This window comes from Myripristis murdjan, chromosome 4 (genome assembly GCF_902150065.1).
Source record: "Myripristis murdjan chromosome 4, fMyrMur1.1, whole genome shotgun sequence".
Classification (NCBI taxonomy): domain Eukaryota; kingdom Metazoa; phylum Chordata; class Actinopteri; order Holocentriformes; family Holocentridae; genus Myripristis; species Myripristis murdjan.
Genome location: NC_043983.1, coordinates 20,660,153 through 20,763,495, shown reverse-complemented (window position 1 = coordinate 20,763,495; position 103,343 = coordinate 20,660,153). Strand labels below are relative to the sequence as shown.

Genomic DNA, 103,343 nt, shown 5'->3' with positions numbered 1-103,343 from the left:
CTGAACAACTGGTTTCATTATATTGGAAAAAGTCCAAAAAGGCCATTTCTACACAGAGTGCCATTCAACTGTGCCTGTTATATGTCAAGACAAGTTACATAATCTTGATTTGCCCGTACTGGCTTACAACGGCTGTTATTCATAGTAAATTAAAGAGAAAATTGATTCATAATTCAGCCAGGGAATTACACAAACATGACAGCCTAGACTTAATCAGATACTCAAGGTCAGTACACCAAATGAAGCACCATCCATCTGTGTTGGGAAGGTCTTTTGAAAGCATGGCGATGCAAAGTACAAATTATTCCACCCTGGGAGAAGTCAAACTACAGCACAGCTAATTTTGAGAGGAACACTAAAACAAATAATATCATTCTTGACAATGGTTTTGTCCATCAGTCAAACATCTGTCTTCCAGAAACTGGAGTCAGGGTCAGGTTTTTGCACCAAGCAGGTAACTTGTAAAACAGCATGCAACAACATAAAGTAGAGAAGCAACTTTTAAACAAAAATTTAAAAAGAAAAAAAAAACAGTCCTTTTATAACCCAAAATTGTTTGTAGAGTCAGTATTTAACTACACAAAAAATGGCAAAAAAAGAAAAAAAGTTATGTAACTACTTGAGTCATTATGATAATAGGAATGTAGTTGAACTTAAAAGAGTTACTGCAAAATTTCATTGAACTACTAGTTGAATTAAATGTAGTTCACTAAGCGCTGCCATCCATGGATGACTAAAGTGTGATTACATCACATGAATGCAGTCTCCTTTGTTGTAAAATGGCTGCAGCTATCACCACATTGTTGTTGGCAACATGCTGGCTCAGTCCCCCTGCCCCATCCCCCACTCCCAGGCAGTCTCCCCCGTGATGATGTTTGGGGACATGTGAAAACCACCGTAGCAACCGTGGCCTGATAGTCGGAAACTTGAGCAGCTGTGAAAGCAGAGCCATGCAGTGAGAGAGACGCTGGAGGATGGACTGTACCAGGAAGGAGGTCACATTCAAGCCCCCCACCTCCGCCTCCTCACCGAAACTAACGTCATCAGCACGAACACAACTTCATTCTCTACAGACTGAATTAAACAAACCCATGACCGGTTTTCATGAGAGGACATAGAACTGTCTTGATTCTCTCACATGATTGACTCTGGCTTAAACCTCACATCTTATCTTTGACTAGCAGAGTGAATCAAGTTAATGAGATGCTTGCTTCTGCAGCCAGATGATGAGATGAATCAAAGTTCACAGTTCAAATTAGTTTACAACTCAATTCGGGAGAAAATAACCATGTTTAGACAAGGAAGATCTTTGTGTGCTTGTGTGTGTCTTGTGCTTTTGTGTGTGTCCTGTTGAGAGCGAGTCAGCCGTCACGCTGCACGTGCACTACCGCTGGCCCGCTGATAAGAAACATGAGAACGTCAAAATGCAAGTGACATTTATGGGACAAGCCTAAGTATCTTTTCCATGCACGCAAACATAAAAAACAACATGCAAGCAGATGTATTTTTAATGCATAGGACAAGATATGGTAGAAGTAAATGCACAAATGGTTGCTCTATTTTATATTTAAAATGATAGTATAGAGTATATGACATAGAGTCTATATAGCTGGAGGATAAAAAGCAATAACTAATTTGTCTTCATTAGCAGCGCAAGTTTCAGAAGTCTAGATGATCACAAGTCACCTAAAAAGGCATTAAGTGACTCTTGCCTTAATTATGTCACACAAATTCTACACTCAACTTTTTTGATTTGTCTCATTTCTCATGTTTACGATAGAAATATCTAAAAATAAAAATATCTAAAAACTGAACAAAAATAAACCCGCATTTGCATATAAAAAAAAATAATTATCTTTACAACTAAATGTGTGGATGTGTTCAGTTACTATGTTCTGTATAATCTTTAGTACTCTGTATTCCCACTCTAATGGGCATACAAGAAGCACCATCAAGTGGACAGTTGGGAATAGCTGAAGTCAATTTTGGCTCGACATGAAGGTCAATACCCTGGCATCGGTATGGTGCCATCCCAGACCACCTGTTGCCTTGGATAACATTATTATTATTATTAGATTCTCATGCTTAGATTCTCATGCTCCATTGCTAGAATTTTACTTGTAAGAGGTTTAACATTTCCAGTGGGCGATGTCTTCCTTCTTGTCCTATTTGGCACAATCCAACTCTTGGCACACACAGCAGTGAGCATTTTATAGTAAGACAGTTGGTCATCGCTTGGATGGTAGCATTTCACCTTATGAACTCCTTGAGGAACTTCTTGGCCTAACAGATTCTTTTTTTTTTTTTTTTAAATATGCAAATTGTCCTCTATCATGTGGAGAAAACGTATAGAGGGTGCAGAGCCTGTGAACAGGATCAGATGTTTTTGAATGTAACATTGTCTCAAGGCACAGTAATCTATGTTATTGGATGCCCCCAAGGCTTTTACATCCGCTCACGCGACTTTGGAACATGACCTTAATACATCTCTCACCACCTCACAGTCAGCCTCTATATGGAGATCGGGCATACTTTTATCCAAATGTATTAGATACAAGATCATTCAATATATGATTCCATGAAGAGCACATGCAACTCCTGTTAGACGAGCAAAGATGAGTATAAATGCCTTTGATTTGTGTTGGCGTGATTGTAGTAGTCGTAGTTCATTGATTCATCTGTCCTGGGACTGGACTGTCCCACTGTGAAATATTTATGGTTAGAGGTGCATGCCATGATGACAGAGATTTTAGATCTCGCTATTCTCCTTTCTCCTACTGCATGCACTCTGGGCACAAAAGCCTGACAATATAACGAGTCCCATGATACGCCTTTGGACATTAGGTTGTCTTTAAGTCAAAACATTGATGCTTCACAACTGGAAGGAGGGAAAGTCAGCTTGCTTCCAAAGGGAGTCATGGCTGGAGGATTACCTAGACTTGCTTAACATGGCTAGAGCAGCAATTTTTCCTGAAAGACTTTCAGAAGGGTCTGAGAGGGAACTGGGACATTGTCAGGACAGCCTTGAGCTGAGGGCCGCATGCATGTGGCTGTGTGCATGTGTTGGACTATGCACATATGCAAATGTATATACTTACATGCATGTATTTGTGTAGGCGTATGTACATGTTCATGGAATGTATGTTTGTGAACATTTTATATATGCACACATAACTCTTGCTATACAGTCTACAACTATCTATAAGCTGTTACTATAAAAGAAATATCTAAAAATGCCGGTATTCTATATTGTTCAATATTATCATCCATTTGTGAGCGAAACATTGCTGCAAGGCGTCCTATTCACACCTACAGTGGAGCAGCTCACGCGATGAAGGTTGATGAGAAGTTGTTTAAATTTAATGAGGAAGAACAAAAATAGCTTCCTGGTTGCTGGAAATAGGTTGTTTCCCCTCTTAAAAACCTTTCTCCTGGTCTTTGACACTTTTGTGCAAAAGTAGTTTTTGCCCCAGTTTTGATTACATTTACAAAAAAAAAAGTGAACGCTCAGGGCCTTGACCATGAATATTAGATTTGTCTAACGCGTGCGCCCTGGTGTAATGCGTTGTATTCATATCTCTGTGGTCGCATGTGTTTGCTCCACTCCTATAGGATACTGTATGAGCGGCTTGGCATTAAAAGTCACTGCTAACATGAGAAGTTGTAAACATGGGTCAAAGCTTCACCTACTTCTTTCCAGGACGTGTGGCTGGCAAGACCGGGCTTCGCTGCTCCTCCTCAAAACTTTTTTTTCACTCATCCTGTTTTGCTGACGAACCCGGTGTCAAATTTCTTATGTTCAGCTGAGACAAAATGTTCTTTCTCATGTTTTTGTGCTGCATGGTAGGAACTTGATTTGTGTGTTCCGTGGAGGCATTTTGCATCACTATTGGGATGACAGATAGCATTATTTTGGTCAATTAATTAATCAGCTATGAAAAACTCCTCTCCAAGTAGCTTTGTTTCTTTTATCGCAGTTCATCTGATTGTAAAGAGACAACCTTAAATCAATGGCACAGGCCCCTAGTAAGTTTCAAGCACAAGTGGATCAAAAAGTTGCCAGTGATTTTCCAGTGGACTTCTAGTTGACTTGCACATTCTTTCTGAGATGAAGGGTCTTCAGTTCCCTTGTTTTGTTTTCTCCTCCCCCACTGTTAAATCCCATCCTGCAGTTTACAAGCTCCCCACTCTCAGACCTTTAGCAACTGTGAAGGCATCGCCACCGTGCACAGCGATAATGGAATTTTACAAAGGTCAAAGAAGTCAAGATAGGATGAACAAAAGACACACAGCCTTTTCATGGCTGTGCTGAAAGTTAAAAAAAAAAAGAAAAACATTTAGGAACCTCTCCCAGCATCCCGGTAGTTGTGCACTGACCATTTGAATTCACTCATAGAAATCTGCACAAAAAACACACTTTTATTTTAAATGATGGCTATTTTTTTAATTCAAATTGTCAGCATTGCCATGATTGTTTTTTGTTTGTTCATTTGTTTGTTTGTTTTGAAAGCAGGAACTGAAACTTTGATAATGTCTATGTGTGTCTAACAGGGTGTGTTCAGTGAGAATTACTGAAATAGATGATATTGTGTGAGAGGAGAAAACTCTGGGCAAAATGCACACTGACCTTTTTCTGTTTGCCTCAAAACCTGAGGTCACCTAAAGACAGGATATAGCTGATTTAGTGTTTTTAAGGTGGGTGAGTGAGTGGGGAGATGGCTCATAAATTGAGAGTCCTAAGTTCAAGACCCCATGACAGCAAGCAAATGCAGCTCCAGGGTCGTGGCTGCACTCTGAACTCCCTGTGGAAGAGAAAAGCAACATTTATCCTTAGGGATCAATCGACTGTAACAACAAAAAGTATTTTTTTTGTTTTGTCTTGTTTTGCTGACAACGTTTTTTTAAGTGTCTATTTATTTGAGTATTCATTTGAGCAAAATGTTTTGCAAAATATTTCTTCCCACTTCATTTAAATGGTGCAATAGTCAGTCTCATGCACAACAGTTGCTTGTCTGTTTTCTCGTAAGATGTGAAATTGGTCCTGACCATGCCCTGGTCATAATGCAGGCTCAGCACAACATTCCCACATGCTGATGACCAGCCTGGATTAACACAGCGCGGTGCCTTAGGGTGACCACATGTAACATGCCCCTCTTCTTTACATGTAAAAAAGTGAAATTTACTCTGGGCATCAAGACCATGGATTTACATGAACATACAGCTAAAGTACAGGCTCAGCACACACACTATGGAAAATTTTTAGACCCACCAAAAAAAACCTTACACCACAGATGGTAGGGGTGTAAAATCCAACTGAAAAAAAAATGACACTCAATTCGCAATACATCCTGAAAGTGCAGTGTTACAAACACATCCATTGTATGAGTGCATTACAAACACATCCACTGTACGAGAGCCATCTAACCAACACTTAGCTGATGAATTAATGAATATACTGAAAGTATCTTGATGTCTGTTTTAAATGGTGGGGAGATTTTTGCCTTTAAAAGATTATTTTCGATTTCATTTTGTTATCCCAAATCTCTGAGTGGAAAAAAGTTATTTTTGCAAATAAGACAAAATACAATACTTTGGAAATGGTACTGTTTTATTCTCCCTGATGTACAAGCCAAACCAAAACCATTCCCATATATTGGTTTCTGTCTCTGAAAAGAAAATAGAATGAAAACATAAACAGACTTTACAGGCATGACTAACTGAGCATCTGGTTAAAAGAGAAAACCGTCATTGTGGACTAGACAGTGATTTTGAGGGGAGGTGGGGCAGTTACACAACTACTAACAATGCATTGACTCACTTTATTTTTACACCGTATTGGAAAGAGAAAATAGACTGAGGCCTATCGGTCGAAATCTGAGAAGCTGTAAATCCCATAGGTTAAGTTGGCTTATCAAGACATCAAATAACATTGGACTATTATAAGACACGCACACACAGATTAAAGCATATCTCCGATACAATGTCCAACAAGAAGACACTCGTTAGATCACAAACCTCCACCAAGGTTGCCACTGGAATTTACAGCCCTTACTGCTAAGCCACGCCCCCTTTGGCTACTGTCATAAGAAACGCCCATTTTGGTCAATTGGCGTCAAGCATCATCAGTGCCAACTTGACTCATGACCAACCTTCCCACAAGAATTGGTGGTGTTACTGGGATGCACTTGGAAACTACAATGTTGTTTGTACTAAGCCCCACCCATTTTTGTTGATGATGCTGTCATAGGATGCACCCCTTTTCAGCCAATGAGCGTGGAGAATTGGTCAGGGCCACCTTGACCCATGCATGGCAAACATCCCCACCAGGTTTCATTTTGTTTTGGTTTTTTGTTTTTGTGAATTACTCATTCACTGGTCAATCACCAAACTTTCCAAGACGTTTTGTGTAAATTTGACAAAACAACACGAACAATATGATTTGTTGTAATCGTAATAGCATGAGTAAAAACTGACAAAATTCTAAATGTGGGAAATATATGGCATACATACAGTAGTAAAAGGATTTTAGTCAAGAGCAGTATTTATGAAGCATATATGTATATTTTCTCCACAAATCAGAAAAAAGGCGGAATGAGTTTATGTGGTGTTGACAATGTTTCTGTAACTGGAAGTGACGCTCACCTGATCCCGCCATGCCCACAGCTACAGAGTAGAGCGCTGTGGAAAATTCCAAGATTGGGTATGTTCTCAATTAAGGCAGTGTCCTTCACTGTGAAATTCAAGAACCAGCTCCTGCATGACTCTGCGCTTTTTCTGTGCAGTGCGCCAGTGGACTGTGCATCAACGACAAATTCATTCATGTAACACCATTTCATTCGGCCTGCGTTTCTCCAAAATGATTGAATTTCACTCCTGAGCCTTACATGGTGCATCTGCTGAGCTAAGCTGCATGTATGATCCTGCTTCCATCCAACTTTATGCTGAACAATGAGTACAGATACTTTAATTTGTAAAGAGGTGGCTTAAAATCAGCTGAAAAGTACTTGGTTGAAGCTTGAGCGTGCACTTCTCGACTTCTCTTTGAGCATGTATAGGTTCTTCCTTTATTTCATTGCAGCTGGCCATGAGGAAAAAAATCCTGACTTGGGGTCAGGAAGAAACACAAACACACAGCAAAATAACAAACTCCAAGTTATGTAATCCAAACCAGGACATCCTTGGTGACGCTCGTTAGACTGGTTGTTAGTACAGCTTTAGTATTCGGGTTACAAGATCACTGTACAATAAACCAGCAATCCACCACAGCTTTGTTGTCACTTCCTCAGACTGAAAAATGTATTAGCCAATATCATGAACATGTTAAATTCTTCTCCCCTTTTGTTGTTTCATTATAGGCCTACTTAAGATGCTGCACTAGCAAAGACAGGCCTAAGCAGAACGTTTATAGAGAAGTTCACTTGAGGCATATCCAAGACACGCAATGCTGTTAACTTGAATCAGCTAAATCTTATAGAGACGACTGAACTTGTGATGCTTTTTAACCCAATTTTCTTTGAATCATAGCGTCACAGTGACAAATGTCTAGTGCTGTAACTATTATGACAACAGCAGATACTCCCAAATAGGATAGAAAACCTTCTCATACATTACTGTCAGTCATATTGTTAGTCATAATTAACTATATTGTAAATACCAATTTTAATTGCTGATTTTCATTCATTCATGTCTATTTCTAGCATCTTTTCTATTTGTTGAAAATATGCATGATGTTTTCATTCATTCAGTCAACCAATCAGAACTAATTCATTCATTCATTTTTGGCATGATGTATGATTCCAAATTTTAGGTATCCCATTATCCAAATTGATTAATTGGTAACTGACCAGTACTGGACAATATTACTGAAAGCTGTCACTGGAGATATGATTATGCAACGTGGCTGCGTGGGAACCTTTACACAGCAACAATGCCACAAGGCCAGAGACCTGGTAGGTGTACGCTTACAATGCAATGGTGAGCTTGAAAACACGGCTCTGTGTGGCAGATTTGTCAGCGTGTAGAATTTCATTCTGGTTTGTTCTCCTGGGAAAACTGGAACATCCTCACCTATCCTTTTAACTGAGAAATCTGACTCACATGAACGTCTCAATTACTTCACAGAAGCAGGCGCGGTTCATTTGCTTATTTATCTCCCACGTCATTCTCATGTATTTCGCACTTAGTGCTTCCGGTGAGTCGTTATACAAAATTGCAGTATGTGTGATAGTAGAATTCAAATTGTGTAGATGAGAAACCTGCAGCAAACAATCCTGGGCACACAGGTTACACAGCCTGGATAGGGATAGTGCTGCTTACTTTGAATGATTCCAAGCTCATTCAAACTGTGTGGTGGAGCTAGCGAGGAAATATAAGCATGTGAGGTCCTCTTGTGACAGTAAAGGTGTACTACATCTTATTTACCAGGAGTGTCCCAGAGCTAAGACTTGGCCCCACAGCAGCTGTACAAAATGTTCTGCCAAGAAGATAGTATCACTCAGAGGCCATCCCACATTCGGATTATTTATACACAACACCAGCGAATATAGGGTTATTCACTGGTTCTAAGAAACAATTGGATAACTGATTCACTGTTTTTTCCTCTTTCTATGAAAACATTCTTCAAGGCTAAAACAATGCACATGTCTTTTGTACTTTGAAGCTGTATTACAGTTTTTACTGATTTACCCATTCTGGTTCTAACTCTGCTTTTGGTTCCACACATACATTGCACACACACACACACACACACACACACACACACACACACACACGTGCACACACACGAACATTACACAGTGGAATTGCTGTAAGAATTTTATATACAGATACAGATATACTCTCTCTCTCTCTCTCTCTCTCTCCCTCCCTCCCTCCCTCTTTCTCTCTCTCCCTCTTTCTCTCTCTCTCTCTCTGTCTCTCTCTTCCTCTCCCTCCCTCTCTCTCTCTCTCTCTCTCTCTCTCTCTCTCTGTCTCTCTCTCTCTCTATTTCTCTCCCCCTCTCTCTCTCTCTCTGTCTCTCTCCTCTCTGTCTTTCTCACTCTCTCAGAAGACAAGTGAGTGTAAGTTAGTCACGGCCTATTAGCGCCATCTTCAGGCCAACCTTGCAACAGCGACAAAGTAGCCTTTTTTTTTTTTTTTTTTTTTTGTCTCTCTTGCAAAGATATTGATCTCCACCAAATTTTACACACAGCACATTTTAGCTGTATATATGTCATCTTTGTATCATAACAAAAACTTAGTTAAGAAGATGCACAGAAAGGAAGATTTCTGCTTACTGCTAAAGGGCATTTAAGGCCCCCAAATGTGTCACACCACATTTAGTCATGCACCAATTGCGCCACCCTGAGGACAAATTGGTAACAATTTTCAAGTGACAGTGAGTATCACCTGCAGCTGTGGTTCTCTTTCAGAGAACATCACTTCCTGCAGTGTCTTCACATGTGCATCTCTCTTACTCTGAAACCATCTCTGGAAAACACACTGGCTACTCTATACCTCATTTCATCCTTCTTTTTCAGCACCATTTACTTAAGTTCAATTTCAAAACTCCAACTTAATCGGTTTTCAAGTAACAGCAGATTTAGATACTATAGATGCTATGAAATCTATACACACTGCACCTAGAGGAACTTTTATGACATCCCACTCTAAATCCATAGGCATTAATATGGAGTTGGTCCCCACTTTGCAGTTATAAACAGCTTCTTCTCTTTTCAGGGAAGGCTTTCTACAAGATTTTGGAGTTTCTCTTTGGGAATTGCTTGCTTTGTGCACTGGGGTACAGTCATGCTCGAACAGAAAAGGGCCTTCCCCAAACTGTTCCCCCAAAATTGGAGTCATAGAATTGTCCAAAATGTCTTAGAAAGCTGAAGCATTAAGATTTCCCTTCACTGGAACTAAGGGGCTGACGCCAGCCCCAGAAAAACAAGCCCATTGCATTATCTCTCCTCCAACAAACTTTACAGTTGGCACGATGCAGTCAGGCGGTGAACGTTGTCCTGGCATTCACCAAACACAGACTTGTACATCAGACTGACAGATAGAGAAGCGTGATTCATCACTCCACAGAACACGTTTCCACCATTCCAGAGTCGAGTGGTGGCGTGTTTTACACCACTGCATCTGCTTGGTGATGTAAGGCTTGCATGCAGCTGCTCAGCCATGGAAACCTATGCCATGAAGCTCCCAGTGCACAGTTTTTGTGCTGATGTTAATGCAAGAGGAGGTTTGGAGCTCTGCAGTTATTGAGCCAGCAGAGTGTTGGCCACTTTTACACACTATGGGCTCTAGTTTCCCGGCGCAGCGCAGGGTGGCGCAGTGAGGCGCACCCCGCGCAGAGCTAGTTTCGACAGGCGCAACGCGCGAGGCGAACGGTTTCCAAGTTTCGCAGACGGATCTGCGCCGAGATGGGAGTGGCGGCGCAGCAGGGGGAGGTGTCGACAGATTCAGCTTGGCGCAGTGACAGTTTCGTGCCAAAAGGCTTCGCCGAGGTGCGCCAAAAGCTCGCCTCCTGAAACCACGTCTACTTTCGGCGCAAGGCGCAGCGGGGCTGGCGCAGTGGAAGTTTGGCTGACAGGCGGGCAGTGCGCACACGTCACCACAACCTCACAGATTGTCAGACACATTAACAATGCAATAAATACCCACAAAAACCACTATTCAATGCTACTATCTCAATCAGCACATAAATGTATCTCCATATCAACTGTCCCGTCACAACTGATGTCAGATCAAAGGAGATTGGCACCGTTTGGCAGCGTAATGGAAACCCAACCTGATCACCTGTCAGTCAAACAATGTGTCCCATACAGTGATGTCTTTTTTCCAGTCATGGTGTCTGGCGCTGCCCCTGTTAACTACACAGTTTTTCTTCCATATATATTTAAATATTCCATTCTGGGTTTTCGTTATCCGGTAATCACCTGACTATGACTGGTAAAATCTGCCAAAGTCCGGTAATTTTTAAATGTCCGGTGAAAATATTCACAATTTGAATTTTATTAAAACAGTCAATTTCCACGTAATTTTATTTGTAATTAAAAAAAAAAAAAAAAATAGACTGCATGATCCCTGTCTCCGGTGTACCAGAGGGAGAGAGAGGGTTTTTTTCTGCAGAACCGGATCAAAACAGCGCAGCAAAGTCGCCTGGGGCAGAACAAGGTCACAAGACTGATGCGCATTGCAAGTTGCGGAGAGACACTTGAGACTTTTGATTTTAATTCAGCTGCTGAATTAAGTTTTTATTGCATCTATTTGATTTCAAGTTGGCAGCACGCAGCGTTATTAAAATGATATGAGCCCGTTTTTTTGTTTGCAAATTGTAGTTGCAATTGTATGCAACGTTCATGTTAAAAGAGCACAGGCTTGTGCAATATTTATTTATTTATTTTAGACGTTACGTAGGTGAGTCAATTGACGGCACTAATTTAATTTGATACAGCCTGCTTTTCAATAAAAAGATTACGCTATAAATTGACATGCCTTGATATCATTCTTATGTAGCCTGCATATAATTTTAAGCTCAGTAAATTCAGATAATATTTGACCGGAATTTCAAACATTTGTCCGGTAAATTGAAAACCTGCCGGTCACGTTGTCCGGTGCCAATTTTTTCTAACGGAATCCCTGATTTGCCCTGCGATGGACTGGCGACCTGTCCAGGGTGTTTCCTTGCCTTCGCCCTATGAGCGCTGGGATAGGCTCCACCACCCCCCCGCGACCCTAGTGAGGATAAGCGGTTTAGAAGATGAATGAATGAATGAAACCCTGATTCCACACATATCGAAAATGTAAAATGCATCGGTTCCTTGCCAGACACTGGGCGTTTAGAACAGCGAATGTAAAAGCTTTCATGAACCGGATTTTGTTTTAATCTCTAGTGTGTTGTTGCATCAGTAAGTGATGGAGTCGAAAGTTGCAAAACAAACATGTAGGCTATTTATATGAATATGGCGAGGATTATCCTTTGAGGTAAAAACATTCATTAAAAATGGGGGCTTCACAGTAAAATTTTTATTTGCTCGTAAAAATCAATAACTTTAACAGACGGTGACAGAGCTGGAAAAAAAGAGATGCGAGGCAGGCAGGTAATGGAAAGACAGGGGACTCAGGAATTTAAGGATAGATGCATGGATGGATGGATGGGTAGTTAGATGGATGGGTGGACAGATGGATGGCAGGTAGCTCCAGCAACATTGCAGCAGCCAAGACTGGCCTCAGTGCGTGTGTGATGCGACTGCTCTCTTCGTCCATGTCAAATGTGTAGACTACCACTACGCCTTCGCGCAGCGCATTTTAAAGGCGAGGACAGGGGCTCATTTGATTGGTTTAAAGTGAATCGGCTGTGTCAAACCCACACCACGCCTTCTCTCCTCCCTTGCGCCGGTAGGAGGAACGGCGCAGTAGATGCGCCAAGGCGCACAGCGTGCCAAACTTGCAAAATCCACTTGGCCACACCCAGTTGGCGCAGCGCAGCTGCGCTGCGCCCGCGACTCGCCAGGTCTGCGAAACTAGAGCCCTATGTGTCTCAGCACTCAACGACCCTGCTCTGTAACTTTACGTGGTCTGCCACTTGGTGGCAGAGCTGCTGTGGTTCCTAAATGTAACCAGTTTGCAATAACACAACTTACAGTTGATCAGAGAATACCTAGGAGGGAAGAAATTTCACAAACTGATTTATTGCAGCGGTGGCATTCTATTACACTACTATTATAGTGCCATGCTTTCCGTTCAGTTCAGTGAGCTCTTTAGAATGACCCATTCTTTCACAAATGTTTGTTAAGGCAAACTGCATGGCTCAGTGCTTGATTTTATACACCTGCGGCAATGGGGCTGAATAAAACACCTGAATTCAATGATTAAGAGGTGCAGATATACTTTTGTCTATGTAGTGTACACCAGATAGGCATATTTTCTTCAGTCTGTGCACTTTTATCAAATTTTGAGAAATACACAGATTGATATACACATCTATATGTGTATATCAATCTGTGTAAAATAAATCAGACGTGAAAACCTTAACTTTGTGAAATTCACATGAGAAATAATGAAAGCTCATTTTAATTGGCCTTGTAGGCCTACAAAGCACCCATAGCTTTTAGTCCCAAGTGTATGGGGTAACAGCATGCAGGCACGCCGTATATGGGGGAAAAGTTAGGACAATTCCAAGGGCCCTTGCCTGACAGTAACCTGACTTCTGCACAACACAACTGATGGTCCCAACCCATTGATAAAGCAAGAAATTCCACTAATTAACCCTGATAAGGCACACCTGTGAAGTGAAAACCATTTCAGGTGACTACCTCTTGAAGCTCATCGAGAGAATGCCAAGAGTGTGCAAAGCAGTAATCATAGCAAAGGGTGGCTATTTTGAAGAAACTAGAATATAAAACATGTTTTCAGTTATTTCACCTTTTTTTGTTAAGTACATAACTCCACATGTGTTCATTCATAGTTTTGATTCCTGCAGTTAGAATCTACAATGTAAATAGTCATGAAAATAAAGAAAACGCATTGAATGAGAAGGTGTGTCCAAACTTTTGGCCTGTACTGTATATATATATATATATATACAGTTTTTTTTTTTTTTTTTTTTTTCATGGGGCCCAAAATTCCTGGCGGCGTGTTCCTGAGTGTTGTGAGTACCAGTGGCCTATACGCAGCTACCCAGACACAACTACACCACTGGTCAGGACATTTTCTAATAGGCTAATATAGCCTAATTTCAGACTATATTTTAAAATATCTGCAGAAAAGCATTATTAAAAAAGGTCTATACATTTTATGCACTCAAAACATATGTCTGGTTATTGCTAAAAACCAGTGAAACATGCTTGGTGGGACAGCTGGTCACTGAAACAGGTCGCTCAGATCCAAACTGATTCCTATAAATGGCTCTAAGTCACATTCAGATAATTGCACAACGATGAAGCTGACAGCAAGTCGTGCGCAAAACTAAAAAGCTCTGCATGCATGGACTTCAATGAGGCTGAAAAGAGCTGTAAAACATTAAACTTCTCCCCATGAATATATACCTAATGTGTTATTACCGTTTTACGCTATAAAACGAGGTTTATAAAGCCATGAAACATAACGCAGCTGTCATAGTAAACACGTAGGCTACATTAAGGTTTAACAGTCGGGATAAGCTAGACAGGGCTAATGTGCTGAGTTTGTACAGTCAAGAGCGGAGTCACTGAGTGGGTAAGCTGAGCCAGGCAGTAAAAGTGTCACATCTGCTGCTGACTGCAGACTGTAGTACACTACTGACTGAAGTGACGTCTCACTCCGGCTCTGCCAAACTCCGCCCATCCGTGCTACAGGGCATCTCCCGGCCGAGCCGCTCAGAAGGCGCCAGCGCTCAGGGAAGCCGGGGTAAGCCGCTGTGCAGGGATGTGCATTTGTGAAAGGTGACAGCATGATGTCCTTTTAACGCATCAGTTGAGCATTGTAGATGATCAGGTTTGGGAACTCAGGTGCTATCTGAAGGGAGGGTGCAGTAGTATGGGTTAATACGATTTTTGTTTTTTCCTTAAAGATGTTGATGAATGAAGCAGTCAGCAACTGGTGGCAAGATGTCATATGTTGATACCTTATCCTAATAAGACAATTGTGTTTTAGGAGAGATGTTACAATGTGAAATCTTGCATGCAATATGAGATATAACTGATAAAGCATTGCAAACCTAAGATGTTTTTTTGTTTGTTTGTTTTTGTTTTTTGTTCTCATGGCAAAATTTGCATTGCTCTCTTCCAGGCTCTTACTGGGACGACAACAGTGTCAGGAAATCCTTGTGCAGCTTGAAACTCATGCAAGTGATTTCATTCACCTCTCTGAAACTGAATATGGCTGATGAAGTGTCCCTATGGACTCCTGACAAGGTGGTTGCAAAAATGTATATTTCCAAGAGAAATATAAGGAAGTGTCAGGAGAAACATCTTATCACTCATTTTCTCCCAGACAACCACCTTGTCAGTAATACTCATAACTTGAAGGGGGACTCCTCCTTTGGTAATTATGATACCCCCTCACTATTTGCTAGTAACAACACTGGGATGTTTTTCCTTAACCCTCAAACCCCAACCTGGACTCTTGCAGAGAAGTGTGCTGACCTTTCACTGGGAGGAGAAGGTGGAGTTTGTGGTGACGAATGCACCGCTAATGAAGCACAGTTGGACACTGCGCGACAGGAGGGAAGCAGCTGCGCCAAAGCTATGAGGAGCTGTGAGGTACAAAGTGATAACTCAGCTAATTGTAGGATATCTAAATTGGAAGTGCCAAGTGCTGACTCTCAGGGATGTTCTCCAGATGGAGGTGTGAATATGAGTATGGAAAAAAATGAACAAAACCCTCCCATAAAGGATGTGATATCATTTGATGCCTGCAAGGATGGCAAGCTCTCTCGACTTTTTGCAGCCATGAAAAAACGTAGCAGTGGTCTCGACACAGAGCATCGCCCCTACAAGTGCACACACTGCCACTGGGCTTTTAAGAAGTTTTGCAACTTACAGAGTCATTTAGAGACACACAGCGGTCTGAAGCCACATGTATGCAATATATGTGGCAAGGCATACTCTCATCAAGGCACACTGCAGCAGCACAAACGTCTACACACAGGTGAGAGACCATATCACTGTCCTTTTTGTGCCAAGACTTATATCTGGTCCTCGGACTACCGCAAACACATCCGCACACACACCGGCGAGAAGCCCTATGTTTGTGGTACTTGTGGCAAGGACTTTGTGCGTTCCTCTGACCTCCGAAAACACGAGCGAAACATGCACACCAATGACAAGCCCTTTCCATGCACACACTGTGGTAAAACCTTCAACAAACCACTCTCTCTGCAGCGCCATGAGCGTAAGCACCTGGGAGAACGGCCGTTTTCTTGCCCTGACTGCGGCAAGACCTTCGCTCTGGCCAGTCGTATGACAGAGCACCAGAAGATCCACAGAGGAGTGCGTCCGTATGTCTGCTCGGTGTGCTCCAAGAGCTTCACAAAGTCTTCCAATCTGCTCGAGCACGAGGCCATTCACAGCGGAGTGCGGCCCCATAAGTGCACAGAGTGTGGCGTGGCCTTTGCCATGGCCTCTCGCCTAGTTCGGCACCAGTACATCCACAGTGGAGAGACACCCTTCAGCTGCCCAGGTTGCAGCATGAACTTCAGCAGCTTACTTGCTCTAAAGCATCACCAAGATAAAAGCTGTGCTGGGAGGATCTTTGTCTGTGTGCAGTGTGACAAATCTTTCCAGTGCGCCTCAAAGCTTACACAGCATATGCTGAGCCATACGGACAAGAATGTCTAAACCTGCTTGGAGGCAGGTACACATCTTGTCACAGCACTAGTGATTTTCAGGTAGCTTTTAGACCTATTTGATTATCTTTGAATCATTAACAAGAATTTCTTTTGAAAAATAGGTAAATACAGTCAAGAGATAAACTCAAATGAAAAACAGATTGTCATTTGAAGCTGTTACAAAAGATAACAAGTACATGACTTCACTGATTTACAAAGTGTGATGCCAGTATGTAAGCACATTAATACCTCACTAACTGGACTCTTAACATAGGCCAGTTTCTGTGTTAATAAGTGATGTCTTAAATCTCATTGTGCATATTAATTCTGTTATGAAGCTGTGTGTCTCAAAACAAAACTTACAAGTATAAATACACTATATAGACAAATGTATTGGGTCACATCTCTTAATCATCAAATTCAGGTGTTTCAGTCAGTCCAGCATGCCACGCAGTCTGCCTTTACAAACATTTGTGAAAGAATGGGTCATTCTAAAGAGCTTGCAAGCAGCTGCTCAGTCATGGGAACCCATGCCTTGAAGCTCCCGGCTCACAGTTTTTGTGCTGATGTTAATGCCAGAGGAGGTTTGGAGCTCTCCAGTTACTGAGTCAGCAGATTGTTGGCCACTTTTACACACTATGCACCTCAGCACTCAGTGACCCCGCTCTGTAACTTTACGTGGTCTGCCATTTAGTGGCTGAGTTGCTGTGGTTCCCTTCTAGAATGGAGATATGAGCCAGGCCCTCTCGTCCAACATCAGTGTCTGACCTCACAAAAGTTCTTCTGGATGAATGGACAAAAATTCCCACAGACACACCCCAAAATCTTGTAGAGAGCCTTCCCAGAAGAGTGGAAGTTGTTCGACAACTTCTGCAAAGCAGGGACCAACTCCATATTAATGGCTATGGATTTAGAATGGGATGTCATAAAAACTCCTGTAGGTGTAATGTGTAATGTGTACTACTTTTGTATTTATGTTTTTTGTCCATATGTCTGTTTGATTTGGATGAGTTTCTTTTATTGGAAACCAACGCCAAGGAACCAGTCATATTCAAGCTGGAATATGTCTTAGTGTTAGTAAGAAGCATGAGCTGTGTGTAAACGTAAGTGTTAATAAACATTTTCTGTCAAATAGCCATTCTTATAAATAGCATGAATACTTCAATCTTTCTTTTCAACAATAATAATGCTTTCTTGCTGATTAATAATTTTCACAATTTTACCTTAAATGAATATTCATTTTGTGAATACAGACCATAAAGTAAGACAGCTAGAAGTGATATTCAATCCTAATCATAATTATCAATATAAATGCACATGCAGAGCCTAAGTAACTGCATATTTCCAAAGAGCAAAAATGAGTCTGACCCCAGTCCAAATTTCATTTAGACAGCATTTAAATCCTTGTGTGAAATTTTTGAATCTATTTTAAAAAATCTAAACTGGAAAGTGTATTGTGGTCTGGCATGCTTTTGGCAGCCTGAAATGTAGACTTGTATCCTCATGGCTTTGGGAACTGAGTTTCCAGCCAGCATGTCCTGCTCAGACTTGGCCCCTGCAGACTAATGGTAAAAGGAGAAGGCACCTGCCGTGTTGTCACTTTCTCTACGCAAAGTGAGAAGCCCCATTTGGAATTCCAGTCATTCCTTCACAAGACTCATCTGATGTGTCATTTAGTTGTTTTTTAATCATTGCAGTGGTGTGTATACATGAACACATTCCTATTAATGCTGCCTTAATCATTAGGCTGTAACACTGAGAAAATATATACAATAAAATGCCACAGATAAAACGTTTAATTACTATATTCCATGTGAACCAGTACAGAGCAAAAAAAAACATATACTGCAATACATAAAGCATAAAGCTATATGAGATACAAATATAAAAAATCATTTATAAATGAAGACACATATCCATTGTGGCTAAGGATATTGATCAACTTGATCAGGCAGGAATTTTACAAAAATACCCTTTTAAGAAATATTATATATATTATTTACTATATATTTTATAGTGGACTTTTTTGTAGCTGAGATTTGTCATACCCTAGCTTTCAATTGTCTCTGGAAAATATTTATTTAAGGACGTTCAAAGCAGTCACTTCCCATATTAATAAACTGCACATGTCATCAGCATGTAGGAGTTGATCCAGTGAGTGTGTGTGTGTAGGGAGGGAGGCTCAGTTAATGCCTTGGCTGGCTGCCTGCCTGGCAGAGGTCTATCCCAACACTCTTAACCCCCCTCCTCTCACAATATGATATAATCAATAAGAGGATACACCTTTCCATTTTTCCTGTGTATGTTTCTTGTTTCGTTCAACGTGCATGGTTTGTAATTGAAAATAAAACTATGTGGTTTTAGAGATGGAAAAAATACCTTTATAAGTCTGTAAAACAATGTTAATTTTGTTCTATAAATTATCATAAAATATGAATTCACTTTGGACTGAATCTTGTTTTTGCTTCTGAATGCATGCTTAGGTGATAAATTGTGCTCCCAGTTATCCACTATGAGGAAATATGTTTTAAGATTTTAAAAAAGCAGCACTGTAACGAGTTGGATGGTGTACCCCTTGTAAATAGCTGATGGATATTCTCTTACAGCATGCAATGCGGATCATTTTTATAGCTCATTTTCAGAGATCATGCGAGTCAGATGACATAATTAGCTGGTGGTAAACAGTGTCCAGTAGTAAAGTTTGCCTTGGCGTTGTTGGCATCAGTGGATCAGGTTAAATCCCTTGCATACACCAGCAAATCAAGTTAATTCAAATATCCCTACCCCTGACCATCTCCTGCATGCAATGCTTATTTCCTGTCATCAGCCCTTATGAAACACGCTTCAGCTGTTAAGTTCCTGCTATTTGAGTAACTCTGCTGGTCTCTCCTGTGGATTTCTGTAAATAACATGCTGCATGATAGACAAGCTGTGGGAGGTTAACAGGGCATCCAAAAAAAGAAAGGTGGGTGGTGGCATGGGTATCGAGCCCCTTCATGATCAGGTTCAGCACTTCACAACAGCCGCCATAAATCCCCTGCGAATACAAGGTATTGTGATATCCCCGCTTTGCTGGGCGATGATTGTGACAGAGGTGATCCTGTAAAAGCAAAAGCGATTTACACATAATTACTGTCCAGCCCTTTACATTTTTTCATGTGGTGCAGTGATATTTATCTTTATGAAATCCATTTTACCTGCGATACACTGTTGGTGTCGACAGGGCGCCTACCCGAGCTGCTGGCCTATGTCCAAGACACAGATATATATAGAAAACTGTAACGTGTTTGTGTGGTTTGGGGTGGAGAAAATGCCAGTGTTAACAGCACACCCAGGTTGATGCAACAAATCTGAGTTAATTAAAATCTATAATTAAATGTGCTGCTTCTTTTGTCCCCGCAAACATGATGCACCCCTAGACATGGGTAAAAATGGGTCTGGTGGTCTATATGATTAAAATAATAGAGCGAGCTTCAATTTATGACTGTTTTTTGATCAAAATATATTACTGGACACATTGAATACTGTCTAAATGACAGTGTCGACTGAGGTCAGAGCAGCGAACAAAAGACACTCCACACAACCACAGAGGTTCAGATCCCGCAGAAAGGTCAGTAACCCCAGAAATACCACATGACAAAGACGGATTGCACCTTTGCATAATATTTGTCACTTGCATTATTGAAATCTATTTAAAAACAAAGAAAGACTGAACAACACTGACTAAGAACCACAATTTCCTCTGAGGGACTGTCTCATAACTCACCCGCTTTCCTTGAAAAAGGATTGATCCCAGCAGGCGAGGGCTGGGATGGAAACATAGCAGGAGATCCCATGGCAGGTGGGGGAGGGGAGGAGAGTGCAGTTGTAGGTACTGGCATCTGAGAAAAAAAAAAAAAAAAGTTCCTTCACCTAAGACAGAAAACATAAAATTAACAAGACTGAACAGAGTATATTGACATATTTCTTACTGTCTGTGGTGTGTTGGCTTGCTCTGAACTCTCCTTTACTTCATCTTTGGGCTTTGATTTGAACCATCCACTAAACCACCCTGTCTTGGTACTCTGCACAAACAACACAGAGGGAGAAAGAGATTGAGAAGCATGTAAAATCACAAAGCACAAAAAGTCCTGCAGCACAAAAAGTTGTGGTTTAAAGACACATGCTCCATTCACCTGTTTTGGTGTGATGTTGGCCGGTTCTGGGACCGTCTGCTGACTTTGCACAGCATTCATCTGAGCCTCCATCTCCAATGGCACAAACAGAAAACAACAGAGATCCAAGTCATATTTGGGAAAATTTCAATGGTAAAATGGAATTGCTACACTGAATTTGCCAAGAACGTTGCTTAGAACTGAATTTGCTTAGAACACCAAATCCTATTGAATTTTTTAGCAATAAATCTAAATTTAGCAATAAATTGCTATGCATCTTAAGGGAAATATAGGCAATGGAGCACTTCAGCCTATCTGTGACTGGGACAGTTCAGGCCCATGACTATAGCAGCCTCCTGTACTGGTGTCATTCAGCCTCCAGAATTTCTGGATTGGCAAGAAGACAAAAAGAAATGTGGATGTTTTTCCACTGCAGTGTAGAAATGAGAAATGTGATGACATAAAAGCGGGGCGGGGGGGTCACCATATTTATGTCTCGATTCAAGAGTACAGAACATTACAAACATCTCTCACCGGGTTTATTCCAGAGGAAGACTCAACACCTGCAGGAATAAGAAAATCACAGTATTACACACAACCTGACCCTACATAGTAATAGTACACTAAGGAATAAATAAAGGAATCAATGTTTTAATTCTTGGTGATGTAAAATCAGGGTTCATTGCTTACCCTCGGTTACTGAAGGGTGATCATTCAAATATGAATAAGTGGAGGCAGTGACTTCATTGCTATCCGTGTTATGATAACTTAGGTCTTGGCTGCTAGCCACTGGGAGTACTGGAGGGGCATAAACCACTGTTTGTGGTGGGAGAGAGGTAGCCTGTGACCTAAACATATCAACATGGAGAAATGAGTGTCATTAACAGCGTGCCAGGACTGTGTTTTCATACATGCACTAATCATTTTCATGTCATTCAGTCTTTTGCAGATGATAAAGCATGCATTTTCTGCTACCGGTTCTGTGCTCCCATGACATCCCATGACAATCCGGTCATTTGCTCATTTTCTCCTCCAACCTGAGGCCAAAGAGTTTCTTGATCTTCAGTATTTCTGTAATAAAGCAGTTCAGGCTCTGGACTCTGGGCATCAGCCTTTAGATCATCCAAATCAGATTCTGCAGAAATATCAAAGCACAAGAAAAATCCTTCAGTTGGGCATGTCAAATGTGCAAGTCATGTCAGATGTGCAAGAAAGCAAAAGCACAAAACACTGTTCTCTAGGGCCAGCCAGACCACCACACACAGTGCATCATTAGACATCATGACCCAAGACTAAAGATTACCTGAACAGCCTTTATTATCCCCAGGGGCCAAAGCACTTTCCTCAGGAGGCGGCTGGTACGGTTCAATACTGCTGTAACTCCCCATCTGAGCAAAAAAAAGTCTGCACTTTTACACTTGCACTAAAATATACTTTGCCACAGCCAAAAGCAATTTCAGAACTGGAAACTGTTTTAAATATAATATGACCATTGACTACTTTCTGCAGCTTTGCAGTACTGTAAAAAAAAAAAAAAAAAAAAATCTCCCCCTTTTCTTGAATTTAGAGGAAAATTCTGTTGGTGGGATAGTCACACTTTTTCCAAGTGTGATTATTTTGTTTCCACAATTTTCTTGATGGTAGTGGGCTGATCTGAAGTATTCTGCCTTTTGACAGCATAGTTGATCCTTGATACATCCTTGAAGTGAAACTACATCGGAAGCAAGTGAGATTATCTTATCCATCTGGCAGATTTCTTCACTTGTTTTCAGAAAAAAAAAAAAGACTTTAAAGTGACTCTTTGGACTTTTACCCATATATTCCAATGGGTACCCATACATTGAAAAAAAAATCTCCACTGTAACAAGTCATCTAATATTGAGTTTTGATAGTTTGGATTCTTACCCATATAGTGGTATAGTGGTATAGCAGTGTATTAGACGCATGAAGTGCGACACATTAACTCTTTCCCTGTCACAAGAATGAGGGAGTCAAAGAGCTATTCTCCTTCAAAATTACTGAAGTAGATGCAGACCTGAAAACAACAGGATTTTGAGCAGCAACACAAAACTGAAAAATTATTTTAAAGGATGCACAACAATCCACTTTGCTGTAGGTTCACTTTCAACGCTCTCCATGTAGGTTGAATATGTGACTGGCACGCCACTGCATGGTGACACTGTGGCAGTACTACAGCAGAAAATAGTTTCACCGTTTTGGAAACCAGCTGGCTGAAGAAAGCTTTGAAAGTGAAGCAACTACAAACCTGAGTGTGCATCCTTCATTCATTTTGGAGTGCACTCCAAGTGCAGCTGTCATTCTTGTGGAAAGGAGGGAGTTAATGGACCGAACTTGTTAGATGCATTACAATCACACAGACTGACCAATATGGCTAAGAACCCGAACTTCAAGACTGAATAATGAATGACATAATAATAATTACTTGTTACAATGGAGATTTGTTTCATTGTAGTCGCACAACCACTTCCAATGACTGTTAATATTAGCCATCCATCAAAGATAATCTCTCATTTTTTTCACTAAGTTATACTTAAATGTTTACGTTGTATCCCTAGCATTTTAAACACAGATCGAGGTGAACATTATGCGGACCCGAAGTCACGGCGAGGCAGACTCTTGAGTGGTCACCTGTAGACTGTGATGCCTTAAGCGCAGATGTTTCAGCCAGTCAGGGTCCTGTCCATCCCCACTGCCCCCTGCTTCACTGAACTGGCCCTCGGAGTGTCTCAGCCTCTCTGCCAGCTGAGGAGATACATATGCTGAGATAACATCCATACAGCACATCCTGTACTGTATTTCACTTCACACATGCTGGGCTGGAAATACACCCATGTGTAAGATGTAGCAGCTACATTACATGTGTGAGCATGTGAATGCACCTGCTTGTGTGTTAATGTAATTGAGGATGATACCTTAATAACCTCTCCAGTGAGCACGAGGAACGGCTCCCTCTGTCTGAGAATTGCCTGTGCTACCACCTCACAGTAGTGGAAGGCTTGAGATGCAAGCCCACAGTCCAGAAGTCTGCTGGCATACAGGAACTTATACACCTGAATAACAACACAAATAAAAACATTATTTTTATAGCAACTAAAACGCTAAAGCATTAAGCAGTTACTTCTCCAACACTGCTGGTCCCATTGGTGGGTTTATCATTACAAATACATGCTGTGCAGCCAAGCTTTGATCAAAACAACAGAACTTTCTTTTAAATTCTACTAGAGATACCACAGTTTCCAAACATACCAAATATGTCCTTCTGAATTACGGAAAAATGTATATATCATGATGCATGAGGCATCTAGATATTTTCTATTTAATGTAATGGTGCAGCCATAAAACAATGGCATCTTGGGTTTGAATATTTCATTCAGTGTCAGCATGATGTACCTTCACTTGTCATACAACATGGGAAAGAAAACAAGTCTAATTTGGAAGCCGTTTGAGGGGAAATCTGAGGGACAATCAGAGTTCAAGGGATTAAGAATGCAAAGGCGTCTATCATTCTTACTTTAAAACTGATGCAAAGGAGAATGGCAATAATTTCAAGGTTTTGGAAAAAGGTAATGAGTTCAAATTGAGCATGTGCTCCAGTACATACCTGAAAAGAGGGGATTGAGAAGGATTTCCCGCCAAGCGTCTGGCAGTATTCAAACAACTCAGTGCACTGGATAGCAGAGTTTTTGGCAAAATCGAAGAAAGGGAGCCTAAAGGGATAGAGAGAGAGAGATGAGACATGTTGAAGATAAATATAAGATGATGATAAAGAATTTTGGGAAACAATAATCCCTTTTCATTCCTTTTATTTCTATGCCTCTTAAATAAATGGTTGCCTTCAGCTGTGAATCAAGTTGCTGTTCTCAATCCTACATTTTCACAAGAAGCATCAAGACTGTTGAGTGGAATCAAGATGCAACACAGCTCACCTGTGGCTGCTGCCCAGAAGCACCAATCTCTCCGCCTTTTGTGTGAATATGCCAAAGGGAGCATAGGCTGTCAGGTAGCACACATGGGCGGCATGTATAAGGCCCCTGGAAGCTGGGAAAAAGCAACACAAAACATCAATTAACGTGTCAATGAAAAACCAGTATTAAAATCTGTCAGTAAGTTCATACCTAGTGTGTCCCCCATGGTGATGATAGCCCGTTGCTGCAGGGCAGGATCTCCTGTCTCATTGGAGAGCATAACAGCTAGGTGGGGCTTCCAGTCTCCCCATTTCTCATTTCCACAGCACTGGACACAGAATATCACATTCAAATGAAACCAGCTAGGGTAATATGAGTGAGGGTTTAGTCAGTGTTTGTGGCCTTGTGTTACCGTGGCTACAGCAGGGACTCTACCAGAGAGCAACTGGAAGAGGGTCTGGAGGGGGTCGTTGGCTGTTAGCTGGCCTGTAAACCTGCAGGCAGAAACACCGCATCATGGCACAGCTCAGAAAACACAGAGCTCTACAGGCAGCGCTGCATATTACGAGTAGGAGTGCGGCAAAAAACAAACACCGCAGCTTGAAGGCATCTTGCTTCCTATCAAGTGCAGCTGATATGCCACCCTTGCTATTTCCCAGCCCTCCCCCAGGCATTCCTCAATCCTGTGGCCCCCTCTTGAGTGGCCTGGACATATGGGACATATTGCTGAGGATGCCAAAATAGACTGTAAATGGATTAGGTTACGCGATATCTAGTTTACTAAGTCTGTGGCTCAACGATACAGTGTAAATATCTTCCTGTGTCAATCACCGTGCCTTTCACACAGCAAAAGCATCATTTTGGAAATATGTCATACTGCACATGCCAGAGTCATATTCACAGTAATAAACATAGTTAAATCGAAGTCAAGGCCAGATGATTTACACCCTGCAAAACAGTGCTAATGGTTTTTCTAATGTACTGTTGAGTCTACACATGCAAGCTTCAATAACCCGGGGGCAAAACAAACAATGGAAACCACTGGGCAGAAGTAACTGACCTTATTGTTTTAATTGCTTTTATAAAATAGTTTTAATTTACCACGTTTGATTTATCCATGTTTTAATCTTTTTATATGTACTGTGCACTACAAGGGGCTCTGTAATTTCATTGTCTTGAACAATGACAAATTAAGCTCTATCTATCTATCTATCTATCTATCTATCTATCTATCTATCTATCTATCTATCTATCTATCTATCTATCTATCTAAGAAGTAGTGATGGCATTCTGTGATCTCACAGAAGAAATGTATTGTCATTGATTAATTAATACAAAGGTTGCACATTGGCTATCTTGCAAATGACTGATAAAATATGTCAAAATATAGGCCTATCAGATATCAAAAACAGTTTCAAACAGCACTGACCAGGCCCAGGGCTCTGGTGTGTACAGTGGATTCAGTGCTAGTACAGGCATCCTCTAAACCAGCACCAGTTGTCAGAGTGTGGAAGGCGGCTGTATCCACAAATGGATCCACTCTGAAAGGCAGCCTAACGTGGAATAAGGCAGAGATCACACTGGGAGGCAGCAGAGGCAGTGGCATAAGTCCCATTGTTTTCTATGGCTTCAGAGCAGTATGTTTTTTTTTCCTGTTTTTTCTCTATTTATTTCAAATCAAAAACTTGATATCAACTTAAATTCATACACAAGTTCAATAGCTAAACACACAGGAAAGGTAAAGACATAACAAAAGCAATAACTATTTGAATCGAGTTTATTTCCTTAGATGATTATATCAAGACATACCCAAAAACATGACATTCAAGTTAGTTAAAATTCACTACATTTATTTGCTGTAAATTGCTTTTTTTAATCTTATGCTAAAATATCTATATATCTTGATAGATGTTCTAATCCCAAAAGTCATTTCAAACACTATGAAAGGATAAATGTTAACTTAGCACTTTGTTCCCTTGCATGCCACTTCCTTGAATGAGTATGTGTTGCCACCACATGTGATGTTTCGGGTACAAGCCCTTCTTCTGACATGTCTGATTTTTTTTTTTTTTTTTTAAAATTAGATTTGATGGACAATTTTCAGTTTAGGACCCAGATTTACGCTTTTGGACATGCATGCTGTTCATCTGCATGTATAAAATGAAAGACATAGCCCTCACCAATTTGTACTCTGATGCCCCATGTGCATCAGAGTACAAATTGGTGTACTCTGATGCACTGATGTACTCTCATGAATTGCTGGAAGAAGTGATTTTCTGTGCACCATAATGTCCAAACAGATTCCATATCCAGCAGCTGTCTTGTTACTTGGTGACAGCTCAAACCTGGAGCCAGCCTGGAACTCGGTGTCAGACAGTGACATCTCAGGTTGCCAAGAGGCTAACAGCCCACTGATGGACATCTCTGAATGTACAGAGATGATATAGCCAACATGGAGAGCTGGGCATCTAATTTACACCATGCTGAACCTGATAATATGTCGTGCTGGGATCATTCTATAATTAATCTTAAATCCCTAGGTACATTGTCCATCTATGGGGTCCTGGAAGAGGGACGGTGGATGGGGGCCAGGATGCGGGTCCAAGACTGGGCAACAGGGGAATGGGTTCATAGGACATAGGGAGTTAGGGACACGTTATACAGTATGTGTGCTGTCTCATTTATTTATTTAATCTGACCTGGGGGGAAATGACAACTGAGCTGATGACTTTATTTACAGTATAATGTGTTATTATTTAAAATCTCATTCTTGATCTGTCTTGTTTCCGCTCTCCCCTGCCAAATGAACTTAAAACCACAGGCTTTACAAGTCTTTTAGAAGTAGTTGTCTGACTCTTCATGCCTAAGTCTTGACTGTAGCCCTATGATGTACAGTATCACTGTCTCTGATTGATTTTCTCGTCATTAAATAGTCTCAACAAGTATTCCACACAGGAAAACATCGGAAACAATATTAGTTTCCTCTTCCATGGAAATGAAAGCATCATCATTCCCATTAAAAATGTGATGAAACATTTCTAAAATACAAACAAATTGCCATCAAAAAATATCTGCAATTAACATGATGATTTTGTCAGTCATACAAATTAAAGATCAAACATACTGGGGTAATTCATGTGTACTGGAACATGCACATGTAGTGAAAATACTGCCCACATGTTTCATGTGGACCTTAGGTATCTAAGTTTAGTAAGAGGTGTAATTTCTTCACAAATTACCACTTGCCTGTAGACCTGAACAGGACTGTGTGCCCTTTTTCTTGCAGCTGTCATGTCTTAGACGACCTTGTGTTAACTCACCTGTTCAGTACAGTGGTATAAGACCTGTTGTCCATCTTGCTAGCCAGGAAAAGTGCATGACCCCACAGGCCGCTGCTCATGGCCGACTCCAAGGCCTCCTTAGAAATCACATAGGGGGCAGAGAGGGAACACAGAGTCAGATCAGGGCACAGCAAGATGATATCCATGACATGACCTTTAACTACAGGATCAGTTGTAGCTTTAATACAAAACTCCACCTCTCTTTAATATTAATATAAAATGTAATAAAATGAAATGTAATATTATTTTACTTGGTGAATGGCCAATGATCAATGCCTCATGACAATGAGGTGGACATCCCCTTGGCTGACATTCTTAAAAATGTTAATCCGCTAAAACTGTTTAATAAACCCATTTTGAGTTCAGTGATCTGTAGCAGGATTTTTACAGCCTGAAATGGCTTAAAAAAATGTGTCCGTTTAAAGAAAATTATGGTCGCACTTTTCTGTGCTGGTCCTCAGTTACAAGTTGGCTGGCTGCTGCCTGATAGAGAGCAGCAGAGGATAAGAAGAAGCCAGCCACAATATTGCTTGCCAGCTATCTTTTATTACTTGGGAGAAAGTTGCTATTTTTATGCATATGTGTGTTCAGTGAAGAAAGCAAAGGATAGCAAAGTCAAGCTATTTACTCCTGTCTCTGCAGTGGCCTCTGCTGCTCTGGCGTGGAGTGATACAGGAAATGTAGAAATTACGAGAAATCGTTAACAGGAAAAGTACAGTCATAAACAGTAATCTGAGCAAAACTATCACCCGTGTGCACTCAGTAATCGCGTGTGCATTTTCATTTTGGCAAGTGATTTCTCTGCGCATCAGCCTCTTAAACCTTCTCTGAGTGGATTAAGGTGTTTATTTTGAAAAATGTTAACCAGAGGAAAGCGCTTCTGGAGCATACAGCCAGTATGCAGTACTCAGTAACAATTAAACAAAGGTAGCACCACTAGTGTCCTGCATAACCAAGTTGAAGGTAAGTGAAATAATATCAAATTTTTCAAAATGGGTGAACTATCCCTTTAATAATCAGTGGTTGAAACCTTCTTTCTTCCAGCCAGGAGCAGTTTAGTATAACTCTGCAGGGCCTGCTCTGAAGTCTCAGTGCTGGAGCTGGTTGGACCCCCGGTCAGCAGGTCTTCGCCCCTGCAGGGCTGTGTCTCAGGCATCGGCCTGTCGCTGAAATCAATGAGCGTGGCAGCATCTGCATCCAAAGCTCCATGTGGATGTGAGTCCTGGACCAGCAGCTCTGCGATATCTGACCCAACTATTTGCTTAATCCACAAAAACATTATGATATTACTTTCAGAGAGAAACATGAGATAATACATTTGATAGCTATTTCATGGCAAGCCAAAGTCATATTATTTTTAAATATTAGATCACGCAGACATGATCAACTTACTCCATTCTGTCTGCACAGCAGTATCAGCAGGTTCCACAAGAGCGCAGCAGAGCTCTTGTCTTGTAGTTGGTCATCTCTCATGCAGTCTCCTGCCCTCTGGTGGGCAAACTCAATGGCATCTATTTTGTGCAAGCCTTCCCTTCAAAAAGGGGAAAAACAATAAGGGGGATTGTTCTAATATTGAATTTGGAAATTAACCCACAGGGCTAATAAAAAATCAGTTTTGAAACACAATTGCATAAGTACTTTTGAAAAGATTATTCCATCATGTATCATTTTGGTTGTCATAGCAGTCAGTGAAGGCAAGCAACTGGAGATAGTGGAAGTAATATAGTCAGCTGTCTGCTTTCTATATTATATTTAAAGAGGCAAAAGCCAAGGCCTAAGAAACCAGAACTATGATTAAAGAGCATACAAATATTAAAATAATTATATTGGAAAATACAGAAAGTGCTCAGAAATTGTGATGTGTTTAACATGGTTTTGTTAACCTAAAGCTGAGGGTGAATGACCTAAAAGTGAAAAGGAAACTGACTCAGAATTAGGATGTTCATATTACGCAGTTTTGAATGACTGCAAAATGGCGCTAACATGTTACAGTGCTCATGAACATGCACAATCTGGCGTCACTCAATGGACTTTAGGGACACTCATGATATGGCGTATAACAGTGTTCCCCAACCCAGTCTTCAAGATCACCCTGTCCTGCAGGTTTTGGTTTCAGCTTTACTCTTGCAAACATGACCCAATTAAGGCCTATACACCTTCATGCATGCCCTGTTCAGGTGATTCAACCAATCAGCATAAAGCCCTTAAATAGATCAGGTGTGAATGAGAAAGAGTATGTTGTTGATGTTTGGAGATTCTGAAGAAAATGGCAAAGCAATACCTTGTTAATGGTCCAGGGAACTTTCTCATCTCCAGTTGATCCTGTGTCTCACCAAGAATGACCTATATGCAGAAATAAAGATTATCACACTGACAAAAAAACTCCTGGAGTTTTAGAAAGAGAAATAAAAGTGGTTCCCCAGAAAGTCTCCTAATGCTGATATCACCACAGGCTTATCTTCAACCTACTTCCAAACTGTGGATTTCCAGCTGGCTAGTGTTCTCCTGTGAGGAAAAGCCCGGAGTGACCCGGATCAGCTGGCCTGCTGGCCCAAAGCTGACAACAGGATGAGGGATTGTGTATTTCATGGGAGCTGTCATCTGATGCGCTGACACAGGTACATGATCTGAGGAGATATGAAACACAGAAGATTAAGTATCACTAATCAGACATTACCACGACAATGATCCTTCAACAAAACACATCTTTGATAGCACAAATGAATAAACACTCATTAACTGTATGCCTACCTGCATCAGATATGGCATGAATGGACTGTGGGGCAGCGTCACTATGCTCAGCTCCATTAATGTACTGACTCAGCTCATAGCTGCTAGAAGAGAGCCCTGAGTTTTTGGAGCTTGCGAGGTTCCCGGGGCAATAAGAGGAAACCTCTTCATTATCTCTGGAGGGAGTATCCTGATAGTCACTGAGGTAGTGTTGTGTGCTGTCTCTCTGTTGGTCATACCTAAAAGAATTAAAGTAACACAATTGAGTTTCAAACTATACCTCTTTATGTGCAGGTCAAAAACACGACTTGTCAATAAGGATGTCACCAAAATAAATAAAAACGGCACCATGCAGATTAACACTTTAAAAACCCCTTCAGCTGCACTGTTCCAATTGGTGGGTTCATCATTGTAAATGCATGCTGCACCGCTGAGCTTTGTTAAAACCCACAGAAGTTAATTTTAAATTCTAGTGAAGTTCCTAATGATCCCAAAGACACCAAAAATCTTTCCGAATTACAGGGAAATTTGTATAAAATGATGCACAAGACACCTAAATATTTTGATGTAATGTTGTAACCACAAAACAATGGTATCTTGGGTTTGAAAATTTGCAATGTAGCTTCAATGGACTGCTGCACACAAATAATACATATGTAATACAAGAAATGCAGTCTGGCAGTTCACCTGTACTCCTCTGTGTAGGAGTTCCCTGAAGGCTCCTGCTCGTATGGTCTTTCATGATAACGGTCCGATCTCCACGAGTCTTGGGGAATCCACTGGCCAGCATCTGAATGATCATCAATGGCAGAAAGTGCTATAGTGTTTTCTTTAAGACGTAGGGTGTAGTACAGTGGTAATAAAAGCTTTGTTTGTTGTATTAATACCAGTGTCACCGTACCTGCGTGCCCATACTGTCCTCTGTAATACTCATGGTCATAATAACCATAATTCTCCCTGTATTCCCTGTGGCCGTGGGGTGGATAGTCGTACCCATGCCTGAAAGCAACAAGTGTACCCTTTTGTTTGCCTGCTTGATATACTATATATTGTATCACATAATGACATGATTCAATGTACAAAATATTAGGGGCATCTTCCTGCACAGAATTTTTGCACCCTTTTGCACAACCCATATCTCAGTAACCTAGTCTAAACGCCTAAAAAACTTTCACTACCTCATGTGATACTCTTCATCTAAATCTCCTGCTTTTGAAAAAGATTTATAAAAGGGGAAATCAATGAGACATAAACACTTTTACCTAAATTTACCTCATCAGTGTGGAAAGAGTACATGTCCTTCATGGTTTGAACAATCACTGTTTAATAAGTGTGTGTTCTATGCAACACGTGTTAAACTACATGTATCTGTTGTCAGTCATTCAATCAAACACACACAGACACACACGCCAGCTTTAATTTTCCTAGATAATATTGCAGACCATTTGTTATAAACTTGAAATCCAACTGGTTTTGCTTAGATGTGGAGGGCTGCATGACTGTACACACCTGGACTGAGGTCTTGAGTGCTCTGCTCGGCCATAGCCATAAGCATACTGCTGGCTGCTGTAAGAGCCGGGTGTGTGGTCCGGTCTTGCAGCAGGCCCGGTGTAGTAGGTCCTGTAGCGTGCATCTGCATGAGCCCACTGCCTCTCCTTCTCCCTGGGGTCAGGTGGGGGGAAGTTCTGGTCCCTGTCCCGGTACCTGTAGCTGTCCTCTCGGTCTCTCCCTCTGCGGGAGTGACGGCCAGACTCCGGCCAGTGGTGACCTCTGGGATCCATATGCTGGTCCCACTCTCCCTTCACACTTACCTCTAACTCACTTTACTGTCTGAGACCATGTAAATTACACATTTGCAATTCTATTTCTAGGAGCACAATTCCAAAAACCTGAGTGTTTCTGGTGCGTATGAAAAACTTTTTTTCGCGCAATTATATTATTTGATAATAAAATTCCCAAGTACTTACTGCTAGCTGCGGTCCCAGACGCAGTCAAAGTACAGCCGCGACTGCCACATCATTTCACACGCAAAGACAACACGAACTTAGGAGATCAGTTGCCAGCATGATAACAAGGGGATAAAGTTCAAAAACACTGACGAGACCTGTATAGGCTCTATACACACACTAGTTCAGCGATGGATGGGCGGAAAAAAGGAGAAAAGCGAATAATCTTGACTTGAGAAATCAAAAAAATCATCATCACTGTTCAGGCTGTATATTTTCTGACCTTTGTCTCGGTTTATAAACATTATATCCCAGTCCATGTGTTCTCCGGCAAAGTAGAGTTGAAAATAAACACTGGAGCACGCCCTGTGGAGTTTGACAGCTGCACCCACGGAGGGATATAAAACATGAAATCACACCACGTTTAAGTGCAATTAAAAATCCCGATAGCTGCAGTTTAAATCATCCCGACCTGACAAACCACACTGTGTCATTGAATAGCCGGTTATATGTGAAACAAACAAACAAACAAAACTTTTATGTATTACGGCTTGCCACGTTGCCTGGGAGGAAGATGCAGGAGAGGCGAATATCGTCACAGTCGTCCAGATTCATAGTAGGAATCTGTTCACAGTCTACCGGTCTGCGGTCAGATTGGAAATTTCCTCAGTGATGGTTAAATACGGGAAGGAGCTCAGAGAAACTGATTCTGAGTCAGAGCTGAAAGGCAATCGGAGCTGATTTTTTTTTTTTTTTTTTTTTTTCAAATATGTAGCCTACTTCCATGTCTCATAAGAAAGGATGTAGAGCGCCCCTGCTGACCACTTATGGTGTTACTGCAAGTATCAGATAATAGACTATATCTGCACAAGTACTGGACCACCTACACAGTGCACCTACAGCAACACTTATGACATCCCATTCTAGATCCATATGCATTAATATGGAGTTGGTTCCCCCTTTGCCGCTAGAACAGGTTCCACTCTTCTGGGAAGGCTTTCTACAAGATTTTGGCGTGTGTCTGTGGGAATGTTTGCCCATTCATCCAGAAGAGTATTTGTGAGGTCAGACACTGATATTGGACAAGAGGGCCTGGCTCACAATCTTCATTTGAGTCCATCCCAAAGGTGTTGGATGGGGTTGAGGTCAGGGCTCTGTGCGGGCCAGTCAAGTCAAGTTCTTCCACACCAAACTCACCCAACCATGCCTTTATGGAGCTGCTTTGTGCACTGAGGCACAGTCATACTGGAAAAGAGAAGGGCCTTCCCCCAACTGTTCCCACAAAGTTGGAAGCAGAGAATAGTCCAAAATGTCTTGGTAAGCTGAAGCATCAAGATTTCCCTTCACTGGCACTAAGGGGTCAAGGCCAGCCCCAGAAAAACAAGCCCACAGCATTATCCCTCCTTCACCAAACTTTACAGTTGGCACAATGCAGTCAGGCAGGGAACGTTCTCCTGGCATTCACCAAACCCAGACTCATACATCAGACTGACAGATAGAGAAACGTGATTCATCACTCCACAGAACACGTTTCCACCGCTCCAGAGTCCAGTGGCGGCGTGTTTTACACCGCTCCATCTGACACTTGGCATTGTGCTTGATGATGTGAGGCTTACATGCTGCTGCTTGGCCATGGAAACCCATGCCATGAAGTTCCCGGCACACAGTTTTTGTGCTGATGTTAACACCAGAGGAGGTTTTGTAACATAACATGGTGTGCCACTTGGTGGCTGAGTTGCTGTGTTTCCTAAACGCTTTCACTCTGCAATAATACCACTTACAGTTGATGGTGGGATATCAAGTAGAGAAGAAATTTCACAAACTGACTTGTTGCAATGGTGCCATCCTATTACACTACTATTACAGCACCACTCTGGAATTCAGTGAGCTCTTTACAGTGAGCCATTCTTTCAAAAACGTTTGTAAAGGCAGACTGCATGGCTAGCTGCTTGATTTTACATACCTGTGGCAATGGGACTGAATGAAACACCTGAATTTAATGAATAAGAGGTGTTGCCCAATACTTTTATTCATATAGTATATCTTTACTGATTATCCAAATATCATATCTGTCTATATTTATGGGTAAAAGATATATGTGGAAAAATATATGTATGACCAAGCACATGAATGTCCAGTAGGCTATAAGTATTGTCCCAAACTGGAGTCTGCTGGGTCCCCATGCAGTAAAATGAGTTCCTGCTATTTCATTCAGTATGCCAATGCAAGTGGCTTTTCTGAAAAGTTTTCATTCCCCCCACTGTTATGTCCTAATCTGCTAGGCAAATACATTTGTCTTTAGATGGGGGTCAGAGGGCCAGGAGGCGGTGGGGGTGTTCTGTTGTTCTGTTGTTTGTATTCTACTTTAAAAACAGACAGAGCATCACTAACTCATTTGCTGTCCAAATGATTCTCATTTGACCTACCTACCTTGGTATATGAAGTGCTCTTGGTTGGACCTCCAGAGAAACTGTTACTCTTAGGACGATGTTACATGTGAAACTTTATCATGCAACTTGGCTCCATGCAACTGATTGGTTTTTGGAGTTCCATCCAATGAAAAACATGAACTTGGTTAATCTTGGGTACCTAGATTTTCCACAGCAAAACAGAATTTCGTAACACCATTAGAGTTGTTATTATTGCAAAATTATATGCAAAATCATTCTTCAAATTATGTGCTTCATCATCATGATTAGTCATCATTAAAAGGTATAGTCACTGATTTAATCGCTGTTTCAGATGTGATTAACATCCATTATTCTCAAGGGAGAGGGACCTTGTGATTCACTCTGACTTGCGCCTACTCACCACTGGACGTCACATGGATCAGTAGTTGCGTGTTACAGCCACTGGATGCCGCAATTGACCCGGGCAACTTGAAAAATGAAACCCTCATTTACATGTGACCAATGGGACTGGTTTATGCAAATGAGTTACGAGGACCAGACTGATTTTCCCACTGGAAGCAGAGGACGAGCCAACAGTTCTTATTATAGTCTCGGTCGCTGCACGGCCAGTCTGCCCGGACTCGTCGTTACTGGAACAACAGGAGCTGCAACTCCGCTGTGGATATTCTGGGACACCTGCCCGATCGGATGTGCAATATGACTTTTGAGGAAACCAGTGGAGATAATTCTTCAGAAAAGTATGTTAAATGCTTTTGGTGCATTGTTCTTCTCTGTGGCCATTTTTTTTTCTTTCCCGGGATGTAAAGTTTTATTTTGTTTTGTTTTGTTTAATCTGGGACCAATCTTAGATGCTGATCTCATGTAGGCGAAAGTCTGTGCTCAATCAGAGGGATAACGGGCATTTTTTTTTTTTTTTTGCATCTATTTTGTTTAACAGGTCAAGCAAGGCTTCTCCAACTATAATTTCTACTTAGGTTATTTGTTAAGGTGCTCAATATCTTGATGCCTAATCTGAATGCGTGACGAGCAAAACCCGTCCTTTCATGCTTAGTCGCAAGTTTCAGTGTGCAGCGAACAATGACCATTCAGTAGGACTAATAAGCTTGATTTAATGTTATACAGCATGCCTAGTTGCTAGTTGTTTATGTCACTAATAATGATGAACCCACCATCTCCTCAGAATGGAATCTGTGTCAAAAGCATTGGAGGAAGTCCTCAGCGCTGCGTTACCTCAAGGTTGCATCACTGTCGGGGTCTATGAGGCAGCAAAGTCACTGAATGCGTAAGTTACTACAAGTTAATATAACATGTAGACTTAGAAGACTCAGAAAAAGTATCATTTCTGCCTGAAATGCAGGTATATGTTTATATCTATACAGCTGTATCTATACTTATGTGTATGTGTGGGTGGGTGGGTGGGTGTGTTTTGGGGGGCAAATAGTAGGGGTGTAGGGGTTAGTGCTGATTGTGTTTCTGTTACTACTTCACATGAGATCAAGCCATTTTTTTAAACCATTAACCGTTGTTTTTTTTTTTTTTTCCCCTCCTACTAGAGATCCAGACAATGTGGTCTTGTGTCTGCTGGCCACAGACGAGGAGGAGGATGTGGCTCTTCAAATTCATTTCACCTTAATCCAGGCATTCTGCTGTGAGAATGACATCAACATCCTGCGAGTGAGCAACATGAGGCGTCTGGCAGAGATACTAGGTGGAGTGAAACCTGGAGGGGAGCCCATGGACTTGCATTGCGTGCTAGTTACTGTAAGTGTCATTACTCATTACTGTGTGTACTGTGGTGTGGTGTATGTATGCAGTCTGCTTCCCCTGAGACTGCTGCCTGCAACTGTTTGGCCCACCTGCAGCTGCGTCACTTTTCTCTACTGAGTTGAGCTTGCTCCCCACATTGAATTATCATGACTTTGTGAGCTCAGTAGCAGTTGTTATGATTTTGTTTACATGCAGTCAAGGTAGATCCAAGGACTGCTTGTAGCATATTAGCAGCGCCTGCCCTTGCTCTAATTCAAACTACTGAAAGACTTTGATGAGGGCGTCAATGGAAAACTACTGTCTGCTTCCTATTTATTTCATTGCTACATAGGAAGAGAATATCATATGAGAGCATGTGAGCATTTCAGCATTTGCACAATCTTTTTGCGTCAGTGCTTCCTCGATGCTCACTTCCAGTTTCAGTGCTTGCAGTGAACTCCGGGCAACAGCTGTAATGGGGAATTAAAGTATTACTGTGTTTGCACATTCCACGAATCAGCTGATAGTCACTGCATGTTGTCCTTCCTTCTCCAGAACCCTCAGTCGTCACAGTGGAAAGACCCTGCGCTGAGCAAAGTCAACAGATTCTGCAGAGACAGTCGGTGTTTGGACCAGTGGGTGCCTGTCATTAACCTGCCTGATCGATGACCCAGCAAAGACTTCAAATGTTTTGCGTGTGTTGGGGAAAAAAACAACTGCACTAGACCTGTGTTAATGTCTGTGTGGGACTTGGATGGGCTCCAGTGAAAAGAGGAATAGATGGGAGGGGCAGAAAAAGAAGATAAGGGAGAGAAACGTTCCAACACATTTCCCGGGTCAGAGTGGATTTACCAGCCGAGGAAGAGTGACTCAGCAATCTGAGTTACAGGATTTCCAAAGAATGACTGTGCCTTTCTCCGTCGAGAAAGGAAAAACCCTTTACGGGAAACTGAATCATGTGAGTGGACAAACACGTGGTGGTGAGCACACACTTGAGCACAAGACTGGGAAAGCAGACAGAGAACCTCAGTTGACAAGACTCCAAGAGCTGGACTGTGCTGGAAAGGAGCGGTCTGAGCTTGTGGCTCAAGCAATTCCTCATGAAAATTACGCCAAATCTAAGAATTTCTCTTAAAGCACATTTATTTAATGCTGTTTCGTATTTTATGACCTGTCACTCTGATCATTCAAAAGGGAAAGTCATAACAGGTTATCATAAGGGCAATGCAATGTATTAACTGGTCCACTAACTGTTTTTATGTGTTTTCATTAAATTAATGACTTGTATTTATTTTGCATAGTTTATCAAGTACTACTTTGTTGATAAGTTGAATAAAATAAATCAAAACATAAATAGTTTATGAGGTGTTTTTGACTCTGATTTACAGGCACTGCAGGTTTTGCATGCTTGAGGAAACATTAACATAACATTGCGTGCAGAGAGGACTCTCATAACCGCAGCTCACATGGGGCACACTTACTTGTTGTTCCATAGGGGCAGGGTTTTGTCCTGGCATGTCACTAGTTAGGGTTACTGTGACTATTCAACATATTTCTAGAAAATCATCTAGGTGGCCTATTCTGCAGCTTGCCTTTCTAAGACCTGGTAACAAAAAAGGCAACTTCATGCTTCATACAGTCTAAATATTAAAGTTACCTCAGTCTCAGTTCCCATACTGCAGAGGACTTTTTTGTACAGCGCTGACATGATCACTGCCACCCTTTGAGCTTTGAGTTAAATATACTTCTACAATTTGTGAGCAAATTCTGACAATTTGCCATAGTTTGATAGTTTGAGTAATGCATTGTTAAGATGAAATGAAACCAGTACTATTTATGCCTGGGAGCTATGCTGAGATTTGACCTTTGCTTTTTTTTGTAGATCTAGACATAGAGGGGAGGAGTATTCCCACTATTGTTAATTCTGCTGAGCATGGTGCAAAAAATAAAGTAAAAACAATAGCAAAGAAGCAAGAAAAAAAATACATTTTGAAGTCTCATTTGAAATAGTGCTGTCAGAGAGCACCAGAAGTTATTGGTGGGTGCACACAGAGTGGGGAGGGACAAAGCCTTCTGCACAGAGGCTCACGAAACAATGAATGCATGAGTCAGGACTATTCAGGTCTCCATGCTAGAGTTGTACAGTACTTTAACTTCATGGCTAAAAATAGTCCCGTGAATAGAGGCGCACCCCCGACCAGTGACAGTCTAACAATAGCAGTACTCCTAATTAACAGCCAGCATACACAGAGTGGCTGACCCGCCACAGTGATGTCAGTGTGAAGCCACTAAAAGAGCAACAGAGATATTAGAGGACGTGGTGCCTCAGCTCCTTACTGCTATCAGCTGGTGCTAAGCACTAGATAACAGATGGGAGAAGAGCTGGGTCAAAATGCAAGACTGTCTCCCCTCACTGGAATGGTATTTTGAGGTGTACTGGTGGGACTATACAGGGCTAGTGGTGGTGCTAAATTGACCTAGTTTTAACATTTTTCCAAAACTCTTGTGAACTCTGAAATTGCCACAGATATGGGAATGCTGCTGCAGAGCTTTATTACATGAGAGATCCACGGCCTCAAGTCAAAACAGTCTGGTCATTACCAATTCTGCAATGACTTCACAGATTTGCTGCTATGGCCTTTAAATGTCAACATTCGATAACACCAAAACATTTTTTGTACTCCGTGTGCAATGGTTTTTTTAGACAAGACATGCAAAAAAAAAACAAAAAAAGGCAGAAACACCCCCTGTCCAGCCAGCCAACTTTTCCCATCGCACAGGGAGGAGCCACAACAAAATAGGTGAGATATTGAATGGCTGTTCTGCTCTGGTCGGAGATACTGAATTACTGGCTTATCCTGCTGCTTCTCCACCAAACTGATAGGTAACACAATCATCACAACTGACATGGCCACAAAGGCCAGTCCTATCCATCATCCGATTCCAGTGAGTTACATCAATGTGGGCCAACAAATATGGCCTGACCTGTTTCTTGGTGTAACATCACACCTCTGGTTATAGGAAAGCAGAGAAAGGCTGCTAAGAGGCAAAGGGATTATTGCATAACAGGCCAGCCTTGGCTCGAGGGCACAGAAACACAGTCACACAGAAATTAGAGCAAACAAGAATGTTTACATGCTCCTGACCTGACAACAGAGAGATAAAATCATTCGCTTGTATATGGCATCTTATACAGGGATTACACGTTTTCCAAATGGCCTTATGCTCCGTATTTGGGCTGGGCAATAAGGACGAAATCAAATATCACAATATTTTTGGCCAAACACCTCAGTACTGATGTTTTGACAATACTGTAGAGATGACTATTGGTGCTTTCATAAAACATTTACACAATAACGTTTTTCATAAACACTCATTTGTTATGTGGATATGATGTCCAAACAGGCAGAGACACATAATCAAACAGCTAGTCTAATGGGTTCAGAAAACTGCATCACTTTCCTTCACTTATATCACAGTATTGATAATATATCAATATATTGCTCAGTCTTACTCCATATTGCTACTTCAGTAAAAAAAAAAAAAAAAAGTGCAAATATAGGTAGCTAGCAGGTTATTTACTTAGTTTACAATTTTTGATTGAATGAGCAAATTTCTTATTTTGGGCAAGAGTGTGCTGTGGTCCGCATAATAAATATGTCTGTGTATCAACAAGCATCATTTGTTTACTTTTTGTAGTCTTGATCATATCATTGTACCTTGATCATATTTATGTCCAATGAACAACATACAGGAAGTTACACAGTCAGTCTGATAAACAAATATCATCTTTGAATGAGTACAGTTGCAAGTAGGCTAAATACTGTGTACTTTTGTGCACACTTGAACCAACCCAAACCTGAAAACCATTGTGTGTATATCTGCCATGTCAAGGTCTCAGTGCACATTCATACTGCGAGAAGAAAAGGGAAGATTAAAAAAAGATATTAAATAAAAAAAAACTCTGACAATGTGGGGCTTTGCTTTCATTTCATCTCAAATTGATCCAATGCAAACGTGCAATTCAAGCTGTCTAAATAACATGCCGCAAAAGGGAAACATAACACTGGCTGCTAATTCATTTGCGTTCATAGAAATAGTAATTAAAGATGGCAGTTTATAATAATTATGTTATTAAAGGTCTTAGTCATGTCACTTCACATCCAAACACAAAACAGTGTTGGTGCACCAGAGCTCTCTGTATGTTAAGCTCTCTGACAGTCTGACTTGGTAATCAATATAATTAAAATACTTGACTTTGCCTCTCTGGGCAGAGATTCTCAAAATTACTTTTTTCCAGCTCCATCACCCATGGGAACCCCCAGTTTCCTGCTTGACATGTAAACATGAACAAGTCTCCCACCCTCTCAAAACAAATCCTAGAACTACTCCAGTGATGGTGCATGGGAGTTGTTTATAGGGCACATTTTCTGATTCACAATGACTGACATTACAATATATTTCATATAATTACATAGTAGTAATCTGGGTATAATATGAACTCATGGCCTGTGAGCTCATAATCTTTACATTTTGGCTGATTGTGATATCACAATTAAGCAATTATGAATATTTAAAGTAGTAAAGTCAAACCTGTTCTTCTATCTTAAATCAAATAAAACTATTCATTTAAATGACTTGTTTTCATTACATTTATTAGAGTTTACCAAACACAGGTAAAGGCAAAATGTGACATGATTTGCGACAGCATCACTTAGTAAAGTGAGAAATTACATACAACAGACATTAGGGGGTGTTTTTCTAATAATAATAATAATAATAATAATAATAATAATAAAAAATGATAAATTTGTTAATATTTGCTGGCAATACATCAGCTACCAAAATGAAATAATCATTTTTACTTCAAAGGGATGAACTGAAGTGGTAAAACAGAAATCCAGAGTTGAGGTTTGACTAAATCAGCAAAAAACAATTTCCATCAAACACACAGAACACTACAAAATTCAGGAACATGTAGTGCCATAGCCACTGCTTAGAGATACCTTAATGTGGTTTACTAGTTACAATTAGCTATTTTGAAATATGGTGTTGTCCATAATGTTAACAGCCCACTGTATAATAAGATATACTCCCTTCATCAAAAGGGCCTTCATTATTCACAGTATTAGCCGACAGCACTTGTGGAATGCAACTAAAAGGTAGGTGAGAGGTCGAAGCACAATACTTCATTAAGGCCCTGGCTGGTTAAGTCGCAAAATTAGTTGCCTCTGTTTGTCATGAGCGCAAACACACAACTAATATCAATAAACTCACAGGCATATATTCCAAGTCATACACATACATAGTAAAAGAACAGAAATAAATCACTACCGATAGTAACCGTGAGAGCTTCAAATGTAGCAGAGCAGTTGTAAACATGGATAGTTTAAACCTCAAAAACATCATAACAGTCATCACATGTTCACAGGTTTCATAGTGTCTCAATGGTACATCTCAGATTAGCCTAAACTCTTCTGAGAGAAACCTCTGGCCAAAAAAAAAAAAAAAAAAATTATGATCCGTCGAGCAGAGCATTTCCTTCAGTGGTGGTAGATCTAATAAGGTGGCACAGGTTGATGATGGCCTCTCTCTGAATAGTTTTTTTTTTTTTTTTTTTTTTTAATACATGCAAGGAGTGCCTCATACAAAATGGTCATATCTGAACGTACAATGTTTCATATTGCTACTTTATCTCATGGTATATGTCACAATAGACGTTAACAATAGACTCACGCATTCATTTCTAAGGCAAATTCATGAAAAGACAAACAAACAAACAAAAAACAGTAACAATAATGGCCCAGACTTGAAGTCAGTGAGGAGAATCTACCCATGTGGTATCAACAACATCACAATTTAGAGACATTATTCAAACAGTCAGCATGCATTATCACATCTGACAGCTTAGCATTGCAATATAAATATAGCTAATTTGGGCTGCACGATATTGGATGAAGCTGAGATTGGAACATAAAAAAATTCAGGAACTTTCAACAGATACATGTGGTATCTGTGTATACAACAACTTTAAAATCTGACTAAATTACATTATAATCAGACTGCCTGTTCTTATGCAATAGTCATTGAAAACAAGAGTCTTGCCAGTTTTCCTTTTATATCAAGCAGCAGCAAAAAAGCTGCAGCATGACATGTTTGAGTTAATTTGCCTCACTTGACATCTCACCTTCTGCAATGTGACTATTGCACATGCGGATGTCACAATGTCGATGCTGAAATGATATATCGTGCAGCCCTTGTTGTAACATCTGGGGGGAAAAAACAAAAGCTTTAAGACTAAGACTTACAAAAGAAACTTTCAAAATATTTTAAATAAAAATCTAGTCTACTTATAAAGTGAATTGTTGGTCTCTGAAACTCAAATGGTCAAAATAATAATCATAAAGATAATTATATATAATGACATATTCTTAAGGCCAGTAAATACTGAAGTAGTTTCTGAATGTGACAAATTAAGATGAACCTGCAAAGCCAGAACTCTTTTTTACCTTGACAATTATTTTCACACAACCATGCTGATGGAGGCATATCTAACCCTAACCTTCTGATTCAGATGTGACAGACAATTTTCATAGACAGTAATTCATCACTATGGCTTGACCAGAAAAGACAACTATGGGTAGGGGCCGTGCGTCACTGGCAAAAGGACCTTTGCCCTTTCCATTTTCTACTCCCGTGGTGGACGGTGCATTTACATTGAGAACATTCATTATCAGGAGCCCACAAACTAGATTAACTGCTTCCTAAAGCAAGGCTGCGGTGAGACTGATGAGACTGAGGGGTGAAGACAGAAAGGTTAAAACTGAATGGATTGGAAATTTAGGAGGCTTGTTTATGCATGCTGTGATGACTAGAGGATAAGAGCCCCCAGCCCACCCCCGAGATCTTTTCAGCAGAGAACTAGAGTCTAAATTACATCGAGTAAAACTGTGGAGACACACCAATCACCACTGAGCCTTGACACGGCCTTTTATTAATCTTTGTTTGAACCAAAGTCATTTTTAGGCTAGAGCTGCTGACTTCTACACGTTGTCTCTCGGCGCTCTTTGGTGTACCTGGAATCTGAACGAAAGGCAGACTAGCATACATTCCTTATCAAACTGCAACAGTTGTGAAAACACAACAAAATGAGGACAGGTAAAGGGGGAATTGGCCTTAAGGCAAGTTGTGAACAGCATAACTATCAGCTTTTTCCCTAAATAAGAATCAAAATAAAAAGCAGCAAGAGTTCAGGTGTACCGCTACAATATAGTGCAAGGCTTCTTGTCCTTGAAAGGGTTCTCTGAGGCGGGGACGCCCATGAGTAGTGGGTCGTTCTTGGCATGTTCTCCGCAGTAGTGCATGAGGTCCGACGAAGCCTTGGACACCTGCAAAAGCCGTCAGCGCATGCATGTATTTACACCGACACATAAACAGCAGAATTAGGCTATTCAATGTGTGTGACTCTGAATAAAAATATATAGACTGTACCTTTATTCTCTCTATGCTGGCCTCTATCCTCAGCTGCTGCACTGTCCGCCTGGCATGAGCTATGCTACTGGAACTCTGCATTTTCGATGACATTGCAGTCCTCAAACAGCTGTGCTCAAACCTGCGTCAGAACAAACACATATATACATTCATATTCACAGGGTTAGGGTTAGGGATAGGGGGGTATTTTTGTGAAATATACACAGGAAATACTCCTTGAGCCCAACAATGCTATAGTGTAATAAATCTATTCAAGTGTTTCCTGGCAACAGGATGTTTCTATGGGTAAGAAGCAATAATGAGGTCATGCCATTGCTCAAAGTATAGCCCAGTATCTTATTGCATTTACAGAAATTCAACAAGTTTATAACATACATAAACAGATTTGACTGTTTGTTTGTTTGTTTTTTTGCTTGTGGTACACCAGACTTTAATTTGTTATTATAAGAAAGCAATCAAGTAAGCTTAATTATGTAGCTGCTTTCGTACACAATGCACAGTGAAATTCAAAGGGCTTTACATTAAGATATGAAAAGGCGAGGGCGTAAAATCAGAAAAACAAAAACAAAAATAACAATGCATGGAAACGTACAAGTAATAACTAACTAAATCAAAGCCAAATTAGCATTTCAGGTCCTGTGTTAATGAAGCCATAAATAATTACTAAATTCATGAAATCAGCATTCTGTCTTATAAACATAGTACTTACTGCTGCAAGAGTAGGTTTATACAATATGGCAGTAAGTACAGGACACTCAGCCACCGGCAAGTGAAATTCAATTCAAGTTACTGTACTAGTGTTCCAGCTGCGCAATTTCCCAAAAGCAACAGCTGATTAAATCTGGAATTGATTTAACATACGTAAAAGTGGTGTCTCAAGACATAACAGACTCCTATTTCACAATTCACACTTGCAGGATACAAGGGGTTGCTCTTGTTGCGTTATTAATTCACCGCCTTTGCTGCTCTAAAGAGAAGCAGGCGGGTTTCTTGTTTCACACACTGGCACAAGCAAATTACAGCTCAAAAGTAAACATGATTTGCAGCTTGGAGAGACCGACAGCCTGTGGCATCATGTTTCTTTTCTGTTTGCAACATGGGAGAGATGGTTTCCTAGAAAAAGAGTTGAGCAAGTTCTAATGCAACAAGAACACTGTTTTCAAGCTACCACAGGCAAAGGCCGCCAAACAATAAATGACATAATTTCCTCATATCTGTGTAAGCAACTACAATTCAACAGAAACAGGCTGGAGCTCATGCTCGTTGGCTGTAATGACCATAATACACAATAAATGGTTTTCCGTACTTTGTGCGACTGGCAAAAATGATCCTTGGCACGTGGTGAGGTCAGTGTTAGCTTTATGCTTTGGTGAAGGATTTTATGGAGGAGGACAGGCTGAAACGGAAGAGAGATGAAACATGGACAGCTACAGTGCAGAGAACAGAGAGCAGACGAGACTGTGCATTTCTCTAATCCCCCCACCCACTCCCTTCCGCTTCCTCCACAGGAAGCAGTATCAACAGCTACCCTCTGAAGTATAAATGATTAAATATGGTGTGGCAGCTTTAAAAATAGAGGGACTGCACACAGGCCTCTGTAAATAACCAAAGAAACACAAAGCTTGGCTGCTGTATGAGTGTATAACTTTTGAAATCTGTCTTGATATAGTTGACATTGCAAAATCATTTCGCAAAGTTGTAAAAGAGCTTCAAGGTGTCCTGAAGACTGTCTAATAATTGAGCCACATGCACAGAACACTTTGTGCACTGCTGTACTAAATGTGCAAAATCTCACGATTACATCTGCCTTGGTAGTTTTTGTTTTAATAACGTGCAGTTACTGTTCCATGGTGCTTCAAAGTATGTCATGGCTCTGTAACACAGCCAACTCCAGTTTCTAAACCCTCAGCTGCTCGACTGCTGCACTAGCCTGGCAAGAGCGGACACAGGAAGTGGAACAGCTGCGTCAGAGCGGGGCTGCTCCCCACCCACCGACGTCTGCAGGGATACTGCGTGACGCCAGCGGCAGGAGCTCTATAGGTTTGTAAGGAGGCACTTGAGGCGTAATGAGCAGTAAAGAAGGCAAATTCTTAACCGGGCTATTGTCTGCCAACTCATTGAGCCATTGTTGTGTGTCAGCTCACACTAGTGACCTTAAACTGACACTAATGCAGACCAGGGAATAAATCCAGATCACTGTGCTCAGTTTTTTGCTGCTCGGCACGCTCATTTGCAATTTTTGCAAGGTTACACGCATTTTGAGTGGTTTTTGAGACTAAAGGATTGGATTTTATGAGATTATGAGAGTGGCTGCCATTTATTTAAAACTGTCTGAATTACTCCGTCTCACCTGTCACTCATCTTGTCACACTGTTTGTATGCGCACTGTGGTGGCACTGCATGCAGACTAAACTCCACTGACATATCTGGTTTTGAATGTCCACAACAGGAGCAAAGTTTGACTTTTTTGCATCCCGACCTGTTACTTATTGTATTGTGGTTTCAGTGGCTTTTGTCAGTGGCTGACAAAAGTCGCATTGAAAGAATAATTGTAGCCTGCAAGTTTGGCAGCTGGCATGAAAAGAGGGAATGGGATTGCGAACAGATTTCTATACCTAAGGCCCAGTTTTACTGACATTCCTGAGGGAGATTTCATCTACAAATGAATACACACAATGCTGTGCAAATTTTAACCAGGGCTGATGATTCTCTCTCTGAAGCATGGTCAAACACAGAAAGCTGGCTGACATGAATAAGAAAAACATTTTGAAGAGCTATTAAACAATCTGTATATCCTTGAGCAGTGTACTGTTGCCCACTTCATGCCCTGTTGGCAGAACATAGCTTTTGGCTGGTGCGGCATGTTCCACCACCAGTGAGGCAGAGACTATGCAGACTCTTCCCCTCAGGTCAGATGTGTCAGAAGAGACGTCATACCCAGCGGTCAGCCTGGCAGAGGTGGATGAGGTCAGAACACACACTCGCAGCAGTATCAGCTCTTTCCTCTGGTTTTGGGCACACACAGGCTTTGCTGTGTGGCTATTCTCTGGGAGCTGTCTGATCCAATGAGGTTCATGGCCTCAAATCCTCAAAATGTTCTTTCAAACAAGCCCCCTATTCCTGTGCAGCTGAAGCCAGGGCAAGGCCACCTTTAGGGTACCCCTGCCAGTTCAGAGAGATGGTAATATTCCCACTTAATAAATAAATAAACAGCAGACTGCCTGTAGTATTAGTGCCTCGAGGCATTTCAACAATCTGACTTCATTACAAGGCCTATATTATTTATAGGTATACATATACAGTCATTACTAACTGATGACTTTCTTGTGGAGAAACATCATCATGTCCAACCACATCAAACATTACAACTATAAAGTCCACTTACATGAAAACTACCTTCATGCTAGTTAAATGCCGTAAACACTGCAGTAAAATAATAACAGTCAGCGTTTTATGTTTACATGTAAAATCTGAAAATGCATAAAAATATCTTTTAGCTGTTGTTTATTTGTCACAGAATCTCTCTTTTGAATTAAATGTTCAGACTCAAAAGAGGCCCGTAAAACAATTACAAATAAACAAAATCCAGTAGTGGATAAATCTGGCACTGCACAATCTGGCACAAGTTATGTGATTCCAGAGTTGGCCTCTAAAATCCCTCTAGCTAGGAGAATATCTGACATGCCCACTCTGCATCTAAGCTGTGCCTACGATGTAAGCATGTGGAACACTGAGACCATTGATACAAAATATATTAATATTTGCCGTCTTGCCACAGAGCAATTTTTTTTATGTGGCTGCGGGGTGTGCACAGGTGGGCTGCAACAGCGCCAAGAAAAAGGTCCTGATGAGTTTGTAACAGCAAGGGTTGCCTTGTATTGTGTAACTCGAATCACAGCTTAGGCCAGACACTCTAACAACAACAACACAATTGAATCACTTTTATCAGATTAAAATACTTTCTGTACTTCAAAATGGAACAATGGCTATCTAGCTTGTGATGTTAAGCACTATATGTCCCTCTAAAGTAAGTAATATAACTATAATACAGTGTGGTATCTGTTGTAGTGACATTAATACTGTGATAGCTAAAGAAGACAGTGCAAATACACAAACATGCACTGTGTACATAAATTATAAGGGTATTATTCAGTGGCCGGGACGGAGGGGTAGGGGAAGAAAGACTTGCCTAGATGATTTCTTATCAGCTGGCCTGTTCCTAAACTGCTGGGTAATGGGAGAGTGAGCAGCTCCATTATCTGTCCTAAACACCGGTAAACTGCTTGGCAACAATACCGCCGGGCTTAACAGTCCACTTCTGGGGCAGGATCTATGGCTGACTCTACAATAAGCTCTCTGGCTTACTCTCATTTGAGAGGCATGGTAACAATGCAGACATGCTATCAGTATTGTGCCACACTCAGGACAGCTATTTGAGCACTGTGTACAACAGAGGCACCCAACCAGGAGTCCAGAGGTTTTACAAGTTTAACTGCGCCCTCATAAGCACTAATCGCAGACAGCCTGATGCTATCTGCGAGCCAGACTGTCCAGAAGCATGGGCCAGTCAGGCGTGAAGAGGAAAGAGACAGGCTTGTTCTCAAAGCTCCCTCAGAGAAACCAGCACATACTGTGCGGTGGAGTGGAGATTATTTTTGGTGGAGACAGAATGTGTGAGTAATGCTATCACACTGCTATCAGTGCAGGCACATCATCGATTATGGACTTTGATGGTGACAGATTCTGAAAGGTTTTATGGGCACTGTTTAAACAGCTCTAAAGATCTGCTGTGTGAAGTGAGCCGACATGAAAAGAAATGCAAAAGGTGTTGCATGCACAGTGTTGACTAAAACAGGATACAAGGGTTCCAAAGCATTGAGTCAGAGGCTGTGAGTCTCTCCCTGGGCTCCACAGAGGCATTCCCTTCAGTTTACCTTTCCCTTGAGCGCTGCAGGGGCACGCCACACCTTTACTGAGGGTGAGGTCAGATATAGGACAAAAGATTCTCACTCCAGTCTCAGCCATCCTGTCCTCTCTCTTCCCACCTGGGCCCCATGTGCAGAAAAACAGGTTCCTTTGTGCGCATATGTGTGTGTGTGTGTGTGTGTGTGTGTGTGTGTGTGGTGGTAGTGGTGAGGGGTGGGGGTTCCGGTCAAATGCTGCAGACAGTGGCAGTCCTTAAAAGTTCAAAGCTCTGAGTAATATGTTTTTGATTCTGTGAGAAATAAGTCCATCTATGGCCTCTCAAACAAACGCTTCACAGAGGTATAGTGAGTAACATCCTTGGATTAAGGTTCTCTTTGAAGTGTAGGCGACTCTCCTTTCATGTGCTTGGGAGTCAATGCAAGGCAAGCAGCTAAAAAGCCCTAAACCAGGTGCTGCTCCCTACACTCTGCATCATCATGCATGTGCTCAAACTTTCCCCTCATGCAATTCTACTTTGATTGTTTTCCAGAAACTGTGGCTTTTTGTCTCTGCAGATTTGGCATTCTAGAGACTGAGAGATCACTTTGATTTGACACAGAGAGAGAAGTGAAAGACCATGAGAAGGCACGACAGAAAGAAAATGCCCCAGCATGTCTGCAGCAGCAAGTCTGGATGGCCAGATGCAACAAAATATGCCACCAGCTGCTTCTATTAATACATAACTGCTCACATGTGAATGAAGGGAGGCTGTGAGGCGAACCTGTTGCATGGTGAGTATTCCCCTTTGAGAGGAGCCTTCTTGCCAAAATGTTTCACGGGTTTTTATTTTAAATCTGCCAACACTTGATTTGGAATAAATACAGGGCAGTGGGGCGATTACACCATTTTTTTCAATAAAAAAATACAAACACTGCACAGCCAGAGAGCTGAGGGTGGTGAGGGATATCTATTCCTGTTGTTTTGCAGACTGTATTAGCTTAATTTAGATACTGGAAACACCTAATAACTTTGCTGTCATCGCAATAAATCCTCTGAGAGCAAGAGACAGTCTCGGCTCAGACAGAACGTGTGCGTGGCTCCAAGAGCGCCCTCAGGGTCTGGCTGAGCATAACAGTTAACCCTGTCTCCCGCCTGATCCACCCCAGTGTGAGCCGTCATGTCGCCTGTCTATGCCTTATCTGTTGTACACAGTCCAATGGAAGACAACAGAGCCATACCAAGTGGCTCCACTTACTGAGAGTTGACTGGTTCATTATTTTGCTCACCCTGTCTGCCTATGCACACTGGAGTCAGGAGGGAAAAATTTACAAGCCTGAGGGCTAAGACAGAAGACAGTACACCAGTGACTGAACCTGTGTATGTTCCTGTTTGTGCGTCTGCGTCTGTGTCTCTATGTGTGACACAGGCTCGGTTTCATTCCTTCCTCAGACAATTGTGAATGGATCTGAATGTGTGTGAAACTTGGAGAGGCTTTCCTGAGACCGGTCAGAGACTGTGGTCGTTCTGGTAAATGCTTACTGTGCAAGGTGGGTCATGCTATTTCCTGTTGAGTGGGAGACTTGAAAGACATGAGATCTTTACGCCATTGATATCACCGCTACAAAATGCACCAGGCTGTCTCCGCCCTATCATGGGAGAAAAACTCCCACCACCAAGAAAAAAAAGCCTGCAGCAGTTGACTGCATTTGTTCAAATCCCCCAAGAGGGAAAAGTTAGCAGAATGAAAAAGTCCCCTCTCCCACCAATACAGTTCTTCCTGGTGCCCGGGGCAGTCCTGGATCTGCATGGGTCTCCCCGACAACTGAGCTTTGTCTAGACAGAAGCCAATGCTCAGCTCACTGGATAGGAATTCAGTAAACCCACAGCCCCTCATTCTCACACTACCTTTAGCCTGCCTCTCTCACATGGCACCAAACAACCAAGTCATAGCTCTCATTGTTACAATAATCCAGCGCTTACCCTCCAACCAAATGCAGCACCCTGTCATTCAGGACAATAACCCACGGTGTAACTATCTCATTATGAAAATCGGTCTATCCTGCTGAGCAGCATGTTTCCCCTGCATAAAAATTAGGCCTTTTCAGGTCTAACTATGACAGAAAGTGAACATAAAAGAAAAGAAACAGGCTGCAGAAAACCTAACGGAGATTGCTCTATTTAGGTCTTCTATTACTAGGAATGACATTTAATGGGCCGTATTTATACAATATATGGGTTTTCTTGGTTAACATCATTTAGTTGTCCTAACGCAATCAGGGCTGCAACATACACCAAACATTTCTGCTTCAGCACGTATAAAAGGCATAGAGAACTGAATAAAGTCTGCATAAATGGCATGTTTCTGCAGGGAAAACGTCATTAACTATACTTGGTACTTTCCCAGCCATACTGTCACATGGAAAGCTGACATTTCCAAGTAATTCCTTCAAGGTTACCGACACAGAGTACTTTCACCTTTCCCCTATTTCCTCAGACGCACAGGCCTAACCAACTTGTCCTAAGACTGCATGCAAAGCAGAACTTTTGCTGATCACAACACTTTGTTCTAGTCAAGCAGTATGACTCATACATTCCCAGTTTAATTTACAAATTGTCATTAGAAGAAAACAGATGTAAGGCATTTAATATCTGCAGTGACTGCAGGACTTGGAAAATCACTTAATTCTTTGATGATGTGCAGGAGGTGCACAACATTGTGATGCAAAGACATTCGTGGTAATTTTCAGCCAATTAGGCTAGTATGAGCAAAGCAAAAAACACCATCTAGCATTCCTTAAGCCAATTTCTGGCGCAAAAAAAAAGGTTGAAGCAGCAAATATAAGCCGCAATGCACTGAAGGTATCACCATCATTCCAGTGTTGAAATGGACTGTGGGCAGACAAGAGTGCATATACACAAACAAGCATGTGCAGACACACTCACACAGATAATTTCTCATGCATACTAAGCTTATTTTTCTTCTTTTAATTGGTCCTATTGCTAAGGAAGGTGCCTATTCTGCTGGCTCAGTTAAATAGTTTCTCTGATTAACCATCTGCCAGTACTGTACTACTAATGCCTCTTGAAAACACTTTTTCTGTCCATACTGAGTTAGATATGGTATTCATGCAGTATATAGCTCGCCTCAAAAAAAAAAAAAAAAAAAAAAAAAAAAAAAAAAAAGCAAAATCAAGGCTGTTCAGGATTGATGCCAATGTCTGCTCAAAATTTCTGTTTATAACTGCAAAATTTTCTGGATTCTGAAATTAGTTAAACTTGTTTTGGGATTATGAAGATTAAAAAGCTTCGAGACAGCTGTATACTGAGCCATGACAGAAGCCCATAAACAGAAAAGAGACTGAATGAAGACTATCTCCCTGTTCCCACAGTAAAGTGTGAGGGAGGATGATATAATCATGACATGCCTGCGACTGAGGGGAAGGTGTTGGTAGGATGATAGGGAGCGTTTTTCACTGCCTGCCACCTGACTGCTTATCACGACTAACAAAAGACACAGAGAGAAGGAGAGAGAATAAGGGGAGGGATGGGAAAAAAACACAGCCTCCTGACCTCATCAACAGGAAAGACACTCCCACCCCCTTCTCCTTCCTGTGAACTTTGGAGCACACCAGAGCTGAGTGAGCACTAAATGGTGCATAATGAGCAGCCTTGGGGGAGGCAGGGGAGAGGACAGTGGACTTAAGGGCTGCAGGGGTGGATATCATGCCCAAAGTGTTTTTAGTTTTTTAGTTTCTACGACATGTCCCAGTCTGGAAGCCACCTCACTGTGGCCCTGCAGTCCTAATGTATTAGTAATCTGCCCTTTGCCCCTGAAAGTTATTACGAAGCTGGAAGTTTCTCTACTTGGGACCAAAGAATTTGCATACACATTGACTTGAGAGGGACAAAACAATGAAACAGGTCTCATTAAACAAGCATCCCAACCATCCACTGCACTAACAACGCTCTAGGGTCAATGAATGCAGCCATAGTGCAGTTTGCCAAAGTAAGCATACAGAGGCATGATCTGCTCTCCTGAATGTAACCATTTGTGACAAAATTGCTGTTATTCACTCCGAATTTCAATAAAATCAATATAACGTTAGATGGACACTCTATGAAGGCATCAATCAGTTGCAGTCCAATTTGGTTTAAATCCCAGCTTTAATCATTCACTGCTTATTTGTGCAAAAAGCACTACAATAAAATAAACATCAAATAAAACATTTGGCCAGTGGACTCTCCATATTTCTATGTACCACTGTGTAGTTAATGCCAGCATAGTACTAAATGCAGAATAATTTCTGTTTCATTTCCTGGAATCTACGATATGAGTGCAACAAATTGAAAGTGAAAGAATTTTGCAAGCAAGGCAAAGACCTTTCATCTTTTATGAAAGGCCAAACAGGGAAGAGATCATCATCTGTGCACTACATGCAGTTTTCACAGTTATAGTTATGCACAGCAGATCACAGAGTACTGCACTGTCTTGTGCAAAAATGCATAAGACGAAAGAGAGCAAATGGAGAATGTGACTTTGTTGGAGAGGCCTTGATTACAACTTCCTGTAATGCCCAACAATTTGTGCCTCATTGTCCCAACACAATTGGCACAGTGCGATAAATGATGCAGAAGGTTCATTGTCTTCTTGTGAGTCAGGTAGCCTAAAATAGTCCTATATGAACAATAACAACATCGTGTGCGTGTGTGTGTGTGTGTGTGTGTGTGCGTGTGTGTGCGTGTGTGTTATCTTCAGACTAGGCCATAGTGCAGCAACCGATTCCAAGATTACTGGGACATAAACAGGCCCCCTGTGGTGCCGGAGCCAGAGCCAGGAGCATTTGTCCTCTGGGCTGTACTCATTTGTTGACACAGACACATAAACACATGTGCAAAATGTTCAGTAGAACAATGACAGCTGTAATGACACAATGAATTTACAGAGGATGAATACGAGGTAACATCTACAAATTATGTCTTACAGGCATGCAAATGTATGAATGCTAAACCACCACAGTACATAAAATCCAGCCATATGTGCCAACCGCACAGCTCATCTTCCTCATATAGCTACCGTGGGATGGTTTGACAAAATAAATAAATAAATAAATGGTGCACTTCTGAGTGCATGTTATCATGATGTAGTAAATTGTTTACCTAAGATAGAAAATTAATGAGCTGGCCACTGAGAAAAGCCTACCCCTAAAAAGGCCAGAGGCAGTGATCTCCCGTAAGATGGTGTTAAACTGTGAGGCATTGTTAACCTGCTGAACAGCCAACATGAAATGAATAATCCATTCACCTTCCCAAGACCAAAGGTCTGAATAACTGAATTATAATGCTATTCAAACTTAGTGTGCAAACAAAGGCTGAGCCGTTTTGCTGTATGGGCAAACGATTGCCTTTTTCAGTCGTGTGCGTTTTGGAACATTATAATGCTGTATTCATGCAAAGCGCTGACCAGGATCTCACAGGGAAAGTATGCGAGGGCCGGTTGCAGCGGTTTGTTTTGAGAACAGTGTAACACCGATGGAACGCGTTTGCAATGCCAAGCAGCATACCACCGTGTTTCACCCCTAATGAACATCAATCAAAGGTGCATTTTATAGCGCTACAGACCACCAACTGCAGTCACTAGGCAATGCAATTAAAGCTTAACTTATTTCTGGATTCGCAAATATTTCCTTTGCCTGGTGGTATTTCCTTGTCTGGTGGACAAGGGGGGAAAAATCAAAAGGCAACAGGAAAAAGCAGCTTGCAGCAAGAATTCCAGGCATGTAACCAGTGGCTGGGGAGATTTCTCTGGGGAGAGCGTCATCTCAACTGCTCCTTGGTCCTTCTTTCTTTGCTGCCAGACTCTTGTGTTTGTTAACTGAAGGTTGACATTCCCTGGACGACTCCCACACCAAAGATCAGGGTGGCTGGAATTCTTGTCTCCCAGACACGTGGCACAAGAGTGCCTCAATTTGGACACAGGGGCACGTGGACAGATAAGCAAGATGCATCTACTGTTTACTGTCACAACCATGCAAATGCAAACAGAAAGGACCATTTTTTTACCAACATATTGTAACTTTTTTCCCCTTCACAGACTTTTCCCTGTCATTCATTCTCTTGCCTTGCAGGTCGTTGTGTAAAAATCTTATCCACAGAAATAAGATCTTCTGTGACCTAGTTGTTGAGTGGGCTGATCATATGAAGGAAGAAAGCAACAAGAGGGGGGGGCTCAGGTTAATAATACAACTCTGACTGCAGCAATAATTAATGCACACCAATGGCGCTGTGCAGGTGAAGCAACGAATGTGCAATACATTCACCTGTTCACTGCTACAAAGCATCAGATGGATACTGTTTCTGCTTGGCTAAGAATACTACATTTATCACACTGGTTACTGGTTCTCATTGTTCAAAGTTTTCCAGGTAAAGTGAAAAGGATGCAACACAGTGGCTGGAGTTTTGGCTGTGATGAGGAATTATTATTCCAAGTTTCTATCTCAGCTGCACAGCACCGATACTTTCTGTTCCCTGTGGCATTAAATGTATGAGGCTGCTTGTCCTACTTTAAAACTTACATCGGTCTGCATTACAGCTGTGCAGATAGGATCTTCAGAGTACCTGCATGTATCAAGGACACTTGGAGGACTGACCAAGTTACTGTTCTGCAAGACCCAGGTCAAGAGCCAAGTCCTAAAACTTTGAGGTCTGAGTCCTAAACAAGCCTCAATGCACTTTATTAACGTCTGCCTGTGTTCTGTATTATTGCACATGGTCCATTAGCACAACCCATTTCAAGTTAATAATTAATAGCTTAATTGATCAATTTGTGTATAAAATAAAAAGGTACAGGAATGAAAAGGCACCCTGTGAATATGGTTTATTACAAAGATTGGCAGGGTGTATTTCTTGTGCAAGTACCTTATTGAATGATTGAATGAATAAATGAATTTTATTTTATTTTTCTTTCCTGTCTTACAACCCATCCCTTATGGGATTATGAGACACCAAAAGCACAAATATGCAATACAATTACTTTCAATTACTGAGCACTGCAGTTTGGACTGAGTGCTTTCTTTTTTTCTTGCTCCTCTGACAACTGACTTTCCCTATTCTCTCTCTTACGTACACATGACGCATGCACACAGACACTCCTCTGCCCTGTTCTTTCTAACATAGACACTTTCAGAGGAGCGTCTGCAAACTTAAGTGCCTCAGTCCCTCCCACCCTCCTTCCCTGTAGTTAACGTAACTGTAACATTGTTAGGCAAATGCTGATTGTTCACTGATTTGACTTGCTGTGAGTCAGTGTGGTTCTGGGCTCTGAAGAGCTGATTTGCCGATGTCAATTTAAGTCATTTTTACCATGAGAGGTCAAGATTAACTTCCGTAGCCTTCCTCAAACCACTACAAAGCCTGTAAGCAAGGGTTAACTGCATCACTTTTAAACTTTGGGTTTAAGGAAAGAGTCACAAATCTGTCTTAATTTGTCAAGTTGAGTCTAAAGTCATCAAATTTGTGCCTTGAGTCCAAGTTCAAGTCATGTGACTCAAGTCCACATCTATGCTTGGAGTTCACCTAGCATACACTGGTCACTGGTCCTTCAGCATCTGCCTGAATCCTCAGAGTTGGTGGTGCAGATGAAAACCATTAAGAATGAAAATTTCTGGAATTCTTAACATTTATAATGTTTCTGTAAGTAATTAATGTAAAGTGAATCTGAAAGCTTGATTCCTCTGAGAAATTCATGTGAAGTGTTTCTGGGTGGGGGTTAGTTAGCTGCTGGCCTTATAGTTTAAAAAAGACTGCTTCCAAGAAAAGGAGAGGTTGACATTTGTGGTATGAAGGAAATACACAGCTGCATATGCAGAAATCTAAGGTATTTCCATCAAGCTCAACATATGGTCAAAGTAGTAACCTGCACCACCCATGAGCTGAAAAAAAAGAACAAAAAAATAAATAAATAAAGCAATGTGCATGCACAGCCAGTGCTGGTTCCTGGTCATGAATCCAATTCATCAGAACAAGCCATCAAATGAGTATTAACCACATTACTTCCTGCACCGGGGAGAGCTACTGTACCCATGGCTAACCAGCACGAGTAGGAGTTTGTATGTGTGTGTGTGTGTGTGTGTGTGTGTTGAGGGGGGGTGTTTAAGAAGCGGGTGCAGTGGAACCAAGCCAACAGAGCAGAAGGAAGGAAGATGCCCATATATGAGCAGATGCTTATGAAACAGGATGGAGGATATGCAGGAGGCGGCCTAGGATCTCCCTCGAGTGGGACAGCAATGCAGTAAATATATAAAAATACATCCTACACATAAAGAACATCAATAAACACAAACACACTCACAAAAATACAAACAGACACACAGCCGTTCAAAAGCCCAGGCTGCAACAGTCCAGCCAAACTTTGACTCATCGTAACACCTACACCGTTGAGTGTGTATTCTCCCAGGAACCATGTTTTTATGTAATAATCCCAACAATCAGGTGTGAGAAATGCAGACAGTTGGGAAAATTAACCATTTGCCAAAAAGGAGTTACTAACAGAAAAGCACACCATGCCTGGTTAATATGTAAATGTAACAGCACACACGGCATGGGGACGGCATGTTTCTGTCTACCCTTGTTAAATATGAAAATATGAACTTAAAAGGCTATTATGCTGGATCCAGGTTTTGATTTAAATAAAAAACCCTCCTTGCAGTAAAAAAAAAAATTAAATATGATGCTTTTTTTTGGACAAATAATGAAATTACTTCTTCCTCATAGTACCCACAAACTACAGGCTATAATAACCCCACAGGGGGATTAGTGTTGAGTCCATTAACACAGAGCAAGTGTCTCTTTCTGCCATCTGTGCAGAGGAGATTGAAGCTTTGAAGCCAATTAGCATCACACCTGCCCACTGGGGGAAAAAAAAGGAGCCTTTGTTTAACACCTGCCCCAGCATCTCGACTGTGTCACTTTTTCACTCTCACTCCCACATTAATTACGTGACACTCTCTATCTGAAGTGATGCTTATGAATGGCATGGATTCATAGGAAAGAGGCTTTAAGTCAAAATAATTTGACTTAAAGCCTTTTTTATATCATTTTATTATATACTTGAACATTTTTAAGTTCCTGATCTACTCGTGACACATTCTGATGAGAATATCCTACGCTGATATGGGCAAATATGTTCCATATGCAGCCATATGTTCATCTGTGTGCCATTAATGCCATTGCAAATCTGCTGCCCTGCCCCATTTCCTCCCCCACTCCATCTTTTCCAAAGAGCCACAGTGGAAATAAGCTCTTGAGCTTCATTGTGTTATCCAGACCCCTTTCTTTTAATTCCAGTTCTTATATCTTCAGCTTGAAGAACTGTATGTGTGCTATTAATCAGCATTTGTCAGATTAAATTTTTAATCAATAAATCAATCAATCAACTTGGGAAGGCAACATAAGCTGGCCACCAACTTTTGTGTTTATATAGAATAAAGACAATAATGAGCCACTGTGCTTTAAAAAGCATGGGCCATAACAATTCCTCTTACTAAGACTGCTAAGCACAAGTATATGTTACAATATACATTTTCGATTTTGCAAACCACTTTAAAATGCATATTGTCATCAGGTTTTTATGCTCTCATGGCAACAAGTAAAATCCTAACGAATACTATCAAAAGGACCAATTATTAAGTGGTAACAAATGCTGGTGACTCTGTGCTGAATGTTTTGAATGAACATACTATAATATTGAATGTTTTACAGATTCATAGTGGTGTATAAGTATGACCAAATAAGGAAAAATAGGGTTTTTTGGGTACTACATCAGTGTTAGTAAGCGGATTAGAGCATTTGACACAGATATGCTGTGCAGTCCACTGTAATATGACGTTCTTCAACCTGGGCTAGTTTATAAGCTGCCCGCTGCTGCCATCATGTGGACGAGTTTTGTTAACCACAGATCAGAGGAATGTGTACTGATTCAATAACTTGTCTGCATAGTTAGGGACTGTTGATGATGAACCAGACAACAGCTCTTCAGTCACAGTTGTAGAAAGGAAAACCACACTTTGATTAATCATAATTTAGATCTCACATTATATTTTTCCTATCACAGTAATGTAAGTGGGATCATATCAAAAAAAAGTTACACAACACTGTGCTCCATCATGCAGTTTCCTATTTCTTTATTGACAATAACTCCATGTGTTGCCTCAATGGGAGTTCACACCTCAGACTGTTGGTCAACATGTTTATCCATCACAAGATAGGGCATTTCCTTTATGCCTGGTGAACAACAGCAACAGGCTTACTGATGATCTGAAAATTAACTGTAAACACCTTAAAACCCTGTGAAGGTTTATGGGATATTCAATGTAAAGACTTCACCCAGAATCTGATATGAGTGGAGACTCCACCTCAGAAGTATGACAACACCAGTGTTCCCTTTACATCCCCTTTCACTGCACAGTGGGCTTCAACAGCAAGAATACTGTCAGCTCTCCAGGACAAATGCTTTAAAAGATATATAAATCTTCAAAATCAAAAAAAAAAAAATTCATTGTTTTCATGCTACATCCCACACTAGAATCAAAACTGTGACAAAATGTTGAACAAAAGCACAAATTACTCACCAACCTACTCTTCCAACATGTCAAGCACATATTGGTGGATATTAAAAATGTATACAAAATCCAGTAATATCTCCTCCATGGAAAAATATGCTTTGGCAATACTTTGAATTCCTACTGAGTCCTATTGAGTTACAAATATCATATGACCATATGACACAAATAATAATAGTAATACTGTGATCAGATTTCTCATTTGTGTTTAGGAAGGAAAAAAGACGAAGAGCAAGTCAGCAAGAAATGAACCGAACATTAGTAAAGAAACAGTTACAAGAAAATGAACTAAACATTACAAGAGAGAAAATTATGGTAAAATTATCAAAAAACTAGGAAAGGAAATTTCCAGAAAACTACTGTCATAATTATTCAAACTATATATGTTAAACTATATTACAAGACAAATGATTTCTAATATATTTTTTTTTCTTTCTTATTTTCAGGTCATTTCTCTCATTTCCAGGACATTTTCTTTTTTGTTGCTTAATTTCAGGTCATTCCCTTGTTTGTTTGTTTCCTTTTTTGTCTGGGAAATAGTTTTATGCACAGCTTGGGGCCTTTTACAACTCTATTGTAAATTCACCAGCAGGGGGCAGCAGCACACAAGAAGCTGAGTAAAGTCTGGCAAGAGATATGAAAGACTTATGGGGAATGGCAGTGATTAATAATGGATAGCCTGGAGAAGCAATGTTTGTAATTTGATTACTCCTTCTCTCAGTTACAGTAAAGGCTGGTGATGCTTGCTGCAGCGGCCGATTCAAATGTGAGCATGTCTATTGTGATACTGACCTGGGAGAGAAGAGATTTCAGAGATCATGTATCGAAGATCCCAGTTTGTGTGAACAACATAAATCTGCAAGGAAAGAGAAGGAAAGGTGTTGAAATGTAATACATACCGACACAGTGAAAGAAATAATCACATCAAATGGGTTCTTCAAGACTGTGGGCCCAGTGAGCATCAGCATGGGAAGGGTGGTGAGAGAACGAAGATCTGTGACACACAAGTATGCTTAAAAATGTTAAAATGGTACTAAAACTGTACCAGAATCACTTTACCTTCAGATTCAAATCTTTTTTCAGTGAACATCCTTTTAAATCAAGAACAAACAAAGACAAATTCAGAGTCTTTCCAACACTACAACAATATAAGAGTGAGTTAGACAGGTTTTTAAAGCCACCTATGTGAAGATATTCATGATTATCCCGATTTATGATCATGCTGATTATGTAGTCGATAGTTCCCACCATCAACTTTTTCTGAGTGTTTTTTAACATGAGCCGTGATAAAATCCTCTGCTGTCCCATCTCTTGCGGACACATCGGCTTTCAAAGCATTTTAATTTGTTCTCTACTATTAAAAATAACAGCTGACAAAACTCAGTGATTTGTGTGACTACAGGAAACGGTCAAACCCGTTCACCTCCAGGGTAAACAAAAACCAGCTAAGTTCCCGCAGAATCCAGAATTGGCATGTGTGATGAATGCCAGTAAGCCCAGTAAGTTTTAGCCTTTCTTCATCACTGGGAAGTTCTGTGGGTGGAGACACCCTGACCTCTGTGCCATAATTGCCAGTCAGCTGGTTAGTCAGAAGCCTGGCATTCGTTACCACATTCCAGTGAAACCAGTCAGATGGCTAAGTCTTTTGGTGAAACAGCTGCCTGCGTGCCTGTGCTTTCTACATTATCGATTTGAAGTAGGAAAGCTCTCTCACAGAGATTTGTTGAACACAGACACCAATCCTCCGTGGTACATGACAGCTAGCCTGGAGTTCATCGGTCTGTTCAGTACTTTCAGTTTAACAGTTTGACTTGAACAAGTTAAAATACGTTTCATATGCTTCCAATCCACCCTGGCCAAAAAGGACAATAATGAGAACTCCTTCATCCCCAGCCACCAACAGCAATTGTTTAATCAAGAAAATACACAGGGATCAAATGGCATTGTTCTAGTAATCAATGCTCAAGATGCATCACACACTAGATCTAGAGAATTAATAGCTCCACAACATCAAAATTAAGTTAATCATATTCTCCTTTATAAGCATTTGGTTGAAAAAGTGCAGAATGGGAATGAAGAGCAGGCAAGGTAAATGTTGTTCCAGGGAGATTTGTGTTAAATTCAAGCAAACTTGGTGAGTGAGTAAAGAAAGCAATGACAGAGCCAATCTATTTCACTTTGACGACAGGGGCCACAGGTGGATTTTTGTGAACTGCCTGGCGACAAACAGGGAATTTGTCACGGAGACCTGAGACAGATCACCCTCATTTTCAAAATAATAAGTCTGAATTACACAGCTACACTTTCAAAACAGTGTTTTGCAAACTTCAGCACTCACATTTCACCTTCAAATAAGTATATTTTGTTCTTGTTTAAACGCCAAAACCACTACAACAAAACTTTTTCATACTCAGCGAGCATCTTCACAGAGCACTTGTACACAGCACAGTGCAAAAAAGATAATCAATGACTTTATAATGGTTTGCTCTGACATAAAATAGATGTATGTATTTTGTGTTAAGGTTTATTAGGTTGTAAAATTTGTGCAACCGTATTTGGGATCCACAAGTTGTCAGTTAGGTTAATGCAAAAATTGTGAAAAGTTGAACAGACACCATTGATTTAGTCAATGGACAAAATGTGCACGGGCAGAAAACAAGTGACAAATCCTTCCCAACTTGATGCAACTTGTGCCACTGGTAAAGCAGCAAAATCAGAGCCCATTCTGGGGTGGGGATTCAGCAGAAAGTTATTTTAAACTACTGATTAACATAAGGGATTAATACAAACGCTGGCTATGTATTTACATATTTAAATAGCTTGTGTATTGCAGCGTTGGTTGTGTAACTGCAGACAGTGTTCACAACAGAAACTGGTAAGGCAGGCCAATCTGATTATTAACAACTGATGCTGATGCTAAAATGCAGTCTTTCTCTAAATCGAAATGGAAGAGGAATCCCATTTTACTATCCTACTGATGTAGCAGCTGAAATTCCTTTTCACTCAAATGCAAAGTTTATGAAAAAGACACCTTAAAGAGCTCCTAACCACATCGAAATAGCACAGTTGCCAGATCAGCAGGCACATCGCAACACTGGGCACTCCCCCTTCCCTCTTGCACCTCTCTTCCTCACTAATGAACCCATTCACAATCACACCTTGAGTCAAAGCTTCTTGGCAACAAAGCGCTCCATTATGGAAACATTACACAGCATCTACCCATAATAAGTAAAATGTTCTTTACTTGTTTCCATCTACATATCAAAATCCATAACTGATGTGGACAACGCCATACTGGAGTGGGACTTGAGAGCTTTCTGAAAAAGAAGTAAGAACTTCCATCGTCACATGTCACATCTATTCTAAGTTCTGGATGTTTTGGATTGGAACAGAGAGTGTGGGTCATGTTTGGATTGTGTGTGTAACTACGGAAGAAAACTGTGGCATGTCTGCACTAGCTCCACGTACCAGGCAGAGCTGTGTATGCCTGATGAATAGAACTGAAAATGAAATGTGAGCTCCTGTTTTGGAAATGACAGGGAATTTTGGAATCCTAATCCAAACTTTGGCCTGTAAAATATATTAACAGACAATGCATATATAACACTATAAAATTACATATAACAATATAACACTATGTACCAAAATCTGAGAATGTGATTCATAACTTAAAAATACATGTTAATTACTTATACCAGCAGCAATAGGTTGTATTGGACAGTACTGAAACCAAAGATGTTTTATTACCTGCAGTGTCTTCCAGTTGCTAAGCAACCTGTTACTTCCTTGTCCACCTGATAATTTGCCATACTGAAGGTTCAATCCAGTGTTGGTGCAGGTTAGTGAAGAATATTGGGTCTCGTGTGTATAAACAGCAGCATAGCCATATGGCAACTAAACTCCATGTAATAAAGACTTAGACATCATTATGTAGCTTTGCAGAATGAGTATTTACAAATCTCCTGGTACGAATGTGTTGCATAACACATACTTATCCAAAGCCTCACTAGCTCTGGTGTCATCAGGGCAATAACACTCCTCCTCTCAGGTAACACACACAACTGGGACAATATGGCTGTTGTCATCTGAGCAGAGACACAATTTCAAGAGCTCCTGCTTCACAGAAGGTTTACCTATATCCTAATAAATACATGTTTTATACAGGTTTAAGCTATCTAAAACAAGGCAAGAGATGTATATGGTGACCAAATAAACCAATTCCACATCAGTGCAAGCCTCATATGCAGGGGCCAGTCGACTGCTCCAGGAGGCATGCATAAGCAAAGGTAATTAAATTTAATGGTAATGGCTTTATTAGGAGCCCCATTCCCTGGATGCCTAAGAGATGCACCAGGGAGATACACCTTCAGAGGCCGAGACTGAGCATGTGCAGCTGTGATAGTCAAGCAGTAGTACCTCCTGAGCATACAGAGGAGAGATGAGGCTGAGCAAAGCACATGTCTATAAATATCCACATTGTCAGTGCCATCAGACACAGGGTGACCCAGCCAATGTTAAGTGTCAGACACAAGCTTACATGGCCAGATGTACCTGCACCAAGCAACTGCAGGAGTTGTTCTATAGAGAGAATGACCCGGCTACAAGGACACCTGACGGGTGTCACCTGAAGGGACAGGAGAAGGAATGCTGCAGCACTTTCTCATCTCCTGCAAAGTAACAACAGAAAGGCACACGAGAGATATAAAGCCTGACCAAACTGTACACTGCTAAGCTCAAGGACACTGACACTCACACTCACAGACAGTTCACTGCTTTGATGCATTTTTGATATAGACTATTTCTTTCTTTGCTTTTTTGGTTATTTTAGTAGGGACAAAAGCTATGCAGCCGTTCAAAAAATTGCAGGTTTGTGTTGTTGAGCATGACCAAATGTGGCATGACAATGCGTGGAGACCCCTTGCCATCAGCTAGGCTGCTGTGAACTTTGGAAGGTTTAGCATTTAGGAAACACACCAGCCTTTCTGTTTATGCATCTTCACTGTAAAAGTCTTTTGCTTGTCAAAGTCATACAGTTACAAGGAAAATTCTGTGGTAAAAAGATGATTAAGGCAGTTAAAAGATTCGGCATGTAAAACTGGGTGATGACTATATTGTAATAAAAATTTTTAAAAAATAGCTGTTTCAAAGTTGTCATGATGATAATGCATTGGAGTGTGACCAAATCTAGTCTATAACACATTAGGGTCAAATGTGCATCTGAAATTTGGCTGCTCTTGCTTTACATATTTAGGAGTTATTCATCACTTCTTTAAGCGTCTCCGTCCTCCACTTCATTCATGCACCACAGCCAAATGGTTTGGAGTTTCAGAACCTTTGGCAATAGCCAAAACCTAATAACTCCATTATGCTGTACGCAAAATTACAATGAGACTGCAATAAAAATAGCCAAAATATATGTTTAACATGAAATTCAAAACTGCAGAAAAACTGTCAAGACAGATATGAAAACCAATAAGTGCCATGGATACGGAGGAATCTGACAAGATTTGACTGATAACAGTTGAAAACTTACTTTACAGTTTTTAAGTTATTGGCTAAAACATTAAAGTGTTTTTCATAGCAACAGCATCTGGCTGATCTGTGTAGATGTGTGGGTAATGGAGAATATTTGAAGTGGATTTACACTTATTTTGGATGCTCTCAGACTTATGGTCTCTGGGGCAGAGGCATGAGTCATTTAAGACACAAAAATGAACAGGAGTCCCACTAAAACCAATAAAGTTTCAGTCTGATAGGCATGAACCTCTAAACACTAAATCATAAGCAGGAGAGGATTTTTCCCAGAAAAGGGGGGCTCCTGATGAACCACCAAAGTAAAAGCTTTCATGAACTGGCTATAAGGTGAATTACTGTGTGAGATCCACCTGCAATGGACAGGAGTGGGATGCCTATTCATATAAAAACAATTGTTAAAAGCTAAAATTGCAAAAAATAATTTAACTATCTAGGAATACAAGAGGCTAACAAATCCCATCTGTGGGATCCTATCTAAAGGATGACGTAGCTCCATGTTAAGTGATCGAAGATCTTTAAGAGTATGAAGACAACTTTACCTGATTTAGTTTGAATTTGAATGGAATTTGAAGGTGGGAGATAAGGATCCACTAAACTGACCACCATCTCCTCCTCTGTCTCTGCCTTCACCTTTGAACCACTGCCAAATGGACATCCATATGCAATGACCTGAAAGAAATTTTCAGATGGTGTTTTCTAGAAAATCAAAATACACATGTCCCTGTTGCTGCTGGGCTTCCAGCTCCTCCCATGGCATTTCATAAAAAACTACCCAAAAAATGAAAAGGACTCATTATTCAGAGTCTCTCCACAGCATAACACAGCCTGCCATCCTCTTATGATTTGGTTAGTACTGATTTTGATGTCAGGTGCTGTTTATTCATTCTCTGTGAACCCATCTGGGCAACATGTGTGTCTCATTTATAACTTTTATCTTGTTAGTATCTTGACAGAGCTATTCTTGAATCAGCGACAGAGGATGTGAAAGGGCTGACAGAGAGCATCGTGCATCAACCTGGAGTCGGAGTGAATGCATGGGTGGCAGTCTGCTAACCCAATAACACGGATGAGGACAGACATGGAGGCTTAATTCCATCTATGTAGCTCGGTTGTCAAGGCAACACTCAGTTTCTTGACGTCAGCATCCCTCTCCTGTCCAGCCGACCTTTGCTTCCGGATCCCAAGACAAAAAAAATGCGGGAACGCCCTCACCTCTGCATCCTCCGCCCTCATGGTTTAGAGGTGGGCTTATTAGGATCCATGGACAGGCGAAATCTCACCACTACTGTAATAAAACCAGCCTTTATCAAGCAAAGTGTTAGCATTTACAAAATAATACTGATAATGATGACAAACACCCATACATGCACTGCCCTATTTTTTTCTCCTTCTAATACTGTTACTGATATTTTGAAAAGAGGATATAAATATAAAATACTAGGTTTCAGCTTGTGAGAAGCATACATGACATTAACATATGAGCAGCAAACACATAATATTCTCTCTACTCAGGTCAAACTTTGTGACAGGACATGATGAGCATATTTCCCATCATACAGTTTGGTTGAGGAATAATCCTCTAGATCCAATGTGGGTCCTTTCAAATATTTATTGAGGAAAACTATAGTAAACATATTCAAAACGCATAACCAATAAATCTATAAATGTATCGTAATTATGAAAGAGGTCAAATTAAACCTTGCAAATTCTAACCTACATTATTGGAGTGAGTATAATGGACATGGTTTTGTCTAAATGGTACGCTTAATTATGATTTTATTATGTTCTAGTTATGTTGGGTTGTTGAAAATGGATATACTAAAATTATTTAACGTGTGTATGCTGTGTATGTAGGTATCTTCAGTGTCGACTGCATTGTACAGTATTATGTCACTGCAAGTCTGACTGTGTTATGATTGTGGAAAGCTGAAGTTTTTGGGGTTTAGTTTGCTTGAATGTATGGGTGCATGTGTGGTGGTAGATAAACAGTTTTAGATTTTTAAGATGTACAATCATCTATACATGTTTGTTTTTTTATTATTCAGTTGTCAGCTGTGAGCATGGATGCAAAAAAGCTCAAGCTGTAGGCTATTTTTGCATTGTACACATTAACTGTATTTTGTAACATGCATTGTTAAATGTTGCATTAATGTTACAAACTCACAGAAGAATAGCTCAGGAGGGCTAAATAAGATCCAAATAAATTCAATCAATATCTATGAGGAAGAGCCAGAATGCCTCTTGGGGCCATTGTGAAAGCCTTTCACCAGCTGATTAGGCCATAGCAATTAGGGCCTTGTCTGCTAAGCAGCCCTCTCATGTGTGACAGAACATTGGCCTTGCAGTCATTGATGTTTTCCTCATACTCTGAGCCAATGACTGCCTAATAACTCCATCACTTTGATACGATCCAGCGAGGCGGCCGAGAGAGCTCTGCTGTGATCCCGAGCTGGTGAACATTTTGCTCATATTGCTATCAAATAACGGGGCTTTAAGTTGACGATGGCAATTTCAATGTGTTGACTAGAGCCATTCTCTGAGGGGCTTTGTGACCAGAGTAGTGACGCAAAGACAAGCTCCCTGGAGGCCAAGCGTGGAATTTGAGTCAAGAAATAGAGGGGGGGAGGGGGGCGCACTCTCACGAGATTAAACCATGCTAGGGTCTACACGCTGTAACCAGGCAACATGACCAAACCCACGTCATCACCAAAAACCCGCTCAGGTGGTAGCAGACTGAGATGCCAGAAGCTGCAAAAACGAACAATTAACCCCATCAGTCCTTCAACTAAGTGTTCCTGTAAACACTGCTGACCCCAAAACTTATGAACTCCACAACTGAGGCAAGTCAGGAGTCTGTGAGGCCTTCTGAAATCTGTTAAGGTCATCTAATCACTTTTTTCCTGATCACTGACAAAATCATTCATGATTCACATTCAGCTTTAACTATCAGATTTTTGTTTCTTGGGATTTAGTAGAATTTTTACATGATGACTGAACACAGTACATAGTAGAGGCACTTTTCCAAACATGCTCCTAGAATCATAACTCCTGATATTTGTTGGAGCTGCTGTGATATTTGAGTCACCAAAAACGCCAAAAGTGCAAGAGGCCCAACAGATCAGAGGATAGTTACAAAACAGTAACAAGCTTGTGTCATCATACCTGCTGCCACTAACAGCATGTCATTCTGTAAACATCAGTGTGCTTAGTTTGGGATGAAACAATTTTGCTATTGACAGTTTAACAACAAGTTAGCTGGACTGAAAAAAAAAAAAAAAACATTTTATGATGATTATATGTTGTGTTGGACTGGAAATGAAACCAGCAACTTCCAAATAACATGTTTCTCTAACCCAATGTCCTTTGTGTCAATCCAAAAGCACCCTAAACCACAGCTGTGAACAATGTCAATCACATTCAAGATAAATCGAGGCCATGTTTGGTCAAATGAGTTAAAACCGAGACCAAAGTGGGAGCTGAGTAATAGTCATGACCAAGATTTGTACATGGAGAGAGTTAACCAAACAGGTGGTCCTATAAGTAAAAACTGCTTAAGTGATTAGAATATAGCAGTGGATGTTTCTTTGATGTTTATGTTGGCTTCAGGAAGAGACACGGAAAAATACCACAAGCTGAAAGGTCAAGACAACAAAATTTACAGAACAAGACATCTGAAGTGATATTTGATACGTGTCTGCACATCTCCACTAGATTTAAACCAGACTACACAGCAAACATGAGTGACTGCTTCTCCATTTATTGTTGGATTGAATTTATTGTTGTGAAGATTATTGTTTTTCCCTGTTTTTCCAGATCTACAGTGTCTATCTCCTGTCCGTGCAAAATAAACTCATCGTGGAGCCTATGGATAAACTGCCATGCTATGCTGATTTGAACTGGTCAACAAAATGCCAGCCATCAAGATCATAATTCCCCATAAGCAGCAACCCATTAACAGGTGTGGCCAGATTTGGTAGTGGTTGAGAGCTAAGTGTGATTTAACAATGGCATGTATGATGTTTGTGGAATTGCTGATACAATCTCCTTGCAAGTAGGCACAGATGACTAGGATCAACTTTGAGGACATCACAAAGAGGTTAAGTTATAGGACATGCATGAGCCAAAAAAAAAAAGAAAAACCCTCATGCAAGACCAGGTCTTTCTCATAAACAATATTTCTGTCATCCAATAGATAATGTAGAGATTCAAGGATCTCAGTGTGCCTTGATGTAATTGCCTCTTGACTTTTGCATACCTAAATCTGAGTGCTTCAACGCCCTAAACATTTTATTCCGTCTTCTGGTTTGTTAAGTGGCGTTTCTCAACTCAAGAAAGTTCTAATGTAATGAGAGCTTAAGTAACATTCTGGTACATTCCTAGTGACCCATTTGGAAAATTCTGGGATATTCCCTTACTTCACCAGCTAATTCCCTTGAGTGTCCCTGTCTGGAACATTCGCCTCTCCAAACTCCGCTACACTCCAGAAACTGCACGGCCAGGCTAGTGTGAGCTCTGCAGTTTCCTCCTATTTCTGTTTTCACTCACATTCTGTGCATTTTATCTCCATCAGCAACTTCCTATCACGTCTGGTGGCCGAGGCTGACTTCAACACAACCAGTCACAGCATGTAAACACGACTGGAGTGGATGGAAATCCCACATGAACTGCACTTTAACAAGACTTAGGCTACTTGATGCATACGAGTTTACCAACTTTTGCAAGCTTACATCAACATTTACTAATTAATATCTCTAATTGGAGTAACAAAGTGATGTAGGCTAGGTTTGGCGATGTTGGGATTTGTTTGTGTAGGCGGCTGTTTTGTGATAACCGATTGGGGGTCATATAGTTCCTTTCACGTCGGCCTGGTTATTTACAAGAAAAAGATTCTGGATATGTCATTATTATGTCATTATTACATGACTTAATATAGAATGTTATCTGTGAACAGCTGGGCTCACAGACTCTGTGCAACCGTGTCCACTCACCTCACTTGGGCTCCACTGGAAGTGTTTTTTTCCTTTCAGCGACGTCTCATCAAAATAATCCGGCTTTGATGTCTGGCTGCCACGCGCGGTCTGACGGCTTCTGTGCCGTAACAAAAGTTTGGTTTCGATGTTCAGGTGAATTCAGAGCCGCTGATAGGTCCAGTCCGCTTCGCAGCATGAGTGTGAGGAGAGGGGAGACACGACAAGACGAGCTCTCCTCCCGGTCATATGTGGACACAGAGTTAGTGGCTGAGATGGGGATTGTGCCGTTCTCTTTTCATGCTCTCATTTGTAATACCAATGGCGCCCTCTGTCGTTGAGTAGCGGTACAGCAGACCTTCTGGCTGAGGATACATGTGTGATTTCGTGCAATTTAGCGCATGCAGTTGAGTTGTCTTCACTTGACGGTCCATATGAGTTTAGTGGCGTAGCAACAGTGAAAATTTAATTTACAACATGCAACAAATAGCATGTAAAAGTTGCACTGTTTGTGGTCAGACCAACGTTGCAGGTTTATGCGGAGATGTGTTATTGTCTAGACTGCATGACTTTAGCTGTCAGTAGACCATTTCAATAGGTAATTTACATGTTCAATTTGCAGCTGAATTGAAAGCAAATTTGTGCAATGTGGTGCGCCTTGTTCAGTTGTGTGTCTCCCACCAATCAGCTGCTGATTGGCTGCTGGAGGGCACCTGAGCCTGGCGCTTCCCATTTAAAAAGCCTCATGGTCTTGTGGCTGGCTCCCTCCCCGGCACATTCCTTTTGCTTTCATACAATGCAACACAAAATGCAATCCATACATGCACTCCCATACACTACTGATGATAGTGATTCTCACCCTACATGTATGAAGTTTTTGTTATCTTACAATTGTATTTAATTCTTTACAATAAATGTTTAAACTTTTAGTTACTTATTTGTGTCCCCTTCCATCCTTGTCCAGACCCAAGACATGCTACAATGCAGAAAAAATGTATGAGTGACTATTTTAGCATTATGCTTTTATAACACCACTTTGAATTTACAATGATTACAAAGGTGTCATGCTAGGACAAAACAGATATTATCATATTCACTGTAAGTAAAGAAAGCATTTGTATTATCTCCATTATGGTCCAGGGCTTACATAACATGGTGTTTTGGATATATGATCAGATGTTCCATTAACAGCAAGAGTATACAGACAAAAACACAACAAAACAGGGACTCTGACAAAAATAGTGTCTGACTATTCCTCTGCAACTTTCCCAGTGATCCTGTAGGTCTCTGTTGGCACGTGCTGAAAGCGGGTCAGCTGGGTCTCCTGGCTTTCTGGTGTCTCCAGCGTATCTACCAACAACGAACATGATATTACTGAAGCATTGGTTGAAACTGAACAAATTTAAAATGATTACAAAGTTAATATCTATGTTGTTCTCACAGAGCTAGAAATGTTAAAGACCTGCTTTTTGTTCATCTCTTGTCTTGTTGCTCTTGTGCTTGTGGGAAGGAGCATAAAGGAAGATGATGGTGAAGACATACAGGTTCCACATGCCATAGATCCCTGTGAGAAAGCCACTGTGCACTTGTAGAGTGTAGTCTCCCCAGTGCCAGTGTCCCTCACTCACCTGGTGATACATTATGACATTTGGATTAGCCTAATCATGCAAATAATAAGGTAACAAAGATCAGTCAACATGTAATTGCCACTTTAAGGTTATTCTCACCTGAGTTATGATGAAGAAGATGACAGTCATGGCTGCACATGCTAGAGTTACCAGCATCAAAAATTTGAACCTGAAGATTATACCCTGCCAAAACCCACACAAAGAAGAGTGGAACTAAGAGCAGTTGTTGTATGCTATTTTGATCATAACACTTTGTCAGTAAGTATGAAGACATATTTGCACGAATAATCATGATAAACAAAACCTCATAGTGCAGCCTCCTGGTCTCTGACATTGCAGGTAGTTGCTGCACTTTCCCACCAATGTTCCTGAACACACAACCCACCATGCAACACAGGGAGAGGAAGTAGAGGCAAACAGAAATCCCTGCCATAATAATGAAGGTAATCTGTGGGAGAGGTCAAGGAAAAAGCATGGCTGATACTGGAGGAGGGCTGAGAGCTGCACATATGGGCTGATAAAGCATATAATACAATACGAACATCTGAAGGATACAGCACACTTTGTCCCAAAGGGCGATGCCCAAACACTGTGGAAAGGATTGCTCAAGTGACCACCCCTAAAGAAAGAAATTAATCATATGAATAAATATTTAGATTTAAAAAAAAAAAAAAAAAAAAAAAAACAATAGCAGCACACAGACACATAAATAAGACTCCGCTTGACTATCCAGTGAAAAGCAATCAAGACATTACCTCTCAGTCAGGTCAAATATGAGCAGAAGCAATGAGCCAAACACCACCAGTCCAACCTGCCACCAGTAGGCAGAGAGCCGATTCCTCTGACTTTGGTCCTAAATGATGGGTTGTGGAGGGAATATAAATGGCACAGATATCCTGAAATCTTGTGACATCCATACAAAAGAGAACGTACAAGATGCTGACCATGAGGTGTTCACCACAGAAGATTATCCAGAAGCAGAAAAGCGTGGCGTAGAAAACACCCTGCTGAAAGTCTTCGAACAGCAGCATCCACGTCCACTCAAACCCCAGGGAGAGCCACTCCACCGGCACATTCAGGAACGTCATAGAGATACCCAGGGCAAATATCATCCTAAACATGGAAAATGCTCTTTACAGACAGTGGAACTAGTACCACAGGGGAAAAAAGGACTTATATTTAAAAGACAAATAGCCATGCTGCCGGAGGGTTATAAAACTACTTCCACCAAGCCAATCAAGCACTTTAGATCCAGAAACTTTCCTTTCTCTTGCTTTCTGCACATCACCCTGAGGCATGGTGTACCTCTAAAAGTATGAAAAAGACTCCAAATTTGGCTTCAAGCTCTCATCGAAAGACTGACAGAGCCTAAGTAGATGCACTCAGTGTTTTAAGTGCAGAGCAAGGAGCTAAGACTTCACTTTAACTTCAAGAAAGAAAAGAGCATTGGCCTCAGTGTATACAGTTTTCAACTAAATATGTAGGGCAAAAACAGATGCAGGGATTGCATAGATTGTGTTACCTCTTCATTATTACATGATTTAGTGGTTAGTTGTTTAACCTTTAACAGCCTCTATTCTGATGAAATAACTCAATTATACAATTAAATTATATTAAATTATACTAATCTAAAACACGCTGAAATATAATTTACTAAAAAGACAGTGTTGCAATGCGTCACTGAGACAAAGAAGTAGGCCTCATATATTCTCTGTGTTGAGTCATTCTCAGCTAATGGTTCATACTTTTCTATGAGGACTGGTGGTCTTGTCATCAGGCTGATTCTCCTCCAGTACCAGGCTGTGGTCACAAATATCCAGGGGCTGAACGCTGTCTTCATGCTGATCCACACTTTAGTGAAGCCTCCGTTCTGGTGGATGCCCTTGGAGAAGGAAGATATTAAATGTTTGCGCAGGAAACAGTTTCAGGGATATTTAAATCAAATAACATATTGCCTGTCAAAGTAGAATGATTGTAAGCTCACCACTAAGTGGATGTCCTTTATTTCTCCAATGCCAGTGTTTACTATATCATTTACTGGAAGGCGCAGGTTAATTAAATAGTATTTGTGGGCCACACTGCCCAGCTCTATGAATGGTACAGGGTCACACACATAAAAGCGCCCCTCATTTTCAAATGTCTGCAAAAAATCATAGATGGATAGATACTTTATTCATCCCTGAAGAGAAACTGGATTGTCACAGCAGCCACACAATAATACAGAAGCAAACATATTAAATGCATTCAGATTAAAAGTTTTACCTTGGGGACCATAAGCATACACGAGAGCTGTCTTTTCTCTACAGAGTGAAATTTTGTGGTCCAATTGGACAACACATCATCCCTGTATGCCAGACCAGCATCAATGGTGATGGTGGCACCATCTTCTACACAAGAGAGTGGGTGTGATCACATTCACCAAAGACCCAGTGCTGGAATATACTTAAAATTTATGTTGACAAGTACAACCTCTGACTGACAGACAGGACTCTTACCAATCTGATTGAGCATTTTGAAGGCAATGTCAAACTGTAGCACAACCAGCATAAACTGAAACCAGGGGCTCATCTCCTTGTTGGGCAGCGGGACGTGCACGGCAAACACTATGTCGTTGGCGTCAAGTGTTTTTGCCAGGGTGTCGTCAAAGCTGCGGATCCTCTGACACCGGCTTGACCCCCACGGCATCAGCCAGCCGCCGCCGCCTCCTCCTCCTCTGTGCCGGCGGACGCATTTGGTGGCCAGGTAGTGAATGGCGCTAGTAGGGCTAGGAGCTAATAAAGGAGTAAAATCAGAAGCGTGCTGTTTGGATGAAATGCTGCTCACGATTAGTCAGATAAATACTCTAATTGTCATACTGAGATTGTAATTAACTTTAGTTGCGTCTGAGTCAGTGCGTCAAACAGGTTGTGCGCACGGTTGTCTAGGCGCTTCTCATTCAAGGACTGCAGCGCACTTATCTGTATGACGTCAGTAGGTAAATCATTGGCAATTAGAGCGATTAAGTTGTTGACAATAAAGAAATAAATGACTAGGCTACTCACCGATTAATCCTCCTACCAAAACTGACAGCACTTGGAAAATAAGTACAGTCAAACCTAAAACAACCAACTTCTTTGTGCTCATGTTCTCGATTATCGCTCCAGCCATTTCAAAAAAAAAAAAAAAAAGAAAAGAAAAAGAAAAAAAAGATTATACGAAATGTAAGTGATCCAACATTCATGCAGACTGCTTCACTGCAACTAGCTTACCTGCTGACAGGTTTCTGAAACACGTTTCATAACATCAGACATCCAAAAATAGTCTCCAATAGAGAGGGGCTTTTCACCATGTGCATTTGACCATCATCCTTAAGAGCAATTAAATGTTCATTGGTAATAACTGAATAGAACACAAAGAAAAACTATTTGTTTATAAAACATGTTTCTTTTATTGCTTAAAGAATACAGCTTTGTAGTAGGCAAGTGAATGTGTATCACAATCAGGTTACTTATCTTTACACTGAGGATTTTACCACAGTCACAATGCAAATGTCCGATACTGTGCCGGAGGAGGGGAGATAACAAATTCAGCTGGGATATCAAAGCATCTTACAAAGTGAAAGTTAAACCTTAACATTGTGTACATTGTCTTGGATGCAGTCAGCAACCAAGCATCACATCATAGCACCTACACCTTGGGAAATCACAAACTCGGGGTGTTAGTCTATCCTCTATCTTTGGTTCTATGAGTCAAAAATATTGAGATTCTGAAAGGTGTAGCTAATTAGCAATACTGTGTTTGAAAGTAAGAAAAGAAATGCATCATAAACTGTGTGACTGAGCTAAAATAAAACAAAACGCCCACTTAATTTTCTATTTAACAAAAAATTCAATTACATATTCACAACCCCTCAAATGATCCTCTGCCAAACAAATACATCAAGAGAGGAGTAAAAGAAACTTTTAGTAAAAATGACTGTCCAAAGGACCACAAGACAGGAGAAACTACCTGCTCCAACATTTTCCTAGAGCTGTTCTCCAAACCCACCAAGTTATCTAGAACAACGCGTAACAAAATTAAGCAAATGGAGCAGTACCTGAAGAGGTGAACACTTGCTGTGTTGGAACCAAAAACACTGACAATTTTTGACCACCTTCTGTCTTCAGCATATCCACATTCATCTCTAAATCTACAAATCACTCACAACATAAAGTAAGGACAAAATTAAACATAACTGGAAAAAAGAGTAAAGATGAGATGAATCGAAAACTCTATAACGGCTTCTTAATCCAAATAACTGTTTTCAGGTACTTCCTTCCATGACATGTGGCTATCTAGAAATCCCCCTCATCTTTAAAACTGTCCATGTCAATGTGCATTCATGATGTTGGACTGATGTACATCAGTTATCAAAAGACACCTCAGGTTGCAGGCCAATGACAGTACTGGGAGATTTGTGCTAACACTGTCCATGGGAGGGATTCAAACAGGTCTAATGGGTGTCCTGGGGGGAGGTCATATGTCGTCCTCCTCATCTTCATCTTGGGAGGAACCAGCCTGCTGGGCAGCGCTGGCGGAGGCTGCTGCCATCTGTGCCTGCTGGGCAGCCTGCTGCATCTGCATCCACTCCTGCTGGGCAAGCTCTGCCTGCTGCTGGCGCGCCTGGAGAGACATTCAAACCAACACACACAGTCACACTGGGCAAAATTTAACGGGGCAAATGAGGATCTCAATGGGTAAAATAGTGATGTTGATAGTTGATATTGAAACTTCAGATGCACAATATAATGAGAATGAGGCCATGCGATTTCCAGAATATAAATGTTTACACAATTACAGATTCAGTAACTTTGCTTTAAGCCATACCTTGGCAAATAACTCTTGTTGCTGTCTGAGGAGCTCTTCCTCTGGAATACCCAGGTTTTCCAGTCGAGAGCTCGCCTTCCTCCTCTTCAGTGCTACGGTTTTACACTCCTGCAGGACATCTTTCACCTCTGTGATGTAGGATGCGAAACCAAGGCTTTCAAGGGCTAAAGATAGAAAAAAAAAAAAGCAAGACGCAAAAGCAAAACATTCACTCTTGTGTTGTGAAACCTCAGCCCAGACACACACATGGCAGTGAAAGGGACACACCCCCTCTTGTGCTCATGAACACACTTCTACAACAGTTTGAAGAACAAATACTAATAAAAAACATGAATAAGGACTCGCCATTGATAACGTGCTCAGGAGATATGGTCTTCTTCTCGGACCTGTTGCATATCTCGTTGGCCTCTGAGGATATGAGGTGTATGAACTCTGTGCAACAGTTGACCACAAGCTCTCTGGCGTCGTTGGCCACTCGCACATTTGGAAGAGTTTCTTTTATCATCTTGTTGATAGCTGCTCTGGGGATGGTGAGGTCGTCATCGTTTCCAGAAGAGGAAGCCATCGTGGGCAGGCAAATGACAACAAAGCCCGAAAAATAAAATAAAAGCTCAGGTTCACGACTGAGCTTGTCTGAGAAGTTATCCTTCGCTGGCTTCTTCTGTGTCAAGTGTGTGTGCTACACGGAGCAAGACGGCAAAATACCAATTAGCATAGCTGGGTAGCAGGACGTCTTCAAAGTTAGCTAGCTGGCTAATTAGCCAACTGGGCTATCTAGCTGTACCTGTTAAAACAAACGAGAAGCTGTCTCCTCCAGCAAGTGCGGCGAAACGGTCCGGGTGGCGTTATTGAAGCACAAAGAAAGGACATGGAAAGAAGGTAATACTGGGGGGAAAGAGCTAGGCTAGCTAGCCAACAAGCTAGCTAGTTGTGGCTGTGGTCCCTGTCGCAAGCAAGCCACAACCCTGAAGAGGAGTGGAAGCGGCGTCTGACAACATGGCTAGGCTGCTAACTACGAGCTCTTCCTTGTGTTTCTTTTGGACGGTCACGGAAGCCAATCAAAGTAAAGTCGCCACAGCGCTGCGGGTCATTCTTCGTAATATCGACCAAATTAGCCAAACATGCCAGATAGCCCCACTAGGACTTCATTTATACTGTTGTATTCTGGCCAACATTAGCCGAAATTTGTCCGGATACCACGTCAAACAAAGAGCCGGATGTGCTCCGGTCATGCGTCTGCTCGCTCTTCTTCCTCTGCGTCTCTTTTTTTCTTCTGCCTGTTGTTTTTTTTTTTTTTTTTTTTTTTTTTAGCGGATTGCAAATCATTTACATTTACATAACGCCACCTGCTGTAGTGGAGTTTGTACTGTCATTGCATTATACATACACTTATTACTCTAGTTAAAAGAAAGAAAGAAAGAAAGAAAGAAAGAAAGAAAGAAAGAAAGAAAATTACACCCTATTTCCCAACATTGCCTGTTTTATGTAACATCAGCACCCTTTTAATTTTCCTGAAGGTCTGTCCTGTGCCCAATTTTGTGTGTCCTATGCACTATATTTCTTATGTCTCCCTCTTATGGTCTTCGTTAACAGACTCGTGTTTTGTGCCAGTCACTTGATGGATACCGCCATCTACTGACCATTTAAATAATTAAAAAATATCCTTTCTGGCTATTCTATTCTATTCTATTCTATTCTATTCTATTCTATTCTTTACTTACCCCCCCCCCCCCCCCCCCCCCCCCCAAAAAATAAATAAATAAATAAATAAATAAATAAATAAATAATCAATGAATGTTATAATGCATATTATTTTAGATGAAGTGCCACGTGATGTGAGGTTCAGTGAGAGCAGAAGGCAATACCAGATTAGGCGTATGTGTAAATACATAATCCAGTGTCTTAAACATAATGTGTTGGTGCAAGAGCGACTTGTTGTGTAAGAGCTAATGAAGGTTTCTGAAAAGCAGCTTTGAATTGTTGAAGAAATACATGCTAGCGCTCCATTAGGTGGTACATCCACATCTGAACTATCATCATTTTATTTTGAAAATGTTTCCCAGGTCAATATTGGCTGACATGAGCAGATACAATGACATTGTCTATGCCCTTCACAATTTTGCTTACAGTTGATAATGATGATACAGGGCTTTGGGGGCTTAAAGAGGATGGATGTACTATGTATTATGGTTTAAAAGCTCGAGCAGGTGCTCCTATAGGGTCCTCAAAATGGAGACTGCAGGCTGCTGTCATCCCATGAAAACCCACTCATACCTTTCATCCTTAGTTTGTTCACAATGATCGTGTCTTGAACATATCAAATCTTTACATAAGATGACAATAAAATAAAATGCTGTCAAGCTATCCAGACAAAACACAGATTTACGACACAGTGAATCAAGTCATTTTCAGGAATAAATTGAAGCAGATGTCGATTCTACGACTTCTCCCCGTCCTTCTCCAGGGTAAAGCTCTTGCGGCTCCTCCAGCGCAGCAATTTGAGGAAGTTCAGACTGGCATTGAAGACCTTGTCATGATCAAACACCATTTTGTAAAAGGTGTCAATAGGAAGGTCACCATTGGGGTCGGCATATTTGAGGGTGGTCATGGGAGTGTAAAGCGTGTTCGTCTGGTGGCGGAATGGGGGATTCTCCATGGTGATGATTTTGAAAGTATGCTAGGAGAAAGAAATAAAAGCACAAGTGAAACACAAACCATATTGTCTTTGTGGCACTTGTGCAGAGACAGGTTTCTTGTGCACAAGACAGTGAGGCATGCAGTATGTTTTGTGTGTGTGACCAGATGGTACCTCTGCTATGTCCTCAGGTGTCTGCCCAAGGGTTTCAAAGATTTGTTTGTAGTTCTTCAGGTAGATGTTAGTGAACATGTCAGCAGTCACTTGGTCTGCTTTGCTGAGATCAGTCTTCAAGCCCTCCTCATAGACCTTGCGCTCAAACTCTGTTATCACTGGGCCTGGCTCAATCAAACTGATGCTGGAGCAGCAAAAGAAGAAACACTCAATATTAGTATAATCACAGCTCTCACCTGGGTGACTGAGGAATGCAGTATGTTTTCTGGGATAGAAAAGTAACATAATACTAGAGCTTTATCGTTAATATTCTGTGGTGGATCATTTTGTTTTCAAATATTTGGCCACATTTGGTTGGTCACATTTTAGATGAAATCACCCTGTGGAGATATTTTGTTGTGTAATATTCTGTTGCTGTGTTTAAACTGCCCAGATCATGGATCTGATATGGCTGTTATTGCCATGACATTGAGGAGGCACTTTTTTCCCCCATGTGACATGAAACAATGGTGAGACATTGCACTCAGAGTGTGCAAATGTTAGTTTTGGTTTGCAAAAATCCTGCCTGCCTTAGAGGGAAGACTGCTCCAATATGCTTTATCTTTGCTTTTCTGATTCCAATCTCATGAGACTAATTTAAGTCTCACCAAGAGATCACTGCAAAATTAAATGTGCACATTTTGTCCCCATATACCCAGAAGCAGCACAAAAGAATTAAGTGTCTTACTTCAGATTAAACCTCAGGGCCTGTACTGCTAAGCTTTCACAGAAACCTTCCACAGCAAACTTAGATGCGGCGTAGACATCATTGAACAATATTCCTGGAAAACAGAAAAAAAAACTATTTTCAGGCTTTGTTTTGCTGCCACATTTGAATGTTCTCATTGAAAGAGGTGTTTACTCTCTCACCCTGGATGCCCATGACACTGCTGATAACCACAATATGGCCTTTCTTCCTCCTCTTCATGTCTGGCAGGACTTCCTTAAGCAACCGCACTAGTCCAAAGAAGTTAGTATCCATGACAGACCTCATCTCCTCCATTGACTGGCATTCAATGGGTCCAATAAGACCCATGCCAGCATTACTTACTGGGAGAAAAATTCAAGTATGACAAGAAATAGCAAAGAGAGAATAATGTCACATCACACTCATCAAGACCAAACTTCAGTGGAAGTATAATGTACTCAGAATATACCTATTGGCGTGAACCATATCAATTAAAATATAGAAATTGGATTTTTAATTTTACTGACTATATATAGAACCTATTTTTGTTGTTGTTGTTGTTGTTGTTGTTACTTACTAAGAATGTCAACCCTACGCTCAGGCAGGCTGTCCACACAGGCTTTGATGGAGTTCTCATCACAAACATCCAGCTGTTTGATTTCCAAGGTCCTGCCCAGTGTCCGACCTGCTGCCTCCACTAGGAGCTCACCTTTGCTTAGGTTCCTCATGGTGGCGTACACTGCAACGCACAACATAAATAAATTGCAGAGGTAACAGTTTCCTCTAATGCTGCATGAACTGACATCAGTGAACCAAAACGAATCTGTTCTCGTATATGTCTGATACTGGTGCCATGACTAAGATAAGTACGCTCAGATAGATATCTTAAAAATGTTTCTTGATGCTGCACAGTTTGGTCTACCTGCATATCACTGGCTCAAACAGTTTCAAAGAAATGCAGTTATCTGTCATGGCAAGCACAGGTACAACTTAACAAAAAAGAAGATCATTTACCCATAAACCTCTTCTTCTCATCCTTTGCAATGCGGGCAGCTAAGGCCAGGCCAATCCCAGAAGAACAGCCCGTGATGAGAACTACCTTCTGGTTCATTGTGTTTCTCTCACAAATCCAGCAGCAGACAATGAGGTAGAACAAAAGGGGAGGCAGTGGATGACATGGAGAGGCACTTTTAAAGCCCCATGCCTTAATCCACAGGGCTGCAACTCAGCAGGATAGGTCTGTACTCATGTACTCATATAATTACTACCAAGCCTGGCCTGTGTGTGATGCCAACACCCACTGAGAGCTTAGGTGAATGATGTGAAGCTCATGTTTACTGCTGCAATGATTTCAAAAATATGTTCAGAAGCTTCACAGTGACCACATAGGTTTTTGTATTAAAATAGAATTGAAAAAACAATTAAAATAAAGAATTAAAAACACAATTAACACCATCAGACAACCTTCAAAATGCAGAATGTTTTTATTAACATTTCAAATGGAGAATCTCTATCCAAAAAAACTTTTGAAAGCAAGCATGTGGTCTTGAAAACATACATTCTTTGTCACCAACAAATGTTTCCTTTATTATATGAATTCAAATTTGCAAAATACATTTTCTGTGAAACGGCAAATAAACTTTCTAAGTTATCATAAGGACACTTTGTACTTAAAGACACAGTGTATAGTGCTGTTACCATATACTCATTTTCTCCTTATTTTCTTCACTAAATTTGATTAACAAGTTTACTGCATTTTAAAGCAAAACATAAAAAAAAACCTCCAGATAAAATACTTTCAAAAAATATTTCAACAAAGCCTTGGTCCGATATGTTTTACATAGTGAGTTTGGAATTATAAGGTTCTAAGTGAGTTTTTATTTTTATTTTTTTTATTTTTTTAAATCAAATCTACTTTTATAATGATCATAAATGCTATGCTTCTGTGGTGTTTTTAAGGGCCTTTTGAAGTTAATTATTTAAAAAGATACAAAGTAGATAATCATATTCCCAGATCACATGTCTTTTATTAGTCAACATCTAAAAACTGTGCACCACTCTGATAGGCCTTATAATTCTAATCTCACAATATGTTACAGGAAAATGCCTTTGATTAAAAGTCCAACCTCAGACGATAAACAATGTGTGTTTGCACATCCTGAAGATTCATCTGCTTTGTGTGTTTCTAATCACATGATTATACTCTAAAGCTAAGCAACAGCATGAAGGGGAGAGCAGGCATGTGTGTGACTGAAGCTAGTTACACCAAGCCTGCATGCGTTCCCAAGGGTTGGTGTCCCACATCTTGGGGTCCCAGGCGTGGAACCAGCCAGTGAAGGTGGGCGGCTCTGCCCCTTGCTTAATGGTGATGATGGGAATATTACGACGGCCAGAGGGGTCAGTGTTCACATAATCTTCAGCTATAAGGAAAAGAAGTGATACATGAGGAAAATCACTGAAAGAACTATGTCGATGTTGTCGATGTGACAACATATGAAAACGGCTGTATTTCTTAAAAGAAAGCAAAATTCCCATGCCAAGTTCTTGTCAACTTTGACAAAGGAGCGATTGAAAGCATCCTGACTGGAAACATCACAAACTGGCATGGGATGTGCACGGCCCAGGACAGGAAGACTCTGCAACAAGTGATTAAAACTGCCCAAAACATCATTGGTACCCATCTACCAAGCCTCAGTGATATCGGGGAGGTGAGGTACCTGCGCAGAGCCAAAAGGATACTAAAAGACAATACCCACCCCAGCCACAGCCTGCTGCCATCAGGGAAAAGATACAGAGGTATCCGCTGCCGTACCACCAGACTACAGAGCAGCTTCTTCCCTCAGGCTATGAGTCTACTAAATGCACCATCTGCACTCCTCCATGCTTAATAATTCTATTTTTTACACAATCAATTAATCAATCAAGAGGGAACCACATTTTAATTTCATTATACAACCTGTTGTATAATGACCAATAAACTTCCTTGTATCCTTGTATGTTATTTAATATACCCATAACTACAGCTGTGGTTATCTTACCAATCTTGACACATCCTTTTTTCTCTGCCTCATTGGCCTCGTTGCCGATCCAGAGGAAAATCTGGTGAGAACAAGGATACAGGAGGAAAAACCGTAAGAGATTTAGGGATAAGGAAACAATAAAAGTAAGATTTACCAAGTGAATGGACCATGTCCAGGAAAGCAATGGCAGGAAAAAGAGTTTACCTGATCCCAGGTGTCCAGAATCATGATGTCATCAGTTGCCAAATCCATCTGTGTGAAATCCCCAGGCACTTCCTCTGCCTAAAGATAAACATTGTGCAACACATGGTTCCCATACTGAGTCCATACAGCAACTGGAAATGAACTGAACACAAATACCAACACCCTATTTTAATTAAAAAGGATGAAAATTTGCATACTCACAATCAGCCTGCCTGTCTTGTTTGAACACCCAAACAGCCGTGGAGGCTTGACCATCCTTTGCAGGCTTTTGGAGGTCTGGTACTCCTTCTTCCCTCCAAGTGCTGACCAGAAACCAGCTGTGGATAAGGAAAAAAGATTTTTGTAGTGCCTGTTTTAATTATGGCATTATCATGTAGAGAAAATGCTCTGTTTTCAATACTCACCTGGCTCCTTGGATTCAGCCACCTGAGTAGCATTTCCTCTAAGCAGACTTTCAACATGCTTAGCTGCAGTCATCTCCTCTTCAGTGGCCCCTTCTCCCCTCCACAGGAACATAGCATCAGGTGACTTCAGCACAAACACATCATTAGTGTTCAAAGAGGCAGCAGAGGGCTCCACCTGGATCAGCAAGAGAGAGAGAGAGAGAGAGATGGTTGGAACTGGTCGTCATGAATCATGATTTGTTTGGCTGTCTCACTGTTTACGTTCAGTCTAATGAAAAAGGCTGACCTCGACAGCCCGTGTGGCTTTGGTGGAGCTCTGACGGATATGGAAGAGTCTTGTACTGCCAGCCTGGGTCTGGCCTCCTTTACGGGATGTCCCACCCAAGTGGATGACCAGAGGCTTTTCCTTAAACAGGCTCACAAGGTGAGCGGGTTCTTGGCCCTGAGTGACACGAACCTGCAAAGACACAGCAGTGTAAAAAAATGCTTTTTACTTGTAAAATGAATGAATGTATCACTTATAATGAATGACATATATGATAGGAGTTGTTTCTGTACATGATTTAATGGCAGGATTAAATTAATGAAGAAAGAACTCTAATGCAATGTTCTGGCAGTAAATGTCTCACCTGAACAGGTGATCCTCCCATGGAGTCATCCAGTTGCACGGTGAGATAGGCTGACGCACCCAATTCATCCTTACTGCATTTCAGCCCTTGCCTAAAGACATGAGAGCATAATATAGTCAGCTTCGACAGGGAAAATGGATGGGAACAGTGCTTCTCCATTCTCTGTTGAGTCTAAAAAGGCCTTCATGCAGTCAACGGGGAACACTAACCACGTGTAGATGATATGCTGCTCTCTGCCTCCAGATTTGTAGGTGTACAGCACCAGGTAACAATCTCCTCCATAGAACTGCCCGTAGTTGGATGGGTCCACAGGAGTTTTGTCACCTCCTTCCACACGCCAGATCTATTAACATCCATTAATACTCCATGCTTAACAACTCCATGCTGTAATTCTTAAAGGAATACTCCAATGTTTTGGGCAAAATACCTTTTTTCGGATTAACCCAGACTGAGACAAGATGTTTAAATAACGCATTGGAACTAAAGCACTGGACATACAGAGGTAAAAATGGTATCAAACATCTTGTCTCAGTCTGGGTAAGACCGAAAAAGGGTATTTTGGCCATAACGTTGGAATATTCCTTTAATAACACATCAGTAGATCTAGTGAAGTTGCAACATGATTCTTTATTCTAGTGACCAGACCTGGACTTTCCCAGAACCATCGTCCACCATGCAGTGCTGGGCAGCCATGTCCGGTTTGTTGTGGAGTTTGGAGGAGTCAAAGGGAATCTGCTCCACCTTGGCAATGCTACCAATTGTGTACGCCTTTCCTGGGCCTGTGGTCTGGTACTTGTCCTTCCAGTTGGAGAAGAACTGCTTGAACAGGGTGTTCTCACCTGCTGCTGCCATCACTTGAATCTGTGTATTTCAGTAACAGACACAAAGGTATATGGAGGGCTTAATCATAGATACACAGAAACATTCAAAGATGAGAAAGAGAGATAGGGAGGTAAGATTTTTTTTCATAGAAAAGAGGTTTTACATGCAGACTTTTGCCAAATTTTAGCAGCATCACTACAATACCTGGGTGTTCTTTGGATAATTCTTCTGTTTGATGAAATGATCTGCAACTTTTAAAGCGGCTTCGCGCTCGGATTTGTTTGCATCTGGTCCTGTAGTTTGGGGTGAGGTATAGTGGTTAGCAACTTCACCCTCTGGTGAAATGTGAGTGAGTCATATTTCCCTTTCCTCAAATGGAAAGGAACCACAGTTGGCCAAATAAACAAGTTGTTACTAAGAGTTACGTGGGTGATCATTAATGAATAAAACAAAGTATGACAATAAACTGCGGAGGAAAACTTTGTTTATTCAGTGCTCCGGTACCTTTCCAGACAAAGATCTTTTTGTCTGCTCCATTATCGAGGATGTAGCATTCACTGGGGGAGAGCATTTCCTGTTTGAATGGGCTACTCTGGGCCACTAAAGTTGTCTTCATGGAGCCAGCAGCATCAGAGATCTAGAAAGAACACAGAGATGGATCCATTCTCCATATCCTCAGGATACTGTATTATATATCCAAAAGAATTCACTTGAGATGGCCCAGTTTGGTATTTTGAGGCCAAAATCCAACGGCTTCTCAACCATATAAGCCGATACAATACAGATGTGCATTTTTGCAGGAATCTTAGTACAGATGCATGGGCAAAATAGGTTCAGCATCAGCCAGGAAAAAAAATATTGGGCTGTTATTATTGCTTTTCAAAACTGATATCAGCAGATACTAATAGTTGGACAATATATCAGTGAATCCGTGGAACTTGTTTATATAATATTTTTATGCAGTACATTTATATCACATATGTATAGTACCTCTTACTGGGTGTTCATTCACAGTCAGTGAATACTTACTAGATAGAGAGATCCCTTTGACTTGTTTGCTCTATCAGTGGATTCATCATCATCTTCTCCTGCAGGGATGTTGGGCTTGGGTCCAAGCACCTATAAATAAATACACACACATTAGAGGCAAGATTACATGATTACTGACATTGTTTCTAGCTCTTAAGTGAGTCAGATAAATATTTGGTCCTTGCTGTCACGCCACCACCCACAAACATTTGCCAGCGTTTCCTGTGTTGCATAAATTTTAGTGTCAACAGCAAATACTCACATTAATGACGGCATCTGGTTCTTCACCTTCGTTAATCATGTGCAGTTTAGCACGGCCCCTTCTCTCATTGTCACGAATATGAATGGCCACCTGAGAGGCCTTCATGCGCTCAAAATGATTGCAATCACTGCCACACCAATGGTAGATATCCTACATTCAGACAGAGAGGGTATAAGAAGATAAGTTAAAGGTATAGTCAAACCCTGCAATACTTGGAAGTAGCATTTTACATATTATCTTATTAATAATCTATCTCCTCTTCCAGATCACCTTTCCCAGATCAATAATGAAGCAATCTCCTTTGTTGAAGCTGGACCAGGACAAGTCCACCTCTGTGGCCTTGATGACTCGACGACCCTTGACATGCAGCAGACGCTTTTCATTCATTTCATTGGTTTCCGCATGCTGGAAGCCTGAGGCAACTCCACCTTTCTGTGATGGGAGGAACATCATATGAAATATTGTATTAAGGTAATTACATTAAACTATGACAATATGCGAAGATAGTGTTGGATGATACTTAGAACAGTTGTATAGATATGTCATACGGATAAATGTCAGATATATATAAACTCTCACATGACAAAATTAGTCAAAATTTCAACTCAAGTTTTTAACTTCCATGATACTACAGTGCATTAACTATCCTCAGCCAATACTGCCTCATCTGTTTTCCTAAGGCCTGCTTCAGTATAATGACATCTGCAGCTATTTGGTGTTTTGGCATCAGATAGCGCTGCAGTTTCACGCATCCTGTTTGCCAGCTCAATCGTTCCATGGAAAACCTCAGTGGAAAACCCCAGGGAGTAACCAACTAAGGCTTCACACAGTTCTCAAAATAGCATCATTTTGTAGTTTGTAGTTTTTACATCAACATACTGTAGTTCAAAGTATTATTTTAAACTTGTTACGTCTTCCCATCAGTTTCACTTTTTATTTCAACAGAGGCTTTTGCAACAGCGGTTGCAATAAGCAATTCCCACATCACTACATTTGAGCTGTAGCCTCACTTTCCTTCCTCAATTTCCTGAGGTTGAAACCATTTTTCTGGTATGACCTCATCGAGCATGCACACAGGTTGGCAGTGGATATACACAGGGATATTTATATGCTACTATTTTAACCCATTAGAGGAACCAGGCAGCGGGTCCATGCTAGGCTTATGTTGTAACTTTTTGTACAATTCACTACCTGTCTTGGCATTTATGTTTATAAGAATATGAAGTTTAATCATTCTATAACTTACAAAATGTTGAACAAGAAATCAAGTCACAAAGGTTGCTGAGCAACAGGCACACCAGAGGAAGGCATGTGCTACCTTGTACTTGATGCCAGACTTGAAGTAGCCTGAAAAAGTGAGCGACTCATTGCCTTGGACTTCACGGAACTGTACAGGGGAACCGCCCAGGAAGTTATCCAGCTGGGTGGCAAAGACGGCCGCACCACCTTGCTCATCAACAGTACTTTCCTCACCTGTGGGGCCAGTGACAATGGTTATAAACAAAAGAAATAAACACACAGACACAGACACACACACAAAAGGCGGCAAATGTATTGATTGGAGTATAGATGCATCATGTAATAAAATGGAGGGGACATGAATTATTGCATAAGAGGGGAATTGCTTGGTGGTGACATCAATCTAACAACCTAAATCCATTACCAAGCCAGATGTGAATGTTGTAAGAAAGACCACGGGTGGTGTAGAGCAGAATGTAAGCATCTCCGTTGTAAAAGTTTCCATAGTGCTGTTTAGGAACAGGTTTCAAGTCCATTTTCTCCACCCGCCACACCTGCAGGCCTGGCTCCTTCCCCGCAGTCTGGAACTCTTTGTGACTTGCCATGGCTCTTGGGGCCTAGCAGGAGAAACATTTTCTTGAACAAAAGTGAGCCATGCCACTGCAATCACAGCATTAACCAATACTGACACAAAGGAATCAATATTTGTTGAGAATTTCACAAAATTTTGCATTTTCCCTTCTTTAGCTGTATAAGACTAGATTGGGTGAGTCTTTCTGTTCATCTTAAGATGAGGGGCACAGAAAAACTGCATCAACTACGATAATAAGCTACACAAAGTAATATAAGCACACCCATGCACACTGCAATACCTTTTAACTTGCCCTTGACTTTTTGAGCCTCTGCATTATTAAAGGTTATCAATAGAGGCTAATGACAGGTGGAGACCACAAGGTACTTTCACAATATCCTGCGGTAATTCCCCTCAGAACTGATCAATAATTTGTTGTGGGTACAATCACATCATGCGCTGAAAATGTTTCATATGTATGCTTAATACAAAGCCTCTGGGAAACATATTAGCATTGTGCATACAACTGTTTGCTTAAGACAGGTATGTTATGTTCAGTGAATCAAAAAAATTATTGCTGATAAGACAATATTTTCATCATGCTGCCCCTTTACTAAATGAATACGTGACAGCAGTATTGCTTTTTGCTGAGTTTATTGAACATACTGTAGAGTTACTGTACAGTTGTCCTCTGTGAACAATTTACAATAAATCCATCTACTTTCCTTGCAGGTTTTGCTGCTTAACTCCCAGCACCTTGTGATGAACGTTAGATGTGACTTGATTTAGAGAGGCGAAATGACAGCAAGTCACCTGACAGGTCCTCTCCACTCATTGTCAAGCCATAATACAAAATGCTGGTGCGAGCTATTTGACAGAGGCAACACATCCCAAGGGCTTTAACATGCCACTCCCAAAAACAGAGAGCATTATCTATGGCGTTTAAACATAGCCCTGAATTAACTGTCTAATTAGAGGGAAAATATATTGGTGCAGTTTGGGCAACATTAACATGTCCCAGATGTCTTGCATGACATGAAACTGCAGTATCTGTACTTTTCTTGTCTCTGCAAAGAATAACACATCCTGTTTTCTAATTTAAATCTGTTTAACTTTGACTACAACGACGGTGAGAACCAACTTCCTGAAATAAAGGTTTATTCATGCATTTTGTTTTTCCTGGTTGTATGTGATAAACCATACAACCAGTGTAAAGAAACAGTAATGCTTCTCTACATTGGTTTCGTTGCAACAAGCAAAGAATTCACGTTGTTTTGAAACCTGCAGCTACTTGTTGCTGCAGGCTAAATAATACGAATGCCCGAAACCGAACCACCTTGACACGGGCAGACGCGACATCATGTATAAATTGTAGATAACCGGCTTAAATAAGTTCAGAAACCTCTGTACCCAAACATGGGGCATGCAAATAACTAGTTTAACCCATCTTTCCATTTGGCCTACCTGATGAGGTCAGGCGACAGATACTGGCTGTAGAGAACAACTTGGTAATAATTTCCAGATTTGCGCACAGACTGACTGCGAACGGGACAGCTATATAGCCTGAAAAATATATCCGTAGGCTGACAGAGAGGCGGGTCCAGCCCAACCAGCCGCACCCCAGCCCAGGTCTGACAGGCAACAAAGACTGCATTTATAACAACCACCCGTCACATTCACAAGAAAATGTCTTTATTTTATTTTATTTTATTTTATTTCATTATATATTGTATTATTTTATTATCAAGTAATTGTTGATAATTGCGGTGACAATAATGCGCGTGTGCAACACAAGAAAAGAAGAAAAGTAAAAAATGAAGTTAAAACTACCACAGGCAGTCTAAATAAATAAATAAAAAGTAAGTTCACACTGGCTTAACAGCATTCCCGGAATTAGAATGTGCAACACAGGTTGCACAGTTAAAGCGTGCGAGCCCCACCCAGTTACATTATGGTAATTTAGCCTCTGTCTTGAGTTTTCATTGTTATTAATCAACATCAGCATCATCATCAATGAGAACATTTGCTACACTTCAGTTAACAGAAAAGCTGCCACGTCTTATTTTGGCATGTGGATCAGACAGGTGGCAGAACCCCATACATATATAAATATATCACAAATATGTCACAGTGTGTTTGCAAAGGGAAAAATATATCAGATTTGGTTTTCAAAAAAAAAAAAAAAAAAAAAATACATTCAAGATTGCATTTCTTACTGCTACTTATAGACATGATCATGTATGTGAGGAGATGCACAGGAGCTGGACAAAACAGAAACGCTGTATGAAAAGAAACATGGACACTGAAGTAGCTAAATTATTATTTCATAATCAGAGGGCAAAAACATATATCAGTGTAAGTGCCATTTAGCAAAGTAATGTAAAGATCATGAATCAGGTTCCAAAAAGACTAAATAGTCAGTGAATGTTGAACACGAAGGTGCATCAGTCACAAAGAAGCAAAATAGATCTATCTATCTATCTATCTATCTATACACATGCACAAATCGACTTGTTGACTTAGAGTTGTATAATTATTGCATATCAAACAGGCAAAAAAAGCAGGTCAGGACAGATCATAAAGACAGAGTGAGCACCACTTCTGAAGATCCATTCCTGCTGATGTGTTGATGGAGGGCCTCCCAGCCTGATCCTACCTGCATGGCAGAATTGACTCATTGAATACCCCACCTGGTGGTGGAGCCAGCTGCCAGGACAGCTAAACACATCCACACATCTAGAAAGAGTGCACCCTATTATCTCCGGAAACTGTCACAGGAACAGCGACAAACCTTTAAAAACTTATGTACAGTGGACGGACAGACTCATTTATATTAAAGGGCCCATTTTTTTATCTATACCTGCCAAATGATCCCCCTAAAGTCAACTACTAGCTTGTAAATTTGATAGAAATTGAGTCTGATAACTGTCTGCATGGTCATAGAATAAATGCTGAGGAATATGAGGGCATTTTATTGGACCAGGCATATTCTGTGGAGTAAAAACCTATGTTGTCACTGTTGTTGCAAGAGGCCCCAATACACATGGGTGAACAAAGTAAAGATTGCTTTTGTGAACACCGGGATTAAATTAATTGCCTTCCATGACCTTCCTATACAAAACACTATTTGGCCTTTTTTGCAGAGTGGGAAGTTAATTTCCACCTCCTTCATTCCTGCAGAACTAGAGACTTTCCATCTTAAAGAATGGTCCAGTATCCCTCTATACACAGTTCAGGACTTGTATAACTGTTTTCAAGGCAAATTGCATTACCTTACATCTTACAAAATTTAGTATTTATGCATTCTTAGGAATTTATATATGCTGGAGGATGATAGAGACTTGTCTCAGGCTGAGGCAGATTAAACAAGATGTGATTTCTGTTGGATTTGAATAGCAGTGACAGTTGAGCTCAAGGGCTATTAAGCACATGGTTGACTCTGGGTGTAATTGTCTGGTAGTTCCCTGGCAGCAGCTGGAGTATTTGACCACTTTTTTCATCAATATATGGCAGTTTGACAGAAAGGAAAGGCACAAATCTCTGTCCTTAGATGGCTGAGCTCTGGCAGTCACCTCAGGTTAGGGCTGGGTCCATCACTCCCTCTATCACAGAGCTGCATCAGCACATTCTGCCTCATTGTCTACTATGCACACAACTCACAGAATCCTTGTCTAAGGCATACCACCATGCCCGCAAGAAGAAAACACAATTAGTATACGCACGCGTGCGCACACACACACACACACACACACACACACACACACACACACACACACACACACACACACACACTCAGTAGATTGCATAACTCCAAGTCTGCAAACTCTCATACTTGTCCTAACTTGAGTGAGCCCTAGACTTTGCAGCACTTTAGATTACAGGACTGGTAGGGATGTGGACTGCTATGACTTAAATGGTGATTAAAACGCCTCATAGGGTATCATAAGAATATTGGAAGAATGATTAAAGTGGATTCCAACAGTTCAGCCCTCAGCAATATTTCAGAAGAACACAGTGCATGCAGAGGTTAGATAACATGGTTTCTCACTGGATGAACAAAGAATAAATGTGGAGGTGGCATGGGGACAAATTATGTGCAGATGCTTCTCCACTTTAATTTCCTGCAGAAGCCCTTGCTTTTGGGTGAGCAACAAATGCTGATAGTGCAAAACCTTTGCAGCTGTCAACAGTGGGAATGACACTGAACGTGTTTCACACATGCAAATGATCCACAGGTCACTGGTTATGTCATGGAAAAATAACAACAATTTTGATGCACATTGGTGAGTGTTACAACCCAAGGTGGCTTTATTAACAAGGTGGTTGGTTTACCAAGGTAGTTTATTTTCAAAGACAAGGGAGTGCAAGAAATCAGTTTACAGTATACACAGGGGAGGGAGGAATCAAGGGAGGAATCAAACCCTGACTCGATCAAATTGAGTCAGGTTTTGATTTGATTGATTTTTTGTTCTGAGTCTAGAGTTGCATTATATTGTGTTGACTGCTGCAGTGTGTTGGTCACGTTAAATAAAAAGTGCATTGTTGTAACTGTTTTGGGGGCAATTCTCAATGTAAGTGATAATATTTTTAATATTGCACCAGGTTAGAGGGTTACAGTATTAGTTCTCTTGGAGTCTCTTTCATATCCAAGCAAAATTGGTACTGTAACTGGAAAATTGATTGTATCATATTGAGTCAACTTGGGACCTTGTGAATCAAAATCAAATAGTAAATCAGTGGCGATACCCAACCCTGTTTGTAGTGGATCAAGTTTTGAGGAGTGCCCAGCTGAGCCCAGATGTAGATTTGACCCCACGTATACCTAAAAATGTTGCAAGGTCATCAGCAGTGCCAACCAAAATGAACTCCATGGTTTACAGTTGGGCTTAGCAAATCTAAGCAGGTAGATGAGAGCAATAGGATGGCAAGCTCAAGAGCAAACAACCTTGGATTTGGCTAGTTTTGCTCCTTGGGGAGAAAAACTGCATATTACCAATCCATCGTCACCACAGGGGGACCAAGAGCAGAGACAGATGCAGCAGCCAAGACAGCAGGCCCCGTTGTCTTAAGTGGAGTCTCTGGTATCTTGTTCTTGGTGTAATACCCCTTTAGCCGATTCACAAGGCAGACCTGGGACTGATGCTAACTGTCAAGTGTGGATGACATAATCTGTGTCACAGAGTTTCTTCTCTACAGCACTGGGACCAGAAAACTGCACAGAGCAGAGCAGACTGGAGGTTGGGTGGAAGAACCAAAACTTTATCGCCTGGCTTGAAGGAATGAGCCATGCTCTTTTTTTTTTTATCATAAAGGCATTTCATTGTGGTTTAGGAAGAATCTAGAGCCTTTTGGCAGAGGAACAAGCGGTATTCAGGCTGTGTTTGAACTGGCTGACATTCTCTGTTGGCCTGGTTCCTCAGAATGAACCATCTGTCACTTGAGTACTTGAAGAGGGCTTCTGCAGGTGTGCATAGACTAGCTGAGCAAGACTCAAGCCAAGTGCACAATTTCAGGTACAACAAATAAAATAACAGAAACATTTCATCCCAGTCCCTCTGAGAGTCTAAGTGATTTTTGTGCTGCATGGTTTTCAACTTCTGGTGAAACCTCTCTAAGGCTCCCTGAGACTGAAGGTGGTAAGCACTATACAGTCACTGTGAAGTAACTTTAAACCCTCAGGGTTTGAGTCAGGCAAACTCAAATCAATCCTACCTCAGATTTGACATCACCTCAGCACTGAACACCACAGTCTCACCACATCAAATGGGATGACTGACAATGAGTCTCATATATAAGAAATGTCACACTCATCTGGACCCAGAGGATGTGTAAGGCCACACAGCTCAAGAACCTCAGCATTTCTGTCTGACTCTAATGAAGCACTGCTATATCATGTTATTTGATCAGTGAGCACTAATTACTATGTATTAACTGCTACTAGTGATGTTCAAGAGACACATTGTCACTCAAGCATCTTATTGAGAAACCAGGAACGTAACTTTGAATCATAAATAAAGACACACATGCTTGTTTGAACAGTCTATCTACCTGCCACAGGATTGCTTTTTGTTATTTGAACAGCAGAGGCCAAAGTTTTGAATGGGTGTGGCCCACACATGTTGCTTCAAGTCAAAGCTCACTTGGGGAGGGGAGGACAAGTTCTTCAATCTGATGCAGCTCTGTCACAATGTCCAAATCCAACCTGATCGTGGACACACTTTCCTGTTATTTGGTCTCGTGATCCTGGGACATGTGACTCTCCTTTTGGGCCATTAACAAGATGTGGCATTTGGGCATAAGAACTAAAAATGCCCCAATAATTCAGAGTTTCAGGGCATTCTCTATTTTCCTAAACAATCCTTATCTTTCTCCAACTTGGTGTGTCTCTGTCTATATTACAGTGTGATTTTTGATTTCACATCAGACATTTACAAGACATACAAAAATCATAACATCATAAAAAGATGTGCATGAAATCGATACATTTGTATCTCAGTTGTTATTGTGTAAGGCAGAACACCGGCAGTCCACTTTATTCCAGCTGGTAAACTTTTAAGGTAAAGGATCGCAAACATCTTGATGTGGCATGCATGGTTTCCTGTCTCTTACCATACCTCTGTACATTGTGACCAATGCATTAAACAAAACAATTGTGCTTCAACGTCAAATAAGATGCAATGAGTCCCATACTATTCACATGAAAACTCAAGTATAACCGCAAAGCTAAAATACTTGGTGAACATGTTTGTTTGTTTTTTTCACTGTGGTAATGACAAACTATGAGGGACATGATCTACACACCCATTGTTATGCTGCCACTTTATCAGCTTTTGAGTTTTAGTGAATGCTACAAAACACATTAAAAACTCATCTGTCATAGCTCTGACAGACATCCCTACATAGGCTACACTAAACATAGCCCCAGTACCCGTTAGACCGCAGATATAATTTCAAACCAGACCAGATTATACTGGAGTTTGCTTGCACAATCTTGCCAATGGCAGCTCATTATGCAAGACATGAGGACAAAGTAGCTGAACAGCAGCTGAAAAATGTCATGAGGACTATGTACTTTTCCCTCATGGTTGTAAGTAACAAGGGCAATTAACGTAGATAGGTGGTGGCCGTAATAATATTTCTGACACTTAGAGGCCCTCTAAGATTTACAAGGGCTGAACAAACAATACTTTTGGAGAGCAGAATAACCTGCTCTCTTTCCCAGCTCCTTTCACGACCAAGGCAGCAATCCTTCAGTGCAATCACATCTGCCAGCCACACCAAAGTTTAACTATGGGTTTGGATGCTGGCCATTGATGTAGTTGTGTTATATTTCCTTTACCTAATAAGCTCTAACATCACAAGGTTTACCTCAAAGGCCACAGGAAAAAAAAAAGAAGAAGGAAAAATGGGGGTGTTATCAGACAGTGTTTAATTTGGAAGGTATTTGAATTTTAGCTTCAGTCTTTAACATGTCTTGCAATGTTTTTTCAGAATATAGTCATTTATTTTACATTAGTCTCAGTCATGTTTTAGTCAGAAACACATTGCAGTTAGTTTAGTCAATTTAGTCAAATGACAGGATACCCCTCCCCTTGCTTGCGTTAGAGTTTGCTCTGAATAATATTTTAAAGTAAGTGTGTATCATTTTTAACACTGTATTAAGGATGAACTATGCCTCAAGTATGGCAACATTAAAGGTAATTAAGAAACACTAGGACATGCTTTCTTCTTAACTATTTTGATTGTTAGAGCTTCAGTGTTCAGACTCATGACCAGACAATGATTCTGTCAGCTTTCTGTCGCTGGATAGTTTGAAGTGTGGCTCCATGCTGCCTTCATGGGAACGGGACACCAGAGTATCATTCTTCCTTGGTTGTCTCTGTGAAGGAAATTAACACTTCCATTCATTAATTTCTTCTGAGGTTACATCGTGAACGCCGGGTTAGAAATGTACAAGATGTTTTATGGGTGGAAACTGTCTTGCACAACTAAAAGCCAACAGCATACTAATAAGGAATTTGCAAAACAATAGCAGTCATTACTGCATTTAATTTATCTGTGCCCGAGCATCTTAGAATGATTAAGAAAATGAGTGACAGAGAAGGAAGGAGGAAATGAATGAATATATGAATGAAGTTTTTTATAATAGAACAGCTCATCATACTTTTTTTTTTTTTTTTTTTTTTTTTTCAAATTTTCATTTTCATATAATGATGTTCCCAACTCTAACCTCTGTCAGAAACTTCATCTGATGGACAGACAACGGCTTCTCAGCTGCAGATGATACAATCCTGTTGATTACTAACAGTTTTAAAATAACTGCAAGTCTCTAATTGCAATAATTCAATGGTAAAATGATTTTAAAGAAAAATAAAGTATGTAATGTAGCACTGATAAAGAAAGATTGGGGGATATAACTGGATAAGTAAGCAAGAAATGTCAGGTAAGTAAAGCTGAACCTCCTGTTTTGTTTTTGTTTTTTTCATGAATGTCTCTGAAATGTCTCTAGTTCCCCCTGCAGGCCAAATATCTTTTGTGCCTCTTGATCATTCTCAACAGCGATCTTTGGAGTGATGCCAATAAATTAAGAATGAAATAACTAAACAATTAAATAAATGAATAAAAGGGGGGCAAAAGAAATAATAATATTCTTTGGCCTGAAAGTTGTCATTCTGTCAGGAAATCTGTGCAGTGATAATTGTTGTGTGTGTGTGTGTGTGTGTGTGTGTGTGTGTGTGTGTGTGTGTGTGTATTTCACCTGCAAGACTTTTTGATGCTCCTTTTTCTCTTTAATGCCTGTGTCTCTATCCATAACTTCTTATTTCTTCTCCACTATCACTACAAACGTGCTCCAACATTTTCCACATATAATTAAAGAATACACTCAAACTAGAGACACAGATGTTCATAGAATATTTCAGCAGTTACACAAGAGCAACGGTATGAAGGCATTTGTGGCTGTCAAGCACGAGCATAGAGCCATTTCTCAAAAGCAACAGGCATGAAACCACAAAAAAAAAAAAAAAAAAAAAATCCCAGTGTGAAGCTGTAAATAATGCAGATTCCATAAGACTGTTGTAATTAAAATGTGTGTGTGAGGACGAGCAGATGATGTGCCCTCATAGCCTCGCAGCATGTGACAATCTGTGAAACAAGCACTGCTAAATTAAGTGTGATCATATCTTTGCCACAGGGAAGACATGAGTGAAGCTTTCAGATGACTCACCGCAGGGAACACACAACAGATCCTAGAGGGCGTTAAAGAACATTTAAGTCCTTTCAGCAGCATGGAGGATGCTTTTCTGCCATCTGCCAAATGCATCGCAAAGGTCTAAGAGGTGTAATACAAGGGGTGAGACGTCGAGCTCTGCAAATCAGTCTGCAATGCAATATACCATCCACATAAGGCTGAGCACTATAGTTTTAATACAACAGTAGATTGTCTCTGTGTATATTAATGAGCATCCCTGACTTAAAATAATCACCAAACACATTTAATATGCACATTTTCTTTTTTTGTCCACATTTTATCCTTAGAAAATCACTTGTGTGTATTGTCAATCACAGACCAATAGAGCAATAGCAAGAGTTTTATTCTACATGAAAAAAAAACACTAATTAGGTTTTAAAAAAAATCAGAATATGACAGCAATGTAACAGAAAACATATTGGCAGAGCTTCAATTGGGGCTGCAAAACATCTTCAGAGTTTGTAGAGAACTATATTTAAGGGCTGTATAAATCATGGTTGCCTCTGAGATGAGAACAAGCCCAATCTCTATATTTCATAACAGCGCTCCCGAAAAGAATATTTCATAAGACAACATCAGAGGAATGTGGAACATCTTTTCATACAAGTTTCACAGCCACTCACAGGTTTTTCTGGAGGATATAAAGGTAGAGTTTGTGCATTTAGGATCAGAATGAGTGAGTTTTTGTTTCCACATAGGGCACACAGGGAATCAAGTGCAGAGGGGAAAAGGACCTGACACAAACTCACACTATCAACATCTAACTTTTAAACTTAATATTGAGGTTAATGCGAGTAAAGCAAAAATTGTGGCATGTGAAATACGAAGCTGTTTCTATTCATTTGTCAGAAGCAGGTTACAAAATTAGACAAATACAGTCTTTTGACAATAGTTTTTTGATACCAAGTTTTGAGGTGGCGACATTGTTGAAATGGAGTAAAACAGAGTGAGGACCAACATAGCAGCTGAAGTCTCTTTGTTCTACCGGTTAACCATTCTCCACGGCGTGGACACTGTCTTGCTGGGTGTAAACTCTGCACAACTTTGTTGACAGAGTGTGTGATGCTGGGTCAGACATTAAAACTGATTCATGATGTGGAGCTTGAAAAGGATCGAGACTTCACTTGAAATCAAAAGAAACCTTGTACACAGCTGGCGGCTCACCTGAGCCCCGCGGCCAGTTTCTCCATGGCGGCTTTGCGCTCCTCTGCTTTCTGCTGTGACCGACGCAACACATTGCGTAACTCCTGTAGGTGGTCCAATGTGTCCACCAGCTCGCCTTTCACTGTTTTCATCTGGCTCTCCAGCATCTGTGTGTGGTGGAGGGAGTTTCTCCTGTATCGTCTGCTGGAGCGCACCTTTTCCTCTAGGTCCTCCACTGAAACAGACCAGGGAACACAATCAGAAAATTTTCACAACAAACCAACCAAAGCCACTAACTGAGTCTTTGTGATACAGGAGCTTTAAAAAGTTTAAAATTTAAGTTAAATAAAAATGAAGGGGATAGAATGGGAAGCTCAACTTACAGAGGCAGTCAAATCATGAATTAAGGAGTACACACACAAAGGTAATACTACCATGCATACACCTTGTGACACATTACAGACCCATGTTCTCCTGGTAGCCCTTGCTTCCTGGACCAGAGTCAGACTCAGTCTTCTTGTCCAGCAGGTTCTTGGACTGCTGCAGCATCTTCTCCATCTTGACCAGTTCGGCGGCCTTGGTGTCACTGTCTCGCCGGATTTTCAGTAACTCCTGCTCCCTGTCACTAAGCTCGCCTTGACACTTACTCATGTTGCAGTGTCAAAAGCCTCAACAACACACGCTGGAGCTCAACACAACAGCACTGAGCGACCGACAGCAAATCGGTGATGATGCCTCTACACTCGCTTTTGGCACCTACTGATGCTCTGCACTTGAATACCCTGAACAGGACAAACTGCTCTTTCTGTTGATCGAAAACATCAACTGCTGGTGTGCTGCTTACAAATGAACTGTTGTGCTGGAAACATGTGGCTTTTTATACCCCGTAGCCCCAGCACATGTCAGGAAATCAACCGAAAACAGCTAACTCTCAGTACACACCATTACAAGTGGGGAAGTCATGAGACTGGCTTCACACAGTCCTCGAGCAAAAGGACATTTTTACACTTACTTACTGAAGTCAAGGTTTTAGGCAGGAGCACAGGATGTTACAAAACATTACAAAGGTAATCCAGACCCATGGGAATTAGACATTTCAAACAAGTTACATGTACATGTCATTGACGTACACTGAAACAGCACTGAATTGATGTGTGAATGGACAGCCAGCATATGTCAATCACACAAATGTCTCCCAGGTTTGAAGTCTCTGTCTCTGTGAGAGATTAAAGAGATTCTGCTGTCTTCCAAAAATGTCCACCTCTGAGTGAAACACTGCTCATTGTGTGTGTTGTTGAAATTTCCAGCGTGTATGCACAGTTCAGAGGTATTTTAGTGGTTAAAAGAACTAGAGCAAATTATATGTGCTCAGTGTGCAGCGGGTTTGATTTAAGCTCATAATGCATGTTTCATGTCATGCCCTCTCCATCTCATCTTCCCTCTCATGCTACACTCTGTATTAGTTCATAAACCAGACAGGCCTTGGTTGGATCTGTGAGGTTCAGACAATTCTTTTTTTATGAATGAAAATAGTCATCATCTCATTTAAAACCACTCACTAAAGCATGAAACTGTATTAGTAAAAGAGAGAGAGAAAGAAAGAAAGAAAGAAAGAAAGAAAGAAAGAAAGAAAGAAAGAAAGAAAGAAAGAAAAATAATAAATAATAATAAATAATTGCCACAAAAACAAAAATAATACTACTAACTATTATATTAATTATGATATAATGATTATAATAATATATACTGCTACTGCTGATATCATTGTTGTCATTGTTGTTGTTTAAAAAAAAAAAAGCTGTATGAAGAACCAATTTCAGCGTGTTTCCCAGCACATTTAAATAGGGCAAGCTAAACTCTAACATAATCCTGTCTCTCCATGTGAAAAGGTATTTTTTAAATCTTAATATGTAGTGACAATAAAGACAAGAATCAAGACTTTAGTCACACATGGTGCTGAGGTACATTATGTCTGATCATGAAAATCCTCTCACGCCAGAGCGCTGCTGGAAAACGTGACAGGAGCACAGCGGCAACAACAACAACAGCGTTCACAGTATCCTGCTGGTGTGAACAGAGGAATATGAAGAGCTATACCAAATATGTTCTGGAGCCTCGGGCGCGGCTTCAAATGTTTAACTGCAAGAGCCAAGCCCCAAACAAGGGACGGCCTGTGATGCAATAAATGAAATAAATAAATTGCACTCTGGTTAGAAACAAGCAGAAGCGGAACATCTTATAAGCGAGGCGAGCACAAACAGGACGGTACAGCCGGGAGACAATAGCAACAGCTGCTGGAACATCCAGAGAACCACACTGACCTGTAGCACAGATCTAACCTCATGACATGCCGCATCAGATGCAGTTGTGAATTGAAATTCCCCATTATATGAGTGACCAACATGAATCAAAGAAAATCTAAATAATACAGTAGACATGGTTATTCCTATATAATGTGCTGAGAGATGCTTGATGTGGAAAAATGGGACTGTTGACAGTTTATTGTAGTTACATAAACAACCAATTATTGGCGGTTTGACACAAGGGTAGAGTCCTGTCTCACATGACGTGTTAGACAGCTGCAGGGTGTCTTTCTCATCCTTGGCCCATAGAAGACAAGCTTCCTACACTTTCTGCCCTACACTCTCTCTCTCTCTCTCTCTCTCTCTCTCTCTCTCCCTCACACACATACACACACACGCACACACACACTGTAATTTTAGGTACAGCATAGGAGAGCTCATTTCAGACCAGATTAGTTTAAAGCAAAGTGAAGAATACAAGGTCAGTTCCAAAATCTGTACTCTTACTCTAAGTTTGATAAACATTGACCCTAGCCTGTCTGTGCTCATTTCTTGTCCCAGCCAGACTAATGCTTTTCTTTTGGCAAATATTAGGAACTGACACACAAAATCATTACTTGGACCTCTTGGTCTGCTGCCAGTCAATTACAGCTGCTGAAAAATTGCTACAAGGCTGCAATAAAGTACCAGTGCAATGACTGTGTTGACCTCAGTCCACCATGTTATTTATTTTACACTGTACAACAATCCAATCTCTGAACAGCTGCAATTTTCGAATAGAAGCAATAAATCAGCAAGATATTAAGATACATGGCAACTATTTCGTGAAAAATACCCGTTGCTTTGGAGTGATTCAGCTTGTAGAGCAACTCAGCCTGCTCTATTTTAAGAGGAAGAATGTGAGCGACCACACTTGATGGCTTATCTACAAAGGAGTGTTTGTGTTTCCAAAACCCTTACATGCACATGTGACCAAATAAAAAAAAAAAAAAAGAAAGAAAAACTGAAGGCAGACACCATTATTATTGTCAACATCTGACCCTGGTGACACACCCTGCTCCGATGGCTCGGCTGTAAATGACCGCTAGCTTCACCATATGGCAAATTTGTACATACAGAGGGTCCAGGTTGTCACAGTGTCACAGTGTACATAAATGTGAGTGGGTGCTGTATCAAAGTTCTACCACAGCAAGCAATATGTGCCTTCTCAAACTGTTAGCATCCGTTTTGTTTCCAGTCCTGCACATCACAAAATTAAAGGGTTATCACAAGACTGTACGTTGCAAGACTTTACAATTGGGCAAGCTCTAGTGTTAGAATTATGCTAGAAGAAGAAGAAGAAGAAGAAGAAGAAGAAGAAGAAGAAGAAGAAGAAGTTCATTGCCTATATTTGTCCCCTGGAGTAAAAGCTCATCTTAGGTTGAAGATGCACTACACGTCTTGTGGTAGTGGCACATGGTAGCGCACACACACACACACACACACACACACACACAATATACACAATAGAATACATTACATATACATGCATACACACACATTACAAACACTGTGTAAATCATTTCCTCTACATATTATCTCGATGTTCATACAAGGTTTGCTGGAGGGATAATTTAAACATGAGTGACTGTGGTGGATATTAGTGTAGGTGACTCTACTTGACCTACTTTAAGAGGATGAGGGTGTTTTTAGATCTCTCTGTGATACTGCTACAGCTGACCAGATATGAATCATGGTGCTTACAACATCCCAGACCACTAAAAAAAATGTTGGGACTAAAAAAGAACGGATTATAAAAAGAAGTCATTTATTATATTCTTTGTTGTTCCTTGACTTCTCTGCGTGCTGTCTCCTACACCCCTCCTCTTAGAGTCCTCCGTGTCTTCCTGGAGGTGCCTCTGTTTAGAATCCAGAGTGGCTTGAAAAGTTTTATTTCGTTTTGCTGTAAGTCTGTCACTCTTTCATGTGCATGCATGTGGGACTAGATGGATTACAATTACTTACCATGCATTCAGGTGTTCATCTCTGCATTTCATACAAAACAATATGGTCCTCTCCAGTTTTACCTTGTAGGTGATTAGATGGCTGTTTTTTGCCCTGTACTTGTAATACAACATAGTCACCACAAGGGGGAAGACTAATCACATTTACATCTTGTGGCAGCTCCGGTTTTTATTATACAGTAATGTAAACTGGTATCTCCCTCTTGTGGCGCTATCTAATTTTTAGCATGCGTTTGAGATTATGAATAAACAGAGTTGTGTCTACACTGTCTTAGTAAGATGTCATGAACATAAACACCTGGATTTGTTGGTCACTGATAGCTGCAAACAAAAATGCTGTATGCCATTGGTGGTTCACAGTTCATACACTCATATTGAAGTATGAATAGTATA

The 103,343-nt window shown here is 40.9% G+C and overlaps 8 protein-coding genes across 13 annotated transcripts; 2 read left to right on the top strand and 6 right to left on the bottom strand.

The window, feature by feature from the left end:
• Positions 1-382: 382 nt before the first annotated feature.
• Positions 383-16,304, top strand: znf648 (zinc finger protein 648). Its single transcript, XM_030049735.1, has 5 exons — positions 383-454; positions 1,356-1,430; positions 14,322-14,373; positions 15,097-15,227; positions 15,651-16,304. Exons 1-5 carry the CDS (start codon positions 383-385, stop codon positions 16,302-16,304), a joined length of 984 nt encoding a protein of 327 aa, XP_029905595.1.
• Positions 16,305-18,121: 1,817 nt separating this feature from the next.
• Positions 18,122-32,226, bottom strand: sec16b (SEC16 homolog B, endoplasmic reticulum export factor). Its single transcript, XM_030049836.1, has 24 exons — positions 31,955-32,226; positions 31,347-31,444; positions 31,133-31,235; positions 30,467-30,684; positions 30,185-30,342; positions 29,997-30,058; positions 29,108-29,246; positions 28,746-28,976; positions 27,695-27,792; positions 24,787-24,868; positions 24,585-24,702; positions 24,396-24,507; positions 24,071-24,176; positions 23,382-23,519; positions 23,098-23,211; positions 21,752-21,836; positions 21,424-21,583; positions 21,139-21,296; positions 20,983-21,011; positions 20,470-20,541; positions 20,266-20,358; positions 20,061-20,175; positions 19,492-19,539; positions 18,122-19,394 (listed from the first exon to the last, which is right to left on the bottom strand). The coding sequence occupies exons 1-23, from the start codon at positions 32,224-32,226 to the stop codon at positions 19,523-19,525; spliced, it is 2,778 nt and encodes a 925-aa protein (XP_029905696.1). The 3' UTR covers positions 18,122-19,394; positions 19,492-19,522.
• A 3,179-nt stretch (positions 32,227-35,405) lies between these two features.
• On the top strand, positions 35,406-37,921 carry gadd45ab (growth arrest and DNA-damage-inducible, alpha, b). Its single transcript, XM_030050562.1, has 4 exons — positions 35,406-35,539; positions 35,983-36,084; positions 36,356-36,563; positions 37,104-37,921. The coding sequence occupies exons 1-4, from the start codon at positions 35,490-35,492 to the stop codon at positions 37,215-37,217; spliced, it is 474 nt and encodes a 157-aa protein (XP_029906422.1). The 5' UTR covers positions 35,406-35,489; the 3' UTR covers positions 37,218-37,921.
• A 3,265-nt stretch (positions 37,922-41,186) lies between these two features.
• Positions 41,187-70,392, bottom strand: gng12b (guanine nucleotide binding protein (G protein), gamma 12b). Of its 3 annotated transcripts, none has more exons than XM_030049531.1 (4): positions 70,084-70,392; positions 60,353-60,416; positions 44,040-44,160; positions 41,187-43,936 (listed from the first exon to the last, which is right to left on the bottom strand). In XM_030049531.1, exons 3-4 carry the CDS (start codon positions 44,130-44,132, stop codon positions 43,811-43,813), a joined length of 219 nt encoding a protein of 72 aa, XP_029905391.1. In that variant the 5' UTR covers positions 44,133-44,160; positions 60,353-60,416; positions 70,084-70,392; the 3' UTR covers positions 41,187-43,810. The 3 variants fall into 3 exon arrangements, with proteins under 3 accessions (XP_029905391.1, XP_029905392.1, XP_029905390.1); XM_030049532.1 differs by lacking the exon at positions 70,084-70,392 and adding an exon at positions 65,635-65,700; XM_030049530.1 differs by lacking the exon at positions 70,084-70,392 and adding an exon at positions 63,308-63,521.
• A 677-nt stretch (positions 70,393-71,069) lies between these two features.
• On the bottom strand, positions 71,070-74,881 carry LOC115358037 (protein wntless homolog). 3 transcript variants are annotated; one of them, XM_030049816.1, is made up of 12 exons: positions 74,732-74,881; positions 74,186-74,461; positions 73,953-74,077; positions 73,675-73,830; positions 73,436-73,572; positions 72,635-72,803; positions 72,446-72,543; positions 72,246-72,309; positions 71,995-72,138; positions 71,790-71,873; positions 71,525-71,690; positions 71,070-71,412 (listed from the first exon to the last, which is right to left on the bottom strand). In XM_030049816.1, the coding sequence occupies exons 1-12, from the start codon at positions 74,835-74,837 to the stop codon at positions 71,312-71,314; spliced, it is 1,626 nt and encodes a 541-aa protein (XP_029905676.1). In that variant the 5' UTR covers positions 74,838-74,881; the 3' UTR covers positions 71,070-71,311. The 3 variants fall into 3 exon arrangements, with proteins under 3 accessions (XP_029905676.1, XP_029905679.1, XP_029905677.1); XM_030049819.1 differs by having other exon boundaries at positions 71,525-71,561; XM_030049817.1 differs by having other exon boundaries at positions 73,953-74,074.
• A 207-nt stretch (positions 74,882-75,088) lies between these two features.
• On the bottom strand, positions 75,089-77,788 carry dr1 (down-regulator of transcription 1). Of its 2 annotated transcripts, XM_030050120.1 has the most exons (4): positions 77,320-77,788; positions 76,881-77,214; positions 76,536-76,699; positions 75,089-76,331 (listed from the first exon to the last, which is right to left on the bottom strand). In XM_030050120.1, the coding sequence occupies exons 2-4, from the start codon at positions 77,098-77,100 to the stop codon at positions 76,185-76,187; spliced, it is 531 nt and encodes a 176-aa protein (XP_029905980.1). In that variant the 5' UTR covers positions 77,101-77,214; positions 77,320-77,788; the 3' UTR covers positions 75,089-76,184. The 2 variants fall into 2 exon arrangements, with proteins under 2 accessions (XP_029905980.1, XP_029905979.1); XM_030050119.1 differs by having other exon boundaries at positions 76,881-77,788.
• Positions 77,789-78,541: 753 nt separating this feature from the next.
• LOC115358019 (retinol dehydrogenase 8) lies at positions 78,542-81,241 on the bottom strand. Its single transcript, XM_030049793.1, has 6 exons — positions 81,086-81,241; positions 80,649-80,810; positions 80,254-80,433; positions 80,072-80,165; positions 79,345-79,528; positions 78,542-79,212 (listed from the first exon to the last, which is right to left on the bottom strand). Exons 1-6 carry the CDS (start codon positions 81,180-81,182, stop codon positions 78,973-78,975), a joined length of 957 nt encoding a protein of 318 aa, XP_029905653.1. The 5' UTR covers positions 81,183-81,241; the 3' UTR covers positions 78,542-78,972.
• A 347-nt stretch (positions 81,242-81,588) lies between these two features.
• scinla (scinderin like a) lies at positions 81,589-89,794 on the bottom strand. The gene is made up of 17 exons (XM_030049792.1): positions 89,716-89,794; positions 88,105-88,297; positions 87,760-87,914; positions 86,712-86,873; positions 86,442-86,591; positions 86,180-86,269; positions 85,655-85,787; positions 85,355-85,443; positions 84,974-85,189; positions 84,538-84,671; positions 84,329-84,419; positions 83,986-84,156; positions 83,700-83,874; positions 83,497-83,612; positions 83,296-83,373; positions 83,110-83,170; positions 81,589-82,491 (listed from the first exon to the last, which is right to left on the bottom strand). The coding sequence occupies exons 2-17, from the start codon at positions 88,283-88,285 to the stop codon at positions 82,328-82,330; spliced, it is 2,166 nt and encodes a 721-aa protein (XP_029905652.1). The 5' UTR covers positions 88,286-88,297; positions 89,716-89,794; the 3' UTR covers positions 81,589-82,327.
• Positions 89,795-103,343: the final 13,549 nt, after the last annotated feature.

Bases quoted from the DNA above. Each gene is read 5' to 3' on its own strand.
- znf648 (XM_030049735.1), top strand. From the start codon at position 383: ATGGTTTTGTCCATCAGTCAAACATCTGTCTTCCAGAAACTGGAGTCA. The intron at 455-1,355 runs GTAACTTGTAAA...TGTCCTGTTGAG, and splicing joins CAGGTTTTTGCACCAAGCAG to AGCGAGTCAGCCGTCACGCT. The intron at 1,431-14,321 runs GTGACATTTATG...TCCGTGCTACAG, and splicing joins ATGAGAACGTCAAAATGCAA to GGCATCTCCCGGCCGAGCCG.
- sec16b (XM_030049836.1), bottom strand. From the start codon at position 32,226: ATGGATCCCAGAGGTCACCACTGGCCGGAGTCTGGCCGTCACTCCCGC. The intron at 24,869-27,694 runs GTGAGTTAACAC...TTCTGCCTGCAG, and splicing joins TATACCACTGTACTGAACAG to GTTTACAGGCCAGCTAACAG. The intron at 21,584-21,751 runs GTAATCTTTAGT...ATATTTCTGCAG, and splicing joins GGATAATAAAGGCTGTTCAG to AATCTGATTTGGATGATCTA.
- gadd45ab (XM_030050562.1), top strand. From the start codon at position 35,490: ATGTGCAATATGACTTTTGAGGAAACCAGTGGAGATAATTCTTCAGAA. The intron at 36,085-36,355 runs GTAAGTTACTAC...CCCTCCTACTAG, and splicing joins GCAGCAAAGTCACTGAATGC to AGATCCAGACAATGTGGTCT. The intron at 36,564-37,103 runs GTAAGTGTCATT...TTCCTTCTCCAG, and splicing joins TGCATTGCGTGCTAGTTACT to AACCCTCAGTCGTCACAGTG.
- gng12b (XM_030049531.1), bottom strand. From the start codon at position 44,132: ATGTCATCGAAAATGCAGAGTTCCAGTAGCATAGCTCATGCCAGGCGG. The intron at 43,937-44,039 runs GTACAGTCTATA...CGGCTTTTGCAG, and splicing joins CCAGCATAGAGAGAATAAAG to GTGTCCAAGGCTTCGTCGGA.
- LOC115358037 (XM_030049816.1), bottom strand. From the start codon at position 74,837: ATGGCTGGAGCGATAATCGAGAACATGAGCACAAAGAAGTTGGTTGTT. The intron at 72,804-73,435 runs GTATGAACCATT...TTCCATGTTTAG, and splicing joins CCACCAGTCCTCATAGAAAA to GATGATATTTGCCCTGGGTA. The intron at 71,691-71,789 runs GTGAGAATAACC...ATGTATCACCAG, and splicing joins TCTTCTTCATCATAACTCAG to GTGAGTGAGGGACACTGGCA.
- dr1 (XM_030050119.1), bottom strand. From the start codon at position 77,100: ATGGCTTCCTCTTCTGGAAACGATGACGACCTCACCATCCCCAGAGCA. The intron at 76,700-76,880 runs GCGAGTCCTTAT...TTCTATCTTTAG, and splicing joins TCCTGAGCACGTTATCAATG to CCCTTGAAAGCCTTGGTTTC. The intron at 76,332-76,535 runs GTATGGCTTAAA...ATGTCTCTCCAG, and splicing joins AACAAGAGTTATTTGCCAAG to GCGCGCCAGCAGCAGGCAGA.
- LOC115358019 (XM_030049793.1), bottom strand. From the start codon at position 81,182: ATGAACCAGAAGGTAGTTCTCATCACGGGCTGTTCTTCTGGGATTGGC. The intron at 80,811-81,085 runs GTAAATGATCTT...TGTGCGTTGCAG, and splicing joins TGAGAAGAAGAGGTTTATGG to TGTACGCCACCATGAGGAAC. The intron at 80,434-80,648 runs GTAAGTAACAAC...TTTTTCTCCCAG, and splicing joins GCGTAGGGTTGACATTCTTA to TAAGTAATGCTGGCATGGGT.
- scinla (XM_030049792.1), bottom strand. From the start codon at position 88,285: ATGGCAAGTCACAAAGAGTTCCAGACTGCGGGGAAGGAGCCAGGCCTG. The intron at 85,190-85,354 runs GTATTGTAGTGA...TGAAATACACAG, and splicing joins ATTATCCAAAGAACACCCAG to ATTCAAGTGATGGCAGCAGC. The intron at 83,875-83,985 runs GTCAGCCTTTTT...TTGCTGATCCAG, and splicing joins AAGCCACACGGGCTGTCGAG to GTGGAGCCCTCTGCTGCCTC.